A 144,179-nucleotide genomic window follows, 5' to 3' on the forward strand; every position below is an offset into this window, starting at 1 on the left:
CTTAATCAAAACCCTTAATTAAACCTTATCTCTAACTTAAACCCTAACCCTAATTTAACTCAAAATATAATCCTAACCCAACACATACAAAACTTTAAAATGAGGGTTGGAGTTAGTGTTAGGATTGGGGATATAACATTATGATTAAGGTCATAACTAATGAATAACAAATTAATAATATAAGGTTAACATTAATCCTTATTTTAATTTAAACTCTATGTATATTCTAATTCTACTTCTAATTCTAATAGGTTAAATATGATCCTAATATTATTAACCCTAACACTAACAAGGTAACCTTAATTAAAATCCAACCTTGATCTTAACTCTAACTTTAATTAACATTAATTTATTTTGTTTTAAAGAAAAAGCATTTTCATTTATAGAAAGTTGTTGAAGATAGCCAAACTTAAAATAAAATATTGAATTGAAATTATATTTTATCAAACCATCTAAAATTAAAGATAATATCTCAATGCATGTCCCAATTTAATTATGAAGTATGATTTTAAACTTCAACAAAAGCAGTTAATAATCTATTTTCAAAACAATTATCATTAATTGAACAGTATAATGAATAACCAACTAATGTGTTCTTTTAAAGAAAAATAAATTCTCTATAGAAAGTTATTAAACCTTCAAACATAAAATTTAAAATTGAATTAAAAATATGTTCATTTACAATATCTAACAAAATTAAATATAATATATTTATGCATGTCCCAATTAAATTAGATAATAATCTATTTTGACAAAAAAAAAAATTAATTGAATAGTATAATAAATAACTAACTTATGTGTATAAAATGATTTTCTATTTTCTTTTATAATAAAATTGATTGAGGTAGTATAATTTTTAAATTCAAAATTATCAATTAATAATCTAATTTTAAGATAGTCTATTTTTAAGGCAACTACTATTAATTGAAAAGTATTATTTATAATTAATTAATGAGTACTCAATGAACATTTATTTTCTTTTAAAGAAAAATTAGTTTCCTCTATAGAAAGTTATTAAAGGTAGCTATCAACAATAAAATATAAAACTTAATTAAAGATATATTTTTAAAAAAAAGATTATATCTATATATATGTGCTAATTAAATTAGATGGTATAATTTTAAAGTTCAACAAAATCAATTAACAATCTATTTTTAAAGAAATTTATATTAATTGATAGTATAATAAATAACTAACTAAATTGTATTCTTCAATTTTTTATTTTCATTTAAAGAAAAAAATGATTTAAAAATGATTTCGAAAGTTATTAAAGGTAGTTATCAAACATAAAATTTAAATTTAAAAAAAACATCGAATATTTAAAATTAAAGATAACATCTCTATGTATGTCCCAATTAAATTAGATAGTATAATTTTGAAGTTGAGCGAAATCAATTTTTCAAAAGCAATTTCTATTAATTAAATAGTATAATGAATAACTATCTAATGTGTAGTCAATGAAAATCTATTTTCTTTAATAAAAAAAAAAACAGTTTTCTTCAAAGATATTTATTATACATAGCAATTGAATTATATATATATATATATATATATATATATATAAAGATGATATCTCTATGCATATTCATATTAACTTGAATAGTGATTTTGTAGTTCAACAAAATCAATTAAAAAAAAATACGACAATTTCTATTAATTGAATAGTATAATAAATAACTAATATGTACTCCCTCAATAATTAATTTGCTTTTAAGAAGAAAAAAATTTCTTTTTTAGAATGCTATAAAGGAAAAAATGATTTCCTTCATGGAAAGTTATAAAAGTTAGTCATCAAAAATAAAATTTAAAATTAACTTAAATATATATTTTTAAAATTAAGGATAATATAAGTAAAATTTATTCCAACTATCAACATTTCACTAAAATTGAACCACCTCTTTCGAAAAGAAAATATTTTCTAGCCTACAAGTATTAATTCGATTTGTCCAACCTCAATAGTCATTGATTACTAAATGTTGAAGACATTGGTTTTTATGAAATTCAATAACAACAAAGGTTGCCTATTGGTGCCAAAACCAAAACTATGCTCTGGTTACCAAGTGTTTTAGCTACAATTTGCACAATGGTATATGGAGGAAGGTATTGTGTGCAACTCAATGAATCAAGATAAATGTATGCAAAACTATTTAAGTTTAATTAATTAACATGTTCGTTAATCATATTATTTATTGATCTATTTCCTATTCAAATATCAAAATGTAATAATTTTAAGTATTCCAAAATCACAATTAAAAAATGGTCTTTTAAATTAAAATAAATAAAAATTACAAAATTTTGCTTAAGAATTATACACCACTTTTATTTCTACCTCTTCACATGCCCATTTTAGATCTAATAATTCATTCATTTTTCACACACTCAAATCTTCAAAGCAATATGATGGATTTACTATTAAAGTATTAAATGAAAGAGAATTTCTCAAAATAAAACTTGACTAATCTTCTTTACTTCGATGTGGCATTTCCATACAACATGTGACCAATTTATGGGCCAAATCGAACATCTTCCTTGAAAAAACATTGGCCATGATATGAATAAAAGAAAGAGAGATATTACCATAATGGATGGAATCCTATGAAATCTTCAAGGTCAAAAAGATGCTAAGGAGAGTTGGAGAAGAAGCCACAAAAACTTGATAATGTGTATCCAATGCTAGAAAGGAATATAATTTCTTTCTTTCATTCTTAACTTTGAATCCCACGTCTAAAAACTATCATATCTTCATATTTGAAACCAAACTCTCCTTCATGATAGCTTTTACCTAGTAAATGTTTAAACAATATATTGATTTACAATATGCTATATATATATATATATATATATATATATATTTGCAATGACCAAATAAGAGAATTGAATTATAAAAATCAAAATCTACAAGCTTTAAAGAAAAACATCCATATCACATTAAAATGGAAAGTTGTCTCATATTACATAGATGATGTGCTATATATAAAGTTTTGAGATGACCAAATAAAAGAATTGAACTGTAAAAATAAAAATCCAAATCTAAATCTGCAAACTTTAAAGGAAAACATCCATATCACATTAAAATAAAAAGTTGTATAATATTACATGGATGGGTGTCAATTTAAATCAAGAGTTTTTATTGACTGATATTTTTCAATCCATTATGTGAGCATATCTTTATACGTGGCCCAATTTTATTAGATAGTATAATATTTTAAGTTCAAAAAATTAATTAAAGAACCTATTTTTAAAGCAAATTCTATTAATTGAATAGCATAATGAATAATTACCTAATATGTACACAATGATTTTTATTTCCTTTAAAGAAAAAGTTATTTTCTTTATAGAAGTTATTAAAGAAATCCATGAAACATAAAATTTAAACATAGACTAAAAAAAAAAATTAAATATCTAAAAATTGAAGATAATCTATCTATGCTTATGTTGCAATTAAATTACAAAGCATAATTTTGAAGTTCAACAAAATTTTATTTTTTTTTTTTTAAATTCTATTAATTTAATATAGATAATTGTACCGCCTGAGTTGGCCTAGTGGTGGAGAACTTGTGCTCTTAAAATAGAGGTCACAAGTTCAAATCCCAAAGGGGGTAGGGTATGTACACCTTATCGGCTTCGGCCCATTCCCTATAAAAAAAAAATACATCAAAATGCACATCAACTTAAATGACTTTCATTTTTATTGATCTGTGAATATAATTGACAAATTTACTGACATCAAAATGCACATCAACTTAAATGACTTTCATTTTTATTGATCTGTGAATATAATACGCCTCTCGATGTAATAACTTGTTTTTATTTACGGAAGTTTTTACATTCATCTATGAGTCTAATAAACTTCTTAAGCTTCTCACATAATAATGTGACATGAATATTTTATCTTTAATTTCTAATAGAATCAATTCTATTAGCTTAGTTTATTATGAAATGTATTTATTTATTTTAATTTAAATGTTCTAAAAAAAAAAGAGAGTTATACACTAAGCATATTAGATAGCCTTTAGGCATTGACAACTTACATTGTGGAGGATCATTGTTATAAGTTCTTAAGAGATTTTTTTTTTTAATGTCACAACAATGACAGTCACAAACCCATCATGCATGAGGGCTCGTGTTATTACCAAACTTGCACAATATTGAAATATCATTAATTAAATGCTAAGAACCTGCATTTTAGACCACTAAATTTATTAGTTGCAAAAGAAAGCTTACGGAAAACTATGACTTTTATGATTCAATGTTCGTTTAATGGTTGATATACCTCAAAAATCTAGAATGCCTTATAGTATATTGTCTGCTAAATAAGATCCGTTGATGTATTGAACAAAAAATCAGGTCCTAAAATGCTTTCAACATCTACATTTTTCCTTTCTAGTTGACTTTTTTATGGGCGCAATGAACCTGTCAAAGGTCAAAATTCTCGACATAAACCTTTTTGGAGCTCTCCACCCACCAAGCTTAGCAATGCTCCTTCTCAGCCTGTCACATCTCAAACATGCCAAGAACTAAGTCCATTTTAATTTTTCTTCTTTATTTCAAACATATTCAAATTGACTCCCAAAAGCATACCTCTTAAGCACCACCGAATGAATGTCATCTAAACAAGCAAATAGCACACTGCATCTTACAAATAATAGAGGCAATCTTAATTCTCAGAAAAGTAAATGCTTGAGATAAGCACCGAGTTCGAATACAGAAACATGTGACTCTGTGCTTCAAATTACACCTACTCGGTTGAGATAAGCATATTACTAGCAACGTAGGGTCAAAAAGCATATGCAAAGATGACCCCAAGTTCTAGTCCAAAAAGAATTTGTAGCTTGACTAAAACAAATTAAAATAAATATCAAGGAAACATGAGGCTGGTTGCTTCAAATTACATCTACCTGATTTTGAAAGCAAATATAGTTAAAAGGCATGCGAAAATAATCCCAAAGTTCTAGTCCAAAATGAATTTATAGGTTGGCTTGAAACAAGTTAAGAATAAAAATCAAGGAGACGGGATTAACTTATTGATTACTGCCAACTATCACAATCCTCTTTACTAAATCTCAAATGTGTTAACAAACGTGTACCTGTGAATATGGTTATATCTCTATAATATTGCATCAAGGACAAAAGCGTGAAAATAGGATTCAAAAAACTAAGATACTGAGCTATTCTTCTGTGTTGGTGTAATTTATGTCTTGTAATTACATTTTACTTAAATTGACTTAGGATAATGCATTCATTGTAGTTTGCATATTAGACACTTAGGGAAATGTGCATCTAGGAAGTTGGTTGCAGGAGAAATTCCACCTTTTGTGGTGATATCTTATTTACACATTCCACCTTCAATGGGTGATCCATCTTTAATGGAATATTCTATTATTTCTCCTACCTACCCTTGTTTCTCCTTGGGCCACGTGTCATAATTGTGTGCTCTCATTTCCATATGGCCTTGCCTTTATAAGCAAACTCATCTTCATTGTATAGTTTATCCAATTGATCGTTTTTTGCATCTTGATGAGAATACAATTTGTTCTTATCGATCTTTGTCTCTCATGTATTGTGTTATTCATTGGGTTCTAAATCTTGGTTATTATTGGCAAATTCTTGCATGGTATCAGAGCCATTGAGGCTCCATTGGGTAGTCGTTTTGGAGAAATCTTGGTGCATTTGAGATTCAAATCAAAGAAGCGGCAACCCCCGTGTGAACATTGTTGGCCACCCTAGTTCTTCTTCGGCCACTCCTTCCTGCTCCACTGCCAACGTCGCCTCCTCAACTCTCTGATCGAGTCCTTGCTGCTCCAATGTCGCCGCGTCCTCCTGCTCACTAGGTCGCCTTCAACCTGCTTGTCGCCCGCCTTGGTGATCGTCGATGACCCTCCCAACAACTCTTATCCATCACCTATGTTCTGCAACGCAGAGACATGTGGCATGTCCTCATTTGCTTAGTACAAACGACTACTCAACCATTGCTGAGAAACATGGCAAACTTTGGTTTGGCAGCCCAGTGACAAGTAACTGACACGTGGCATCACATCATCATCGGAGCTGCACAGTCATTAGCTGAGTTAGCGCCTAGTAAGCACCACATCACCATGTTCGTACAACACGTCAACAAATCTATACCTACCACGTTAGCATCTCTACGATCAGCCTAGTTAGTTGTCATGTCGTCATTCTATACTGTTGACATCATTTCGTACTGCCACATAGGGGTATTTTTGGCGTGAATAGCTGACGTCAACACTTTTTGAAAAAAAAATTGACCCCTCTCCGTTGAGCTTTTTAATTTTGCAGACCAACATTGAAGGCTCATAACTTGATCATTTTAAAGCATTTTTCAATGCAATTTTTTTTTATTTGGGCTAATTTTTCATGCTCTCCACGATGGTGTGGTTAGTTTCTGATTAAGATGGACAAAAATTTTAGTTTTTCACAACTGCACCTATCCAATCCTCGATTCTACAACTTCTCAAGCTCCGTTTAGACTCATACTACCTCATTTTCAAGTGTTGTTTTCTTAAAGTGCATAATTTTTCGTCTACTTTCATGTGGTGCTATCAGTTTTTCACCATTTTGAATAGAATTTGTACTTCCAAAAATTGGTCTTTTTTGGCCTATTTAATACTTGTAATTTGCTTGGATTTTGTGCATTATCGGTTTGAGTCTTCTATAGCCTATTTGAGACAACTTGTAATCTTGAAATCAGAACCCACTTTGCCCTTGTTTGCAAGTGGCCCATTGTACACGCACCAAGTATAAAGTGCTAAATCATCATTTTATTTTTTATTTTTTATTTTTTTTAGGGGGGGGCGAGGGGGGTCTGTGTTCTTTGATTGAGTGAATTTAGGGGGGTGTCTTGTGTGATTGTGCCTCTCTCTCTTGTACTCTTTCATTTTGTTGTTATGGGTTCTCCTTGATTTCAACTTCTAACACCACATAATTATGCATCATGGAAAATTAAAGCATGGAGCATGTTTTTGATTAAAAAAAAACAAGTTTTTAAGGGACCAGAAACCCTTTACAAGACAGGTTTTAGAAGGACCTGCAACCCAAACCGAAAGATAAACTTGAAAGACCACTCAAAGAAACAGAACACAAAAGAGATTTGGCCCAGCCAATCAAAAGAAGGGGAACAGCATTAACCCCCACCAAAAAGCTACAGGCTACAAAAAACCAGCAGCCCTAACCCAACCAGGAAGGATCAAGAATTTGACCTACCCTTATGGGATCGAAGGGTCATATCAAAAGAGGACTGGGACAATTTAGATTTTTTACTTTTAACAGTAATCCATCCCTCCTCAACCCTAGCAGCAGCCTTTTGCCAAGAGGATGGGTCCAGAATAGAGAACCTCCCCTCATCAGGAGGAACAGAGCCAGCATCCAGAGAGGCAAAGACAGAAGCAACAATCTGAGATGCAGGAGAGTCATCCATCGAAGAGGAAGATCCATCATTTTTCAAATAATCACTCGGGATGCCACCGCAGGCCTCCACACATTCCTGAGGCAAGGCAACACCAGAAACAAGAGGCGTACCCTCAGTCTGAAGCATGGAGTATGTTAATGGAAAAAGAACTCATTCATTACATAAATGAAACAATTGCAACACCAATAGATCCTAAAGCTGATCCTAATGCTCAATTGGAATGGCTCATTAAAAGTTCTATGGCTCTTGGAACTTTGAGAAAGTATGTATCAGATGACCTCATTTTTCATATTGAGAAATGTACTACAATTAAAGAGGCTTGGGCTATATATGACAAATTGTATGCTCAAGTTGATGAGATTAGGAGCTACAAGCTTGACAATGAACTCACAATGTTGGACCCCAAGGATTTTGATACAATCCAAGATTATGTCACGAAAGCAACTAAGCTAAGAGAAAAGCTTAAGGATTGTGGCATTGACAAGAAGGATGTTCAATTGGTTTACAATTTGTTGCACAAGCTTCCATCAAAGTATGCAACCTTTGTTTCTAGCTTCCACACCCATCGGTTGACTTCAAGTGCCTCATTCACTCCACCATCATTTGATGCATTCACAGATATGTTGATACTTGAGCAAGCAAAGTTGAACAAGATGGGGATTCTCAAGTCTTCAAAGTCCAAAGCTTTGGTGGCTAATCAAGGGAATCAAATGAATCAAGAAAAAGGCAAGAACCAAAAGCAATCTAAGCCAAAGCCACAACAAGATAGAGCACAATCTATCATCCTCTCCACAACAAGGCAATTTTTCATCCTCTTCCATGAAGGGAAATACACCTAAGGAGAGACCAACTTGTTCATATTGCAAAAAATTTGGTCATGATGAGCATCATTGCCACTCAAAGCAAATTGATGAGTTGACAAACATCATTAAGAAAAACAACATCAATTTGCCATCCGCCTACAAGAAGAAGGATTCACCTCCTACTTCCTCACAATCAAAGGGAAAAGAGCAAGCATTTGTTGCTAAAACAAGTTCTTCGCAACAGTAATTACTTGACTCAGGTGCCTCTCATCACATGGGTTCTACAGGGAGCAGTTTTCCTCATTGGAGCCTTCTAAGCTACCTCGCATTTTCATTGGTGATGATACACGAGTAGAAGTTGAAGGGAAGGGTTTGGTTGCCATGGGTGATGAAACTTTTGAGAATGTTCTATATGCTTGCTCCTAACTTGACCACCAACCTCCTAATCACCCACTATGGAAATGGGAAGAAAGTTGAGTTTACACCTGATTCGGTTGTGGTAAAAGAACTTGAGAATGATGCCTTGGTAGCAGTGGGCCAAGTTAATCACAACTCACGGCTTTATTCATTTTCCCACCTTGTGCCTCAATCTCCTTATATGGCCTTGCTCACTCATTCAAATTCAGAAAGTATGCTATGGCACAAGCGGTTTGGTCACCTCAACTACTATTATCTTCAACAGGTCAGCTCTAAGGACATGGTCATAGGTCTACCTCAAATCAATTTTTCAGAAGGTGTATGTTCAATGTGTTCCATGGGCAAGCATCCTGAAGAGAAGTTTGATAAGAGGAAATCTCAGAGAGCTTTGGAAGTTCTTCAATTGGTTCACAGCAATGTAGCAAGCCCATTTCCAATGCCTTCATTTAGCAAGGCCCGCTATTTACTCACCTTCATTGATGACTACTCCCGCTTCAATTGGGTCTACAATATTGTCAAAAGAATGAGATGTTTAATAGATTTCTAGCCTTTAAGGCTCATGTTGAGAAGCAATTGGGAAAGTGTTGACGTGTGTTTTGTACACCATCATACACAGAATAAAATACCTAAGGGTATCTTATCCTCTCTTGAATAAAGCCTCTAACTGCTGAAGATTCGCATGAAGGATCAGTTAGGATGACTCCAAGGTTCCTTTTAGTGGGGTCTCCACGTGTGGACAAGCTCCAGTGGTATGATGTGATTTGCTGGAATCACAAGGGGACTTACATTGAACTTCCGATCTGCTTTGCTGGACACAGGCTCTTACTAACTTAGATTTGAAAAAAAATGGAAAAAGGATAAGGGCGAAGAGAGGATCTAATCCTAATACTAAGAATGTAGGAGCAATGATTGATCTTTGACAAAACTCTAACTAGATCTTGTTTTGACATCAATGGAACATCTACACAAGACTAGTGCGATCTTCTAAGGGAGCTTTATGATGTTCAAATCATCACCGCAGGCATAGATACCATCCAAGTTGATGCATATCAATGAAGAGGCGACAAATTGAAATTGAGCTTAGGCTGAATGATTCCAGTTGACTACGCAAGGCAAGTCTGCAATCAACAAACTGCTAGTAGTATGGATGTACGAATTCCATCATTAATCAATCGCATTTCCTCCATTCATCTAATCATCTACCATCTAAGATTGAAGACTCAACAAGAAACCATGCAAATTGCAAGAAAAACGACATATTTCACCATTACTTCAATGAAAATGGAGTTTGTTTACAATCAATGGCAACAATTTCTTGCCTTGTCCTCCTATTCTATTCTAATTGCTATTCTATCAACTATATTCTAACTCTTCCAACTATTTACAACTCTCTCTAATTCTATCTAAAATTCTCCTTTACAAAATGAAATGCCTGGGCTTATATAGTGCCCACAATACAATTTGATGGCTTAGATCAATTCAAGATCAATGGCCAAGATTTTACAATGAAAACCCTAATTAGGGTTTGTTACAACCATTACATAACATTTAATGCTTGACCAATGATAAAATTGTATTGCTTGGACACATGTCCCTTTTAGAAAAATCGACCAATGGATAGCCGGGGTAGGTACATCGGAGTTTGTGCCACCTTCCATGAGTTAAGTACATTGAATCTGGACATGCTGAGATGGACTTCACTGATTGGAGAAATGATGACTAGGACACCACCTCATTTGACACTTGGAACTTGGTGGATATTCATCTTGATATTGTTGAGAAACTTGCTTTAATTAATTCCTCTGGATCTATTTTGCTTCTTCAACGAGCCCTTGTTCTAACTCCTTGCGTCCTTGATGTGCAGGAAGATGATGTACCTCGCCTTGGAACGCTGGATTGGAAGAGGTCGCCCATGCCTTGGCTTGATCGTCCTGGCGAAGACCGTCCTGGCGAAGACCGTCCTTGATCTGGCTTGATTTTCCTTGAAGAGATCTCCATTTGATGCCTACACAACATTTCAAAATTAGTAACATGATTTTGCAATACATAACATAAATTAGAGAGCAAATTTTAGGAAACTTAATGATAAGTCCTTTATTAATCATTTCCTAAAAACAACTGAGCTAAGGCAAAACAAAATTTCAAAATTCAAAATTAAGGCAATGACGATCAAAATTTGAAATTAAAACAAGAGATCTTGCCATACCTTACTTGAGAGCTTAACTCTAAAATGCAAAATAAAGGAATTCGCCTAGGCAAAATTTGAAATTCGATAGTCTTGATGTGATCTTCAAAAGAACGTTCCTCTTATCAACTTCGCCACCCTTCAAGCCTTGGACGTGATCTTTTCTTCAAGTTAGCAATTTCGCCATCTTTGATATGTCATTGACGTGATCTCCAATGCCTTGGACAAGTTCGCACTTCCTTGGATAGTACTAACGCCTTCCTTTGGATATAAATTCGCACCTCCTTGAACACAACTTAGCACTTCTCCCTTTGAAATTCGCTCCTCCCCTTGAATGATCTTGGCGCCTTCCTTTGCATACTCCAAATCGCATTTCTCCTTTGTCTTCCTCAAATCGCATGTAAGAGATGAAAATGATGATGTGAAAATGAAGATTTTCACCCTCCCTTTATAGCGCTCACCTCATACTTACCTTAAGGCCGACTTGGTAATAATAAAGCAATTATAAATGATTTTTAATAAATAACAAAGGCCGACCTTCATAAAATAAACTCAAGCGCTCCATTTTTATTGCAAACAATAATTAATTAATTAAATTTCCTTGTTTATTAATTAATAAATTCGATTTTTTTTTTTTTTACAAGGCAAAAATAATTAATTAATGTTTTGCGCAAATTTTAAATGCCATTTTAATTGAATTTTCAAAGATTATCGATTTTTAGCATTTAAAATAAATTCAAAAATATTTGTTTAGCGCCCAAAAATGAAAAAGTGGGAAGATACGTACCTCATCGCCCTGGTCCCTGACTGAGGGACAGGAGCGATTTTGCTCTTGTGGGCCTCATTTCACTTCATCACCTTCGAAAATTATATTCAACGGATTCGCAATGCCTCCTTTCATTCATTCATGCCTTGAGATCGGTTGAAATTTGGCGAGAAAATCATCTATAACAAAAATCGCTCTGGTCCCTCCCTGAGGGACAGGAGCGAACTTAAGCATTTTGGTCCTTTGTTGACGTTTGATAATCTTCAATTTGTCTTCAACGGGTTCGATTGACCTCCTTTCTTGCCTTCGAACATAAAATTTGCTTGATCTTTGCCCAGATCGTACCTTATGAAGAATTTCGCTCTGGTCCTTCAGTGAGGGACAGGAGCGAATTTGACCCTCTAGGCAAAAACTTCATCATTTCATCGTTTTTGATCAAGTCTGGATGCTCTATCATGCTCATTTCGTCCTTGACCATGCCTTTGATGTCTCGATTCGTCCAAACAAGGTCAGGAATGGCTCAACTAATCATTTTCGCTCTGGTCCCTTGGTGAGGGACACGAGCGATTCGCCTTGGTCCCTTGGAGAGGGACACGAGCGCATTTCGCTTTGGACCCTTGGAGAAGGACACGAGCGAAATTTGACTTTTCGCACTCTCAATCAGGACAATTTTAATGGAATATAACATTTAAGTATAAGTGACATTTCCTTCTATGTTTCTTCTTTCTTATACTTTAAGTTATATTCCATATATACTTTCAGGATGTTTGAGAGTGGTTTCAGACCTCCAGGAGTTATATTGCAAAATCTAGTTTTTGGAGGTTTTTTCAGTTTCCAGACTTAGTCAAATTCAGGATCAGGGCATTCCAGACTTAGCCAAATTTCAGGATCAGGACCTCACTCAAGCCGGACTTGCTACCCTGTTGATCTCCCCGACAGCACTTCAAGTTATATTCATTTGATAAAATGTACCTCTTTGGACCTTCTCACATCGTCAAGACGTTAAAATCTTGCAAGGACAAAGCAAAATTGGATTTGTAGCTCCGGTCCTTCACTGAGGGACAGGAGCGATTTAGGCAATTAGCACTGTTAGGGACGTCCCAAAAATCTTCAATTTATATTCAACGCATTTATCTCATGTTTTTCCTTGTTTTTGAACGTAAACTTGCCTTGACCTTTGTCTGGATTTTGCATAATGAAGGAAATCGCTCTGGTCCCTGGGAGAGGGACGAGAGCTACAAGGTACCTCGCCCTGGTCCCTTGGAGAGGGACAGGAGCGATTTAGTCAATATAGGTCATTTTCCTTCATTTTTTGCATCTCAAATTATATTCATTTGGCAAAGTATCTTCCTTCGGACGTCCTCCAATTGCTGAGTCATCAAAATCTTGCATGGACATGGCGAAATTTGAATTGTAGCTCCGGTCCTTCACTGAGGGACAGGAGCGATTTTCTTCCTGGAGGCCTTTCTGTGCTCATGAAAATCTTCAATTTATATTCAATGGAAAGACCTTGTCGTTCTCCATCACTTCAAACGTAAACTTCGTCTGGACTCTGCAAGGACAATGAGATAATTGAAATTGAGCTCCCGTCCTTCACTGAGGGACAGGAGCGATTTTGCTCCTACAGGCCAAAATAACAAGATTTTTCACATTTTAACACTTCACGAGGCGAAAACAAATCAATTCCAATGCCCAGGATCAAACTTCAAAAAAGTCAAAATTTGGTCAAAATATTCAATCAGACAAAAATTCACATTGACGGTCATCATTTAAACAAGTTTAAGCTCTGCATGAACATTCCAATTGAAAATTAGACCATTCTGGCAAATTCATTGCATTCAAAATTTGCATTCTAGAAAAGGAAACTCAAAAGCCCTCAAAAACGACTGGATTTTGGTCCGAAAAGACGGTAATTAGAACCCTAAGGCTTGACCCTAAATCCAGACAACTAACAAACTAACAAAACCCTAGAAAAAGCAAAGCGAAAACGAACAAAACGAGCAAAAAAAAACATGGGTCCCCATTTGCAATGGGGCGATGTGTGAAAACGTCACAACAGAAAGTTAGTCAAGGTTCTTCGCACAAACAATGAAAGGGAATGTGTGAAAAATAGACTTGAGGAATTTTGTACTCTTGAGGGGATTGATCTTCAGCACTCAGTTGCCTACACTCCACAACAAAATGGTGTTGCAAAAAGGAAGAATAGAACCCTTAAGGAGATGGCTAGTTGCATGATCCATGCTCGATCTCTTGGTCCAGCTTTTTGGGCAAAAGCTATCAATTGTGCCACACACATCCAAAATCGGGTTCCCCACAAGGCGCTGAAGGGTATCACTCCTTTTGGGGCTTGGTGTGGTAGAAAACCGATTGTGAGACATTTCAAGGTCTTTAGGTGTCCAGCATGGGCTCGCATTCCTCCAGAGAAACGCAAGGCATTCAAATCTCAAAGTAGGCCTTGCATATTTGTTGGATATCTCGAGGGTGTTAAAACATATCAACTTATGGATCCAGAGACACGCGAGGTATTCATTGAGAAGAGTGTTCACTTTGAGGAAAGCTCTCCTAGCTTGGCCTCCCATACTCCTCCTTCCTTCGTTGTGGATAGTGATGATAGTGACTCAGATGACAATTCTCCCTCAACTCCTACTCGCAAACTCACACCTTCGTAGGGTCCACTTGCAGTTGAGGAAGCTCATCCTTCATCTCCTCCTAGACCTCGATGAGCTTGAGACTCTTAATTCAACATGTTCTCTTATTGGGGATCCTTCAGACACTCGAAGGTCTTAGTCACAACATCACGAGCTTCCAAATGCTTACATTGCTATAGCTTCCGATCCACAGACCTTTCAAGAAGCATCAGGAGCTCCCGAGTGGGATGTAGCCATGAAGGAAGAGTATAGTTCCTCGATGAGGAACAACACTTGGGAGTTAGTCCCTCTCCCTAAAGAGAGAAAGATGATTCGATGTAAGTATATCTATCAAACTAAGTTTGCAGTGGTTGGTAGTGTGGATAAGTACAAGGCTCGGCTTGTTGCGAAAGGTTTCTCACAAGTTCTTGGTGTTGACTATACTGAGACCCTTGCACCCGTAGCTAAGATGAACTCCATTTGTTTGACACTTGCTATTGTCGCAGCTCATGGTTGGGTTGTACATCAAATGGATGTGAAGAGTGCCTTTCTTCGTAGGGATCTCGAAGATGAGATTTACATGAAGCATCCGCAGGCATTCATTCAGGATTCTTCTTTGGTTGCAGATTGAGGAAGTCTATCTATGGCCTCAAACAAGCCCCTAGGGCTTGGTATGTCAAGATGGATTCCTTTCTTCTCTCCACAGGATTCACCAAGTGTCATTCCAATCCGAATGTCTACAATTTGCAACGGGATGACTCTCACTTGATACTCGTGCTCTATGTTGATGATTTGATCATTACAGGGAGCACCTCATCCATCATTGGCAGTGTCAAATCTGCTTTGCATAAGAGATTTTTTATCTCTGACTTGGGCCTTTTGCACTACTTTCTCAAGATAGAGATATCATAATCACCTTCCAGGAGTACTCTTGCGCAACCCAAGTATGCTCTTGATCTTCTGGCATGGTTCCCCATGGCTGATTGTAAGCCTGCACCAACTCCCTTTCTTTCAGGAGTCACGCTTGGCCTAAGTGTTCCATTCCACTTGTTGATGCGACATTGTATTGTCAGCTTATTGGGAGTCTCATCTACTTGACTCACACACACTCTGATATTTCCTTTGTGGTTGGCATGGTTTCAAGCTTTATGCAAAACAACATGAACTTCATTGGAAAGTTGTCAAACGCATCTTGCACTACATATAGGGTACACATCACTATGGGATGCACTATGCAACAAGTGACTTGCCTTGGTTGCTTACACAGACTTAGATTGGACAGGTGATCTTGATGATCATAAGTTCACTTCAAGTTACAACTTTCATCTTGGTTTGGGCCCCATTTGTTGGCAAAGCAAGAAGCAACATGCTATTGCTCTTTCTTCAACTAAGGCTGAGTATTGAGGAGTTGTTAATGCAGCTACTAAGGTTATTTGGCTTTAGAATATTCTCACATAGTGTGGCTACAGTCCTTCATTGCGACAATCAGAGTGTCATTCAGATCTCGAAGAACCCAGTGCACCATCTATAAACCAAACTCATCAAAATCCACATGCACTACATCAGGGAGTTGATTCAAGAGCAGGTCATCAATTTGCAAAATTGTCCTACAATAGAGCAGGTTGCTAACATCTTCACCAAATCCTTTACTAAGAGTAAGTTTCATCAGTTGTGAGCTCTCTTGGGGGTACAAGATATTTCATCAAGGGGGGTCAATTAACTTCTCTTTCCTCTCTTTTTTGGGGGGGGGTGTGGGGACTTTTTCTTCTCTTGAGGTTTTGTCCTTCATTGAGAGTTCTTTTGTATTTTCATCTCTCTTTTGGGGGGGAGTTTTTCCCTACTAGGTTTTCTCCCTTTCTCCATTTGTGAGAGATTGTGTTACATTGCATTTGTTCATGGGTACTTAACATGGCCTAGTAGCCAAGACCCATCTTGCATTGTTAACTCGAGTCTACATTCCCCTAAGTTGCACTTAAAGGCGGGTGTTGGTGTAAATTATGTCTCATAATTACACTTCACTTAAGTTGACTTAAGATAATGCATTCATTATAGTTTGCATATGAGACACTTAGGGAAGTGTGCATCTAAGGAAGTCGGTTGTAGAAGAAACTCCACCATTTGTGGTGATATCTTGTTGTCACATTCCACCTTCAGTGGGTGATCCACCTTTAGTGGAATATTCTATTATTTCTCCTACCTACCCCTACCTACCCCCGTTTCTCATTAGGCCACATGTCATGATTGTGTGCTCTCATTTCCATATGGCTTTGCCTTTATAAAAAAGTTCATCTTCATTGTATGGTTTATTCAGTTGATCATTTTTTGCATCTTGATGAGAATACAGTTTGTTCTTATCAATCTTTGTCTCTCTTGTATTGTGCTATTCATTGGGCTCTAGATCTTGGTTACTATTGGCAAATTCTTACATTCTAACATAACCTTTTCTATCAATGTGTATGAGACCTTATCACAAGCAAAGTCATTAACCCCCTTCTTGCATTAACAAAATTTTAAGTCCAATAATATATGCTAAGTGGTGGTTTCAATTGCTCAAGGCATTTAGGCTAAACCATTATAGAGCTATGGCACATTTAATTTGAATTGATCCCTCTGACAATGCTTTTTTGTACCGTTGCTTAGTGTTACTGTTAATATGCCTCCATTTGTCTTGCTCCGACAAATTGGAACATTTCATCCATTATGTTATTAACTGGCTAATACACATTAATTTTCACAATTTCAAGGATTAAGTAGGAATCATCTCTTTAAAAGTGTAAAGGGCAACTACTCACTGAATTTTTATAAGACCTTGAGAATTTCATTGGAGCATAAATCAAAAACATTATTCGTATCTTCTCTCCAAGGGATGGAAATAACTGAAAGTGAAATCAAGAAATTCAATTTATAAGCAAACTTGTTAGCACAAAATCAGGTTCAGATCCATACGTCAAAAATATATTCCTAGAAGAATTGGCAAAACTTTAAACTATTTTCTTAATCTGTAATGTTAAAGAACAAACCAACCTAAAAAGGATCAAAGTCAAACAAACCTCATACTATATAAACAAAAAATTAAAAGAAACTTCAAAAAAAAATCCAGAGTGGGTAGGCAAAATTACTACCAGTTATATCAGAATGGTAAGGACTCCAAACCTACATCTGTCCGTGCTCGTTTTAAAAAACCTTCTGAATTGATACTTTCAACTTCATCCTCTTGGCCTTCAAACAATGTAGACATATTTTCATCTCTAAATGCAACATTCTCTGGTAACATAAAACTCAAACATAGCATTGCCTGCAAAATTTAGATACAACAGAAGATAAAGTATCTGAAAACCTTTCGAAGGATGATTATATAAAAGTTCAAAAAAACTGTAGCATTATAGATTATCAATTTACAAACTAGGATATCTGTCCAATCCATATAAGGTTGCAAGATTTAAAAAGAAAGTTCTGCTAGCAAAAATGAGAATTAACTAATATGAGCTACAGAGCAAAACAAGTAGATGAACACTACCGAAAATGCCTAGGCAAAAAATAATTTTTAAGCTACGTAATATCAATGCAATAGAAGATGATCATTTTCTTATTACTTGTCCCCTACATAATGATATTAAAGGCATTTAGGCTGATATTTGCAACTACAACTTAGCTTTCAGAACACTGAATAAAAACAACAAAACCAAGGCATAGAGATTTTATTGTGAATCTGCATGTCTGTTGAAACAATTTCCCGAGCAATTATACATGGAATTTTGACAATCTTTCTTTTCTATGGTGTCTAGTTGAAACAACTTCTGCCGTTGTGCCTCACACAGATCATTTAAAAGCATTAGAAAAGGGAGGGTACCCCTTTGTTCAGAACTTACGCACGAACATCCATCCATGCAGCATGATTTCCATGTACATAAAGAAAACTTTATAAAAGTTTGCAAACAGAAGTTTTGTAGGCAGGGATGAAGACTTCAAGGAATTCTATAGATATTTTATTTGCATATGGCTATGGAAAGTCTACTGACTGACAACCCAAAATGTCATAACCTTGTGCCCAACAAATAATTAATCTGAGAAACAACCAAAATGTTGAATTGCATTCAACAGATTTGATATAAAGATTCAAATGAGGATTTCAATTAACAAATTTTAGCATTTTCTACCCCTACCATTTAGCATGAACATGTTTATAGACTAAGGAGTATAGAACTAAACTAACAAAAACATTCCTAGATATTTTGTCAAACTGATCATTTATGTATTTTTTCCCTATTACATTCACTCCCAATCATTCACAATATTGTTTTCTAGTCTCTTTCCAAGCTACTTTACTAACTGAATACCCTACATAAGCACAGGCACAACTTACACCAATACCCTGCTCATTTAACTTCTTTTCACCCATAAACTACTAACTGCACCATTGTGCCTCACATAAACCATCTAAAAGTATAAGACAAGGGAGGGAGTCACTTTGTTCAGAACATCACACAAACAGATCCATGCAGTACCAATTCCACACTCATAGAAAGTGTACCCATAATTTGCAAAACAAAGTTTATAGATGAAGGCAAAAGTTTCAATGCATTCAGTAGAGTTCCGTAGATATTTATGCATATTCTCTTGGCTTGCAGCCCATAATTCAGAATCCCAGATAGAACTTGGGCGGATCTAGTAGTGCCAAAACAGAAACTGCACTTATCTTGACTGAAATTTTCTTTATTTTTCTTTTGCTTTTTTATTATTTCCAGTGTTTTGCAAGAATTTCAACATCCTACAAACCTACCATGGTTTAGTCATTTGCAGGCAGGTACGGGGCAGTCCAAGGAAGCCTTGTTGTGAGGTACGGCCAGAAAATGGTGCATATCTATATACCTGACCGGTATGAGCTTCAACCCATTTCTATATCCTTAACTTACACTTAATTACATAGGGGACGAGGATGAGCTTCAGTTCAGAACCAACCGCCTATCCCAATTCATTCAACCGGGAATATACCAAAACACTTCCATATTCCTTTCCATCTTTGCTCCTAATCTTATCCAAACAATTATATATACAGGGAACTAGGACGAACTTTGGTTAAGAAATAAGAACCAACCACCTATCCTAATTCAGCCAAGCAGGAATATGCTAAAACAATTCCATTCCTTTCCACGTTTGCTCCTACTCTTACACAAACAAAGTGATCTATTACCCTCTACCAATTGATCATATTCTAGTTAAATCATTTTTTCCTTGAAGTTATTTAGAATTAATAATATATTAATATTAACTTCATTTATAATTTTATGAAATATTTAATATAATATTAAAATTTATATTATATATTAATATTTAATGTTTAATATAAACTTTATTTATAATTTTATTATATAATCTATTAACTTATTTTGTTATCAAGGGCAAAAGTGGGTTTTTGAAAGGCCCAAACCCTTTTACAGCAGGCTATAAAACAACAACAGAGAGAGCCCCAACAGGGCTAGAGGAACACCCTTTAGACTACTAACCTTTGTCACACACCACAACTCTAGTGTTGGGTCTAGGAAAGGCCACCTCAGCTTTCCCAAAGAGGGAAAAGACAAAAAATCAACCCTTGATGGAGAGGGAGCTTCATTTTATCAAGCACAATGTCAACAGCAGATTATTCTAATGACAACAGATAAAAATGAAATCTCACAACCCCTTATGCTAAAAATGATTGTGAATAGGAAACGACAGGAGTAAACACACATAAAACACCATCCTGAAGTAATGTACTTGATCAGAGAGGAAATAGCATTGTCCTAGAGGAAAGGTAGGGCCTCACACAAATATCTCACCTAGTATTTAACCAATTTTTATTTTCCTTTAAGGCAGGCATCCATGTTTTTCTTCCTTTTTGATCTTTCAAGCACTACATGGAAAGACCTATAGCAACAACAAAGTCTTCCTTGGTAACATCAAAACTTAAGCCTCTAACATTAACCTCTTTTTCCTTTCCAGGATGTAGCAAATTCCCATGAAAGAACAGGGTCAAAACAATTTACCTTCTCAAAGAACACAATCAGCCCACCTTTACAAATGCCTTCTTCCTTGCCTCCTCATAAGAGTAAGGTTTAATTCTTAATCTTTCACCACCGAAACTAGGAAGATGGAAGGCTCTACAATACACTTGAAAATGAAAAAAACCAGGTTTTATGCCCTATGTGTAATAATTAGCACAACTAATTGGTAGCACATACTACAAATAGTAATTATACAACTGAATGGCAGCATAACAAAATAAATTTCAAATTTCAAATAGAAACCATGAGAAAACTCAAGACAAAGGATCATCCCCAATTTCCTTATAACAACATATGATCTGGTCCACATTAAGGAACTAATGACGAAATACACCCAAAAATGTGACCAATCCATAAACAACGTAAAGTCATAAGGGAGACTCATTCTAATTCCTTAAACAATCTCTAAGGAAAAATCACCCACACACCTCCAATGTTTTAGGCCAGCTAGACCAACACCCACATTAGCTAACTTATCAGCCAAGGAATTGCCCTCACCATAAATATCTTCAATCTTAACCACAACAAAAGACTTTAAGAGTTCCCTTGAATCTTTTGTTATGTTGCTGAAGATGAGAAAATGTGATGGATAAATGCATAAAAGAATGAGAATTAAAGCACAAGATCCATTATACCTTCTCTCCTTGCTTGAGCCAAAGTAGAGGCACCCTTCTCCACTTAATTAGCTCTTTGATGTTGTTAATGGGAAGAGTGTGGTTGCTCAAACCAGTAGCATGATGTTAGGATTATGATGGATTGATATAAGAAAATAGCAGCATAAGGGTAGGATGATAGAAGATTATAAAAAATGAGACCAAAGGCCTCAAGTTATAGATTTTTAAAGAGGAGAATCAATGGCTATGATTCAATGATTAATGGATGGCTAAGATTGATTGAGAGAGATGGCATGGATTGAGGGCTTAGCCTTGTGACAAGTGTCACAAGGAAAAGGGGTGCAATGGGGAAGCTCATGAAAGAGACATGTCTATGACATGTGTAAAGGTTGACTTGGAAAGGACATGTCTATGACATGCGTAAGAGGTAGGGCGGCTATGATGTGACCTTTCATGCTCACACATGTGTGAGCAAAAGGAGGGTAGGGACACTTGTCATATGATGGCAAGTTTAGATCTTGATCCATGTAGATGGATCCAAGGGCTAGGATTGAGTGGACAAAGATTGAGGATGATATAGAATTAAATAATAGGGGAAATGGTAATGTAGGTTAATTAGCCTAAATCAAGTAATTAAGTAGGTATTAATTAATTGATTTAGTAGGAGGGTTTGTAGGATAAGGTTAGGCATAATAAAATAAATGTCAATTTATTTAATTAAGGGTGAGGAGTAAAGATTAATGATTGATTAAATAAATAATAAATATTTTTTAATTGGCTGGAATGGGATAAGGTCAAGTGTGGTCAGGTATGGAGAAATTTATGTGTCTATAGTTGCTAATTTTCCAAGAGGATAACAAAAATAGCCTTTTAAAAGTGCATTATATTAAGAAAATATCCAACAATAAGATGTGAAACCTTGAGCTCCTTAGCAAGCAAAAAACCCCAAGAAGCCACCTTAACTTCAACAACTTGATTGGATTGAATCCCCACCACCCCAACATACACTACCACATAATTCCCTTACTATCTCTAATGATTCCTTGCTCCCACCCGCCAACAAGACACGACTTTCCTTTTGTGGCACCATCAAAGTTCAATTTCACCTAATTAGTTATGGGACATGTCCAATTGATCACTTTTCTCTATAGCAACTTGGCATTGATAGGGGTCTAGCCTGTGATACCGGTTCTTGCCAAAACTGGCTGGGTTCAGGGCCTGGTCCTGGTCCGTGCCCGGTCCTGGTCACAGCCTGGTTTGCCCTGGGTCCCACCCGAGTTCTGCCCAAGCGGCTGGGTTCCCTATGGGTCTTGCGTGACAAGACCCACAGGGAACCCAGCCGAGGTGGGACCCAGGGCGAACCCAGGAGGACCCGGGTGAACCCAAACCCATGGGTTCCCAAAAACGGGGCCCACGGGTTAGAAAGCAATTAAAAATAATTAAAAAACAATTTTTTTAATCTTATTTTTACATCTAAACCCTAATCCGCCCCTCTATGATGCATTTCATGCATCAAAACATGCATTCAACCTATTCTACTTGCATTTTTGAAGATTTTTTCTCTACAATCAGGCTTCTTAGTTTTTGTATTTTTCTTCGAAGGTGACGACTACGAAGGTGTGAGACACGCATCAAAGGCATAGGAATCACTGGAGAAGAAAGATTTAGCCATTAAAGGTAAGTGAATCTGAATTTTTTTCAAGTTTTCAAGAATTTTTCCAAGTTTTTTTCAAATTTTTAAATTTTTTTTTAAAGTTTTTTAAAGTTTTTTTAATTTTTTTTAAAGAAGTCTTGTATATTTTTTTACACTTTGTATGCATAGTATGGGGTTATAATACCGAAATTTTAATAATTTTTTTCAATAATGTTGTGCGTTCTCTTTTCATTTTAGGTGCATTATTCATATAATCATACATAATGGCTGGAACTGGAAGTGCAAGTGCAAGCTCTAGTTCAGTTGCAAATGTCCGAACTGAAAATACCCCCTTTAAAATTGATCAAGATTCACCACTTTGGCATTATACAACAATGATCAAGCCAATGTCTGGTGGTGGGGGTTTTGTTTGGCAATGCAACCATTGTGGCACTGAGTATACCAGCTCATACTTTCGAGTGAAAGGCCACCTTTGTTTCATCCCTGGCCGTGGAATAAAATTTTGTAAGGGATCAAATGGCAAGGGGCTGTCAAAAGCTCTAGTTTTGGGATATATTAGAGAACAAGAGGAAGCTGATAGGAGAAGTAGCAAAGCAAAGACTGATCATCCTCTTGTCCATCCAAGCTCAATGTCTAAGAGGCCTTCTAGTAGCATTGGCTCCACAAGACCAGCTGGTTCACATCCTTTCATGCAAAACCCACCAGTTGATGCAGTAGAGAATCAGAATGTTGTGGCTTCACGGAAAAGAGGCCCATTGGATTTTGCCTTCAAAAATGAACTGAGAGAGATTGCAGATTCCAAAATTGGACGTTGCCTTTATGGCAATGGGCTTCCTTTCAACCTTGTTAGATCACCTTACTTTCGGGACATGGTGCATACTCTTTGCAATACACCTTCTGATTATGTTTGTCCAGGGTATGAAAAGGTGAGAACCACCTTATTGGCAAAGGAGAAAGCATCCGTAGAGTCACAGTTGAAGGTCATCAAAGATACATGGCAGGAAACAGGTGTGACCATTGTTTCTGATGGATGGAAAGATTGTAAAAATAGGCCATTGATCAATGTTATAGCAGTGTGTCCTAAAGGGGCAATGTTTTTGAAAGCAGTGGATTGTGAGGGACAAGTGAAAGATGCAAGTTTCATTGCCAATATCTTGATAGAATGCATTGACATGGTGGGGCCTCAAAATGTTGTCCAAGTTGTAACTGACAATGCTAAAAATTGTAGGGCAGCAGGGACTATAGTGGAGGCTACATATGGTCACATCTTTTGGACACCATGCGCAGTACACTCACTCAATTTAATCATGCAAAAGCTTGGCACACAAATTGATTGGGTGAAAAAACTGTATGCGGAGGGCGAGGAGATTCAAATGTTTGTGACTAATCATCATATGTCACAAGCCATTTTCATGACCTTCTCCAAGTTGGAGTTGTTGAAGGTAATTTATAATTACTAATTTTAAATTTTATTTTTTAATTTTTTAGTTTTAAATTTGTATTTTTTATAGACTTGCATTTGATATATGTTGTGTATTTTGTTATCTCATGTTAGGTTGCTGAAACACGATTTGCATCTCACACGCTCGTCTTAAGACGACTTCTGAAGGTGCGAGACGCCTTGAGTTCTATGGTCATCAACAGCTTGTGGAGTGTATGGAAGCAATCCCACACAGAAAGAGCTCTAAAAGTAAGAGCATTGATCCTTAGTGAGAAATGGTGGGATGATGTGGAATATGTTTTGAATTTCACTGAGCCCATCATGAGCATGATCAGGTATGCTGATACTGATCGCCCATGTTTGGGCGAGATTTATGATGGCATGGATTGCATGGTGGAAAAAATAAAAAAAGTAATAAATAGAAAAGAAAATGACCCAACGGAAACATTTTTCAAAGTTGTGCAGAAAATTGTTGTTGACCGTTGGAACAAGATGACCACCCCCTTACATCTCTTAGCATTTGCTTTGACGCCAAAATTTTATAGTGCAGAGATGCTTGCAACACCAAGGAGGGTGCCACCATATAGAGATGCAGAGGTTGCTTCTGGCTATAGGGCTGCCTTTAAAAAGATATATCAAGATGAGGAGACAAGAAATATTGTCATGAGGGAGTTTGGCCAATTTGTATCTGCAAAAAATCATGATGTTGTAGCTCTTAATGCTAGATATGGGATGGATGCTGATGAGTGGTGGTATGTACATGGTCAAGGCTCCGTTTACTTGCAGCCTCTTGCAATTAAACTTAACTCCCAAGAATGTATCTTTTTATTTTTTATTTTTATAGTTTTCCAATTCCATTTGATGCTATCATATTTTTATTTTATAATTTTAATTTATAAATTTCTAATTATGTTTTAACTTTTAACAGGTTGCAAGTTCTTCTTCAGCTGAGCGGAATTGGAGTACATACTCCTTCATCCACTCAGTCAAACGTAATCGTTTGGGTGCAAAGAAAGCTGAGGATTTGGTCTACGTACACTCCAACCTTCGTTTGTTGTCACATAAGGACCCTGAATATAGCGAGGGTGTAACAAGGAATTGGGATCTAGCCCCTGAGTGTGCTGAATTAGATGCTACAGTTGCACAACTTTGCCAAGTCTCTATAGACGAGGCGGTTATGGAATTTGAGAGAGACATAGCTAGTGGGAGTGGCATTCCATTTGATATTGGTTCAATTGATGCTGAATTTGAACCACTTGATGACCGTGGGCTTGGGTTGGATGCTTCAGATGAAGATGAATATGGAATTTAAATCCCATAGATGGCTTGTAGTTTGAATGTTTAACTTTATACTTTATTGTGTCATGACATTTTCACATTTTGAAACTTGAAACTTGAATATTATCTTTTTTGCAAATTATGAATATGATATTACATTTATGATTTATGATATATCAATATCAGAATATTTATTGGCATTGGCAATTATGGATTTATGATTTATGATTTATCTGTTATCATTTATGTATCATTCTATGGGAAAGTTACATTGTATGTTTCATATTTGTATGTTTGAACTGTGAACATATATAATTTTGATGTTTGAAGTTTGAACATATATATATATATATATATATATATATATATATATATTAAAAAAAGATTTAAAAATATATATATATATATGTACGGACGAACCCGTACCCGTACCAAAAAAAAAAAAATTTTTGCCGAATCCGCGAATCCGTACCCGTACCCAAAAAAAAAAAAATTTTGCCGAATCCGCGAATCCATACCCGAATCTGAACCTGAATCCGAACCGGAACCGGTAACTTAGTGTCTAACTTCTAAGGTTTAAGAATAGTCTCCCCATTAGTAAATATCTTGAAATTGCTACCCAATGTAGGGTGCCAAGGCTCCTTTCTCTTAATTGATATATTATCTAAAACAGCATGAAGAGTTCTCCAACCCACCTCCTCCGAACTACTTTTTTCTATTTTTGAAGATTTTGGTATTTAACCATAAACCCCAACAAAAATGAGTAGAGACTAAATCAACTTGATAAAGGGATAGAAAAAAGGAGAGGACCAGCCCCTAGCAAGATCAACAAAGGAACCAATGGATGTCCAATAGAGTTCAAATCTCCCTCGCAAAATTTTGAAAGCTCACCAAGCAAAGGGCAGTCAAAAGGTGTAACATCAATTCAGCATCATTCTCATAAAGAACACATTTTTTAGGAATCAAGAAACCTCTCTTGATCAAATTGTCAACTGTCAAAATCTTATTTTGACATAGCCCACCAAAAAGGTCCATCTTTGAGCTCAAGAACTATATCCAAACTTTGAGCCACTCAAACCCATTAGGGGGGGAATCTAAGAAAGATAGATAATTAGTTGAGATAGTATATGACCCCAAGGTAGAATGGAGTCCTGCTAATTCATAATGATGGTCAAAATAACATAAATGAAAACCCTTTAGTCTTTCCATAATATTAACTTCAATTTAAAAATATCAAGAATGTGTATTGGCTAACAAAATTGATCATCAAAGCATACTTGAAGATAAGATGTTGTAGCTTAGCTAAGATACTTAGATATGCTCTCGAATGGATTGGAACTATTGAATTGTGATGATAGAATGAATTAGATCTTGTGAATGATAAATGATTGGTTTACTTTGTAGAAAAAGTCAAAATTAGAATTTCAAATAAAAATCTACATTTTCTAATGTTCCATGAGGATGCATCCCCAGCTTTTACACTAACATCCTTATCCACATAGGCATTTTTTAGATGATAGGATGGCAAGGGATGTCCCTTGACTGTCCCCGTTCTTCTCAAAATTATAGAATCCCCCCAAGACATCATAGAAGCACTAGAATGTTTGTAGAATGTTTGGTTGTCCCTCAATTGCATGAGGGACATCCAAGCATCTAGGCAAGAAAAAAACTGCCTATTTAAGAAACAAATTAAATTAAATTACTTGAAATTTCTAAAAGAAATAATTTTAAAAGGGGCATAGTGACAAAAGTTCTCCATGTGTACATTAAAATAGAAACAAAACTAATTAAACAAAGAGGTAAGATCGCGAAAATTAGTGATGAAAACAGTATGAGATTTTGGGAGGACACATCGAACTTTTTGTCCACATTTACCACTCTCCAACTCTAAAATATGAAAAAAAACATGAAAGAGAACAAACATGAATAAATTTCTTACCACATAATTTGCCTATGGAGAGAACAAGTGTCATGCCCCCGCCATAGTACTTCTCACAACCTACCTTAAAGGAAAACAAATAAATAATAAATAAATTCAGATATATATACGTTCAGTAAATTGTCTTATTATTTAAGACTTCAAAATTTTCTGTAGTGCTGAATGCTGAAGTCAGCGTTTAAACCAAGGATTTAATCATTCCATGTGGTTGTTATGCCCAGCCAGGGAAGAATAACACAATCGAATAAAAAACAAGTCTTTTCCATTGCTACATAAGACAACATCATATGCAACGCTTCATATACAATGATTAAGGCATGGGTTATTAAGGTGATAAGCAACAGTTCAATAAATGAAAAGGCGAAGGACCTGTAGGAAGAGACACCACTTCTGGGAAGGTTATGACCAATCAGAAGGCACAACCTTTCACTCCCTCTTAAGGGATATATATAAGTCAGAACAACATATCAACGAAATCATTGAATCATATCAGAGGAACAATACAGGTAATCTACACTCATCAAGAGGAAGATCGAACAATACTGCCTTTGACAACAGATTGGTATGACAAATCTCACTTATTGCTAAGTGACTATTTGCAATTATATGATATGAAACATTAAGAATAAAGAACAAATATCTATAATATGAGACATTATATTTATAAATGCATATTAGGGAATATTGTCAATAATTTGCATTGGTAATATTAAGGAAACTAGATTAACATTTAATTTCTTATACATTCGTAATACTTGAAAGACCAATAAATTAAATGGTCTAGCCCTTGATCTTTCGCTAATGCCTTCACGAAAATAGGTTGGTTTGTGTAGGGAGAGGCAAATAAATTCCTCGCAAGACGGGTTAGTCCCAAGATGGGGTATGGACAGGTGTTCTTGAAACCTTGAGGAAGAAGTCCCAAGATGGGGTAGGGACCTGTGTTCCTGAAACCTTGAGGGAGAAGTCCCAAGATAGGGTATGGACCTGTGTTCCTCAAACCTTGGGGGAGCCTGCTTGTAGATTGGTTTCCAAGCACCCTAGCACAATAATTCCCCATCCTACGTTAGGGTTAGGGAAGTAATAAGGATAAACCCTAAATATAATTGGTTATCGATTGCAATATGGAGAATTAGTTGTTCTCTAATCTCAATCACTTAATTTAAAGTATAATAATATTTAATGATATACATTAATTATTGGTAAACTAGCCACCTCCTAGTAGGGGACATTACAACAAGGTATATGAAGATACTTAAATGATTGCCTAGGTTGGAGTTGGGAATCAACAACAAATATGACAATGAATATCTACATTGGCCAACTAACCTATCTTTTTCTCCCACAAAGCAGATAGACACATTTAGCCTCCTACTACTAGGAATCAATTTTTTTTATCACTTTAAATTTCAAATTGCTGCTTTATTACTATCAACCTATAACTGATTAATTCAACCATCTATATAGCCTAAAAGAAGCAATAAAAAATTTAGATGGCATGTATAGCTATACTTGTAGAAATTAGACATTTTTTACACCTACAATTTGGCATTTAACAAGATCAATATGCTTTGCATTATAGAACTGAACTTACAAATCTTTGTTGAGGTTCCTTTCCTCTTCATTTACTCCCAATCCTTCAACATTGTACTTTGTAATCTTCTTAGGGCATAAAGCTGTTGAAGATATAGCTATGGTCAGATTCTCTAACCTAGCCTAGACAATACAAATGTCTAATTGGCCTATCAGCCTTAGACATTTGTATGATTTCAATTACCTGTTCTTATTATTAAGTTCAGTCTTAACTTTCAGATTACGCATAAATATTATAATTGTAAATTGAAATTGCTATCGACCTACATTTGTCATCAAGTTAATTGTTAATTAACTTGTTATCATCATCGACTTCATTTGTTATCTGACTATTAGTGTCTAATAGTGTTTAGTTAGTGTCAGTTATGGTTAACCGATTATTCTTACATCGATTCATTAATGAATCGGTATCTATCGTTCTTGCCACCTTTCTGTGTAATTAGACACGTCTATTTGGATCACCATGGGTATCGTATTTAGTATGATCCGGTTCTTCTTAAGAGCCGTGATGAGGACAAGACTCTGCAGGTCGATAGAATAATAGCACCGATATAGATGACAAGGAGCAAGTCGATATAAAGTATAGAGACAAGAGTTGGCGAATACAGCAGCAATATTATAATTGTCTGCAGTCCGTAAGGGAGTCGACTAAGGAACAGTCGACACTGATCCCTATTGTCGGTGAGGACATAGTTAGAGTCGAATGTCTGTCTGGGCTGTCAACAAAAGATAGCAGTAAATAAAGGAAGTTGAATATAAAGATGATAGAATAATATATACAGAATACACACACACAAGTTTGGGTACCATACTTGCTTAGGCAGATAAATGATAACACACAGCAATTCGGAAATAAACACATAGCAGATCGATACCTGGAATCCGACTAACATGGTATCAGAGCCAGGTTGTACGCTCCTGTGTTTGTGCACTGATGGAGATTAAATCCGAGCCTGTATGAATTCAAAATGAATGTTACTATCCATGAGTGGTGACACAGCCAGCCGGTTGTGTAATGGTAGTATTATATCAGTTTATATTGGTGACTGACTAATTCATCACATATTGAGACAAGCCTGAAGTTAATTAACAGTGTTCCGGTGACAGTCACATTATTGGGTTCACGTATTGATGCCATAGTTATTCTATGGACTTCATATTGTTTCCACGCTACACACAAGTAGCATCGAAAGGGAAGGGCGTGATTGCAAGGTAGAGATGATTTTGCACATCATGTTGTGATCGTGAGGATTTTCGAAGCAGGTTACGAACATCCTTCAAAGCATGAAAGTTAGAGAATTGTCTCAGAAGCTGTAGTAGCAGATGTCCCGTCATGTGCGGATAAAATGAAAGAGATAACTATGAAAGGGGGATCAATTGACTCGTCTCACAAAAGTACAATGCAAGCGTGAAAGGATGATAGGGTCGCTGTTCAAAGGATTTACCACTTAAGCAATAAATTAAATAAAATTGCAACATGGCATACAGAATGTGAGATTTTGACACTGGCACATTAATTCAATGCTCTGGTAGATATGTGTGTGAAGCATGGGCGGGCAATATCCATCAAACGGCGAAGCCTCTGGCTCATCGCCTCATTGCTAGTCTCCATTCTATATGTTTGCCGAATTGCATCATATTTTTGTGAAAGTTGATTATTGTCGCTGCTGAAGTTTGTGTGGTTAATGCCACCTCTTTCCAAAGCCACGGGACTATTTCGATATTGAGCCTTCAGATTATCGATTCTATGGCGAAGCCTGTCATATGAGAACAGGAACTGATTCTGGTGGTGAATGTTTCTAGCCAGTAGCATTCGTAACCTCATAAGTCATTTCTACTATCGCGTTGGTTAGAGGACTGAACTGCAACCGTCATACGACACACCTGAAATTCCATTTCGTATCGAAGCAGTGGTCAGGAGGTATTAATGGCGATATACCACAGGGAATGCAGGGGTTCTGCGTGTTGTGGGTTGGAGGCTGGGAGTCGACCTCCTCTGCGTCTGAGATGAGCGCCACAAGGCTTGTGCAGAGGTCTTGTGCCATGCTGCTTGTGGGGGTGGCCACGGGGTTGAGCCCCTCTGTAGTTCGCCGCGCCTTGGGTGCTGTGAATGAGCAAGGTGCTGAGACCCAGGACTTCCGTTCTCAGTTATAACTGGTTACCAAACCAAAGAACTGTTAGCAGATTGTATAGCAAAGATATGTGCAGAGAACAACAATACAAGGGAGGCTTCTAAGATTGCAGACTTGACGTCACAGTGAATAAACATCTTGTGCAGATATTCAGTGGCATCTAACATTCAAACTTGTCTAAACTTCAGAGGCCTATATCTCAAGTTTGTTGAAGTTAATTTATTCAGTTGTTCCCTGAGACAACAGGATCTGATATAATGTCCGAGTATGCAGGAAAATCAACCGAACCTGTATCCGTCAGAGTTGTGGTGTAAAGAGATAAGTATTTCATGCTTGAATAATGTTCATGAATTTTATGTAGTTATTAATTCATGTTATAACATTGAGATAGTGAATCTTGTATACTTCTAGCATTAATATTTCCTTGGGATAGTTTGAACTATTTGTAATCTCTCTCTGAAATGCTCTAGGACAGACCAAGAAGCATAAGTGATTGGAACCATGTGAGCAGGGTATGCTTCCGTAACAGAGGGAGCAACTGAGAAGATAAGCTTCAATTGATATTCGAGGATCTATATTGATTCAGAGGGAGTGGACTATGTCAAGATGGTTTATCTAGTGATTAATCAGAGAATTATGCTTCATGAGATGGAGTCCCATGTATATGGATTAGAAGGTCTTTATGATGATTACTAGGTCATGATATTTATGGATAGATGAATACTTGGTGAGCTTGGAATACATCAAGAGTGATGCTGACTCCAACCTTGTATTTCATGAAAGGTCAAGGCATGTGGAAATCAAGTGGAAACGTATGTTATTCAGTTAAGATACATTGGCACTAATGAGCAGATGACGGACATTCTCGCCAAGCCTTTCTTCGGAAAAAAGTTTGTGCACTTTCGAGGTAAGCTTGATATGGTAAAGAATGAAGCCCTAGCTGAGAGTGAGTCTCAGCATCATTAATTTGGTTATATGTTATACTAATGTATTCTTCTATTTGAGAAAATATGTTTAATGTGTAAACTCTTGCTAATGCATTTCTCCTTGAGGGATACTTGAAGTGAAAGCTCTCATCTCCACCCTCTAATATGATTCATGGTGGATGCCATGTGTGTGATGCCATGACAACTTCACGTGAGACAATCCGTGATGAATTTCTTGTACTTGTGTGTTTACCCTCTGGATGAGCCATGGTGAATATCATTGTGAGGTGACGATCTCACAATGATGAACACTTGTACATCTCACCATTATTGTAGGGTGATGACAATCTTACAATATTGGTTGGGTAAACCATAATGGTGGATATCATGAGACGTGATATCTATGGATATGCCATAATGGTTGATATCTTGAGAAGTACTTGCTTAGGCAGATAAATGATAACACACAGCAATTCGGAAATAAACACATAGCAGATCGATACCTGGGATCCGATCAACAAAGGCAAGGTATACCTACTTAGATACCATTAAAATTCATGCTAAATTGACAATCAAATGTGCACATCATTTAATGGGGTTCCAAGTAACCTAGATAATTTTCACGCTCAAATAAATTGATCACCTTGTAATAGTATATTTGGGATATTTGCTTATCCTTTGAATACACCAAAACTTTATAACTCTGGTGGCTTTCGCCAACGTAGGATAATTGCTTATCCTTTTAATACACCAAAACTTTTTAACTCCGGTGGCTTTCACCAACATAACTGACTTAAGGAGATATGCTATATCGACTCAAGCCACCCAAAGTATACCACACTAAAAAAAATAACTCATTGGAATACTTAGGAAGTGGTCTCATGTAGGAAGCTTCAGAATCTATAATTATGGAGTGACAGAGCCCATGAGATAAGGATAAAACTGTTGAAGGATAAACTGGAATCTTGTTTTCAAAAATAGGAGCCCCCCTACTTTTTTGCTCTAAGAATTTATGCAGTTGCCTGTGGGGTAGGACTGGAAATTTCCTCTACAGTTCAGGGGTTTTTTGTTCCATTTGATGTCATTATAAGGCATCTCAAATACTTTGGATTCATCCTTTTTTTTTAGCATTAGCTGGTGTTATAATATGAATGAGAACATCTTCCTAAAAATCCTCAACTGAAATTTTTAACATTAGCTTCTGGTATAAAATCCATGGGACCTGCCTCATTTTAAAATACTACTAGTTTTTCTCAGCAGCACCCCTGAGAAAGTTTAGGTAGCCCCCCGTCCATTGGACCATAGCCTTAGTTAAAGGTTAATCACAGTAATAAATTAACAACTTGAAGTTGGCCACTACTTCAATCCATTTTGAAGGGAGTCAGCCAGAACATAATTGAAAGTAGTTGAAGCCCTACTAAATATCCAGTCTTTTGTGACAGGCTGCCTTTACAACTACAGTTTGCAGTCTTGATGTGTGCATAGAAATCAAAGTGATCCAGAAAAGAATACGTAACATACTAATCACATTCTTTTATATTGTTTGCAATGAGGCTTATGTGCCTCCAGCGATGTGAACCTTAATATGAACACTTAAGGCATACATTTACTGATGCATTTTTTTAACAAACAAAGCATCAATAATCACTTTAATATAGATTTGTGCCACCAAACCTCATTTGGGAAAGCTAATAAAGTTCATTCCAATTACAAATGAAAATGATATATATTTGACCTCTAAAATGCTTAAACATGAAATCAAAGATGGACTAAAATACTTTAATTTCAAAAGTATTCTCAAATAATTTTTCCTTCCTGCTAATATATGTTTTTCATTCTTATGGAGAAAAGAATTATTGCATCTTTTAACTTTACTATTGTTGCTTACCTTATTTGGAGCCACATCCCGAACTTTATGGACAACAGGATCCTCTATTTTGCTCATCAGGGCCACTTCTGCACGCTAAGTGCATATATCAAACAACAAGTCAGAGAAGAGTATTATTAGAGCCATGCAAGCAATATTATCATCTGGTCAAAATTGAGAAGTCAAAAATGAAAAAAAATATGGCCAAAATCTATCATGTCATGAATGCTTATAAGAAATAAGAGGTTGATAAAGGATTTTGCTATTCAAAAATCAAACTTCTTAAAGGTACAAATTTACAACATTGCCGTTAGAGGATGTTTTTAGGGGTGTTGATCAATGGCCTTTTTAAGGGATTGTATTGAGAATTGCATTCAGATAATTGTGGTAGGCTAAAACTAAAACGCTTAAACCTTGAACTTCTTTTGGAAATATGTGGACATTAACATGATTAATTTCTTTGACTTCTTCCACACACCTGTCATGGGAATCAACAAATTTATTCCATCTTTCATTTCCATCATAACCAAGTAAGCACACAATAATATCCATTCCCATTTCACCAATTTATCAGTTGCTAAAACAAACAAATTGATGGAAGATAGCAAATAGAATGGGTCAAGCATATCTACCCAAAATTTCATTTACCTAGAATGTATTTGATCTACCCGAATCTGCATCCCATAAGCATTTCAAGCATTTTAAGAATTGACCAATTCAAATATTAGGTAGATATAGCAAAGTGATACTGACCAAAGATGGGACAATATTCTTAAACCACTTCATCATCCCCTCCCAAATCCTCTTAAGACTTGTGTCCCTTTGTGTGTTGATAGGATTGAAGGTAGGAATGAGATTTAGAGAGAAAAAAATCATTAGAGGATGTGTGCTAGCCATAGAAACAAGACTTGGACTCGGCGCAAACTCAGCAAGGGTAACTCGACTCGGGACTTGGGACTCAGCAAAAAAACCCGGCACAGGTTGGACAATTGAAAAACCCAAGAAATTTAGAGATTTTTCAAGATTTAAAACTTGTTTCATGCACCCTTTATTAAATAAACCATAAAGACACAATAACATCATCAAGTAGAAGCTAATTTGATCACATACACAAGTATACATCAATCACATAATTATAAACGCAAATTATAGTTGAAGGAATTAGCACACTTAGATATTTAAATATTGTCAAAGGTATACAAAACTCATGGAATATGAAATCCATGACATCAAATTTTCCAAACAAATATCTAAACAATAACTAGAAGTCTATGGCTCAAAGGAGCCCACATCCCTCCTACAAAAGCATCTAAGATAGGTCCCACTAACTAGTGGGAGTTTGGGAGTGGAGATGTTGATGGGTTTGAGGGGTAGCAATGATAAGCTACACAAGGTGTTAGATGTGAGAAAAATGATCTTTGTATTGGGCAAAATGATGCTTTTAGGGACATTCTAGGGTTTTTGGATGCAATTTTTTTTGAAAAAATGTCGGTTTTTGTTTATTTTTGAGATTTAAAAAAAAAAAAATTGACTCTAGCCGAGTCCAAGCATCGAGACTTGCTGAATCCAAGCCAAGTACGTGAGTCCCGAGTCTCGGCAAGTCTCGTTCTAGACTCAAACCAGCCCGAGCTTAGGCCCCTGGAACTCGCCCAATGTCACTCGGCTTAGGACTCGCTGATTCTAGGCAAATCCTGGAACTATGGTGCTAGCATAATGAATTGTTTATTATTATAATAGAGAGTTACACGATGGTTAAAAAATGTAGTTTATAATGGGATATTAACCAACATGTTTATATAAACTTGAATTCTTAATAAGAAACAACTCGAATTTTTCTTCAAATTTGACAAAGAAATCAGGACCAAAAGGTTTGGTCATGTTGGGAATTGTCATGTTAGTGTTCACATTAGTAAGTATAATAATGTGTCCGAAGTGAAAATAAAAGTGAGTTGTAGTAACAACTCACGAAACTAATCTAGGTGAGAAAATAATTATTTAAGGAGTGTTTGTTTGTACATTTGTTGAGTTGTTAAAACAACTCATATATTTCGGGAGTTGTTATAGGAATTTTTTATAATAGAGGATATACACATCCTATATATATGTAGTGTCTATTGAATGAAAGATGAGAAGCGTTATTATTTTGTGCATAAAACTATTTGGCTTCTCTGAGTATCTACATATTTTCCTATAGGTCATTAGATTAGCAAATCACTCTTGAGATGTCCAGTAATGAAAAGAAATGTCTTCAAGATCAACCAACTTCTCAATGTAGTGATGATGAATACAAATGTTGTAAGTGTTTTAAATTGTCACTTTCATCACAAGTGAAAATGGAATAGTGTGTGAGGAAATCCTCTCTTTGAATCAGCAAGCAAACCTCTCTAATTGAATCTATTCCTAAAATCTAAAACAAATAAACTAGATTGCAAATTATGCACACTACACAAATAATCTTATAGGGTTTCGCATGTAAACAAAATGAAAGAAAGAAACAATCTAGACTTATCTTTTCATCTCAAAGGTAGGAGGACGAGACTAGAAGTACTTATTTCACCACAAAGTTTTCTATTTATAAAACCAAACTATCACATGAATATGAACACCGATTGTTGATGTGTTTTTATGCACTTCATACACAAAATAAAATACTAAGTATTTTACCCTCTCTTGAACAAAATCTTCTCGGATGCTAAATTATATGATCAACCAAGATGACTCCAAGGTTTCTATTGTTAGGTCTTGACGTGTGGGTAACTCAGTGATTGTGATGTGATCTGCTAGAATCACAAGGGGGTTTACGTTTTGCTTGAACTCTTGCTTGAATGTGGCCGGAACATGGAAATTTACCGATTGACTTAAAAAGGGAAAAAAGGAGATGAAGGGTTTACAGAGGTCTAATCTACTTCTAAGATCAATGACAATAATGGGTCATGCTTGGATGGACACATTCCTTCAACCAAGCTTTCCTTCACCATGCTACCAACAGCTACACAAAACCAATAGTTTTCATATCATGAATCATTCACTCAAATATCCAATACATTGGTGCAGCTTGAATAAACTCATCCACAATTGAACTTACCACGTTTTAATGTTCAAGCTAGCTATGCACTGTAATTGAAAATCATCCATTTGCAAATGGTATGAACTAAGGAATTATCAACATCCACACATTACTCCATCACAATCAAAGAACTTCATCTAAGATGAGTATATAACAAGAAATCATGCAATATCTAGAAGAAACAACACATTCCACCATATCTTCAATGAAAAGGATGTTTATTTACAAGCTTGGCAACAACACATTCCACCACATGGTCAATGAATAGAAGTGCCTTGGCCTAGACTTCCACAATAAACTCAGCTGGGAAACTTATAGAGCAAAAAGGATCCAAGGGGGATGGAAAGCCTTATACTCACTTCAAAATAGATGTAGAGGAGCTGAACTATGGAATTGGAAAACTAAGAAAACTCTTTTTTGGGCTTCTTGTGGTTCCGGTGGTATTATACGGATATGAAGTATGGGGTGTTAATTTTGTAACGTCGGTCGTACTATTTCATGCTTCCGATATGTATATATATTAATTTGATTACATATACTAATATGTTAACGTTAACTAATGATAAATAAAACCAAAGTTAACTTATCCCATTTGACCAATGGTTACACCGTTCATGGTATCGGGTGGTAAAGCGATTCTCAAACAAGTCGCACTCCTTCCGATCGGGTAAGTAAACGGTAACTAGTTTATATACTATGGTGAGAGGTACGTAGGGAAGAGATGTGTCTTCCCATGTGGGAAGACATATCTCTTCACTACGTAACCCCTCATCCACTTATATAGCATGCTTACATTCAGGAGGATGCATACACCGAAATTGATAAGTGTGGTCCATCTTTAAAACACGCTATAGCAGATAAAATGCAACTTTCAGATCATATCTCCATCTCTTCTATTTTGATCACAGTTGTTTGAAAGAACTTAACATGGTATCAGAGCGAAGTTAAGGATGTAACGATCTCATAAACTTTCACCAGAACCTTACTAAGATCACATTCCCATAATCCTAATGGCAACCGGAGTTAGGTTTGAAGATAGATTAGATGGAGCATCAAATTTTGTATCTTGGAAATTCAGGATCATCCTTGCTTTGAAAGAAAATAAGATTGACTCCCATGTCAAAAGTGAAATTCCTGAACCCTCTGATGATACAGAGAAAATTCAATGGAGCAAGGACAGTGAGAAGGCCCTTAAGATAATTGTGAATTCAATAAGAGACCACATTGTACCAATCATTTCTAAATATGAGACGGCCTTTCAAATGTTCAAAGCACTAGCTGACATTTATGAAATCAACAACACTAGCAGGGCTCTCACCCTAAAGAATCAACTACACCATATAAAGATGAATAAAGGAGAAACAGTTACATCCTATTTCTTGAGGATCACTAAGCTTAGGGATCAACTATCCACTATTGGACATCTAGTAGACAACAAAAAACTTGCTATGATGGCCCTAAATGGACTTCCTACCTCATGGCAATCGTTCATTCAAGGAATCAGTGCTCGTTCTAAATTTCCTAAGTTTGATAGATTCAAAACCAATTGCATTCAAGAGGAATCTCGGCTTGTCACAAGAGGAATAAAACAAAACAATGGTAATTAAGACATTCAAGTTCTAAACTCTAATTCCCACAACAAAGGAAAGAACTTTAAGAGAAAGAGGGACAATAGCTCAAATGGGAAGAGGTCTTCAAAGAAGAAGAGAGACATTTTTGAAGTACAATGTTTCAGCTGTGACCAATGTGGGCACTATGCAATGAAGTGTCCAAACAGGATCAAACAATAAGCTTCAATTGCAGAAATTAAGAAAGGGAGTAATTCCTAGAAGCTAGTCTTCTACTCAGCCCTCTCTAGTCAAGTCACCTCCAACTTCAACACATGGCTGATTGATAGCGAAGCATCTCGACACATCACTGGATTTCGTGAGCACCTACATACACTTGTGGAAAGTTCAAATGAAGAAGTGACAATTGGTGATGACTCAAATTATCCAATTATGGGAATAGGAACCTACAATATCAACCTAAAGTCAGGCATATCCCTACAACTAACTGGAGTTCTATTTGTACCTGGTATAAAGAGAAACCTTGTCTCAGTTTCTGCACTTGAAGATAAGGGTTACAAATTAATCTTTATGGAAGGAAAGGTACTTGCTTGGCCAAAGAACTCCACCATCAAGAAAGCCCACACCATTGGAGTAAGACAAGGGAGCCTCTACAGACTTTGCACCACTCCACCTCTAGCCTTGATTCATGAGACTCCAGATTCGAATGAACTTTGGCACAGAAGATTGGGGCACCTTCATTTCCATGCCCTACCTAAGATAGAGAAGATGGTGATCGGCTTACCCAAGCTAAGTCAAAAATCTGAAGGAGCCTGCAAAGGGTGTGCCTTGGGAAAGAATACTAAAGGGTCTTTTAATTCTAGCAACAGTAAATCCAAAAATGTATTAGAATTAGTTCATTCTAATTTATGTGGACCCATGTTTGTACCCTCATTAGGGGGATTTTTATATTATGTAATATTTGTAGGTGATTATTCTAGGAAGACCTGGATATATTTTCTGAGGTACAAAGAGTCTGAAGAAATCCTTTCTAAATTTAAAGAATTCAAAGCTCTTGCAGAAAATATGACAAGTAAGAAAATCATAACCTTAAGAACAGACAATGGGGCGAATACGCTTCTGATATGTTTAAAGATTATTGTATAAATGTTGGGATTAAGAGGGAGTTAACTGTACCTTATAACCCACAACAAAATGGGGTAGCTGAAAGAAAGAATAGGACTATAGTAGAAGCTGCTAGGGCTATGTTGTTTGACCAAAATATAGAAACCTCATTTTGGGCCGAAGCATCTAGGACGGATGTGTACATTCAAAATAGATGTCCTCATTCTCTTCTTGACAATAAAACACCTGAAGAAGCCTTTACTGGCAACAAATCTGACATAAGTCATTTCCGGATCTTTGGTTGTCCAGTCTATATTCATGTCCCCAAAGAAAAGAGGTCAAAGTTAGAACCTTCTGGAAAGAAAGGAGTATTTGTTGGGTACAGTGAAACCTCTAAAGCCTACAAAATATACATACCTGGTCAAAGACAAATTGAACTAAGCAGAGATGTCGTCTTTGAGGAAGACATAGCATTCAGGAGGTCCAAAAGCTCTAATGAATTGGAACACCAAGATCCTCCTACAAGCTTGGATGAGGATTCCACCCCTGAGATTCAGAGGGAGACCCCTGAAGAAGCTGAGCATGAAGTTCAAGGCTTACCTTTAGAAGAAAATTATCCTGAAACTAGGAAGAGACCACTTTGGGCTAAAAAGATGCTTCAAGAAGCTGAAAATTATGCTGCTCCAAAGGGGACCTTTAGAGAAAGTAAGAGACCTAACCTATTTCCCAGTTATACTGCCTTGATGAGTGAGATCATTGATGCAGAACCTTCTTGTGTTGGAGATGTGCTCAAGCATCAAGTTTGGAAAGATGTTATGTTAGAAGAGTATCAGTCAATTCTGAAAAATGATGTCTGGGATATTGTGCCTAGGCCTAAAGGCAAATCTGTGGTATCTTCTAAATGGCTCTTCAAAATCAAACATGCAGCAGATGGCAGCATTGAGAAGCACAAAGCAAGGTTTGTTGCCAAAGGTTTCTCACAGAAAGAAGGTATTGACTATGAAGAAACATTTGCTCCTGTTGCCAGATACACTTCTGTCCGAGCAGTTTTGGCTATTGCAGCATTAAAGGATGGAAAGTCCATCAAATGGATGTCAAGACTGCTTTTCTGAATGGTAAGATTGAAGAAGTTAATTTGGAGCAACCTGAAGGTTTTGTGATTCATAAGGCTGAATCACATGTCTGCATATTAAAGAAAGCTCTTTATGGACTGAAACAGGCCCCCAGAGCATGGTATGAAAGAATTGATCACTATCTCTTGGAATTAGGGTTTTTCAAGAATGAACCAGATCCAAATCTCTACTACAAGATAATCAATGGTGAATTATTAATTCTTATTCTTTATGTTGATAATCTACTATCACAGGAGAGGATAATTGTATTTCTCGATGTAAGAAAGAATTAGCCTCTAAGTTTGATATGAAAGATTTAGGAATTCTTCACTACTTCCTTGGATTGGAAGTTTGCCACCAGGCAGATGGTCTAATCCTTAATCAAGGAAAATACACCATTGATATACTCAAGAGATTTAGAATGTTGGATTGTAGATCCATGACCACACCTATGGAGACAAATCTCAACAAGCTAAAGGAAACAGTTGTTAGGGTTTCAAGCAAATCCGAAGCAAATATGAACTAACAATTATATGCAGATTTAAATACAAAAGATAAAGAAATAAAACAAGACACAGATAACACAGAGATTTAACGTGGTTCACCCAAAATGGGTTACGTCCACCATACACAGTCGTCCAATCTTTCTTATTATCCAGCAAAAACAGTATATCCACCTTACAATGTCTTAAGCATCCCAGCCGCTTATAACATGCGTTTTAAGGGCAACAAAACAAAGTCGGCCTTTTTAGGGTTTTATTACAATGTCGGTTTTCATCAACAAAAAAATGGCAAAAAAATTTTGGTAAACACGTGTTGAGTGTACAGTACTTGCTGATCAGTCGCCACATATCAACAACAGCTGCAAAATCAAAGCTTGCAGATCCTACACTCTACAGACAGATTATTGGATCTCTGATGTATTTGGTAAACACAGGACCTGATATATGTTATGTTGTAAATGCACTACGTCAGTTCATGTGTGAACCTAGGGAAATACATCTTGTTGCTACAAAGCATATTCTGAGATATCTTCGAGGAACTATTGGTTTTGGTTTGAAATATAAACATGTAGAACTTGACTTGCATGGATTCACTAATTCTGATTGGTCTGGAAGCATAGTTGACAGGAAAAGCACATCAGGATGTTGCTTCAGTTTAGGATCAGGAATGATCTCATGGATATGTAGAAAACAGTCTTCAGTTGCTCAGAGTTCTACAGAAGCTGAATACATTGCAGCCTCCATGGGAGCAAGAGAAGTTGTATGGCTCCAGAAATTGCTTGGATTGTTTGGTCAGTCCTTAAATCCTACTGTCATCTACTGTGACAATCAGAGTTGCATCAAGCTTTCAATGAATCCAGTATTTCATGACAGGTCTAAACACATTGAGATTCCTTATCACTATGTTCAAGATATGGTGGAAAGGAATGTGATCCGACTGAATTATATTAGTACAGGTGATCAGATTGCAGACATTCTTACCAAGCCTCTCTCCAGGATCAAGATTGAACACTTTAGAGATAAACTTGGTATGCTTGAAAATGTTATTTGATTTTGACAGAGTCTCATTTATTCTGATATACTAATATATTTAAAGATGTTTGGTGTGTAAACTCTTTTATTTGTCATGTGTGTAACTCCATGACTGCATGGGCCTTCTGTGAACATTATTGAAGGGTGACGACTTTTCAATAATGAACACTTGTTTCAAATTGATATTGTAAGGTGACGATTTTACAATTATCAATTTAACTATCTTGATAGATATCATGTGACTTGATATCTGTGGACATGTCATGATAGTATATATATCTCTGAGACATTATAGTAGATATCTGTTGGTTGATATCATTAAATAAACCATAATTATGATAGAGATCTTCATGGTGAATATTATGAACATAATATTCGTGGACATGCCATGAATTCATTATCAGTATGGTAGGCATCATGTGACTTGCTGCCAGTGCACATACTTTACTTGATAACTATGAGTTATGGTGAGTATCATGAGACTTGATATTCATTGTTGAACCATATCTCTGAATATCACTATGGTGTGATATCTCCTGTTTCACAATCAATGGACGAATTGTGATGTTTTCTTTAACATGAAATGTGTCCTCCCTAGTTAAGAGGGAGTGTTAATTTTGTAACGTCAGTCGTACTATTTCATGCTTCCGATATATATTTGATTACATATACTAATATGTTAACGTTAACTAATGATAAATAAAACCAAAGTTAACTTATCATATTTGACCAACAGTTACACCATTCATGGTATCGGGTGGTAAAGCGATTCTCAAACAAGTCGCACTCCTTCTGATCGAGTAAGTAAATGGTAACTAGTTTATATACTGTGGTGAGAGGTATGTAGGGAAGAGATGTGTCTTCCCACGTGGGAAGACACATCTCTTCACTACGTTGCCCCTCATCCACTTATATAGCATGCTTACATTCAGGAGGATGCATACACCAAAATTGATAAGTGTGGTGCATCTTTAAAACACGTTATAGCAGATAAAATAGAAATTTTAGATCATATCTCCATCTCTTCTATTTTGATCATAGTTGTTTGAAAGAACTTAACATGGGGCAGCAGCAGTTCAACAAGAAAATGGAGACAAATAGAGAGATTACAAAAACATTTAATTACGGCTAGCCTCAAGATTAAATCATCTATCCCATACAAGATTGTCCTAGCAGAGGCGGGGGCTTTCGCTATTGAGGCATTGTAATGTCCCCTATTGGGCTATTCCTATATTTTTGCCCAAACACCTTGTAAATGCACAGGTCGGCTGTTTATATCAATTTGATCTGCTGCCTATACTCAGATATGTACATGTGTGTATGAGAATCCTTTCTATTCCATCAAGTCCGATTCTCTAGTTATTGATTTAATGTTTCCTCTTCTTTTCTTTAATATGCCTGCTTGATTATTGTTTGCAGATTTGTATTTGTGTTCTGATCTTTTGATACATGTTAATATCATTCTTCTAGATTTTCTTATAATTCTAATTTAGGTTAGCTCCTAAATCTGCTTTTAATGCTTCAGATTTTTTGTTCTATTCCATGGCTCCTTCTTTCTCAAATGAAAACTTCTCCCCTTTATATCCTCCAATGTGAGGGAGAGTCACACCTCTTCATAATGGTCACAACCTTTCACAATTACCACCCTTCGAAAGAGTCACAACCCTTAATCATTGCAGCCCCTTTGAAAGACTCACTTCCTTATCTTCTTCCCATAAATGCTTCCTTAATTCCTTAGCTCCCTTCTTTCTTCCTTCATCTCCTTTTTTTTTCCCAAATGAAGTTCTCTTCTCTCCCTTCTATCTCATGTTTGAGTGAGTCACAACTTTTCATTTCATGCCTTTTGACCATTCATTAAACTTAACTAAAATTTAATTATATTAAATTTTATTTTTTATTCTTTTATATTTTAATTTATTATTATTACTTATTTATAAATACTATTTCAACAAGGGGACGTTACAGGCATCAACTATGTTCCAGCTACAAAATTACTTAAGGAGGTTAGAAAACATGGAGATACATGGCTGCCAAATTTGGCAATGGGAGAGAAGCTAGATAGAAGGAAGAGCACATGGATGAAACAAAACATTAAACGGACAAATAAATGGGATATTAACCTAAAATATTGCCCAAATAACAATGGAGCAATAAATAAATACTTGCAAGAAAAATTCAAAGAAAACATGTGAGCAGGTCAAATAGAGAGGAAAAAGGAATACTATATCAAACATTTCAATCCCACACATGGCCATACACAAAAGAACTACATAGGAATGGATATAAAGTGGAAGGCAAAAATGGTAATTGCTCAGATAAGGACTAGCTCACATCAACTTAGATGTGAAACAAGGAGATGGATGATACCCAAAGAGGAATGGGAAGATAGAAGATGTAGATATTGCACTCAAAGGGTGGTGGAGACAAAATGACATTACATCATGGAGTGTCCAGCCTATAATGACATTCGGATCAATTATGTTGAGACACTAAATGTAAACACCTTGTGTAACCTATTTGATGACGAAAAGATAACAAGAGTTGCAGATTTCCTAATCAAGATACACAGTAGAAGATCCAAGATGCAGAAAGAGAAGGAGGTTTAAAAGTCACAATAATTCGTTTGGGTTTGTTTGGGCTTTGCAAGCTTCTTTTGCTAGCTATTTGTGGGTCCCATAGGCTGTTTGGCCTTGTGGATGTTATTAAAACAATTCATTGATTTCATAATGTCCAAGATGTCACAATTCAAGTTTGGGGAAGATCCAAGCAAAATTGAGTTATGTAATTGCAAAACTTTTGCTTGTTCTAGTAGATATTGTGCAGCTTTCCTAGTGTCTAAGATGTCACATTACAAATTTCAGGAAGATCCGAGAAAAATTGAGGAAGTTATGCAATTTTGGAACTTTCGATTGCATTAGGATATATCCACTATACCCTAGAATTTCCGAAATATCGACTATACCTCGAAATTTCCACAAAATCCACTACATCCCATTATTTTCAAAATATCCACTATATCCCAAATTTTTCACAATATACACTATAACCTAGGATTTCTGCAAAATCCATTATATCCTAGAATCCCAATCTACTATGGATTTCCACATAACTTCAAAAACATGTTTGCACCATTTTTGCACCATCAAAGGTTATACAAGTTGCATGAGAAGATGTAGTCACAAATATCTCCAAATTTACTACAGAAACGAACCATGGCATATTGTTGCTAATAGAGACTCCAAGTTCTCATGGGAAGTTGCACTCAAAGAATTGTTCATTAGATCCAAGGCACACTTCTTCTCACAACCCTGCAAGGTTATCTTTTTCTTTTAAAAAGGAAATTTATCATTAGTTTGGGGGTTCCAAAAGTTTTAAAGATTCAAATGAGCACTATAATTTCTTTCAATGAAAATAGCAAAAATATTGTTGTCACAAAATGGATTTTAAAGTAGGATCACATCTTAGCCCACTGCAAGTTGAATTATTACATGGTGATGATTCCTGAATGACCATTAAAGTATACTGATCAATTATGAAATGAAGATGTATGTCTTAGTGATTTTGTGATCCTGAATAGGCACCAAGAGGTTCTTGTTTCTCCCATAACCTCAAAATTGATCTTAAAACGATAAATCTTAAACCAACTTTATACTTGTTATATGTAATTATTTGTATCCTCACGTCTAAATCAAATTTATTACAAGGAGCTTGTGTGTTTTATGATATAATTCACAAATTATCAAAAATTGATCTACTAGGCATTGGTTCATAGATCTACTGCATATTTGCAGTCAATGTCATAAAGGGAACCCCCCTAGGTCCTGAACAACCTAAAGTTCAGAAAAAACAAATTGAAAGTGTTTCTTGTTCGTTGGCCTAACTTCCAACAGCTTTGAGCATAAGATCAGGTTAGTTTTTAGTAGTTACTAGAATACAAGTTGGGAAACCAACACATAGAGCCCTAGCCCACTTGTGGGCTACATGCTAATTTAACAATTTATGCATCATTGTGTACTCCAATCTTGAGAGACAATAAAAATAAGATTATGATTATTTTATATGACATACTCAATATGTATATGTTTATCACTTACATCAGATCATCATTTCATGATAAAAAAAAAATCATAATGACTTGAAAATTTGCAAGCATGTGGCCCTCAAAGTAACCTTTCCAAAAAGAGATAGACAGGAATGTGTACATGAATTTAGTGCAGGAACTTTTTTTAACATAAACTTATGACGAGAATGTTTACAGGAATTTAGTACCAATGTGTTTATATAAACAAACATTATATAAACTTACATTTATATTTAATATTCCCTAACAGTTTTAAACACTAGTTGCTTTTGCTTTCTCCAATTTGAACCTTATAGTTTTAGAAACTTGCTGCTACAAGAAATCATGTCCTTCAAAGCTGAAACTAAATTAAACATAAAAATCAATTTCTGACAAACTTCAAACCTTGGTAATCTGTCCATATTTTATTTCAGACGTACAAAGTAATTGCACTTCAATGTTTTACAACCAAAGCTGACTATAAGACTAACAACAAGAAATTACAGGATGGAAAAATTATTCTTCTTAGAATAAGCAATCAAGGATCACACACAAATAATGAATGAGAGAGAGAGAGAGAGAGAGAGGGAGATACCTGAATGATTGTTGCTTCTGTCTCATTCGAACGCATGAAACAATAACAATGAATCAAGGGCATAGTCCCTTTCCAATACTTCCTTGAAATAAGCCCCTTAAAAACATCTGAGACGAAATTCCAAACAACACTGCAGTCAATTTTTTATTTTCCTTTTTCTTTCTAATTTAAAGATGAACTGAAAAAAATTTAAATTAAAAGGCATGTTGAATCTCCAAGTAATAATAAATAAGCAAATATACCCTTGGCATATGATGCAGCTCACTGCACAGCAGTAATGCCTTTTCTAGTGGAGCTCACATCCATTAAGTCACAAATGAGTACCCAAATCCCAGGTGCATTACACAACAGGCTACCCCGGGGGAACTGAACTCAAATATTTTTGTTTACAAACATAATCAGTTGCCATTAAAACGCAACACCTTAAGAAAAGTGTAATGATCTGATCAGATCATAAGAATCTTGGCTTGTTTGAAAGCAAAAATAATTGGAAGTATATCTTTCTTTCTTTTTTTTCTTTTGCAGGAAGTATATCTTTCTTGCTGTACATAGTTTTTTTCAAATAAAATGAACATTATACCCTTTATGTAATAATAGCAAGTGTCAAAAGTGTTTTAAGTAGTATAGCACTTATTCAATGGATCACTCTGCACTCATCTCGAAGTCGATTTATTTGTATAACAGCATCTAGATCAAATAAGGAAGAAGAGTTGCCACTTTGTGATCCAAATATTTCTACAAAGAAGTGGAATCAAGTGGTAAGAGAGATGGTGAATGAAAATGAAGACAACCATGTCATAGTTGCATTAGAAACCAGCATGAAAAGAGTGATGAAAACTCACAATATCATTACTGCACAACAAGAGCTCACAACTAGGATCAAAGGATCCATGGATATGGCAGTCCATGCTCTATCCAAAGAATTTGAGATATATTTACTCGCTATCCTACTTGCGAGATTACTACTGAGTAAACAGAAATGTAGATATATAAAACATAAGAATACAACTCGCTTGCAACATATTTGGAAGATCTATCTTTATTACTAGTAATAGATGTGCAATCATACATAACATCGGAGAGAGATATCCTGACTATGAACAACTACATATAAACAATGTACTGAGTTGGTTAAGGCTTCCAAGCTTGGTAACTGCCAACGCACATGTAATCGGAAACTAATCATCTCAAATACAAATATAACAATTATTTACTTAGCCAACTAACACGATGTACTTTTGCTGACTACAGCATAGAAGAAGGGAGCAGTTAAGGTATGAAAGAAGGATTTGTGGAGAAAGAGGAGCAGCATCCAATATCTGAGGTAAAATCTGAGCATTTTCTTTCAAGGTTGAAACAAAAGTGGAAGTAAAGATTTTGAAGGACAAATAGAAGCCAGTTGTAACTAGCTAAGATGAATTCAAAAACACTGAAAAAGATCTCCTCTTGGAGGTAGATTTCTTTGAATGAAGGTCTCTTCCTCCCGCCTTTCATTATGCATCCCTCAAAAAGATGCCTTTACATTTGTTGCAAGATATCTCTTTTACAACTATCTCTTCCTTGCTTAAAAGAGTTACGCCTCTTTAGCTTGGACTGATGTACATTGTTGCTTAAAGGATATCTCCCTGGTGGTAAAGGTGTTTATCCTTGTTCTTTTCCTTAAGACATCAACATAGGACTATGGTGACATCTTAAGGGTGGGGCTGAAAGATCCCCTCCAAGGTCTGATCTGATTTTTCTGATTTGTTAAGGCTTGCTGATTGAAGTTTTTGTGTTTGTTTGCAAAGGTTTTAGTTTGAGTTTCAATGCCAATGATGGTATGGGGTATACCATAGAACATATGCAAGAAAATAATGTTTTTTTAAACCCAAATGAAAATATTATGAAAGACTGATATTAAAAGAGTTCTGATTTTTTAGATCAGCAACGCATTTATTCAGAATACGAGAATTGAGACACCATGAACAAGAATTTGCATACTCGGAAGTTCAGCGTTCAACCAGATGAGGAATTTTATTAGGGAACTGAAGGGAACACCTGAATAGGGGTGTCCAACTTGCTAAGGGGCGCCAGTTGGTTTTATTTGCAATAACAATAATTACTGAAAACGAATAATGAAAGTAGCAATGGAAATACTGAACCCTACGCCTGGCCTCCAAGCAAGAGTTTCAACTCAAACTGACAATCCTTAACATGCATAGAAGCTGATTCATAAATTTATTCTAGATGAGTGCAAATCTGCTGCTGATAATTACTGATAAGAAAATATGCACAAACCCCAATGTCAATCCCAGTTGGTACGGCTGCAGGAGAAATGGTACGGCTGGAAATAAAGTGCTCCAACCCTTCAAATCTGCTCATAAATCAACCTGTATCCGCTGCAACCAATTCCTTATTGAAAATCTTGCAGGAAAATTCACCAAACAATGTCCAGTTGACCTCCAAGTGGCATCCTGTTTTATTAAATAAATCTGATTTTAATGCACCAAACCCTAGGTGCTTTATTGCTGTAAGAAAACTGAAAAATCTGCCTGAAGAAATCGTCCAATGTAGCACAAATGGAAATCCTATATAAATTCCCCTCAATAGTGAATTGGGTTTTTGTCCAATTCATAATCCTCCAAGGGTTTTCCTGCTCAGGAAATACCTAGCATGAGCTGCTCTGTGAAAGAATTCTGAAATTGATCCATCCGTTATGAGCAAATATGAGAAATAGAACCCTTTTATAAAAAACCCTTCATCTTGGAACCCAACACCTCATTATGCTTCTTTTAAATTTGCTTTCAATTCCAAAAGTGGTGTCCAATGTGGAGGAGTAAAATAATTGCACTTTATTTAAAACACTTCCCATGTACTTTACTTGTGCAATTAACTTTATAATTTAACATTATAAAGTTACTTTATGATTTTATAATTTAGTCTTATAAGTTACTTTATAATTTAACTTTATAAAGTCACTTTAATGGAATTTTCTATATTCAGCAAAAAGTAACTTTATAATAAAATAACATTATTTGCTCCTAATAATGCCAATCAAATGCCAATCTCTAGAGTAGAAAATCCTATCATGCCAAGAAAATCATCTCCTAACCATTGGATTTGCCTACGAAGATGGATAATAGGCAAATCTCATCATCTAAGTGATCGCCTAGGAAAGAGGGGACATTACAAGGGCATGCATATGACCTCCTTGTTGCTTATTTGCAATTCAATATTGCAGGATTTCCTCATGAACAGCAAGCTTTGTTTGGTTATCCTTATTCCATGTTGCAAGATTTCCTCACGAAAAAATGGGTTTGTTTGGTTATCCTTTTTCAAATTGCAGTTCATTTTTTGTGGATTTCCTTACAAACAATGCTTTGTTTGGTAATCCTTGTTGTAGTGTCCCAGTAACACCTTCTTTGCAATTGTTTGCCTTGTACTAAAAAGGCTTGCTTGCCAAAATCCTTCCTTTTTCAGGATGAGTTGACTAGCATAGCACAACTTGCTAGACCTTTTGACTCTCCTTATTCAATTTGCACCAATCAATTGCCTTTTAGTAAGAAAGCTTTGCTTGGCAGTTTCCCTTTATTAGGATGAGTTGACTAGTATAACACAACTTGCTAGACCTTTCAATTCTCCTCGCACCATATATCAGGATGAGTTGACTAGCATAACACAACTTCCTAGACCTTTCAACTCTCCTTTCCCTTCCACACAAATCACACAACATAACACAACTTGTTGTCCCATAGAATTTGTGCCTTCATGGATCACTTAGCATAGCACAGCTTGCTAGGTCATGGTTTCTTGTCTCATCACTGGATGTATGCTCTTGCCCTTTCCATGAGACCACTTGTGCTCTTGCAATAAAATTTCAAGAATGCTATTAGCGGTTGAAACATTTTGATTGAGGTCTCTTCAACTAGTTGACTTGGAGCCTTTGTTTTTAGTACAAACTCCTTTTGTTTGTCTTTTTGCCTTTTGTTTTTTTTTGTCTTGTTTTGTGTGTTCTTGTATGTGATTGTGTGAAATAAGATCCTAAGCTCAAGGACTTGTTCCCTTGACTTTAGTGATGTCTTATCTCTTTGTAATCTTGCTCCTAGTTGCTCATGTCTCTTTCCCTCTTTCTTCTCCTTTACCATGAGTATGAGCATAAGTTCATTTTTTTTTTCATTTTCCTCCTAGCTCTTATCCAAGCCTGTTTCTGGCCTTTATGCTGCAAAACTGATGTCATATGTTCACATGGTGATCTGAACTTTTGTCCTTGGGCTAAGTGGACATAATTCATGCTTCATTTCGACCCTAGGCAACCAAACTAGAACTTCCAATTCCACCATTCTATATGAACCTAAAATGGAAAACACTATTGAAATAAATGAAAAAAAAAATCGACAATATAGCCACTTATTATACATAAAATGTTCAAATAAATATTCAAAACTTACTTGAATAAAATTTAAAAACTTAGAAAATCTTGAAAAAAATTAAGATTTACTTGCCTTTGGTGGCCAGATCTTCCTTGTCCAACCATTCCTAATATTTTCGTGTGCATTATACTCGTCCATAGCCTTCGCCTTCAGAAAAAATGAAGCAAGACACACCCCAAATTGGAAAATACATTGGTGCTCGAAGGGTAAATGTGGAAGGGGACTCTACATTGGTGGTCAATGCCTTGAGAACGAGACACACCCCAAATTGAAAACTACAAGCACTTTTGGATTGGGCTTTGGAAGTACTTTCCTCTTTCAAATCTATCACAATAAATCATATTTATAGAAAATTGAATTTGGAGGTTGATCACTTAGCTAATCAAGGTGCGAAAGCTATGGATTATTTGAGATGACTGACAGCCCACTTGAGATTAATGTTTAAGTTTAATTTCACCTCATTTCACATGAGGTCACTTCTGACAAGACAACTTGCATCCTACAATAACAAACAAAACAAGCTCAACTAATGTTTGTACGGCTGGAGTCTCTTCAAGATCATTTTCTTGGTAATTAAAAATTCCCTTCTTTGATGACCACCATGGGGTGGTGGCGTGGTAGCATATTTGGGATGAAATGCCATGGGCTTTAATGCGAATTTAAAGTGCTTGGCTGGTTAGTCGATGGTTTGGCGCCGGTTTTCCTATATATAGCCTCGGCTCCTTGAGGACATCATAGCGGATTTGCATTTTCACGCATTTAGTTTCCAGATGGACTCCCCAATCTCTCTAAGGTGTGAGAAAAGACAAATGTCTTTTTGGTGCAGGAGCACCTCGTCCCTTCAAGGGCCCATATGTGGGGCATGATTTAGTTTGTTTTTGTTTTGTTCAAATAAGGTCTATTTAGACCCAACATGATGTAATAAGGCCAATAGTGCCAATAAAATGTAAAGGTTGAGTCAATTGAGTCATATGTCCTAAAAATTGTCAAATTGCTCACATAGGGCCTAGTGGTCAAAACAAGTCAAAATCACAATATCAAGGTTGTCGGGAGTATTTTGTGTCATTTTTAATGTTAGAACATGTTATTTAGCCTATTTGGGGTATTGGATGATCAAGATGTACAATAAACCAAAAAGCAAGAAATATTGTCAATGCAACTTTTCAAAGTTGCTTAACAACATTTGCAAAAAGGTTGGTTTTTGGCGGTTATAGGTGGTTGGTTCGTTGGGAATCCTTATAATGCTATAAATATGGTGAAAAAACTCCTCAAAAGAATGTAATTCTCGGAATTGAAGTTTTTGGCAATAATAGTAAGTGGTTTCCTTGCACATTCTATGTTTTTCCTCAACTTTCCTCACATTCAATCTGCAATTTGTTAGTTTTCACCATTGCTATGCATTGAAGGTTCATTAACATGGTTTGAGGGTTTAAACAAAGTAAGTTACCTTTCATTTCCTTCAGGTTTCATGTCATTTGGTGTTGTTTTGGCAAAGATACAATAAGTTCTCTCAAAATTGTCAAAACCCAGAACTAGGGCAAACGGAGACAAAGAAAATGCTATATCTTTTTGTTCCTGGTTGATCAAGGCACACAAATTGGTGGAAATATGTATTATTATGTAAATTATCATTCCATTATTGTTGCAGGGTTCCATGATAGGTTTTGCACGTGGTTTGAGGCATGAAGGTGACTGAAAACTTGCCTCGGGAAGGTTTGACTGTCACAAGAAAATACAGTCCTGATACGGGGTTAATATCTCAAAACTTAACCGTTGGATCTTTCTTATTTTTTGATATGTTCTTCATACCCAAGTTTTCTAGAGTCCCACCAGAGCGATCTGCAACATATGTCCAATTGAAAAAGTTATTCATCTCGGAGTGAGCGTGTGTCAAAGAGGCCAGTAAGTTCTTGTTTAACAATAACCTTTTGTACATGTTCAGGGTTGGATCAAAGTACATGGTGTTTGATAATTAAGGGTTGGTAGGAGTGTTGAGAGGGTGTGTGGAAGTGTCAAGGATCTGTAGAAAGTGATGGTAACCTTCAAACAAACTTAAACTCCCTTTGGCTTATGACTGTCCTCAATGCCAAGAAACCTATCCTAGTTGGTCTAGAAGGTATGATTGAGTTCATAGGCAAGAGCAATATGTGTGGAGTTTTATTAAATATTATGGAAAACCTTCATAAGGAGAAGTGTTTAATCATTGTGAAACCTCAACAATGTGCAGTAGATTCCTAAAAGGTGTAGAGCTTGTGTGTGTGGGTGTGGAAGCTCTGCATCACTTTTCTAGGGCTAATTACAAATTTGAGACTGCAATCTATTTGCCAACAGCCTAGGCTTTTGGCCATGGAGGCTATCAAGATGGTTCTGGATAGGGAATTCCTCTCTTCTACCAATAGATACTATGTAAATACCGATATCTCTTCACGGTTTTTGGATTCTCTCCTAGACCTGGGAGGCACGAGGGTGGACATTCTCCTGCTGTTGTGTGCAGTCTTCAAGGATGAGATCTTGGTTGACAATATAGAGACAGTGGTCTTCCCAGAGTTGGGTGTTGGAATCCCTGGCCTGAGGACCTTCCCAAGCTTCTGCAACCCGATGCGGACGTGGTGAAGCAGCCCTTTATTTTGAACATGGATGCTACTGGTTTGGCACGACATTGACACTGGGCCATAATTGGTCGAGATTTTCTTCACAGAAGGGTGGCATTAATATTGAGAGGAACTTGGACTAGCTGAACCAATTTGCGGATGTGGTGTGCTCTAATGCCTTCTATGAGGAGTAGAGGCAAGGTGATATGTCTTATTTGCCTTTTGCTTTGATCTTTCATGAATCAAGGAAGCGGTCATTGGTGACAATTATATTGTCGTTTTTTCTATCAATCTTTGTTTCACAGTTAGCATTGGCTATGTTGTGCTCTATGTATGGCTTGGAATGTTTTATCTATCATAATGTAGCCAAATAGCAGATATGACCCTTTTGTCTTCACGGCCATCTTGGCTGGCTGGACCCTATGTAAACATTGTACGTAAATCTTTTTGAAATTAATATAATCTTCGCAGTCTAGTACTGTGTATTACAAATCAAAAAAAAAACAATGGCAACTTGGAGGAAAAAAATGGTGTTCTTGGTGTTTTGTGTTTGTGAAATAAGTTGCAAACACCAAATAGAGGTAGTTTAGGGTGAAATCCTTCATTGGGGGACGTGAAAGAATTATTGAATGTTTTCTTGGTTCAAAAAGGTACTCCTAGGTTCGCCTGGGTCTGGCGCCCAAGTGGTACCTTGGGCGAACTCGGGGCCACACCTGCACCACACTCGGGTCTGCACTAAACCTGCACCCTCACCCAGCTTATATACAGTATGTACGAAGTACCCAGTAACATAGGAATATACCAACACATTAAGATGTAAAATAAAAAACATGACAGAACCTGCTTGCCATTTGGAATTCAGAATTATATCATACATATTCATAACCTATGTACGCATGACTGTGTATAGGAGCATCTTGAGTATCACCTAAGGGTTTCTAAATCAAATATATGATGTAATCGATGGTAGAGTATTTTAATATCTGTGAAAAAAAAAAAAAATTCCCAAGCATAGAAATCAAATAAATGAGATTAAATATGAAAAAACAAAATTAATGAAAAAAAATATGCATGTATAATCTAATTAGATCAAAAGAAAGTACAAAATCTGGTATTAGTTTCATGATGGTAATTAATTCTTACCAAGAAATTCCAGTGCAGAAGCAGGTAAGTTCATGATTACATGATCAAAATGCTCCCAAGGCTTGCCTTCTGAGATATCAACGCCAGTGGCTGCCATCTGCTCCTTCTCCTTTCTTTTGTTTCTTTTTGTAGATTCATTTTTCACAATGTCTGTATTAACTTGAGCATTTGCAACATTCTTTTAGTACGATCAACAAACTGTAATAGTACATTACAGATTACTTCATCCGATGCTTTAACAAACTGTAATAGTACCTAGTCTATAAAATTCCAAACTGTCTGAGTTAGTATCATGAAAATATTACTCTATACAAGTTTGGTGCTCCAAAATTATGATCGCACCTGAACATTTTTTTTGTTCACAGCTCAATGGAATTTTATGACTCAACTCTTCAATTCCCTGACCTGTATAAGAGAACACACAATTTTTCAACATGTGGTTATAAAGATCAGAGTTCAACCAGTCAATTTTAATTTCAAGAAACATACTGATGTTCTGGCTCTTGAATGAAGCAATAAAATTCTCACTAAAGAGGTCTATCTTTTTGCATCCTCCAAGTTATCAATCATATACCTCCAGTAGTTCCTTTTGAAAATCCACTAGGCTCTACACTCATGTCTCCAACTAAAGCTCCAATGTTCTGAGGACCATTCTCAGCATGGAGGCCATCATTCCTACTCTTCAACTCTGCTGCCACAACAATCCAACCCTTTTAGATTGCCTTTTTCGACTCTAAATAGTACTACCATATCAGATACAACAGTGTTCCATGAAAATTAAAGAAATATCACCTGCTGAAATTTCTTGTCTGCTATTGGTATTATCACGTAATTCTACGAAAGCACTGTCTTCCAACCACTGTACATTTACAGTTTTGCAATCTTTAATATGCCCTTCTGCATCAGGCTCACTATCTGTCTTCACTGTCAAATGGCGTATAAAATCCCTCGCATCCTTATTGAATACAGAAATTCTTTCCTTCACCTTGTTTTGTTCTGCATTGATGCGCAAATAGTTTGTGCTGTTTGGATTCAAATCATTTGCATATACAATGCAACCTCTCAGTGCTGCAGGAATAGCAAAGGGCCCGATACCAGCAAACATGTCACAGATGATCTGTCCAGGCTGGAATTGTGTTACCAGCCGTTTGTGTTCATGTTCTAATCTTGAGTTCCAGTATACCAGGCCATAATCCATCTGAAACGTGGCTCCATACTGCTTAACCTCTGTGATCAAATTTCCTTCACCTGCCAAAATTTCAAATGTAGGCACGCGAAACTCATTACAAATGGTCCCAACCTTGTTTACAACAGTTTTGATCCTTGGCTGGTTTTTCTACAGTCAGAGAAAGATTAAGATCATTACTATATCGTAAATCAAATCTGAAGTGATACAATAAGTCATTCAATTCACTAATACATAAGGAAACTATTTAAACAAATTTCCAAAAAGGACATTATCCCCTCACCAAATATTCTTGAAATCAACTGTAGAGAAACTAAAAAAGGAAGCTTTATTGAGAGTATGAAATGATCAAATTTTTTGTATAAGCCTCCGCTGCTGTTCCAGATGTCCAGGATAAGTTTTAGTAAGATCCTCTGGAGATTAGTATACAGTTTTTCAGTATAGATGTATTAGATCTTTGAAAACTAGCATATGATACCACTTTGGATACTTTTTATTAATTAAGCAAAGGGGAATGACACACTTAAGCTCCAGAAATAAAGTTTATCTTTGAACAATGAACATTATGATTTCCAGTAGCATCTCTTAGCAGGTAAAGAATATTAAGAAATATTCCATAGGTCAAACATTATTTGTCAAGACGGGTCACATTCCATAGCAGTAACAGGAATCTTCTTGGTAAGACTAAATGAGGCTAAATCACTAAATACATCAATCATCAAAGATTGAATGAGGAAAAGAGCTGAGCAACTAAAGACTATTTGAAATAGTATTTCATGTATGCATTTACAATGTTCGAAGAAGGACCAAACTCCAAGCATTACTATTTAACCCACCTTAAAGCTCCTTCATACTATCCTTGATAGGATGTGCCATTTTGGCAATCATTTATTTTTATGGCCACAAGCTGCAAGTTGGAAAACATGCCAACCCTGCAAAGTCTCATTGTTGTGTGCTTTGCATTCTAGAAAAAACAAAAGTAGACTAAATATTTAGAGCACATAAGCAACACGTACATCAAAAATTACTTTTGCAATAGCATCTTTATATGGAAGCAGGTTCTCACATATATTCAAATGAGCAATATGTCCTGCACAGAGCATAAAAATGTCTGCTTCAGTATATGGCCTTGTTCTGTCAACTTAAAGAGAAAGCATATTTATTCATGAAAATAAGGATGCTCTGTATATTAGTATTTATCATTGAGAAATGGCATTCAAATATGACTTCAATAGTAAGGTAAGAAATGAAATTAGTGCAAATGCAATATAAAACTGTAAACAGATACACAACTTTTTGGCCATTCTGGATTAAAAAAACCATTACTAAGAGAAAAACTAGATTCGGTACCTATAGTTTCAAATGATGAAGGAATTTCCGTTCCAGGGGGTAAGATTTCCTTAAGAATATGATCTGCATGTAATAAAAGTGTATAGATGTCAATTATTTTAAATATATGTATCTTAAAAGATGTAAATCCTGTAAAGCACCAAAAGAGAAATTCCACACCATGAAAACATTATTATCGTGCATTCCAAAAACAAAGACCTTGTATTAGGGATTACAATGTTGCTCTATTTTACTCTTGATGTTTTGTGGCCATTTTATTATACAGAAACCACCATCCACAAATTCTAAAATTTTATAATTACAAATATTTGTAACCTCCGTTTTACCACTCAATTGTTTTCATTAGTCATTTTGCTCTAGCAAGTTAAAACAGATATCACAGTTGCTGTGTCCCATGATGCCAGGGTTCTGTTAAAGCTGTTCACAGCTGGAACCAAATGAATATTTGTAAGTTAAAAGTTGTCACTGGAAATTAGGCAGAGTATCAGAGATGATTGTCGCTGGACAATCATTTCAGTGAAAAGAAGAGGAAACTATTAGCAAAAGATATGTCATTCAAGTGACGTAACCATTTTAATTAGACAATCCTCATGGCCCATAAACAGTAAACTCATATACTCCACAAGCCAGTAGGGTGCCATTATGACTGTTGGTGTAATTAATTATTCATGTTGGATATAATTATACTTCACTTCTGTTTACTTAGGTACATGCACCACATTGTAGTTTGCATATGAGACACTTAGGGAGATGTGCATACATTGGGAGTGTATATAGGAGAATTTCCACCTTTTATGGTGTGATATTGTTATTACTTTATCATATCCACTTATTGTGGAGTGATAATTCCACCTTCGGTGGGTGATCCACCTCGTGTGGAATATTTTACTAGTTCTCCTACCTACCCTTGCATCTCATTGAGCCACATGTCATCTTTGTGTGCTCTCTTGTCTCTTAGCCTTGCCTTTCTAAGCAAGCTCATCTACATTGTATGTAATTCTTGATGACCCAGTTGATCAGTATTTTCATCTTGATTTGAATACAGTTTATTCTTCTCAAATATTTTTTCTCTCTATTGTGCTATTCAATGTGCTCTTGATCTTGGCTATTTTCAACAAATTCTCACATGGTATCAGAGCCATTGGGGCTTCACTGAATAGTCTATTTGGAGAGTTTTTGGAGCATTCTATTTTCGGATCTAGGGAGCTGCTCTTTTTGAGGGCGTCTTGAGGCTATTTGGACCTCACGGTTGCATTTGGGTGGCTATTTCCGTGAATTTTGAGTATAAATTCAGCTATTTTCGGTGAAAGTTGTTTTCGGGGCAAAACTTCTTTTAGCAGGCAAGGGTACGACCTACCTGCCAAACGGTACGATTTTATTAAAAATAAATAAATTTTTTTTTTCTTTGCAAAAAATTAATTTCATTTTCTATTTTTCGAAAAAACTAGGAGTTTTTTGAGTGTATAAAGTTTTTAAAAATATATATATATTACGAGGGGGGTTTAACCCCCCACCGAACCGTACTTTGTCGCATCTCACTAGTTGCAGGCCAACTATACTCTATCGGCTACCTATACTGACACCGGCCCCCTGCTTTCGACTAACACCGCCATTATATCCCCGACGTTGCCCCACTTCCGATAGCCCCTGGAGACTTCAACTCCTGCACTCTCCGGTAGGCCCACCTCCCAATGGCTATTTTCCTTCCCAGCAACCTCCCGCGTCCTCCCGGCTATCGATGCCACGTCTCCGTCAGCCAGTCACCTTGGCCACCACCTATGGCCCCCGCGCTCCGTGCTCTATCGCCGCTGAATTCTAGCTGCCGGTCTCTGCAACTCTACCGAATCCCTGCTCCGCTGATGCCTCGAGCTCCTTCACTACTTCGGGCTCCGTCACCGGCCACGCCCAATCTGCTCATCCACGTGGCGCTCCAGTACTCACCCACACAGTCACCTACCTGATATGCAGGCCACTGCACAAACTGAGACGTGCCCTAGCAGGATCAGTCCTCTTCATGCTCATTCAGTGCCTAGTTGCCACGTCATCGACACACGCGGCCTACCGTACCTACACTGTCATCAGTGCCCTGTCAACCGACCACAATGACACGTGGCCCACGGTTATTTGTCCACACGTATGCCACATCACTACACAGGTTGCACAATCATCACTGCCCAGTTAGCTTCTATACGACACATGTCAGCATTTCCATATTGTACGGACAGTCTACGCAAGCATGGTGGTGAAGTTTTTATGACGGCCAGACAAGTGTCAAATTTAAGCCTGTCATTTGCTGACGTCAACACTATGTCAACAATATTTTGAAAATTTTTTACCCCTCATTGGGCTTTTCAGTTTTGCAGTTCAACTTTGGAAGGCCATAACTTGCTCATTTCAGCTCCTTTTTGGGTGCATTTTTTTTTAATTTGGGCTAAGTTTTCGTGCTTTTCGCAGTGGTGGAGGAATTTTTTGATTTTGATGAACAGATTTTTCACAATTTACAGTTTTTGATGACTGTAACTGTCCAATCCTCAATTTTGCAACTTCAGAGGCTTCGTTTGCAGCCATCCGACCTCCTTTTCAGGTGTCGTTTTTTTTTAAAGTGCATGATTTTTCATCTACTTTCATAATCTGCCATCAATTTGCAGTGATTTTGAGTAGAAATTGTACTTTCAATGTTTGGTCATTTTTGGCCTAATTGTTACTTGTATTTTGCTTAGATCTCAATTTAGAACACTTGTAGTATTTTTGGAGGTCTCTTATAGCCTATTTGAGGCAATTGTAAAGATGAAATCAGAAGTCCACCATATGACCATTGTACACGCACTAAGTATAAAGTGTCAAATCATCATTTTTGGGGGGAGGTTTCTTCATTGAGTAATTTGGGGGGGTGTCTTGTGTGATTGTGCCTCTCTCTATCTTGTGTTTTTTTTTATTTTGGTGCTATGGGTTCTCCTAAATTTCCACTTTTAACTCCACATAACTATGCTTCATGGAAAATTAAGGCATGGAGTAAACTAAAGGAAAAAGGACTCATTCATTATGTAAATGGAACGATAACAACACCACCTGATCCTAAGGCTGATACTAATGCTCAAGTTGAATGGCAAGAACCAAAAGCAACCTAAGCCTAAGCCGCAACAAGATGGAGCACAATCATCCTCTCCACAACAAGGTGATTCTACATCCTCACCTAAGAGGAAATAATATAAGGACAATCTTTTTGTGCATTTTGCAAGAAGTCGGGACATGATGAACAACGTTGTTACAAGAAGGATATTGATGAATTGAAACGTCTTCGTGAGAAAAACAAAATCAGTTTACCTTCTAGAATGTCTACTTCGGCTTCTTCTTCCAAAGAAAAGGATAAAGGGAAGGATCACACTTTTGAGTCAAAAGGAAAGGGACAAGCTCTTTGTGCTACTACAAATCATGATTCAAGGAGATGGCTTCTAGATTCAAGGGCTTCTCATCATATGGCATCTTCGCAGTCTATGCTCTCTTCATTTGAGCCTTGCACCATGCCGCAGATTTTAATGGGCAATCATACACATATGGATGTGATTGGTAAAGGATCTATTGCCATTGGGGATAACTCCTTCAATGATGTGTTGTGTGTACCCCACTTGACAAACAATCTTCTTTCCATCTATTAGATCACACATAGGGCAACGAGGAAAACTGTGGAGTTCACACCTGATTCAGTTATCATTAGAGACTTGGAGACTAGAGCTATCATTGCGACTGGGGTGGTTGGTCATGCATCTCGGTTTTACTCCTTTTCACATATTGGTCCTATTGATGAGGTTGATTCTTCACATGGCGATCACACTTATGTTGATGATTCAGATTTTGAGAACTTTGGGTACTTGAACTTGGGGATTCTCACATGTGACCCCGTTCTTGAGCCTTGCATTTCATCTCCTCCTATTGATATCACACCACCTATTACACCTGATGATGCAGATAGTGCGACAGTTTTGCCTTCTTGTGATTCAGTGCAGCAGGATATTTATTGTCTTCCAACTTCAATTCTGTCATAACCCCTCTTTGGACATTGGATTAAATAAATACGATAATTAAAACATTTATTAATTAACATTTAATGATATTGGAAAATCGTCTCATTTATGAGACTTCACGATTTTCCTCTAATATATGATTATTAATGTTTATTATTTGTTATGATTATTATTATTATTGTTTTATTTTAATGTAACATTCATATTTCAATTATTAATATTATATTAATTATTAAAGAAGTTTTACCATAAAATACTATTAAAACATAAAATAGATATATTGAATATATTACACTTACCCTTAAACAGAAATCATTTTTATGCTAACCAAGGAGACTCATAATAAGAAGATCCGACGATAACTAATTATTATCGGTTAACAGTAACAACTAGATATCAATGAAGGAAGACAATCAACGATTCCATTCTTCAACGTTAATATCATGGGCAGCGATTTGAATGACTATGAAACAATTATAAGATAAAGGCGGAATCATTACGATAAAAACAGTCAACGATCAGACTATGCAGTGATTATATTAATAACTATAAAGATGAGCCGAGACCATCGTGACTAATAATATTGAAGTCGTCAGCGATTAAGGAAGGCAAATTCGTTTAAAAACTGATCTATTGTGTTGTAAAGAGAAGTTACAATTTGAATAGATAATCATAGACAAGATTAACTAATAACCATTAACTATGGAGAGGTGCGATGTATTAGAGAGAGGTAACTAATGGAGAGATATGTCTTTCAAATCATATGGATGCAACTATTCGTTAGTAAGATATAAAATGAGAGTTGACCTCATTCTAGGAGGGGGGGAAAGACGTCTACCATAATCTGCCTACAGTGAATCATGGATATCCAAGCAATAAACATGGAAGAACTCTTTATCCGATTCTTGACAAGGGTGAAATCACTACAAAGAGATGAATAGAATCTCAGCGTCTACATAAGATATGGTACCAAAGACTTATACAGAACATATGGTACCAAAGACTTATACAGAACCAAGTCTTATCGCTGTCTACATAGCCCAAATCTGATTAATCGCTGGGACAGGTATGGAGCGATAATAAAGGAATAACAATTAACTTCACAGAGGTCAAGAAGCAGCGAAATCCAGTGTTCAATGTAGCAATATCAATTCATAAGAAAAAATGACTTATCAGCATCAATAACGATAACCAATTAATGGGAAATGAAATTGTTATCAATTAAAGTGGCAGCGATGGTGATGGCTAAATTTATCAAGGTCAATTACCTTTATTAAGCAGCGATTAATAAGGTATGATTTGTTAATGTGAAAACAAATAAGAACAAGCAGCAGTGATGACAAAGAAAGGCGACATTTAAGTTAGTATAATGAATAAAAGCAAAAGAACCAAAGCAGATATAAGAGGAATCCGTTAAGGGAGCAATCAGCATTGACCAGACACGGGGAACGAAAGGACATATTACTGTTATAGACCACTTGTTAATACACAGCGACAACCTAAAATACACTTCGGGGCAGCAGTGTTCTTGAGGCATGATATATGTGCTATGTATACATACAGAAAACACTCATTATTGACTCGGGACATTACAAAGGAGCATAGCAGACTGCCATTAAGGTATTTCCAGTTGCATAGAAGACAAAGGTATAAACCAGAGAAGGCAACCAGGCTTAGTGTAATTTTAGTGTCCTATATGGAACAACAGTCTATCATATTGTGTGAGGAATCATATCCAAATCAGGAGCGACACTTTCAGATCTACAGACATCATTGATTCTATCAGACATAGTATATCTCCCATTGTCAAATCAGAGAAAGTCATCGAGATAAGTTCTATCCTCTGAACTATTCTTGGAATTTTAAGTTAAATATTATAATAAAATGCATTCAGTTTTGATAAACTTATATTTATACATATATTACAACTCTCACTTTGAGTTAGAATTGTTGACTCTGGACTAAATTAAGGTAAGTCCCAAACGGGGACATTACAAATTCATTGGGATGACTGCTTGACAAACATTGCAGGGTTGTTTGTGGAGTCCTACATTGCGAATTTGGGAGACATCATTGATGATATTCATCTTCTCTTTGATGAAGATGATCCTTCTTCGATTGTTGTGAGGGAACACTCTGACCCTCTTGTGCATTCTCTACATGATCATTCTTTCGAGGTTGACATGATTGTGGATACTTTTGTACAGCAGTTGGAGGAGGTCTCCTTATCCTTAGCGGAGACATGTGAGTCTTTGGATATTGTTCTACATTCATCTCCACTAGATCTTGAAGCGCCTTTTTCAACAGTGTAGATCAGTACACCACCTTTGGAGGGGGTAACTTTCAGAATCGACATGGGGACACTTGAACAGTTTTCAGAGACTCCATCATGAGTTTTTTTCCTACCTCTTCCCTTCATGATTGGGGAGACTTCATGGATACACCTTTGGTTTTGTTTCTTCCCAAGGGGAGGAACGTTGTTCAACGATCATGGAGTAGTTTCTTCATTCAGCTTCGAGCTTCTACCATTGGTGGAGATTCTACATTGAGGGGGGGGCTACTTGGTCTCTCTTCTTCTCTCATATGGGGGAGACTTTTTCCTCACATGGGGTTTTGTCCTTCTCATACTTCTTTGAGATAGTTCGTTGTATATAGTTTTCATCTCTCTTTTGGGGGGTGGGGGAGTTTCCCATTGGGTTTGTCTCTCTTTCCCTGCTTTATGGGAGATTGCATTTGCATTTGTACATGGGTACCTAACATGGCCTTGTAGTCAGGACCCATCTTGCATTGCTTTGTTGCATTGTAGACTTAAGTGCATTCCCCTAAGTTGCACTTAAGGCGGGTTGCTGGTGCATTCATCTTTGTGTGCTCTCTTGTCTCTTAGCCTTGCCTTTATAAGCAGACTCATCTACATTGTATGTAATTCTTGATGATCCAATTGATCAGTATTTTCATCTTGATTTGAATATAGTTTATTCTTATCAAATATTTTGTCTCTCTATTGTGCTATTCAATGTGCTCTTGATCTTGGCTATTTTCAACAAATTCTCACAATGACCTATTGATTACTTTTTGGTAACGCAAAACTTTTTCTATCCACATGCTGTCCAAACACTGCAACTGCTTCAAGTACACCCAAAAATAGACAATAAGACATGTTGTAGATGTTATTGTCTCCAATCATACTATTCATGTTAGTAAGGAAAGCAATTATAAGAACACCAGATAGTCAACCTCAGGATGAGAAAATTAGAAGTTTGCACATGCAAGCAGAGGGGCTTAAGGGCCTTTATCTTTATGAATTAATCCCTTCTACAACATCCTTTTTACTCCTTGAATATATGAATGTGCAAACTCCAATACATACTACCAAGGTCAGTTTGTTCAGGTATGTGCAAAGTTAAGCTTGAATGTATGTTCAGGTAGCCTATTACAAGATTGACATGGATAGACACCAAACTTTGGTCAATAATAAGTAATAACAATATCAAATTTAAGATACCAAACCTCTTCCTTTATTTTTTACTTAATTTATGTCAAAAGCCACAATCACTTCCCAAAACTGTAATCCAGCAAAAATTGTTTGGAAAATTCAGTAAGTTCATTCATCTATGCAAAAAAAAAGAGAAAACAAGCTAAACATATTCAAAGAGCAGTAGCAAACATCAACACATGAACTGAACTACTATGTATAACCAGGTTCACCATAAAAAACCAAGAAATAAATCAACATTAAAATCGTTGTTAAAAATAAAATGGCGGAGAATAAATTCCAGCCGGCAAATTCCTTATTAGGAATAAAATAAAACCTCCACGATCAAGAGCCTCTGAAAAAAAAAATCTTCACTTCTAAATCCTTGCTACTTCTATTCAATTTCAACTTTCTCCAAATTCGCACGTGAGAAATGAATTATATTTAATTGTTTATATAGAATTCCTTCACCAAGCTGCTAAGTTGATCAAAGACCAAAATTGGCAGTTGTTTTAATGATGTGCCATACTTTTCTTTTCAACCTGCCATGCAAACGGGTCCCACCATTATTCCTTGAGTTTTAAAATGGAATTTTCCATTAATTCCTCGAGTCATGTGCCATAACTTAGAATATTCTTTCTTTTGTGTTGCCAACTCGCCATTCTTTCCATTTTGAATTTTGAAAGGATATTTGAAAGATTTTCTTAGGATTTTGATTATTTATCCACTTGGCGAGAAACCCTTGGAAAGAGAAAATTTATAGAGATAAAATTTAATCCAAGAACAATTTTCTTGAAATTTTGAATTTGCCTTGTTCCAGGGAAGCTTTTTCTATTTTGAGTTCCAAGGCCCAGGAGAGAGAAAATTCTCACTTAGCCAAATTTTTAAAAAAATTGAAATTCGGACGAACTTTTATGCCTGAAATGGGATTTTTCAAAATTTCCTGGGAGGAATTTTCTCTTCCAGTTCATCCTTGATCCCTTGCCTTGGACTTTCTACCTTCAATTCATCCTTGAGCGTGGAATTCATGTCATGGAGGAATTTTCCTATTCTTTGCTTTTCCTTCACCCCCTCCACCTAGCACTCATGACTTGGACTTGGGCCTGAATTTGATACCTTGGAGGAATTACATACCATGGAAAAAATTCCATTACACCTCTATTTGGCACCCTAAGCTGGCCTTGGGCAGAATTTCTTGCTTGAGGAAATTTTTTCTTTGTCAACTTTTCCTTGCCTCCTTGGTTTTGGTGCCCATCACCTAACTTGGGTGGAATTTTCATAGCATGGAGGAAATTGTGCCTAGGAGGAAATTCCATCACCTTCTTTGTTTGACACCCTGAACTGGCTTTGGGCGTTGGAATGGCATGGTGTAGGAAAAAATGGTGTGGAGGAAAATTCCTCCACACCCCAACTTGAGTGCTCTATCTAGCATTTGGGCACTAAAACACCAAGGGCATGGAATTTTCCTCCATGACCCCAATCTACCACCCTACCTAGCTCTTGGGCGGAATTTTGAGGTGGTCAAGGAATTTGTGCTCTGGAGGAAAATTCCTCCACAACATTTTGGCATGGATGAAAATTCCTCCACAACATCATTTTGGTGCCATGGAAAAAATTCCATTACCCCTCTGTTTGGCACCCTAAGCTGGCCTTGGGCAGAATTTCTTGCTTGAGGAATTTTTTTCTTTGTAAACTTTTCCTTGCCTCCTTGGTTTTGGTGCCCATCACCTAACTTGAGCGAAATTTTCATAGCATGGAGGAAATTGTGCCTAGGAGGAAATTCCATCACCTTCTTTGTTTGACGCCTTGAACTCGCTTTAGGCGTTGGAATGGCATGGTGCAAGAAAAATTGGTGTGGAGGAAAATTCCTCCACACCCCAACTTGAGTGCTCTATCTAGCATTTGGGCACTAAAACACCAAGGGCGTGGAATTTTGGTCATGGAGGATTCCATCACCTTCTTTGTTTGACGCCTTGAACTCGCTTTAGGCGTTGGAATGGCATGGTGCAAGAAAAATTGGTGTGGAGGAAAATTCCTCCACACCCCAACTTGAGTGCTCTATCTAGCATTTGGGCACTAAAACACCAAGGGCGTGGAATTTTGGTCATGGAGGAATTTTCCTCCATGACCCCAATCTAGCGCCCTACCTAGCTCTTGGGTGGAATTTTGAGGTGGTCAAGGAATTTGTGTTCTGGAGGAAACTTCCTCCACAACATCATTTTGGCATCCCACCTCTTACATGTTGCCTTGCCAAGACAAAGGATTTTCCTAACTTTCTCTCCTGGCTTATAGTTCATTTCCGGATCAGGAAGTCATTTTGGATTGAAGTGATTTTCTTGCCAGACTAAGAGGATTTTCAATGCTTTCCACTTATGGAATGGGAGCCCACACTAGGCCATTTTTCAATTAGACAGCCTACTTTTTGACTTTTCAGACTTAGAAATGTTCAAGAATGCTCAATCTATAGTGACAGGAGCCCTGCCTATTGATGAACCTACCAGGAATAGACTTACTATAAATAGAAAGTACTTCAAAATCTTAGTAATAGGGCATAACAGGACGAGACGACACACTAAAAATAGAAACTTACTAAAAAATAGAAACTGCTGTAAAGAGTAAGTTTGTTTTTTGGCAAATTAGAACAAATCCGAGAGGAGGTGAAATCCCTAAAACGTAAAACTTTCTAAACATAGAAAGTTGCTACGAATTCGCTCAAATTTCACTGGTAGGTTCCTTGAAGGGTCCTGATTCCAATGCAATGCTCAGTTTTTCCAAAACCCTAAAGGAAAAGCCTCAAATCCAAGTCTGAAGGGCAAAAGCCAAATATGGACGAAACAGATTTGAGACTTAGCTAAATTCACTCAAACGACTTACAGACTTGATCAAATTGACCCCCAAACATCTGCCAACTGAGGAGACCTAAGAGCCTATTGTGAAAAGACCCAACAAACCAAAGCCAAAAGACCAAGAGGACCTAAAAAGTAGGGGGTCCCCATTCAAGATGGGTGATGAGTGATTAGGTCACAACACTACTTTTCTAACTAGTTCAAAGAAAGTAGAGCTTAATGAAAAGCATAGAATGACTAGTAATATTGATGCTAAAATCATGGTGGCAAAGTCTTACATCGTGCAAAATAACAAGGCAAATGATGCCATTGGCAAATTTTTCTTTGCCAATGTGGCTTGCTCTTCTTATCATAAGGAGGTTGTGGTATAGAGCAAGACTGTCATATTTGCCACCAATTGATAACAACAATCTTGGACAAGAACTATTCCAAGAATGATATTCTAATAGACAAAATAAAGCCTACCTGGGTAAGTGGTGGATGAAGCACGGTCACAGATGGGTGGACAAGCATTAAGCATCCTCCACTCATCAACATCAAAGTCACATGTACAAAGATACCTTTCTTAGGGTTGTTGATTGTTAAAAGCACAACAAGGATACTGATTTTTGGCTCCAAATTCTTGAAGATGCAATTCAGGAGGTTGGACCAAAGAACATGTACAAGTAGTTACAAATGCAATCCATGTGTGTAGGGCTACATGGAAGTTGATTGGTGCAACCTAAAAATATATTTGGTGAGCTCCTTGTGTGCATGTCATGAATAATGCACTCATGGACATGGGCAAAATCAATTCAATCAAAGATGTCATTAATAATGCTAGATGTGCAAATGTTTAGCTGCAAACACCACACTTCACATACACTTTTCGGGCCTTCTCTAAGAAAAAACTTTTAAAACCTTTAGAGACTAGATGTGCATCATACTTCATTCTCTTGGAGAGGATGCTTGAGTTGCGAGAGGCATTGCAACAAATGTTCGTGATAATGAAGTAGAATCGAGTAGAGGAAAGGGCTGAACAAGGGGGTGAAGAGTGACACCTTTTGGGCTGATGCAAAATACATTATTTGCATCACTACTCTAATCTTCAGTCATTAAATATAGGGATTCTAATACACCATACGGTCCAAACCTTGGGAGGTGTATGAGTGTATTAAGAGTATGCTTAGCCAAATGAAGGTTGTTGTACAAGAGAAAGACCCAACAATGCAGTTCTAAAATAAACATATTCAGCCAATCATCCATCAAAGATGGATGATGTTCAACACTCCCTTGCACATAGTTGTCTATGTATTGAATCCAAAGTGGTACATGAAAAGCTAAGTTACTAGTTAAAGTATGGGTGCAAGTATAGGTGGGGGTATCAAATCCTAGTACTGCGGATAACAAAAAAAATTCTTTGGGCACAACAGGTATATAAATATACATATAGATAGATAGAAAGATAGATAGATACATGTACATATATGTACATATATGCATGTACGTATATGTATGTACATATATGCATGTATGTATATGTACATATATACATATATAAGAACAAGAATACAAATATATACATTTATATATGTACATGTATACATTTATATACATATATATATCTACACACACACACACACACACGTTCAAGAATTATAAATTATAAGAACAATGATACTCATAAGTGCCATTAAATAAAATACAACATAATTTTGATATGGTGACTTATAATAGATCAACTTAGGATCACTTCCCAAGTACAGTAATAGATTCTGGTTAAAAAATATAATAGAGAAATAAAAACTCAAAGAAGCCTACATACCTTACTTGTTTCTTGGTCAATATTGATCATGACTAAGTGAAAAGTAGAATATTGCACTCAATCCAGCATAATCAGCAATCAAAATAGTCAATGTAAGTGGTACAGAAGTTAATGCTATCTATGTAGCAGAGATTGTTGGCATTGTGTTGTCATTGATGTCAACCGGTATAGCATGACCGGTATGGGAGATTGAAGTGTATTGGTGACATTGATGTCAACTAGTATTGCAGGTCACCGATACACAAGTCAGTGTTGGCATGTGTTGAAGACATGCACTGGAGAGGTAAGTAATGTGTTGGCATTGAGTGGCTGCCAACTGGTAAGCATGAGCCCGGTAAGAGAGCAACATGTTGGGATGTTAATTGTGATGAAGAGGCAGAATGTTACAAGAATCACATCAACACCGGAGGTGAAGCATGTGCAGGCCACCGGTAAGAGTTGGATGTTATACAACAGGACTCCCACCGGATGAAGAGAAGATTGACAGAGAATGTGTTGCTTCGGTAAGCAAGGATGGCATATGGGAAAGCTACCAGGTCATATGTCAAGTTGAAGATGCATCTACTCCTCAGGGATGTCACATTAATACTAGCAGGTGACATAGATCCTTTCCCACCGGTAAGTGGTAATACCTTGCTTATCCCATAGTATACATGGCATACATCATGACTCCCCGGGATAAGACAGCCAGAGTAAGCCAAGGCAGGTGATTGGATGCATAGATCAGATGACCAAAGTGGAAGATGAGGAAGCCTCCAGAGTTTGAGATCAGAGATGAGCACTAGATCTGCAGAGAAGGCATGATATGCTACCGAAACAGAGAAGGAAGAGTTAAGATGATGAGTTTGCCACCTTGACAAACCGGTTGAGAGGAGAACCAATCAGATGAAGAAGGATGGAAGTGTATCTAAAGTTACAAACATGGAGTTACCGAGATGCAGATGGTGAGTGGTGTTGCCATAGGCGCATAACAGTTGGAGATTGATGGCATGGTGTCATCAAGGGTATCACCGGTGTGCAGGCAAGAGTGTTGTCCACCGGTAAACATATTTATCGGTACATTAGACAATCTACACTAGAGACATTTGATATGTTGGGTCAACCAGTGAGAGACCAAATAGACAAAGGTGAAAGGTTCTCATCTGATGAAGAGGAGTGCAGACATGGAGGTTAACCTGCAAGGTTAGTTACACCGACAAGATTAAAGAACCAGTAGGCAAGTTGGAACGGTAGTATGATGCATGCACCAATTGTGTGTTGTTGGTTGGTGACCTTGTCTGGACCGACACAGAGGTCTAAACTGAGATGGATACCGACAAAGCTGCCACGTGGAGTTGAAGTGGCAAACATGCACAGGTCGGTGAAGTGTGTCGGTGAGGTAGTTGGCGGTAGGTCGACATTAATGTCGACTACGTATTTCATGGATCAACTGCAAAGGTGTGCGGCTCTAGGCAAATCGAAGGACGCCCCTTGATGAACTGATCGATGTAGGAGATCTAATCAGTATGTCAACCTGGAGAAGATAACTGCGAGATCATTCAATGTGATTGACAGAAGAAGGTCGACAAACAGGGCCGTGGTTGCTAAAAATAGAAGGCGTGTACTGCAAGGCACGACAATGGCCGTGATATGTAGGTAACCATATCTGAGACATGTTCTGATAAGATTTGATTGGATCTGGTACGCCAAATTGGTCGGTGAGAAAACCCTAAGGCACCAAGTTCAAACTCAAGTTTTGGCGGGAAAGCTCTATTATAAATATGCACGTCGAAGGAAGAGATGGATGATGTTGGAGATAGAGAAGGAGGGCATGAGCATGTAGATCAGTCAGAGTAAAAAATAGTAGAAGACTATAGTGATTGTATGTAGGAGAGACACAACTGGCAACAGGGTTTAGCAAAGGCTTAACCGGTAAGGTTAAAGCAACCGGCAAGCAGCAAAAGAGGATAAGTGCAGAAGTGAATCGGTGGTGTTCAAACCAGCCAGAGGATAGCATAGAGTGAGGCGGTCATGAGTGTGTTGCAGAGAAGATCCTGCGAGCACATAACAGAGTAGGGTGGAACCAGTAAGCTGAGTAACCGGTAGTCAAGTGCAGAGTCTGTCAGATGAACAACCGGCAGAGCTTGAGTCAGCAAGTGAGCAGCAGCAGGAGAAGGTGAGCAGAGAGAGGAGGTGAGAAGAAGGAAGGAGAGGACAGAAAACCAGCAGAGAACAGAATAGAGACAAAGTGACAGAAGGAAGAGGAGTCAACCAGTAAGGCAGAGGAGAAGTGAATTCGGCAGGGTGAAGAGTATGCAGTGGTTACAAGACTCACTTGTAACCGGAATATTACTTTCGTATTTGATAATGTTCATTGTAGATCATTGAGTTGGTGCTCGGTGTTGGTGCTCGGTGCAGAGGTTGTAGCTCCTTTGGGTTGGTGCCCATAAACAGCAGGGGTTGTAGCTCCTTTAGGTTGGTACCCATAAACAGCAGGGGTTGGTGCTCCTTGGGTTGGTGCCCTAAAAGTTGTAATCATTGTTTTTATTGTGAGGTTGGATTGCAGCAGTAGACTCCAGCAGCATTTCTCACCGAGGTTTTTCCCATCTTGGATTTTCCTCGTATACCGGTGTTATGTGATGTGCCTTTGTGTGTGTTTTTATTTGATCACCTCCTTATCTTACCGATAGGTTTACTTGGTCTTCAGGTTGTTAACCAGTAATCACTCTTGGGACTAAAAGGGTTAAGAAATTGGAAACCACTGATTCACCCCCCCTCATCTTGTGTCCAACAAAGATCTTTGGTCAACACAATCAATATAGTAGTGCTCTTTTGTCAACATTGTCACATAACCACATTTAAGAAGACTAAATCAAACAAGGGTCAATGCAGGTGTAGAGGGTCAATGTTGAAAATCTGGTGTGCTGATTCACAAATGATGTCAGATTTCTTGTCTGGCCCAAACGTTGTTTCTTCCCCCTACCACGATAGTGCTAGTCAGATGAGAAAGTAAAAGATGGAATGATGTATTTGTGAGGATTAATTAATGCTATCTACGCATGTTCCATTGAAGACAATAGCCCTAAATTTTCTTAAACAGCAGTTACAAGTTCCCAATCTGCCAAGACAATATCAGTTTTATAATGGAATTCATTAGAAAAAAATATCATTTTAGTAATTGATGATGCCATACTCCTTTCATGGACCAATTTTGTAATTGTTGTTTTCTTCTTAGACTGCAGGGTTCCTATTGGGTACATCTCAGGTATGCCCAGGGTACTACCCAAGCGCCCAAGTAGTACCTTGGGCATACCTAGGGAAACCTGCATCATATCAAGACCAGTATCGAACCCACACACGTATTTGGGTCAAATGTGAAGGACCCCATAACACAGATGAAAAGGCCTAGCAAATTTACCCCTATACTTACCCCTATACAAGATGTCGAAGGGAAGGCTAGGTTCATGAAGATAACGTCATTCCAATTGAGTGGTCAAAATTTGCCACTCTTAGGGAATATGTAGAATAGGTCAAGCTAGATAGAGTGGCTATGACACAAGGGGGCCCAATTTTGTCATGGGCTATGTAAGGGCCTACTTCTTTGGCAATCACATTGGCCATTTGTCTACTATCTTAGGTTTCTAGTTCTTTTCTTGTTGAGAGGAACTAGTCAATTTATGGCTTCATCAACTCTACAAAGAGAAACATGCTTACCTCTGGAGGGCAGTGAAGCTTCTAGCTATCCATAGCACCTTGAGTCTCAATGACCTCAACATGCTTAGGACCACAAATCCCTAAGGTCTAATAATCTCCCAAGTGCAAGGTGTATCAAACATGAGAAGATTAGCACAAACCTATATTCAAGTTGGGCAACTTAGGACCAATTATTGAGGTGCATGAGACCTTCACTTCTAGTTGTGCAATGCCAAGAAGGGTTTCCCTCGAGTGTTGTATCACCATTTAAGCACAACACTTACCCTAATACAAAACATAACCACTGCATAGTACACCCCTATTTTGGCTATCACTTCTAAACTATCTATAGCACCTTGAGTTTCATTGACTGCAACACGCTTACATTTAAGTAGGGCCCAACAACCTTATGGAATGTAAAGCCAAAGGAGCCAACACAAGTTGATAATGACATCACACAAACAAGGTTAGTTGGTATTATTTTGGAGGAGCTTGGCCTCAAGAAGTCCAATAGTTCAATGATGACGAGTTTAGCATAAACTTTGGGGATTATTAGAAGCATTGAGCCACTAGCCAGTTGTATTTGTATTGTAAAAGTAATCATGATTTTGAATATAATATAGATATATTGACATTTGGAATTTTCATTGTTCAATGCAATTTGTTCAATATTTCAACGTTTCATTTGTTATTCCTTGTACTTTTTTGCATTGTCATCCCCCCACCATCCCCAAATCTAGGCCCTTGGTTCCCCTATCCCCTTGTATTATAACTCCATCGAACTATGCTAACAACCGAATTCAAAAGGGGCCATCAATGATGTGCTGAGAAAACCAGAAATAAAAACAAAAGCCAGCGTGAAAATAACAAAGGAATGCAATATGACCCTAGTGAACAACCAATCAACCAATAGTGGGCTCACTTTCCTTCTGACTAATTGACAAGTTAGGAAAATGCATAACTTCTATGTCAATAGTGTGGACCAAGAAACCGTGGTAAAAAGAATTTCCTAAAGCAAGCGTTCATGTCAACAAAATTTAAGCCAAGGATACTATGGCATAGATAGTTCACAAACAAAGAAGACTCAATATATCAAACATTAAAGCATGATCAAGGCTAGAGTAAATGAAAAAAAAAGCAATAAAAAGGGAGGAGGAATCAATTAAGCCTCAAGAGATACCAAAATATCACCTCATACAAACTTCATAAAATCGTTACTTACAATATGAACTTGCAAAATTTGCAAACATTAATTGAATTGAAGTTAAATAATCTTTTCAAAAACACTCTTGAAATGAAGGAGGTTATTAGCACCATGACTACATCTACAGAACCAACACTACAAATGGGTAGACCAAGTGATCAATCCCATGGAGCTCATGCAAAGAAAGACTGACAAACCAGCCCTCATTCAAATGTGCATTGTGAGGAAGACACTGACATAAGTGATTATCTGACATTTTTAAAACAATATCAATTCGAAGGCTCATCCTATGTCTTCAATTTTCATAAAAGTGTAAAGTGTTCTGCTTGCTTTAGCAATATTGGCAAAGCCAAATCTCAAGGGAAATACTGAGCCTATAGGTCATGTTACTGTTTGTACAGAAATCTTAATGATGGTATCTGCAACCAAAAAGGTTTAAACATACATCAAAACATCACAACTAACTGCTAATCAAATTACCAGCTGTCCAGTATGTGTATCCAAGTACTAGTGAATATGGAACCACTCTAATATCACACACTTTCTTCAAAGATTCAAGTTTATCAGCTGCCACTTCAGATAACCCTGTTTCATAAACATAAAAAATATTAGCAGTACTAACAGTAATCTACTAACATTGTGCATTAGAAATAGCACAGTTAGTTTACAAGACAACAACTATTAAACCTTGGCATTCCAAACAAATGCCACACTAACCCCATATGTAATTAGTATATTCTAGCCTGGTAAACTCTATTGAAACTGGTAGTACAATGGAAAGATTACTTTTCCAAACACTGCAAATTCAGAACCACTTACAGCAGAGGATAGGGGTACCAAATAAATCTTGAAAATGAGAAATGTCATCTGAATGAACAATCCCAAGAAACAAGAGACAATAAATGTAACTGGGACAGTAAATAAAATTGTTAAATTTTGACATCCATTTAGGTCCAAAGTGCATACTTATATAAAAAGGGTCACATCATGATCTGAATTAAGCTGGTAATTCAAGGAACAATATACTGGTTGAGGAAACTTAATGTATTATAGGCAGCAATTGAACAAAATTCAAACAAAACAAGATTGACAGTTAATGAATAGCTGTACAAAATTAATCTTTATTTCAACTGAGAGCTTATACAAAATGGGCAAACTCTATAAAAGCGATATGTGCCTTCTACCCTAGCTGAATGCTTTGATTCAGCTATTATGTAGCTTTATAAAACAAGAAATACAAAACTTACTATATATAGTTGTAGATGCAAAATCGAATACGAGATCTTATGGTACAAGATCCAGATGATTCAACATCTTATCAATGGAATACCTGCAATAAACACACATGCATGCAACAGAAATTCACTCCATTGTTCTCCTACCAATCAAGATCTTGTGTTTGAAATATAGGTGCTCTCAAAAGCACATGCACAAGAAGCTATGATGGACGGATATGAAGATTATCAAATACAACAAAATGAAATAGATATGAGAAACCAATAAGATGACGAACACAATAAGCAAAATATGAAAACTTGAATGCAAGAGCGAACTTCAAGTATGCAAATGATAGAGAGATTTGTCAGATTGCTAGATAGCCTCAAATGAGAGAGGGGGCTGGGTTTTTATAGTTGTCCTCAAGGGTGAATCCAATATAAGGATGAATGTGGGATAAAGGGTTGATGTAGAAATGAAGGGTGTTTTATCCCTAATGCATAAGATAAGTGAAATGTATAGAATGAGATAGGATAAATAGGGGATGCATTTGATATATTAAAAGGATTTAGGAATTTGTGAGTTTAATGAATAAGACTAATGGAAAATGAATATATTATGGATGAATATAATAATATGGAGAAATATAATAATTTGGATCCACTTAATGATTGGAAAAAACTGAAGTTAATCGAAGAGGATAATATTAATGGAAATTTTTATGCGTCTACAATAGTAAATTGGGGCTCTTGGTGAGAAGTAAGGAACCAAAGAATTGCCACATTTGGTAGTGATCCATGTCCTTGAAAGTTGAAATGAACCATCAGATAAGGACACACTAATGAAAAAAATAAAAATGTTTGTTATTAAACTTTAATATGCCTACTTGTTGGGATCATCACTCATAGCGGGCCTGAAATTCAAAGTTTGCATATGCATTTGAAAACTTATAACTAATTAATCTCAGTTGGACTGTAACATAAGCATGGCTCAACTGATGCATCACCCAATTCCACTTCAAAAGACCTCCAAAAATGAGAAATAAAAAAAAAAAGGGGTAGAAAATACCGAAAAATGAATTGTTGTGATTTTTTTCAGTTATGTCCAAAACTGCCATTTAGATGACTTCAAATAATCTCTAGATCACATCAGTAAATTCATCATATTATTGATAATGTTACTACATTGTGCTACAAGTTTCAACTACATTTTAAGTGAATTCGATTTAATATCTACAAAGCTCTAAAATTTATGGTTCACGAGGCACAACCCTTGCTGAAGGTTTTACAAATGAGGAAAGAAGCTCAGTAGGCTTGAAACTTAGGGCAAAACTTCATGGTTAAGCTTGCTTGAGTCAGAGTAGTACTTGGATAAGTGACCTCCGAAGAAGTCCCGATACCTCACCCTTGGGAGTATCACCTAGACACAAATCATGTTAATTGGACCGTTCGTGCTCATGGGAGATGAGTTCTTGTGAACCACCCATGAAATATGGGTTTATGAAGATTGACTCAAATGCTATGCAGTTGAATCCTAATAAACATCACTTAAATTCAATGTCTTTCATGTTATTTGTATCCATTTTTTCTTTAATATATTAAACATGGTGAATCTTTAGGGTTAAAGGTGGCTATGGACCAAGTAGGCTATATGAGGGAACAAGCAATTTGACATAGAATGTCAGCAAGGGAAATTGTGTAGAAGAGAGTATGTGTTGGGAATCAAAGTCAAAATACATAGGCCTAAACAAAGATGTATACTTTTCCTATACATTGAAAACTCAATAGTGAAATTTTTTAATTTCAAAACTTTTTTCGCAAAGGCATCTAACTGATATCTTAATAGCATTATCGAAATTGGAGAATAACAATATGAAAAAGTCATGCATACACTGGGACGTATCCCCCAGGGTTTTTCCGCCTTTCCTGTACCCATCACATTTTGGGGACACAACAAAAATGGTTCCAGACTGTCCATGATATCCCTTTTATGTCTAGACACAGCACTCAATCATCCAGAGATCTCCAGGGACAGTTAGCGATACCAATGACCTCCCTCACTCATCCTGGAGATGGCTAGCCGTCTTTGGATGGTTTCATAGTTTCTTTTTTTAAACAAAAAAATTATTATACATTTCATTTTCATGATTGTAATGTGCATACACCTGTTAATAACTATATTTCATGACTATAGCCTGCACCTCGTGATTCAATCTGCTACAAGAAAAAGTATTGCTACAATCATGGAATAAATTTTGTGATACATTAAAAAGGGTGTGGCTAGATACAGGTAAACCACAATACTCTTTTTCACAACTAGATGACACAACTCTATATCTAATCTGCTCACAACATTTAAATGGAAATTAATATGGAATCTCTTGCATACGAAGCTGTGACATTTTTTTATGTCAAATATTCTAAAATGGATTTGTGATCAATTTAGAGATGCTATACAGTGTACCGTAGTTCGGCCACTTTATTAAAGAATAGAACAATGAAATGTTCAATGCCTATGGTAAAGCTATGTTTGTACACCACCAACTGGCTTAAACTGTTATTCCTGCCATTGGAATAACACTACTAATAATGGCTGTGAATATGATGTCATCCTGGCTGAAAGTTGAAACCGAAAAAATTCTTGAGTATGGCAGACAAAGGTCCTTAGATCTTGTTATAATGTTTCCCTCTGTAATGTACCAGATTTTTTAGTTCATTCTTATACAGCTGCAATGTATGTGCAGTTCAACCGGAAAGGACCCCTAATATGCACTTCAAAGAATAATAAACATAGACACATAATTAACTTTCACATTTAAATGTAAATTAAAAAAACAAATAAAACAAAATAAATATATGAATTTTAAGTATTGCTATTAGCAATTTAATAAAATATTTAATTATAAAAAAACATATTAATGATAATAAACTTGAAAAATAATAAATTGTAAATTAATAAAAACAAATCCCTCCTATCATTGAAAGATATACAGCATAAATTATCAACAAGAAAAACACTCACATATAAAAGTGCCTTTATATCATAGTTACACGTGCCTAATTTTCACGGCATTTAGGCTTCAAATATATACAAAATATCAAATTAGATTTATGGGGGTTTTGTGTTTTAGCATACATGATTCCTTCACATGGTGATCTGGAAAAAACAAAAACTTCGTAGAAAAATAAAAAGGTCTCAAGGTCAAAATCATGGGCAAAGTTGGGCACAGTAGAAAAACAAAATAAAGTTCAAAATCGCAGGCAGAGAAGAGCATGACTAACAAAATTAAGTTCCAAAAATCTACAAAAATGTCACGAACAAGAAGCACAAAAAACCTAAAATTAAAAAAACCCGCAAAAGTGCTATGAATAGGTGTAGGAAAAACACAAACTACGAAAAAACAACGAAAACAAATAGCTTTGGTTGCACTTCTACTCATGCTACAACTATTCACTTCACATTCGTTTCGCATGGCAAGGGCTTTTTTAATGTTTTAGGGTTTCTTTCCTAGATTTTTTCTAAATATATCACATTTTTTTAAGATGCCAAATCTAAGTGCATCCAATGCAAGTCTACTCTTGCCCTAACCTTAGGTACAAACAGGTATGATATCCAAGTTGTATCCATGGCATGCCATACCCAAATTCATACCAAGTACATTGATACACATATAAAGGAAGGGGCTAGCGTATCTTGCAACTTCGATTAAAAACCTTTCAAACGAAATGTAAAAGTGATTCAAAGAGAGAAAGGAATGGTTACCAACTTAATAAAATGTCAAAACAAGAAATGTGGCGTAAATTGTGGAATATATTGCTTTCCAAATTTTCTGCATTTTGTCATTTTGTAGTATATGCACTTTTGGCCTTTTGTTGTATATGAACATTGATTATAAAAACAAAGAAAAAAATTAACTTGTATGTCAACTAATGAATTCTCAAATTAGCTCTAGTGTTACGTAATATGGTTAAGGAATGAATATGGTGAATGACTTATAATATGAATAATTGAAATTTACTATATTTTACAAAAAATGTTATCCCACCAAAAAAGGCCTCCCATCTCTTCTCATTCATGAAACATGTTTTCCAAGTAATTGAATAACAATTATGTTTTTGTTTTGTTGGGTCAATCCCAATCTTGACCAATGCAACTATGCTTCCAGTAGCATTGAGGACCTATCTAAGATATAAGCACACAAGAGCCCCATTGAGCTTCGACTAATGATGTTGGATTAATTGAACCAATATTCTTCCTACTATAGTCCATGGCTCCATCTTATGCTTTTTGTTTTTGATAGCATGGCTATTGTAACCCATGAGTTCTATATGCTATAACACTTGTGAATAGCTATATACTTAAAACTCTTGTTTCCTTTAGCCATAATACACTTTTTGTACTAAATTGTTCAATGTATACTTGTGTATATGATCAAAGGAACTTGTATTTGATTTGATTTTTATTTTTAAAGTTGATTTAGACAAGCCTGTTGGGTATGGCTGCTAAGTTCAAGCCCAAGTCCAAAATCAGCCTGCTTAATCTGAGTCTAGTAACTATGGTTGAGAACACCTCTAAATAAGGTGCTTCTCTTTCAAACATCATCAATAATTAATTCTTTTTTTTAGTCATCAATGGAAAATTAATTGAATGGGTGAAAGTTGAAGTGGACCAATCTGCGATCCTTTCATAGTGATTTCCCTTTAAAGACTTCGCATTAAACAACAAATATAAATAACCCAAGAAATTTACAGTTCATGAGAAAACTAAAACAATCAGCTAGTTTAGGTTTTTGCCACTCAGCATTCACAGTTCATGAGAAAACTAAAACAATCAACTAGATTAGGTTTTTGCCACTCGGTGATGAATGTACATTGTAAACCCTGAAAATATGACCTAAACGCAACACATGGTGCCAAGACATCTACAATTTCCTTCCCATTATCTTGTTGGTATATTGTTTTTATCATTTTGTCGGGTTATTATGTATTTTCCGACACCTAGGTTTAACTTGCTTAGGCTTGTCTTGGAACGCATCATGGGGCTTAATTTGTCAACATATTCAATAGGAGGTTCTCTTTCATCTTTTGGAGATTCTAGACCTATTGGATGTATTTGCCACCTCCTACTCCTCACATTTCCTTTAAAAGTACTACATCACTTGCATTTGTTGCATAGTGGGAAGTGTAAGTATTCCATGAGTTTATACATCTTGTGTTACATTTATTACTTGCATAAAGTTTGTTTCTTGAATTAATGGAAATAGCTATATTCTCCTATTTTCGTTTTGAATCATTGGATAGAATAGTTGTTTTGTGACTAAAGCTAGTAGCCTAGTACATTAGTCTTGGTTTATTTGTTTTTCCACAAATCTAACATTTCTACCTCATCCAGTGTATTCATAAAATCCTTTCAGTATTTTGATATAAGAAAATAACCTTTACATCATGTGGATCAATTAGATAAATAGAATGCTAGAGAAGGATGGTCAACACGATGAAACTAAGACATTGTAATAACCACGCTAATTTTATTAAAAAAATTAATTGAAATAAATTGCAATGCAAGTTCGTTATCACTTTTTGATCACCCAATTCCCCAGATGGGTAAGGTGAGAGCATATGGTGCATAGGACCACAACATCTATCTACAATGCAGCAACTTGAAAGAAACACACTAGACGGCAATGTCAGCCAAAACTTCACTTCTTTAGTGGAGTGTGCTATGCAAGAAATAATAGTACAACACTTCTACACTTATCTTAGGGGAAAAAAACTTACAGGCTGAAGAGGGTTTCACAAGGAAAATAGCCTAAAATCCAAAAAAACAATTGTTCACAAGTGAAATGTTTGGGGCCCCAGTATGGGATCTATTGACTAGGATCAATTAAAAGGATAAACATTATCAAGCTTCAACATATGCTCCATCAAAAATAGATTGTTTCTCAATAAGTTGTCTAGATTCAATTAGTTGCCTGCCTTTTCACCTAGACACTAAGTTGTTGGGTTCTTCACTAGGACCCCAATTCTTCACAAGTGAAATGTTTGGGGCCCCAGTATGGGATCTATTGACTAGGATCAATTAAAAGGATAAACATTATCAAGCTTCAACATATGCTCCATAAAAAATAGATTGTTTCTCAATAAGTTGTCCAGATTCAATTAGTTGCCTGCCTTTTCACCTAGATACTAAGTTGTTGGGTTCTTCACTAGGACCCCAATTCTTCACAAGTGAAATGTTTGGGGCCCCAGTATGGGATCTATTGGCTAGGATCAATTAAAAGGATAAACATTATCAAGCTTCAACATATGCTCCATAAAAAATAGATTGTTTCTCAATAAGTTGTCCAGATTCAATTAGTTGCCTGCCTTTTCACCTAGATACTAAGTTGTTGGGTTCTTCACTAGGACCCCCCTGTAATGTCCCCAGTTTGAAATAGAATTTAATAATAAATAATAATAATAAAATTAAAATATAATATAAAGAATATAATTAAATATAATTCATTAAAATTTAATTAAGTTAATGAATGGTTAAAAGACATGGAAGGAAAAGTTTCGACTCCCTCAACAATAAGATATAAAAGGGAGAAGAGAACCTCATTTGGGAGGGGGATAACTTGGAAATCAGAAGTGCAGATCTGATTTAAATAAGAAGTGCAGGTCTGATTGTGAAAGGTTGTGTCCCTTTCAAAGGGCAGAAATAATGAAGAGTTGCACACTTTCAAAGGGTGTTAATGGTGAAAGGGTGTGTCTCTTGCCAAAGGGCATACATGATGAAGAGGTATGACCTCTCCCTCACATTGAGAGATATAAAGAAAAAGGAATCAAAGCATCCAGTAACATCACCATGGATCAGATCAGATCAGAACTGTTATTAAGTTACAGGCAGTAACATCCTTGTTCTTGGTGGTATGCATGGGATGTGTTTAATAAGTATGCTTGATATATGAAGCCCAATAATGTTCTTATGCGGAATTGATAGTAATATTAATATGGAGTGCAATATGTATGACAGTCATACGTAATTTCACATATATATTCATAATACATAAGAAATATTTATACTTATAGTCTAAATCATGTTATTACTGTCCGTATTTAAAAAGATGGGAATGAGATGTTCCAAAGAGGGGCAGTCCAAATCCAAGCAATAGGTTAAGTCCCAAGATAGGGTGGGGATCAGCGACCCATATGCCTTGAGGGTATAGACCCAAGATAGGTAAGGGTTTGGATCTGTAAACTTTGAGGGAACCTATGTAGTTGGTCTCTAAGCGCTTTGGTAACATACGTAAACCCTTCTCCATTAAAACTGAAGTAGTAGCAAGGTCTGATATCTATATTAAGAACTATGAATAATGAAATTAATCATCTAATGAGGAAAATAGATAAGCACTTGATAATAACTAATTGAAGAATATCAATCAATTATAATATATTGAAATAGATCAGGTAGGGGACATTACACCCCCGGGTCCCGGTCTAATTCCCCTCGGGTCCGGGTCCATTTCTCCCTCGGTCCGGACGGGGTCCAACACAAACCTTGTAGGTTCGTCCTTGCCAAACCCAAAAGAACTTGGGAGGAATTTCAACAAATTTTGCAAAACCCATCAGGAATTTGGTGGAAAAGACATTTTTGTTGACTTTTTTTTATTGTTTTTTAATGCCAAAATGGCAAATTTGACCCCCAAACCCTAATTTGATGTCTTAAAAACACTAAAAAAGGTAAAGCCTACTTCATTTTTGCACAATAGAATGAAAAACATAACTTCTTTTCTCCATTGCTAAACTTCATTTTTTCCTTGCCATTGCTCAAGGAGAGTTGAAGATTGATTGTTGCTTGTTCCTAGCTAGTTCTTGTGCTACTCCTATGTGGTTGCAAGTGTAGATTTGTTCTCGAAGACATTGAAGAGGAAGATTTCAACAAAAGAGGTAGGTTTTGTTGTTCTTTTAAAAAAAAAATCCTTGCATTTTTTTTACAAATTGAAATGAGCTCTCTAGTTTTGTTTTGTTTTTTCATTTTGGTTTGTAGAATGGCAAGTGCTTCTAGTGCTAGGAATGAACCCTGTTTTAAAATGGACCCAAACTCTCCCCTTTGGAAATATGTGGAAATGGTAGAACCACTTCCAAGTGGAGTTTTTCTTTGGATTTGTTCTCATTGCAAAGAACTATACAAGAGCTCATACAGTCAAGTAAGAGCACATTTGTGCTTTACTCTCAAAAGGCATCAAATTTTGTGCAAGAAAGCCAAAAGGTAAAGGGCTTCTTGCATAGGCACAAGTATTGGCATACAAAGAAGAGCAAAGAAAAGCAGACGAAGAAATTGGGAAAGAACATTCTCATCCTCTGGTAAATAGTAAGAGTAAGAGTAAGAGTAAGAAAGGATCAATGGCCTCTCCATCACATCTCCATCTTGACAATACAAAAGGCCATCCATTCTTGTCTATAACTCAACAACAACCTATTATGTCGAAGTACCACCAACTATGAGCAGGAACCTTATTTTTGTCCTAAGGTTCCTGCTCATAGTTGGTGGTACTTCCATGGAGAAGCATACAAGCACCTACAACCTCTTGCCATCAAAGTTTTATAGCAAGTTCTTAGTTATTAAAAAAAATCTTCTATCTTGCATATATTTTAAATTTTAATTTATAACTCTTAACTCTCTAATTTCAAAATCTTGATAGGTTGCTAGTTCATCTTCATCCGAGAGGAATTGGAGCAAATACTCCTTCATCCACTCAATAAAGGGCAATAGACTACACTTCAAAAAGGCAAAGTACTTGGTCTTTGTACATTCAAACTTGCGGCTCATTACACACAAAGAAAATGCGTACAAAAAAGGGGAGACAAAGCAGTGGGATATTGATCCAGAGAATGCTGAATTAGACGATTCAATTGCCCACCTTGATGCACTTGCAATTGATGACATTGATGACCATGAGCTACCTAGTGATCATGAGATTGACTATGCTAGTACCGTTGTCAACGCTAGTGCTAGTGCCAATGTTGGTGCCACTCCCAATGGCACTGTTTGTCGTTCTTCTTGTTGAAATTATAGCTAGCTTGGATTATGTTTCAAATTTAAATGTTGCATAAATGCAATTCAAATTTGGTGTATAACTTGTGCAATTAAATTACTATTGGGCTAGGCCCAAAATCACACCATGTAACTTGTAATTTAGTTAAATGTAAGGGAGACTCATAATGTAACTTGTAATTAAGTCCAGCCCCAAATGAAACGTGTGATATGCAATTATTTATATAACTTGTAATAAAATTATTGGGTTGGGCCCAATTGGAAAATGTAACTTGATTTGGGCGCCAAACTTGTCAAAAGGAAAATAATATGAAGAAGTCGGCCTAATGAGGCTAGGCCGACCTATGTAAGAGGATTGAGTCTTGTGAATATCAAGACTCAATCATGGCAATCAGATATACACATTCAATCAATCATTCCTAGCAATCAAAAATTCTGCCCTAGCGAATATCCTCTCTGCTCTTCTTCAGCAAATTGGTCTTCACAAAATCAACGAATTGCTTCATAACAGCTGAGCGAATTTGTATGCCAGACCAAGCTGTAGATCTCCTTCACATATGTGCTAAATATTGTACATGTCAAGCTCCATTCCAATTCGGATCTATGCATATTCAAGTAGCAGACTTATTGGCAGATTTGTTGTGGGTGATATCAAGTTGTGACAATCATCTACCTTACAGCCGAAACCATGCCTGTGCATCTTCAGATTAGGGTCTGCACATAAAGGAATTCATATTGACAAAGCACTGCCCTAGATTGGGAGTCTTATCAGATAAGTGATCTGATCCTTATTGTAATTGTAATTTGCTCATACTAAAGGGCTTTGATCTGGATCTTTGATGCTGGGTTTTTCCTCCAAGAGGGAGGTTTTCCCAAGGTATAATGTGTTTTGTGTCTCTTGTGTGCTTACATTTAAGTTAATTTCTGAGTTTACTTAAATCTGATCACTAAAACTAACACTTCTAATCTACCATGGCATATGGAGGATGATGATATTTTTAATGATCCATATGATATTTGATCAGTGATGGCTGATTGTTGTAGCTTAACATTATTATTTTTGAGCTAAAACATTAATATGGTGGTGTATTTACTGTTTTGCTATGTTATTTGAGCTAAAGCTTTAATCTGTGATGGTGTATTTTGCTATTTTATTTTATTTGATTATTAGCTGTAATGTCCCCACCTTGAGCTTACCTGGGTTTGGCCTCAAATTAGTAATTCTACAATATAGTTTATCATTTTTTTTCTAATTATGAGAGTGACTTAATCTAGTCATTAAATAAACCTACAAATTCACAAATAAATACATGGATTAATAGCACATATATTACAAAGAATGATAAACATGTATTTCTACCTGTAACCAATCATAGTTTAGTTTGGTAGGAAAGCCTCGAGAGGGCCCCGTAAACTGCTCAACCCAATTAAGCTCAAGACCACGCAGCATCCCACTATGACAACTCACCTCTTGGCCCGCAAGAGGCAAGAAAGTCCCACTATGACAATTCCATCCCTTGGGGTGGCCTACTTAGCTTGGGAGAACCGGTAAACTGCAATTCCCTAACGTACTTCCTCCATTCATTCCTTTGATTGATTACAAGATAAGATATACATACATATATAAATAATCTAAAAAAATATAATCAAGTAACTTATTCATTATATCCATAATAATATATATTTATGATTTGTCTTTTTATATATAAATATATTCTTATTGATATCATTTCAAATATATATGTATGTATATCTTGCTAACATCATTATTATATATAAATCTATTACTTTTATTCTGATTAATATATATATATATATATATGAATGAATTAGATTATATTATCAATTATTAACCTATTTGTTAATTATCTATTGTATAAATCAATAATACCACTGCTGCCAAACAATATTAATTGTTATTATAATTGTGGTGAAAAGGGAGACAGATCTGACGCTGGTCTGCCCCAGTAATGAAATTAAGTATGACTGTCATACGTACAGCAGATATTAATATTATTATTAAATTCTGCATAATAGCATTATCAGGCTTCATATATTAACATATGTATTAAGCACATCCCAATGTATACCATCAAGAACAAAGATGTTACGGCTTGTAATTTAATAACAGTTCTGATTTGATCTGATCGATGGTGACCAATGAATCTTCCTTACCAATAATCTCAGCTTTTTTGACCGAACTGCCTTCTCCTTTTTCCATTCGATGCATTTCCTTTGTCATTGTTTTCCCGTTAAATAGAACCCAATGGCTGTCTTAAAAGCCACGTCCCATGCTTATGGTGGAGTCTCTTCCCAAAGTTCGTGCCTCAGCCAGCGATTCATATTTTAATTTAGTTAGTAGTTATTATTTATTACAATTGGCAGTTTTTATTATTAGTAATAATTCTGATTTGATTTATTGTTAATTATAAAATGTTTATCTATTATTTATTAATACATATAAGTAATATATATGTAATATAATTAAAAATAAATAGATAATGATAGGCTCTGAAATATGTTTATATATTGATTAGTTGTTTTAAAGATTCATATTTGTTTTTAATTTGAATAAATCAATACATCAATATATTCAAATACAATTTATTGTTTCCAATATAGGGGATATGACATTAGCATGGTGGTGTATTTTGAACTTAACTACAGCTGCGTATATGTATATATTTTTGTTTTTATATGTTTTTGTACAAACAAACTCAAAACCCCAAAAAAAATTTGGCCAAACCCATGAACCCGAACCTGAGCCCAAACTGGAACCAGCAACTTAGCGTAGATAGTATATTCAGACCTACTTTCTATATTCTAAAACTCAGATAAATGAACAATTCAGCATTGGATGGTGAGAGATACCTATTAAATTAATATTAATATCTATTCTATAATGGTCATCTTAGTTTAATATCTATTCTATAATGGTAATCTTAGTTGTCGACTTATTTACCTATTTAGCTTTTTAGTTGACTTATTTAGCTTTTTTAGTGTTAAGTGAAACTACTGCTTCTTTATTAAAGACGCATAGTTAGCTTTTTATTATTCAGTTTTCTAAAGCTTTATTTAGCTTTTAAAGTTTTTTAGCTTATTAGTTTTCACTTAAACGACTTGTTCTTAATTTAGAACGTCAGCTTGTAATCTCTATATATATACGATTGTATACCGTTGAATAGTGAATCCAATTATTTTGAGCAATCAATTTTTCATGGTATTAGAGCATGGATAAACTTTTGAAAAATTTATAATTCTTAAATTATTTCTTATTGAAATTTTTTAGTGCAATTTTTCTGAAGTTTTTTCTTTTTTTCTGGCCGAATTGGATCCAATTGTTTTCATGGCCAAGGGTTACTGGTCATGTTTTTGCACGTTCTAGGGTTTGTTCGCAATTCTGAGTGCACTTCTCACGAAATCCAACTAGGGTTTCGTGTTTCAGTTCAAGTGTTTTCTGGGTCGTGCGTCAAGGTCTGTGTATTTCGCGACTTCTACCCGTGGCGTTTGTAGTGTCTTTTCATTTTTTTTGTGACAGTGGATGTGTTCTTCCATGACGTCCAGGGTTTCTTATCGACGGCATTTTTTTTCTCTAAAATTGCGAAAGAGAAAATGCGATTCTTTCATGCCCATGGTTTATTTTTTCGACGACAGGCTCTGGTTTTCTGCCCTAAGCATGCAATGTTTCCTTGCCAGCAACGAGGGTTTTCCATGCGATTTTTTTTTAGTACTGTGATTTCTGAAAATCGCATTATTTCTCCATCGCGATTTGGCCCGACATTGGTGTTTTAGCAGCAAGGGTTTTCGTTTTCGTGGATTTCTTCTGGGTTTTTGCATTTCCGTGATCTTCCTCAGTTTTGGTGTCTTTTTCTGAGAATGATTTTCAGACACAACGGCAGTAAGGGTTTCGGTATTTTTGAGGTTTTTAGCCCTACCGCGACCTAGGGTTTCAGCTTCTTTTTTTACGGTTTTTTCTTTTCAAAAATCGTCTGAATTTTTCTGCAGATTTTTTTTTTTCAGAAAAATTCACAAGATATTATCTGCAGTTCTTAATCTTGAGATCCGTGTCAGCTTTTCGCCTTGGGTTCCATGCCTAGATTTTTGCCTTGGTTGTGCCAATTTTTTTCTGTGACCTAGGGTTTGCAGGAAAATTTTTGGGTTTTTTAGCCATTTGTGCATTGGGATTCGTTCCTCAAATTCTATTCCAGGGTTTTCAAATTCTTTGTTCGGCTGCTTCTATTCTGATTTTTAATTAGATTCTTTTGTCTTTTGCTTTCACTTGGTTGACCACTTTCAACCTCGGTTTCCGTGACGACATCTTTGACCAACATCATGTTCGAACACAGTCAGAAGTTCAACGGCCTCAACTACAACACCTGGAAACAGCACATGTTAACGATATTTGAATATCGTTGCCTTGATCAAATTGTTCTTGGCAAGGTTCCTTGTCCTACAGTAGCAAATCCAAAACAGGATAAATTTGATGAACGCACTCAAGAGGTTGTCATGCTTATCAAGTTGTCCATCACAAACAACCAACTCCCTCAGGTGCCTTCAAGTAAAACAGCTTAAGAGATCTCGGATCTCTTGAAGGGTCTTCATGAGACATTCGACAAGAGCTGAGCTTTCTTTCTAAAGAATATGTTGTTTTCTATCATGATGGATGAAAAGTCATCCATCCAGGCACATCTTATGAAGATCAAGGACATCCATGACCAGTTGAAAGCTATAGGCCGGAAAATTGAGGAAGATTATTTGGTAGTGATCACGCTGAAAAGCCTTCCCAGATCCTACAAGCATTTCATTGATACACTCAATATTACTTCTACTAGTGTTGATTTGAAGTTTCCTGATCTCTGCACCAAACTTCTCTAGCAAGATCGATGGAAGCAGTAGTTTGGAAGTAGTGCTAGTTTGTCCCCCTGAACAGGCCTTCACAGTTGAAGTTTTAGATAAGAACAAGGGTAAAGCTCAATCCTTCCAGTAGAAGGGACAAGGTCCACACCAGCAATCTTCAAAGAAGAAAAGTGTATAATGTAATTATTGTCATCAATTTGGCCATCTACGTTGGGAGGGTCTCGGGAACAAGAGCAGACTCATGTTACAGAGAGTTTTGAAGAGGAGTCAGCCTTCTATGCTTTGTGATAAGCAAATTTCCTGTTTGGTGGGTTTTCACGATTTTTAAACCTGAAAAACTGTTTGTTGGTTTTCCCACTTTTTTCCTCAAAAATTGTTCGCAGGGTTTATAATTATTTCCTTAAAAATGATCATCTGTAATCCAAAAAGTTTGTGTGAGATTTCTAGGTTTTCACGATTTTTTCCTCAAAAATTATTTGCTGGTTTTTTCGATTTTTCCCTCCAAAATCATCTGTAATACGGGAAGTTCGCATGAGATTTTGTGATTCCAGAAGTTCTCAGGGTTTGACGATTTTTCTCCTCAAAAATCGTGCTTTGTTGCAGCCAGTTTTGGGTCACACTGCTAAGGCGAACATCTGCAACCGTGGTATCTTCCAGTCTGTTTTGGAGTTGTTGGAGTAAATGGTGCTCAGTACTCTTTGGCAAAAGGGTTTGCTGATTTATCCTCAAAATCATGGTTTCAGGCTTCAATAATTAGCATGTGCCAGATCTCTAATTCAGGTGTGAGGGCTACATTAGCTTGGATGGCTTTTGGTACTATGATAACCCCTACGGTATCACAAGATGTAAAATCACTTGCGTGGATAAGGATATTGTAAATGAATAAATTAAAATAATAATCTAAAATAAAGGAAATATATTTAATTTGTCTTAGTAAAGGAAATGTTATTTAAATAATTAATATATATTTAAATGGAAAGATATTTAAAAATATTTTGATATGTAATATTGAATATATTTAAAAGAAATGTTATGTAATATTTATTATATTTAAAAGGAAATAATATATAGTATTTTATATATTTAAATGAAAGGTAATTAATATTTAATATATTAAAAAGAAATAATATATTGTATTTTATTTAAAATGAAATGTAATTAATGTTTAATATTTAATATCTTAAAAAAAAGGGAAACAAGATATAATTACAAAACATAAAGGTAATCCAAAAGAGGGCTGGGTTACCTCCGCACGAAGTGGTGCGTAGGTAACCGCAGCCTAGGCTGCGATTACCTCTGCACCCCTTCATGCGGAAGGGGCCCGTGGGGGGGCACAACCCCTCACGGGTTATAAAGGAGGCAGCGGTCAAGGCTAAAGGAAGGGGAGGAGGAGCGGACTGCAGGGAGAGGGTAAAGGTGAGCAGACTGCGAGGTAAAGAACAGAATTCCTCCCTATATTAAATATGTATATGGAAGATCATTATTATTAATATTAATAGGTGGTGTTAATAATAAAGGTTCATTAATATTAATTAATATTAGTTAATGAGTAATGGGTAATGGGTAAGGTTCATTGATAGGTGATGTTAATGGTAGTCTAGTGAATATTTATACACATCTTAATGTATAATATTCACTAGTCGTTAAAAATAGGAAAAAGATATAATCTTGTTAAATGTTGTCTACATAAGTTTGCATATTAAGAAGGATTATGAATACAAGGTACCTTAAGAAATGTAATGCATATGTAAAAGATGGAAAATCATATTGATATATATGTTAATTAAAGAATACATTGAGAATTCATGTTAACACAAGGGATAGTTTATAAACTGAAAATGTAATGCAAATGTATGGCTTGGTTGACTAAAACTCAACCAAGAAGAGAAGGATCTGGTCAATTCCCTTGAGGACTTGGATGATGGAGGCATCACTCAAGACAAGGAAAGGCAAGGGTCTTCCTTGGCTGGCTTGGTTGTAAGAGGTTATACCCAAGACAGGACTCAAAGGTCGGACCGATCCCCTCTGAGGACTTGGGTGATGAAGGCATCACCCAAGGCAAGGAATAGACAAGGGTCTTCCTTGGATGGCTTGGATGTAAGAGGTTACACCCAAGACAGGATTCGAATTCATCTTCGATTTCCTGGAGGGCTTGGAACCAAGGGGTTCCAAGAAGGTGAGCCTCACGGCCACCTAAGGACATACTTACATATGGCATTGTATCCTTTTTTAGATGAAAATTATAATTATGTTAATTGAGCATTGAAGTTAGATTGCAATTTAAATTACTTATGTTATGTTCTAACAATCTGTTCTGCAGGTTAATGATCTCTAAATAGTAGGGACATTACAGTGGTATCAGAGCATAATCATGCCATCCTGTGGGAAAGGCTCTTAGTTTATGATCACATATCAGAGGAAGAAAGGAGCAAAAGCAATGGCTGATCGATTAGCCAAACAGTTCCAAACTTTCATGGAGCAAACCAATGAGAAATTCGAAAGAATGAGCCAGTTAATCCTCCAAAGTACCAACAGCAACAATAGAGATATGTCAAACCCTAGAAGAGAGACACACTCTAATCACGCTGACAACGAACGATCGCCTCAAAGTTCTAGGCAAACAATTCCCGAATTTCTTCCTAGGGAAGAACATGTGAGGGAGGAGGAGGAACCGGCCATACTTGGGGTGGAAGAAATCGCCCAAATTTATGCTAGATTGGAACCAGAAGTTCAGAGTGTGGTGTCCTTCAGGGACTTCTGTGAGTCCAAGACTAATGAGAGTAGGAGGAGGAAACCTATGGGTAACGACCTCAAAGCTAAAGTCAACAAAATGTCCATACCATGTTTTGATGGGGCAAGGAAGGATGTTGCCCAAGCTTGGGTACAAAAATTAGACACCTACCTTTCATACAGTCCAATGACCAAAGGAGATGCTATAAAATTTGCCATACTACATTTAACCGGCAATGCCCATAATTGGTGGCATAACGGTCGCATTACCCTAGGACACAAAAACGTCTCCACCTACAATGAGTTTACCCAAAGGCTCATCAGCCGATTCGACCAGAAAGACTCAGAATGGTACTTCCAAGAGCTAACACACCTTAAGAAAGTAGGAACCATTGAAGATTATATAGATCAATTCCAAAACTTGTCAGAAATGGTCCCCGACCTATCCCAGAAAAGGCTTACCTACATGTTCTTAAAAGGTCTGAAGGACCCCATTAAGAATTTTGTTAAACCCCTAGAACCACAAAACTTAGGAGAAGCCATCAAGAAAACTAGGATGGTCGAATTTAATGCTCCCAAGAACCCCACAACCAAAACGCCGCATAGGAATGAAGGACCCCAGAGGGACCACCAAGAGAAGCCCTGCCGCTTTTGCAAGAAACCTTGGAGTTTGAATCACCAATGTAAGGAGAGAGGGGAACTCATGGAGAAAGGGTTATGTTTCAAATGCAAGGCCCCATGGGGGAAAGGCTATGAATGTAAAAGAGGACAGTTAAATAACACAGAAGAAATCCGGGATGAGGAAAGACCCTACAAAAGGGCCAGATTTGAAGGCTAACATTAAAAGGAATTCCTGATGGCTCTCCAAAGACAGTATCGTGTAATAAAATGGAAGAAATTCTTAGGCATAATCAAGGAGAGTGGATCGCCCAATGAATGGTCTTGCATAAATCTCCGACCGAAGGTCAAATCATTCATAGTGATATACAACCCACCCTTAGGAGACACAAAAAAATAAAAAAATAAAAATAAAAATAATAATAATAATAATAATAATCTTCAAAAACATTCCCCTGGGTTTACCCACAAATAGGGGATTTGAACATTCCATTGAATTAGAAGAAGGAGCAAAATCTATCATCACCACTCCTTACCGCCACCCCCACAAATTAAAAAAAGGGAAGATCTAAAGATGCTTGAGGACAAGCAAAATTGAGACGGAGGGACTATGGTAACCCCTACAGTATCACAAGATGTAAAATCACTTGCATGGATAAGGATATTGTAAATGAATAAATTAAAATAATAATCTAAAATAAAGGAAATATATTTAATTTGTCTTAGTAAAGGAAATGTTATTTAAATAATTAATATATATTTAAATAGAAAGATATTTAAATATATTTTGATATGTAATATTGAATATATTTAAAAGAAATGTTATGTAATATTTATTATATTTAAAAGGAAATAATATATAGTATTTTATATATAAATGAAAGGTAATTAATATTTAATATATTAAAAAGAAATAATATATTGTATTTTATTTAAAATGAAATGTAATTAATGTTTAATATTTAATATCTTAAAAAAAAGGGAAACAAGATATAAATACAAAACATAAAGGTAATCCCAAAGAGGGCTGGATTACCTCCGCACCCCTTCATGCGGAAGGGGCCCGTGGGGGGGCACAACCCCTCACGGGTTATAAAGGAGGCAGCGGTCAAGGCTAAAGGAAGGGGAGGAGGAGCGGACTGCAGGGAGAGGGTAAAGGTGAGCAGACTGCGAGGTAAGGAACAGAATTCCTCCCTATATTAAATAAGAGGTATAGTATATGGAAGATCATTATTATTAATATTAATAGGTGGTGTTAATAATAAAGGTTCATTAATATTAATTAATATTAGTTAATGGGTAATGGGTAATGGGTAAGGTTCATTGATAGGTGATGTTAATGGTACTCTAGTGAATATTTATACACATCTTAATGTATAATATTCACTAGTCGTTAAAAATAGGAAAAAGATATAATCTTGTTAAATGTTGTATACATAAGTTTGCATATTAAGAAAGATTATGAATACAAGGTATCTTAAGAAATGTAATGCATATGTAAAAGATGGAAAATCATATTGATATATATGTTAATTAAAAGATACATTGAGAATTCATGTTAACACAAGGGATAGTTTATAAACTGAAAATGTTATGCAAATGTATGGCTTGGTTGACTAAAACTCAACCAAGAAGAGAAGGATCTGGTCAATTCCCTTGAGGACTTAGATGATGGAGGCATCACTCAAGACAAGGAAAGGCAAGGGTCTTCCTTGGCTGGCTTGGGTGTAAGAGGTTATACCCAAGACAGGACTCAAAGGTCGGGCCAATCCCCTCTGAGGACTTGGGTGATGAAGGCATCACCCAAGGCAAGGAATAGACAAGGGTCTTCCTTGGATGGCTTGGATGTAAGAGGTTACACCCAAGACAGGATTCGAATTCATCTTCGATTTCCTAGAGGGCTTGGAACCAAGGGGTTCCAAGAAGGTGAGCCTCACGGCCACCTAAGGACATACTTACGTATGGCATTGTATCCTTTTTTAGATGAAAATTATGATTATGTTAATTGAGCATTGAAGTTAGATTGCAATTTAAATTACTTATATATATATTTATATGTTTGTTATGTTCTAACAATCTGTTCTGCAGGTTAATGATCTCTAAATAGTAGGGACATTACAGGTACTCTTGGTCATTTACATTTTGTAGATCCTGGGAGGGTCTTCGTAGCAGCAAAGTGTTCTTTGCATTTGTGATCAAACACCTGCAGTGTCTTTTGTGGGGTATTGAGTGCGATGACCATTAGGGAGGGTATTAAATTAATATTAATATCTATTCTATAATGGTCATCTTAGTCATCGACTTATTTAGCTTTTTTAGTGTCTTAAGTTAAAGTATTGCTTCTTTATTAAAGACGTATAGTTAGCTTTTTATTATTTAGTTTTTTAAAGCTTTATTTAGTTTTTTAAGCTTTTTAGCTTATTAGCTTTCACTCAAATGACTTGTTCTTAATTTAGAACGTTGTCTTGTAACCTCTATATATATGGTTGTATATCGTTGAATAGTGAATCCAATTATTTTGAGCAGTCAATTTTTCAAAACCTACATTTAGTCTTTTGTTCTTCATAAACAGCTGCATCTTGTGACGGAGCTCAATTGAAAGGATAAACATTATCAAGCTTTAACATATACTCCATCAAAAATAGATTGTTTCTCAATAAGTTGTCCAGATTCAGTTAGTTGCCTGCCTTTTCACCTAGATAGGATATTCAGAGCTACTTTCTATATTCTAAAACTCAGATAAATGGACAATTCAGCATTGGATGCTGAGAGATACCTACATTTAGTCTTTTGTTCTTCATAAACAGCTGCATCTTTAGTTCTGACGAGACTGTTATGTCCCTCTATTAAAATACACCTTAGATGTTCATCCTTGATTTATTCCCTCAGAAAACATGATCAATAGAACCATCAAAACAGATATAAAACAAAAATCTATTCAAATCACTAAGATTTTCCCCCAGCAGTTTATCAACTTGTAATGTCCCTTTTTTGAAATGGAATTTAATAATAATAAATTAAAATATAAAAAATATATATGATATAATTAAAATTTAATTAAGTTTAATGAAAGGTCAAAGGGCATGAAATAAAGAGTTATGACTATCGAAGGATTAAGATATAAAGGAGAGATCATTCTATGAGAAGAGGACAGGGAAGGAGACAATCAATCAATTGAAAATAAATTATTATTCTCAAAAGACAACAAATTGTGACTCTTTCAAAGGGCAGAAATCATGAAAGGTTATGACTCCCTCAAGGATAATATATAAAAGGGAGATCATTTTCTTGGGAGGAGATCATCAAGCAAGGAATAAATAAATTATAAATTGGGAATGAAGGAAATCAATTTGAAAATAAATTATTATTTTCAAAGACAGCAACGAAGGGTGTTGACTCATTTCTTGTTAAGCGCAGTGACTCATTACTTGTGAAAGGTGATGACTGCTTCAAGAAATGGATATAAAGGGCAAATCATTTCACTGAGAAAATGGAATAAATCAACAATTTATAAAGTAAACAAGCATTCAATCAATCAATTTATAAAGGAAACAAGCATTCAATCAATCGATTAGGAATAGAACATCATGTGACATTGCAAGTAAATTAAATAATGTTTTCAAGAGTAGTGATGGTGTAAGAAAGGGTGTGGCTCTTCCATAAGTGTGTGTGTATATATATATATCAAGCAAACATCAATACATCATCACTCATCAATCCATCCATCAAGAAAATGAATCAATTCAACAATTCATTCAAGCAAAACAAACCAGCAAGCAGCAAAAAATCAATCCATTCATCAATCAATTCAATCATTCAAACATCAATCATTCAAACATCAATCATTCAAATATCAATTATTCAAACATCCATCATCAAATATCACTCATCTACAATCAATTAAAACAATTCAGATTATCAATTCAGAGCAGAAATACAGAAATATATCCAGCAACACATATAACTTCAGAAATTCATTCAAAGATCATTCATAATAACATTCAAATATTATTCAAGGGAATGAATGTCAATCCATCAAGAAATATCAATCAGCATTAATCAAGAAAATTCATCAAACAATCAATTTGAATTTGAGGAAGAGCCTTGTAGGAGTTCTCTAGGGCTAGGAGTTGGAAGGAGGGAAACCCTTTCATGCTTTGGGGCTAGGAATTGGAAGGTACAGGGACACTTTCATGCTCCAGGCAAGTTAAATCCCAAAAAATTAACAATTTGATTGATTTTGAGGATTGTGCTATGATTGGTAGATCTGATTATTATCTTGAATTTCTGATGTGATGTGATACTATAGAAATAACATCATTCAGAACATTCAATTTGTATTTGCATGTCAGTTATTTTTATTGGATAATTGAAAAAACAAATGCTACTTTAGGTGTGTATACTCTTTTACCTGGATCTTTGACGCTTTCCGATAAAATTAGAAGTCGAATCTTCTCGTTTGAAGGATCTTGTGCAACAGGTTTAACACGCGGTCTGTCTAACAAATACCTGTGTAAATGCCAAGCATTAGAATATCATAGATGTTATGAACCTAATCATACTGGATGTTAATTATTTGTATAGAATCGTGCTTGAAACATAACCCTTTGGTATTTGCATATCTAACACCCTATCATATAATACTCATCTCATCTGTACATATATGTTTATTTTTATAAATATATGTTTACTTTTATAGAGCCACATAATCAAAAAAATGTCAAGCAAACCAACAAATTGTATAATGTGAGCATAGGATAATAAATGTATTATAAGATGTTACTTTCTTCTTTCAAACAGTATTATATGTTATGCATAATCAGGAATAATATGCTCACGGCTTGATGTTTGCCTCAATCTTAGTATAAGTTTGGTTATTTTTATATAAGTTTTCAGAAGTCCGATTCCAGTGTCAAGCTTTTCATCTAGCAGGCAAATTGCTAACTAAATGAACCCATTTTCTAGAGACTACCAAAATTTTAGGTACCCTTTCGAACATGCATAGTCACCATGTTTAAGAATACTACAGAAGCTTCTGAACACTTTAATGCATATACATTACTAATGCCACATTAATAATCCTCCCAAGGAACCAATGATTTGGTTCAACCTCTAGTTACAATCATCAATTTCCAATCATCTACAGACAATCATTAAACACAGCAACAATGGGCACTCACAATGTCACATCATATGATTCATATCACACTAACAAACATGACAATCTATACGCAGATCAAGGATGGTTTGGCATTGCATAGTAGGGATGCTGCTTTCTTGTTTCTTTTTAGCAGAAAAAATAATGCCACCAAATATTACCTCCCAGTTTCCTGTTTGTCCAGGTCCATCTCCAAAAAATATTTGTAGGCAGCAAAGTGGCAATTCATCTTTTTTCCATGCTATGTGATAAAAATTATGATACATTTTAAAGCCAAAGTGTCATATGATGAGTTTAAAGACTTAGTTGATAAACTTGAAATGTAAAAATCAAAATTGGAATGGTCTCTCAGGGATTTCAAAACAGAGTTGTTCCTAATGAGAGCTTTAAAACTTAATCTTTATCAATATATCTAAACCTCAATGGAATCATTGTTTTTACATATAACAAGACTGTGGGATGATTAGGTGCAATGTCCTATGTTGCCAATTTTACCTATATGCCTAGATCCAATTAACAGATTGATTCATCTATGAGGCGCCATCCAAGGTCTTGTCAATGGGATAGTATTTGGCCTAGACATAGTTGCAAGACTCGCTCAAAGTTGCCCAAACTTCATGAGTCTCAATGCAAGCAAGACTAGACGAGTCCCATAGACCCAAACTAGACAAAGACTAAACTCCCTTTGCAACTAGTCACCCCAGCCATAGAAAACCCTAAAAACTCATCACTCAATTGGAAACGTCCTATATTGCTGATTTGCCATATAGGCCTAGATCCAAGTAACAAAATGATCCATCTGTGTGGCCATCCAAGATCTTGTCAAATGGGAAAGTATTTGACCTAGACATAGTTGCAAGACTCACTCAAAGCTTCCCAATCTTCATGAGTCCCAAGTCTACCAAGACTAGGCAAGTCCCATAGACCCACACTAGACAAAGACTTGACTCCATTTGCAACTAGTCACCCAAACCATAAAAACTGATCACTCCTCATAATTGGAAAGGTGACCAAATGTGCAAACCAAAATGCCAAAAAGAGTGCAAAAAACATGACCATAGAAAACAAGTGCCAAGTCTAAATAATGAATGAGTCTACCTTTACCTACTCCTAAACATGAGCATTGTCACAAATTTTATGAGGGAATGATGACAAGTTTAATGTCACAACCCCAGCTATAACACACTATCCTAATTAAATAAATCAGAAATTGTTTTACTCCGAAAGATTTCACAATTTTCATTGCAATCGATTTATATCCTTTGGTCGAGTAAAGAGCAAACCCAATATCATAACAATTGGTTAAGGAATCAATCCTCTTCCTTCATTATGTGTGATCTCCTCTTAAGACATGTAAGAATTGTTTAGAAATTAGAATAATTAATAAACTGAAGAAGTGATTAGTCATGCGATGGATTAAGGGACACATCTCGCAAAGACCACCACCATGAGAAGAGTCATAATCTTTCACAACCAATGGAGGAATATAAAGCAACAACACCTTGCGATCTAGGAAGGGCACCGAAGGATTAGAAATCAGAATCCCTGCAAGTTCAAATCTCTTAATTGGCAGATCGAATTTCTTAGCTGGCAGAATATCATAACCATTATTAAAAATATCAGTTTGGTATGATGATCTTGATTATAAATTAAATGCTTATTTACAATTATGATTATGTCTGAATCTTACTAGAGTTAAGGCGGATATAGGGCCTATAGTATAGACATTATAATTATTCTTCTCTTATAAATTATAGCAGAAATAACAAGATTTACAGTGGTAATTCAAGTTTATATAGGAATTGGCTAATCTAATTAATTACATAATTATTCATAATCCATTTGAAGTTAGTACACTCCTAGCCCATTCCTTAATCACTCGCTATTGCCCCTTAAGAGGATAGGTTAGTTTTGTTAGGGAGAGGCGGAGTAATTCCTCACAAGGCAGGTGAATCCCAAGATGGGATATGGACAGGGTCCTGAAGTCTTGAGGGAGCCTACTTGTAGATTAGTTTCCAAGCACCCTATGACAAGTAATTCCCCATCCTCCTTACAGATGATGATTAGAAGAGAAGTAAGGAATTGGAGCTTAAGTATGTTAACTGTCAAATGTATTATGAATCATTAATTGATTCTTAATTTAATCTGATTTAAATGCATAGTGATATATATTAATCATTGGGAATTGGCAGCCTTCTAGTTGGAGACATTACATTTAACCTTGCATATGTAGCATTTTATGCTCATGACCGAATCAAGTCAGCCTTATTTGAACCCCTAACAGCAGGTTGACTCAGATTTAGGCAAAAAAAAAAATTCTTGAAATTCCTAATGAGTGTAACACATACCAAACTTCTGCTATAGCCATTATATAGAATATGTTACTTCACACAAATGTCAGTTGATAGAACCAGCCATTTATAAACAAACTATCCTCAATCAGGTACTTTTACTTGAGAGTAGAAAACCCCCACATTCAGACTTGAAAAGCATGCATCAAAAACCAGCATCCAAATGAACAACAAGATGTCAAATTTATCTTGAAAACTGTGGTATGTCATTTGACATTCTTGAATGCCAGTGCAATGATAATCTTAAATCCAGATAAAAGATGAGATTGGGAGATTTGAAGATATTTTACATTTCTAAGGGTTAATCTAAAGTGATAAAGATTCTCTCTCTCTCTCTCTCTCTCTCTACATGTGCTCTCTATGTGAGTGTGTGTGTGCATGTGCATGTGTGTGCATGTGCATGTGTGTGCATGTGCGTGAGTGTATGCAGGCGTGTCTGTGTACATGTAGGAATATAAATTTGTATATTCATATACACATGTAATTCAATAATGTCAAATTTGTCTATAAAACTATAATAAGCTGTGTTACACCGAGTTTCCGGGACAGGGACGACAGGGGATGGCGGGGCAAGTTTCTGAGACGGCAAAATTTTTTGCCAATTTTGGGGACGTTGGGGGAACAGCAAAGGGGACAGCTATATAAAATATAGAGAATTTTTAAAATATATAGAGAAATTTAAAATATAGGGAAAATTTAAAATATATAGAGAAATTTAAAATATAGGGAAAATTTAAAATTTAAAATGTTCATATGAAAAATGGATAAAGCATGTATATATACATTATATTCATATGAAAACATGGATAAAGCATGTATCTATGTTACCCCGAGTTTCCGGTACGGGGATGACAGGGGACAGGGGTGCGCATTTCTGAGACGGTGATTTTTTTTTGTCAAATTTGGGGACAGCTAAGCGATGGCAAAGGGGGTGGCTATATAAAAATAGGGAAAATTAAAATATATAGGGAAATTTAAAATATTCATATGAAAACATGGATAAAACATACACATATACATTATAGAACCTTAACATATAAGAACCAGCAGAGTTCTTATGGCAAATTTGTGTTAAATTGAGAGTCAAAGTCAAATTGCTTATAGAATTCATGGTCAAAATTCACTGTCTATATGCAGAATTAATGGGGACGTCCCCTAGGAGTCCCCTGTCCCCGGGATGTCCCCAGGACGGGGATGCCTGAAAAAAATACCAGGGACACGTCCCCAGGTAACGTAGGCATGTATATGTACACTATAGAACCTTAACATGCCACATTTGTGTTCAGAATTCATTGTCAATACTTGATATGCATTCGTAATTCAGAACTCATTGTCAATACTCAATATGCATTCAGAATTCAGAATTCATTGTCAATACTCAAAATGCATTCATAATTGAAAATTCAATGTCAATATGCCAGCACTTGTTTGCATATAGTTCATTGTTTCTTTCTGGTTGGAGGATATTTCTTTAGTCTTCCATTACTATAATGACCTACAACTGCTTCTTTATGCACTACAAAGTTTTGGATTTTTGTGAAATTCATTACCAATCTGTTATTCATATTTCTGAGTACTTTTGGCTATGATTCAGACCTGTTTACCTTTCATATCAGTGAGAAGTCTAAGTTCTTTTGGAAATGATTAAGACATGTTTACCCGTTATATGAGTAAAAATTCAGTTTTACAGACATAGAGTAAAATTAAAAAAAAAAAATTTGAGCATTTGAGTCTCTTTTTATTTTTTTAAATGTGCTGGGAAAAGGGGGACGGCTGGCCGTCCCCGGGACGGTTAGGGGACATCCCAGACGTCCCCAACCATATTGGGGACGGGGGGACGTCCCCTTTGAGAATCACTACCATCTCCAAGTTTCCGAGACGTTTCCCACAAATTTTGCAATTTTGGGGACGGCAGAGGTATGTCCCCTAGCCGTCCCCTAAGTCCCTGAAACGTCCCCAATAGGAGGATGGGGGATTTTAGCCCGGGGACAAATCCCCAAGCAATGTAGACAAAAATCATTTGGCAATCCTGAATGCCAGCGGAGAGATAATTCTAAATACACATAACAGATTACCAGCAGACATTCAAAGATATTTAACATTCCTCAGTGTTAATCTAGAGTCTAAAGTGATATAGAAATTGGCTTATATATTTATATGTACATGTATATATGGCAATAAAACACTGAATGCATTCATATATTAAAAACTTATTAGTCCATCCATAGTATTAAAACTTGCCAAACACTCTCAAACCAAAAAGAAAACAAGAAAATGACCATTAATTTATCTACCAAAAATTTGCAAAGTTTTTGCTGAGTTTTAGCAATTTTTACCAAGTTATTAGCATTTCTTGAAGAGTTCTGTCAGCTTAACAAATTTAAGTATATTTTTAGCTTGCCAATTTGCCAAGTCCAAGTCAAAATTGGGTCTGCCTAGTTTAATATGTTGCAAGTTTTTGAAATATGAGTCAATCTGTTATATTTGCAGTACTGGTTTAGAAAATCAAATTAAAATGTTCCATCCTCGAAACATAAAAAGATGAGCATTTCCTGTTGTTGTCATCACGATGTCATATGTCTTTCCATGATCACAGAATTACTTGTTAAATTGATATTGACTTTACTGGCTATCCTTGAACATTTGCCAATGTATCATACGGTAAACTAGGACCAATCAATCTCTAATACAAATTAAGCAACCTTAACTCTTTATAATCAATCTATTTATATGAATCTTATATACTAAATTAATTATGTCTACAATATGCACTAGAAAAATTGTTTTGATCATGACTTAAGCCTATGCAATTTCTCATTAATAAGCCTATGGAATTATTGATTACAGAATTCACCAATTACAAATTTTAACATCTCATAAGTAAACTGACAAAGTAGAAAGAGCATAGTAATGAGGCAACCACAAGCTTGGAAAGAGATTAAAATTCATACCCATGCAAAATTCGAGATGCAATACTACATAGTTCTTGAGGAATCTGTAGAGCCAAAAGTTGTAACTGCAGATCAAATTTGGACTTGTCTAACAAAAGACTTTTACCATAGCTGAGATCCTCCTTGTCTCGTTTTCCATCTACCACTGTAGTCATCTCAACAAAACCGAACAGTCAATAGAGATGAATGCAAGCAGGAAATAACAGAAAATCCTTCTAAACAATCCATTTCTGTTGTATTATTAGAATAAATATATAAGACATGGTTCCTACTAGAAACGGTAATATTTGAGGAAAATCCAATTCATTGAGAGCCTTTGACCATGTCTACAAATAAAGATGCACCTTCTAAAATGAAGAGCTCATACTTTGTCCTAGACCCAGAAAAATTCTGTGAGAGAAATCATGTCTTCAAGTCTTATGCCCCAAAAGTGAAGGAAAATTGTAAACAGAAGAAAAATCCATAAGTGCATATCCATATACAGATCATATGGCATCTAGACTAATTCCAGATATCAAATCCCTCTTCTGGAAGGATTCATGGAATGGATTCCCTATACTGGGCAATACACAGAGAAGCCATAACTTATCTATCTACAGTATGGAATAAAAAAGTCAAGGATTACACTTCTATCACTCAAAAGAATGAGCTCAAAATAGTTAATTGGAGGAAGGTTGTATTGAATTTGTCTCAATCTAAACAAATTGCACATTCTTGCTCAACTAAGCAAAATTGGTGTTCATACTCCTATATTTATACCAGGAGTTGAGCTGCTTGTTTTTCCTAAAAGATGCATCTATTCAAGAGACTGCTACCATCCCAATTAAGGATCTCACAGGAAGCTGTTAAAACATGTCATGAATCCCAAAGGGGCATGCTGGACACATACCAACAATCTCCCCCTCAGTGTTACTCAAGGAGATTCAAACCTATGACCCTACTTTGATACTAGTTATAGAAAGTCGAGCTGGCCATTTTTCCCAAAAGATGCATTTGTTCAAGAAACCCCTACCATCCCTATTAAGGATCTCACAAAAGGCTGTAAAACCATGTCACAAGTCCCAAGGGAATATGCTGGACACATACCAACAATTCATTCAACTAAGCACAATCAATAGGCTCCAAAAAAGGAAAAGTAGTTGATCTATGTACATTCCAACTTGTGCAGCCTCCCACATAAACAAGTCAAGTACAAGGAGGGGCCAATGAGTAATTGGGATGCAGTCCCTAAGTGTGCCAAGTACAAGTACCACTGAAGCACCCACTCCAACCAAGTGAGGCACCAACCTCAAAACTTATTCACGTGCTTGATGTGCTTGACGTGCTTGAGCTGCTTGAGGTGCTTGACTTGCTTCAGCTGCTTCCTTGGCTCTCAAAACTTATTCACGTGCTTGATGTGCTTGACGTGCTTGAGCTGCTTGAGGTACTTGACTTGCTTCAGCTGCTTCCTTGGCTGTTAGCTTGAGTTATGTGTGTGTCCGCTTCAGCAGTGTGAGTGCCTACATGTCATTGTGTCAACTGCTTACTTCAGATTCTTGCCATGTCATGAGTTGGATATTCTTTGGGGCCCACTTTATATTTTAGACAGCCCACGTATATTGGTTTGGGAGGTTTGTCAAATTAAATATTTTTCTTTCTTCTCCAACAGTTTGTGGACTGCGTGGTATCTTTTTTTGGCATGGCTGGAAGAAAACGTGTTTTAGTGGTTCATATTTATTGTTGTCGTTTTCAGGCTGCGACAATTGCCGAAACATTTTTCTTTTGAGGATATGGCTCGATTCTTTTGAAATTTATTATTGTCTGCATGTTTTTGTGGAGAGAGTGGTGGAATTTCATTTTTTTTGGAAGGTCATTCATTTTGGAGCTAGCATTGCATATAAGGAAATGATACAACTTAAAAGCTTTTTTTTGGCAGATAAAAATCGGATTAATGTTTTTTTTTGGAATTAATTTGCCTGTTGTATATCATGGTTTCTTTTGGCATTTATAAGTTGTTGTTAATACCGAAGGTGGCATTTTTTTGTGTCACAGGCTGCGCTGAGGTGGGAGAATTTTTTTTTGAGTCGAATTTTCTAATATTCGAATAGGTTCTGAAGAGGCCATGGTGTGTATCTCGTGTTAGATATACAAAATACACAATGCGTTTTGGGATGTTAAAAAAAGACGAACTATGTAAAAAGGAGCTGGGCGTTTTTTTTTTAAGAGGATTAATGACTGGGTGTTTTGTAAAAACCTTTGCTACGAGGGATAGATGGTGAACAGAAATTTGTTGGTGGCCTCTGTGTATTGACCGTTGTTGAAGATGTTGTGTCTTATGGAAGGATGAAACGATGTTATTCAAGGGAAAAGTTTTGTTGTGTTATTGCTCGAATATAATAGCTATTGTTGTTGTAAGTTGAGTGTGATCTGCTAGAGTAAATATTGCAATCTGGGTTATGAATACAGAGTTAGCTGAGCAGGTTTGCAGATGATGTTTAAGAATTCTGTGTACAACTAAATATAAATATCAGCAATCTGACTACCATGAAATGCAAAGAGGTTGAACATCTTTCTGTGAGCAGAACGGTGGTATTATTTCTTTTTGAAGCTGCATGTGTGGTGAATGATCACAGTATATTTTTTAATAAGTTTTGAGGTTGGTGCCTCACTTGGCTAGAGTGGGTGCTTCAGTTGTTGGGAGTTTGTGATGAACCCTTGCTGGTTCAATTCTTCAACCTGCTGTAATTTATTATATTTTTTTTGTGTTTTGATTATTAGAGATGGTCTTTCAGAAATAGACAGAAGTTGCAGAAGGGTTTCTTTAATTCTCAACACATATTGAAAGAATACATGAAATTAATCAGCTGAAACAATAAACTGGAGAATTTAGAAGCATACCCATAGGTCCTTAGCCAATTTATTGAATTAAAAAGATTCAATCAGCAACTTACAAAGTTCTGATTTTTTATTCTGGAAACAATTCAGATCTGCTCTTATTTAATACTAAGACGCCCAAACAGTGGGAAGATGGCGCCAATAAATGAGCAAGCTGTGTGTTTGGGAAAAGAAGCCTCCAAACCACAGAAAAATTAATAGCAAAACAGCAAATACGAAACCTACAACAAATCTGCCCTGTCAGAAGCCAAATCTGCTCCAATTTGAATCAATTTGACTTCTAAATGAAGCCAACCACAGCTGCAACAATTCAACTGATCTTTCACAGTCTCACCATTACCATGCACTGAAGAATAAACGTTCTCCAATGAAGAATCCAGTCTGAAACCCTCAAGCTCCAAAACCCAGAGAGGAATGAGATATCAATTAATCAACAATTAATGAATTTGATCTCTCAAGGGGGCGGCTTTATGCAAAAACCCACGATTTTTATTTAGGGTTGCTTTTAGGGTTATATAAAATCTCATAAGTGTTAAAACACTTTTAATTTGGGCGCCCAACTATAGAGAAACATAAAATATCACTTAAATAAATTTAAGTGAAATATTTTATTAAAAAGTCTATGTGACTTTATAATAAACGTCATTAATTAAATATAGCATGTAATTCACTGAAAAATTAACATCTCTCTCAATATGACTCCAAAAAGATGAATCGGCAGAAGCTGGAGATAAAGGTCCCAAAACCCATGTGATCAGGGCCTATCTAAAAATAGCCAACTTCCCATCTATAAACAGTCAAAATGCTATAAATAGCAAATCCCTCAAATGGAGTCAAAAACTGCTCAAACAAAGCCTGAACTGAACCCAACACTGAACTGAAGAACACCATCCTCCATCCACTCTCTCCATGACCCTTTGTCCATACCCTGTTAGCCTACGAGGGTCCAAGAAATAAGCTAACTCATCAACTCTCAAGCCCTGACTAGGATGGGGACATCACAGAGTTGGTGCTCTCATTTGTATCTGGGTTAGTGCCCATTTCTTATTAATTAAAGCTACTTGATGTCATGGTTTTTTTACCCAAAAGGGTTTTCCACAAGATATTTGGTGTATGAATTTTCATGATTGTTCTTTTCATGTTTTATGTAGTTTCAAGTTTTAAAAAGTAGAACAAATTTGCAATACTAATTCAACCCCCGCCCCCCCACCTCTCAGTATTGCCTATGTGCTCTTCAAAGACTGCAAACAAGCACATTGTTAACTCCTCAACTTGGACAAAGACACTTGCCAATCATGGTACCATAAAATTCCAAGGACTGCTTCATATACCCTTTCTAAGAAAACCCTCTAATGATATAACTATTGGTATACAAATCAGAGCTACATCCATGCATGTTATGTCCCTTTCCTAGCTAACCCTAACGCTCACCATTAGCATATAAAAGTGCTTTTAAACACTATATAAATATGCATATATATTTTTTGCCAATAGGCCATTTTAAGTTAAACTTTGACGAAGCCTCCAGAGGAAACTGTTATCACAAAAGCTTGCACCCTTGCTGAGCTATCAACTCAGCAACCTCGTGAAACATGGAAACAACCCCGAAGTGTGCGACCTTGTGCAAGGGGGTTGAATCTCCGGAGAAGGTCGGCTTCCTTCTCAATCCAAGTGCAAGTGTTGAACCAACTCAACACTTCAAATCTTACTTCTAAACCTATCCTAACAGCTTGCAGAGGAAAAGGGAAGAGAGAAATGCTAAAGATGAAAGGAGGTGATGCACCAAGATAAGAGATGTTTCTCTCCCCACCTGAAATGGCACATAGAACCAACTGAAATCCCCAAGAGATGCACAAACTTCAGTTGCATGAATGACCTTAACGCACGTATGGAGGTTAGGACTTGCTAAATGTCAAGAGGGGAGAAGGTTTCCCACAAGTCACACACAGAAACATGTTAACACAACATATATGTGAAAGAAGGCCACTAACATACACTTACAGTGAAGGTAAGAACACATACACAACATGCATAAGTTGAAGTAAGACAAGAATGATGATTTCAATTCATTATAAGGCCAATGGCCAAACTTACAGTTGCAGAAATGCAAGATAAATACAAGTCTTTAAGAGAAGTGAAAGAGCATAGAATAGCTCAAGCCAGCAGGGAGAGAACCCTTTACAACGAGTCATAACAGCCTTATATAGAAAACCGGTCACATAGGAGAGACCATTGGTCAAGGGAGAAGCCTTGACCCTTGCGTGTGCAGGGAAATGTCAGTCAGGGAATGCAAGGAAGTGCATGCACCTGACATTGTGTACATGCAAGCAACCTGGCAATACCCTGAAAATGCAATCCCAAGAAGAAGGGTACTTCTAGAAGGTGGATTGACTGACATTCCAAAGTCAGAGCATGCAGGCATGACATAAGTAACCACAAATAAGCATGGCCATGTACCTCTCTTGATGGAAATCCTACAAAAATCATTAAATGCGCCCCTGTAGCTCCACAAAAGGTGTACAAGTTGCAAGAGTTGTTGGAGCATTAAGAGCTTTGAGTGTTGATCACGCCATCTGGAAGTGTTGCAAGTTGGAAGGAAGATGGAAGACTTCGCAAACACGGGCTCCAGAAGTTGGGAAGACGTAGGCTTGGGATTTCGGGATTTCGAGATTCCGGAGTTTCGAGGGCAAGGACTTAGGAACTTGGGAACCTAGGGGTTTCGGAGTTCCGGGGATGAGGACTTAGGAACTTGGGAACCTGGGGGTTCCGAAGTTCTGGGGTTGAGGACTTAGCAACTTGGGAACTTCGGAGTTCTAGGGTTGCAGGGTTGAGGAAGAGAAGACTTACGAACTTGGGAACCTGGGGGTTCCGGGGTTGAGGACTTAGCAACTTGGAAACTTTGGGGTTCCGGAGTTCCCGGGTTGAGGAAGAGAAGACTTAGGAACTTGGGAACCTAGGGGTTCTGGGGTTGAGGACTTAGGAACTTGGGAACCTGGGAGTTCCGAAGTTGAGGACTTAGCAGCTTGGGTACTTTGGGGTTCCGAAGTTTCGGGGTTGAGGAAGAGAAGACTTAGGAACTTGGGAACCTGAGGGTTCCGGGGTAGAGGAAGAGAAGACTTAGTAACTTGGGAATTTCCGAAGTTCCGGGGTTGAAGACTTAGCAACTTGGGAACTTCGGGGTTGAGGAAGAGAAGACTTAGGAACTTGGGAACCAGGGGTTCCAGGGGTTCCGGGGTTGAGGAAAAGAAGACTTAGGAACTTGGAAACCTGGGGGTTCCGGAGTTATGGCAAGAAAACACTTCATACTTCATGATTCCATTGTTTTCTCTTTGATCAACTGAGACAGCATTGGTCCATAAAACATATCTCTGATCGGTTCTCACTGATGGACCAAGGGTGTCATAAAATGACAATAGAAACCCAGGTCCATCCGATGCAAGATTCATTATTAGAAATGATAAAGGAGAATTAGTATGGGCAGGCTCAGTAAAACTTTCGAATGGCACTAACCATGATGCCGAATTTGCAGCTTTGCTTGGCAGACTTAAACTATGTTCAAACAAGAATCTCAAAGCAGTAGATATTGAAGGCGACTCCCTAAATGTCATCCAGGCAGTCATCTCAAACTCGGCACCCAGTTGTAAATCACAAATGTGGTTAAAAGGGAGCTCCTAAATAATATGGACTTTTTTGTTAATCCTATGGGGATCCAATTAATACTAAGAGGGTGAATCAAATATTAATACCAACTTCAAACTTTAAACCCAAATCAAACTTACAACAAATCTAACTTCATTTACCACATATGCCAATTCATTAAATAGTACCGATAATCACTGATAAATCTCTGATAAACTGCTACAACCAGTGTATTCAGAAATAATGGATAAACTAAGATAATCAATAACATCACATGAAAATCATTCACACATGAACACTATATTTTTTACGTGGAAACCCAACTAGGGAAAAACCACGCTGGGAGTTAGTACCCACAAAGATTTGTACTCTTTTGAAGTACGCCCTGTTAGGAGTGTTGGATTTTGCCAAGATCAAGGGGTCAATGAAATGTACAAAATAGAGACACAATATAGGACAAGAATAAACTGTATTCTCATCAATAGAAAATGATTCAATAGTTGTTCAATAGTTGTTACATACAATGTAGAAGAGCCTGCTTATATAGGCAAGGCTAGGGATATGTATGAGCACACAAACATGACATGTGGCTCAATAAGAAACAAGGGTAGGTAGGAAATAGGTGTGGGTAGGTAGGAGAAATAATATAATATTCCACATGAGGTGGATCACCCACCGAAGGTGGAATTATCACTCCACTATAAGTGGATATGATAGTGTAATAACAAGATCAACACCATAAAAGGTGGAATTTCTCCTACACACACTATCCCAATGTGGCACAAACACCCAAGTGTCTCATATCCAAACTACTATGAAATGCATTATCCTAAGTAAACTTAAGTAAGTGTAATAATATCCATGATGAATAATTATTTACACCAACACCCCCCCTTAAGTGCAACTTAGGGGAATGCACTTAAGTCTACAATGCAACTAAGCAATGCAAGATGGGTCCCGGCTATGAGGCCATGTTAGGTACCCATGTACAAATGCAAATGCATGCAAACCAATGCAATGAAATCTCTCACAAAGTGGGGAAAGAGAGAAAAACCCAATGGGAAAAAACCCTCCCCCATAGAAAGAACTCTCATAGAAGAATGTGAGGAACAAAACCCCATGTGAGGAAAAAGTCCCCCCCATATGAGAGAAGAAGAGAAGTCAAACTGTGATCCTCCCTCAATGAAGAATCTGCACCAATGATAGAAGCTCGATGTATGAAGAAACTGCTCCACGAACGTCGAACAACATTCCTCCCCTTAGGAAGAAACAAAACCAAAGGTGTATCCATGAAGTCTCCCCAATCATGAAGGGAAGATGTATGAAGAAAACTCATGATGAAAGGAATCTCTGAAAACTGCTCAAGTGTCCCCATGTCGATGCTGAAAGATACCCCCTCCAAAGGTGGTAAACTGTGCCACACTGCTGAAAAAGGCACTCCAAGATCTAGTGGAGATGGATGTAGAACATGTTCCAAAGATTCATATGTCTCCTCAAAACATAAAGAGACCTCCTCCAACTGCTGTACATAAGTATCCACAATCATGTCAACCTCGAAAGAATGATCATGTAGAGAATGAACAAGAGGGTCAGAGTGTACCCTCGCAACAATCGAAGACGGATCATCTTCATCAAAGAGAAGATGTATGTCATCGATGATGTCTCCCAAATCTGCAATGTAGGATTCCACAAATAAACCTGCAATGTCTATCAAGTAATCATCCCATTAATCTGAAGCTGGAAGACAATGAATATCCTGCTGCACTGAATCACATGAAGGCAAAACTGTCGCACTATCTGCATCATCAGGTACAATAGGTGATGTGATATCAATATGCAGAGATGAAATACAAGACTCAAGAATGGGGTCACATGTGAGAATCCCCATGTTCAAGTGTCCAAAGTTCTCCTCAAAATCTGAACCATCACAAGAAGTGTGATCATCAAATGTAGAATCATCAAATGTGAAATCATCATCATCAACAAAATCTGAAAAGGAGTATAACCGAGATGCATGATCAACCACCCCAGTCGCAATGATAGCTCTAGTCTCCATGTCTCTAATAAAAACTGAGTTAGGTGTGAACTCCACAACTCTCTTAGTTGCGCCATGTGTGATTTGATAGATAGAAAGGAGATTGTTTGTCAAGTGGGGTACACACAACACATCATTGAAGGAGTTATCCCCAATGTCAATAGATCCTTTCCCAATCACATCCATGTATGTATGATTGCCCATCAAAATCTGAGGCATGGTGCAAGGCTCAAATGTAGAGAACATAGACTGCGAAGATGCCATATGATGAGAAGCCCCTGAATCTAGAAGCCATCTCTCTAAATCATGACTGATAGTAGCACATAGAGCTTTTCCTTTTCTTGTTCCAAAAGAGTGAGTCTTTCCACTTGTAGAAGCCATGAATGCTTGCCCTTTTCCTTTTGAATGTGAGGAAGTTGAAGTTGATGAATCATCCTTCTTGTAGACTTTAGGCAAGTCAATGTTATGCTTTTTGATGATATGTGTGAGCTCATCAATCTTCTTAGAATAGCAACGATGCTCCTCATGACCAATCTTTTTACAATAAGCACAAGTAGGTCTCTCTCTCTTTGGTGAATTATCTCTCTTGGAAGAGGATGAATCTCCTTGTTGTGGAGAAGATGGTGCTTTGTCCTTAGGCTTTGATTGCCATTTCTTCTTGTTTGAGTTGTCTTTGCCTTGATTTCCTTTGTTCCCTTGATTTGCCACTAATGCTTGAGACTTAGAAGCCCTAAGAATGCCCATGCTTATCAACTTAGTTTGTTCCATCATCAACATTTCATTGAAAGCATCAAATGTAGGCATTGTGTAGCTTGAACCCATTGTCATCCTATGGGTTTGGAAACTAGAAACAAATGCTACATATTCTTGTGGAAGCTTGCCTATCAAGTTGAATATCAATTGAGTATCCTTCTTATCAATGCCACAATCTTTGAGTTGTGCCCTCAACTCATTTGCCTTAGTGACATAATCTTGTATAGTATCAAAGTTCTTGGGATCTAACATGGTGAGATCACTATCAATTTGATATCCCCTAATCTCATCAACTTGACCATACAAGTCTTGAAACTTTTGCCAAGCATCCTTGATTAGAGTACATTTCTCAATATGAAAAATGAGATCCTTTGATACATACTTTCTTAAGGTACCAATTGCCATGATATTTTTAGTGAGCCAATCTAAGTGACCAACTGGATCAGCCTTAGGATCAGCTGGAGCAACAATAGTTCCATCAATGTAATGAGTGAGTCCTTTTTCCATAAGTTTACTCCATGCATCAGTTTTCCAAGTAGCATAGTTATGTGGAGTTAAGAGAGGAAACTTAGAAGAACCCATAGCAGCAAAAAGAAAGGAACACAAGAGCACAAAAGCACAAGAGACACCCCCCCAAATTCACTCAATCAAAGTACCCCCCCTAAAGTGATGATTTTGGCACTTTATACTTAGTGCGATTACAATGATCCACTTGCAAAACAAGGCAAAGTGGACTTATGATGCAAATTTTACAACTTCTCAAAGGAGATACAAGAGACTTCTATCAATAGTGCAATGAATCTAACTGAGATTCAAACAAATATACAAGTACCAAGAGAGCCAAAAATGGCCAAGATCTGAAAGTACAATTTCTACTTACAATGGCATCAATCTGATAGCATCATGTGAAAGTAGAGGAAAAAATACACACTTTCAAAAAAAACGGCACCTAAAAAGGAGGTCGTATGACCCCAAACGAAGCCTCTGAAGTTGCAAAAACTGGGATTACTCAGGTATAGTCACCAAAAACTGCATTTTCTGAAAAATCCGTGCATCAAAATCAAAAAATTTCTTCACCACTGTGGAGAGCACGAAATTCTAGCCCATTTCAAAAAAAATTGCACCCAAAAAGGAGCAAAAATGAGCATGTTATGGGCATTTGAAGTTGAACTGCAAAATCAAAAATGCAAATGGGAGGGGGTCCAAAAAATTTTAAACCCTGCTGATGTGGCGCTGACGTCAGCAATTTACGGGGTTAAATTTGACGGTCGTCTGACCGTCGCAAAAACTTCGCCCCTGCTGACTGGGCATCCGTACTGTACGGACGGGATGACTGTGCAGGATGACTGTGCGTACGGAAAGCTGACTAGGCGAGCTGATTTGGCAGATGATGTGGCGATCCGTACGAATGATGCGTGGCAGGTTTGTACCTGCGGGCCAGTGGCCGCCTACCACGTGGCGGGCGCAGGTCCTCCGGTATGGTGACTGGTGTCCGCATGGAAGGATCGCCGGAACCGAGGGCCGGCGGCGGAGGAGAGTCGTCCTGCGCCGGGAGGACAGGAGCTGGGAGGTGGCGTAGTCTGGGGAAGAGGCGCTCGAGCTGCGGCAACGGTAGCAGGCGGGCGGAGCCGAGAGCGGAAGGCACGAAGAAGTCTGCAGACGGCGGGTACAACGCGCAGGCGACGGCGGTCCGACAGGTACGGGCTACGACAGACCTGTGACCTGCCAAAAAAGTACGGCTGCGGGGTACAGGGGTCTGCGGACCCCCAAAACAAATTGATTTTTTTTGTTTTTTTTTTTGCTTTCGGAATTTTTAAAATTTTTTTAATTTTTGACAAAAATATTTCAGAAAAATAATTTTTTTTTTCTGAAAAAATAATAATAAATTTCGAAAATCCGTACGATATAGCAAAATTGGGGAAAAAAATTTTCTCACCAAAATAGACCGACTTTATAACCAAAATTCATGGAAACGGCCTTTTGGACGCAATGGCGAGGTCGGATCTGGTCTAGGATGCCTCCAAAAGATGCTGCTCCTCAGATCTGCCTCTTGATGTCGCAATAATGCCTCTTCAAGACGAATCAATGAAGCCCCAATGGCTCTAATACCATGTTGGATTTTGCCAAGATCAAGGGGTCAATGAAATGTACAAAATAGAGACACAATATAGGACAAGAATAAACTGTATTCTTATCAATAGAAAATGATTCAATAGTTGTTCAATAGTTGTTACATACAATGTAGAAGAGCCTGCTTATATAGGCAAGGCTAGGGATATGTATGAGCACACAAACATGACATGTGGCTCAATAAGAAACAAGGGTAGGTAGGAAATAGGTGTGGGTAGGTAGGAGAAATAATATAATATTCCACATGAGATGGATCACCCACCGAAGGTGGAATTATCACTCCACTATAAGTGGATATGATAGTGTAATAACAAGATCAACACCATAAAAGGTGGAATTTCTCCTACACACACTATCCCAATGTGGCACAAACACCCAAGTGTCTCATATCCAAACCACTATGAAATGCATTATCCTAAGTAAACTTAAGTAAGTGTAATAATATCCATGATGAATAATTATTTACACCAACAAGGAGCTTACAATACGTCCTGTTAGGAGCAGACCCTGTTAGGAGTCACCCGGTTAAGGGATTTGGATGTGCAGCCCGGTTAGGAGCTTAATGACCTGTTAGGATCAACCTCGTGAGAGGATTTATAACTCTTTTTGAGAGCTACCCTGTTTGGAGAATTTACAAGATTAAGGCATGTTAGGACCTACCCGGTTAAGGGATTTAATCTGTTGTAATTGTTAGAGAACAACAGTGAAAAAGTGATCTGTTACTTGCACTTCTCAGCTTGCTAAATCAGATCCAATTATACTTCACTATCTGCAACTCTCAAGCACATCTCACTCTTCTCCGGTACGGCTTCACACTCTTCTCTAAGATCACTGACACAATAAACATCAACTAAGCCAACATAAATAATGCTTTCCACTAGGTCGGACACTAAACCCTAAATTACATCATAGATCATCACAGATCTTTACAACTCATTACAGATCATCATATGGATCATTACAATCAATATCGAATCAATATCAGTCGTTGATTGATCATAAGTCATCACGACAAATCGATCTAGTACAAAGTCAAACCCTTAGCTCACTCCACTAAGCACTTTGCACATTCCCAAAAAATTTGTTCTCCAAACATGCCAAAACATCTTTCAAACATTTCATGTGGTTTGTGCCACGTTATCATCAACACGTGAACTTGATGTCTATCACCACCATACCAAAAACCATTACCGGTTTGGTGATTTCATCACCAGTTCTAAAACCCTACTAAAACCCTAGCAAAACTTCATTAGGAATTAGAAACATGCCTTCTGATAGTCATCACAAGATGCAGTTCCGGTCAGATACTCATTACCATGATAAAAGCTTACATTCCAAACCGCAAATCACCAATCATCCGCTTCAAGTAAAACATCTCTACATATACCGGTTAAAGTCCTATTTCACAGTCTTCTCTATATTGCCGGTAAACCCTATCTCCGGTAGACTAAATCACTTAGATGACAAACCAAACATCAAATAACATCAGTTAACATCATTTAACATCAGTTGCCATCAATGATAACACAAATAACTGATCAAGTCATCTAATCACAAAATCTCAATCTCTTCATCACAAATAATCTTCTATCCTCTATCGATGCAGTCATCAGTCTTTAACTACATCACCTCATCTACATCAGTTATGCCAGACATGCCAACATTTTCAATCCAACACATTTACCGAGAAGCAAATGAGGAGGCAATCTTTATCTCAAATCATGCGATAGATCAAACAGTCCCAAAGATAATCTCCAATTCCAAGGCAAGTTGGACGGGAGTGTCCATTCCAAAAATATCTTCACATGTTGCCGTCGAAACACAAAGCTGTCAAGGAAATGACTCTACATGCTAATACAGCCGGATAAGGATCTAGGTATATGTGGCTTGTAGAAGGGTCGGAACTCTTAGACAATCAAATTGGCAATATTCTCTTAGATTATTTTTGACCACGTGACCCCCAAAGCATAAAGATATAAGGATGATAAACTCACTTCTCAAAATATGCAAAGCAATGGGTTCCCATTATATTTTGGTTCACAATTGCGACTACAAATGCAACTATGGCTCTGTGAAAGAATAGCTGAAAGAGATCTTTGTCTTGGAGGGCAATATCGAAGAAGATGTTATAAAGAAGATCAACTTCTATTGGGCGAACACTCTCATAACGCTGCCCTGTTGGAACGTTGTATATATAACATTGCACGGACAACGGGCAACCATGGTGATCCAAAGCAGGTGATTAGGAGATTGGTGGTGTCAGGACTCAGGGACAGAGCACTTGCAGCATTGGAGAATCTGAATCCGACAGCCCAGACTGGTTTGGCTGCGGATGCATTCACTGTGGAGGAAGTGCTAGAGAATGGATGCAAATATGACACTATCAAGGTGATGCGTGATGGTATTGGTAAAAACAATATGGAAACTTATGATAGTGTAATGTCTGTAAATGAGAGCCTGCTAGGAGATTGGTGGTGTCGGGGCTCGGGGACAGAGCACTTGCAGCATTGAAGAATCTGAATCCGACAGCCCAGACTGGCTTGGCTGCAGATGCATTCACTGTGGAGGAAGTGCTAGAGAATGGATGCAAATATGACACTATCAAGGTGATGCGTGATGGTATTGGTAAAAACAATATGGAAACTTATGATAGTGTAATGTCTGTAAACGAGAGCCTGATCTCGTCTGCACAAATCGAGAGATCTCAGGAGGTCATAGAGGCTATAAGGACCTTATTGTTCTCTCTTTGTGTTTGATATGTAATCATTTCTTCTCTGCAATATAATGGTAGCTACCCCTTGGTAGCAGTTTGTTGTAAAAAAAAAAAAATATGCATCATATTAATAATAATTAAAATATAAATTATATGTTATAAAATCAAATTTTCAAATTCAAATCCAGGTGCTAAGGATTGGACCCATGCACCCTACAAGGGAAATCATATTTATGAGCATTTGGGGTAGGAATTTAAACATCTTGACATGAATTTCTGACAAGTGCAATTCAATTTTAAGGACTGGTACCTGCAAGGGCAAAACCCTAGCGGTAAACCAAGGTTAGGGCAAAAACCCTAGCCTACAAATCATCAATTCCACCGGTTATGTTAATTCCCTGATCAAATCTATTTTCCTCTACACGTATTCGAGGAGTTTACCACTAGTTTTCAACACATTCTGGGTACGTGAACAGATAAATCCATTCCTCAAACTGCAGGCCATCCAATCACCAACCTGGAAGTAATCAGCAGCAGCAAATCACAGAAGTACAGGTGTATTTCAAGATTTTCAGGCCACCATTAAGGCAGGAGCTAGTCAATTAGGGCATCCAGCAGATCAAGGAGCAGGTCTTCCACTCAACATTCAGCAATTTGTCCTTCTCCAGGCAGCCACACTCTTAGATCTGCTTTCATCACACCTTCCAGAAAGCAACCTTTTCTACCCAGCGCAGCAACATTCCACATCATTCAGATGTGGACTAAGGAAGAGGAAAGACCTGACACTCAGACCTTACATTGAAAGGACGCAGATCACACTCAAGTTACCACATTATCAAGATAAACACTCAGATTGTACACAGGGCTATCCAATCTATAAGCGATTGTTGCCATTCTACCAGACTTGAGTCATATTTACAATCCATAGATGAGCATACAGACATTTACACCAGTTAAATGAAATCAATGCTGCCAAATCATTCAAATCTCAGACGTCATTATGTATCAGAGATTTCTATTACAAAATTAAGGTTACAGTTGTGTTGATATTGCAATTTCTATCCCTTACTGTTTGGATCAGAGTTGTAGTTCATTAACGATAATTTTCTGTTTAATCTTTATTCAAGTGTCCTCCTATTCTGTGGAGAAATTTGGGTTAAAAAAATTGCTGCAATCAGGGAACTGTACTCTCATCACAGCCTGGGGCCATTATAATACAGCCACATTTCATGATAGATTCACACAGCCTTGTAAATTTCCATGGCCACAGAGTGGGCTTTGATGAGCAAATTCAAAATTTAAGATCAAGATCAGCCTCCGCAGCACTCGTCTGCTGAGACAGAGACTTCACAGTCCTCAAATGCACACAAAAGATGGTAACGTTTTCAAAACCTTTCACAATGGCATGGAACAGAATGTCTCTTAGGTTCTCAGAGGGTTTGGAGCATGGCACCTATTACATCTTTATGTAAACGGCAATGGCAGGCCCCAACATCCTGTACTGACAATAAGTATTGATCATGGTATTTAAGTGCACTTGGCTACCGATGGAGGCCTCTCCCATGAGCTGCTCCACCTTCTTGCGCTGTTGTTCGGAAGACTTTGTCTCAATCATGATTTGGTATGTTTGGTAGTATGTGTCTGCCGGCTCTCTGCTGGATAGTCCAGTGAGATATGTTACAGGCAAGCTCAGAGTCTTCCAATTGTTTGAGGACATAAGTTCCTTCCTGGGGTCTGATATTGGTTAGTTAGGTGGTTGTGTGTAGGTTCTCTCCTGGCAGTACAGCAAAATATGTCATGGGAAGGGTCAGGGTATTTCTATGTTAAAGGAGACAGGCTCCTTCCTAGGATTTGAATTTTAGTATGTTTGGCGGTGGTGGTTGTAGGTTCTCTAATTTGCAGTCCAGTGAATTATGTAATAGGCAAGGGCAGAGTCTTTCTTTGTTTTAGGAATATGGACCCCTTCCTAGCGTTTAAAACTGGGCTGTAGGGATTTGATCCAGCTCTTAAATTGTGTTCCAATGGGTGTGAACTGCCTAGGGGTTATGGGTACTGGGTCATTCTGATTGTTATTGGATCACTCACCCAGTTGGCATTTGCGGTTGCAGAAGATGTTAATGATGCTATTGTACTATTGGTGGTTTGAGTTCCACTGAATTTTCTCCATTTGAATGATATGAACAGCTTTGAAGGGAGTATAATAATGGCCTTTTTAATTCAAGCTTAGTAGATCTCTCTAAAAAGAATGGTTGAGTAATAAAGATTCAGAATCTTACTGGAATTTGAAGAGCTTATGCTGTCGTTGCTGCTTGTAACCTGATTTATATAACCTTTTACCTCCATCTTGATTGTGTTTACTTTCTTTTCCTGCTGCTTCCCTCTGATTCTGGTAAATAATCGCAACCTGTGTTTGATAATTTTAACTGTCTTCGTGCTTAAAAGCCATTTCCCACTAGGCGAGAGCAAATTACACATAGGCTAACATTCTAGTCCTGTAGCAGCTATAGTTTGAAATAGATTGGTGGATTTACGAAAACAGCATCTGGTTTGAAGGCTTTGATTCCATGATGACAAATTTCATGGCTTAGAGCTCGACTGAGTACATCCTCATTCTCCCGCTCACATGCTCATTTCAGCTCTATTGAACATTTATTTATGAATCCTCGCCCGCGTCTTCTTTTGCCCAAAGCACCGTCACAAATTCTGCTTGTCCCATTGAGTCGAGGGCGAGAAGTTGCTCTGCCTCCTGCTTTTGGGGTTTTTTTTTTTTTAAGTCCCGCGGTTCGAATGTATGAATTATTTTTGTTCGACTGTTTTGGTTTTACGGGTAACGGAATTTTTTGGCGGCACCAGACAAATAATCCGGCAGATTGTAATTTAAACTTTAACGGCTAACCCAATATCGGTGTGCATATATTAGCATTTACGTCGTTAGAAGGTGTGTTGACACGGAGACAACATATTCTTTTTGGGAAACAAAATTGCATTTAATTTTATTGACTAGGATAACAATTTTTAAGTGAGTATTTATTCAATGAAGTATAATTTGGATATAAGATTCAAGAGACACAAAGCATCAAGTTTCTACCAACAAGTGTAAAGACCATGAGATATTTAAATTTAGTTCATCGGTAGTGAGGTTAGATTTGTTTTTTAAATTGTTTTTAAGATTGAGGAAACAATGTGCACGTGAACAATATAAGTAAGTTAAATATATATTTGTTAATATGCTTCATTAAAAGTAAATTTTGATAAAATAAATTATAGTAAACATGTAAACCAGAACATATTTGGTTAAATATATGTTGAACAAAAAATGGATATAGAGGAAACATATAAAGTAGAACAATTTTGCGATTATAGTATTGTAGGTTCATTATAAGTTTGCTTCAAAATTGTCATTGTTCAAAATATAATCATCTAAGTGCTTTTATCATTGTCAATTGTGAATAGAAAATAGTCAAACGCCAAACAAATAGCAAATGAGTATCACAGTACCCATGGCCAATATTATAAAATGGGAAGTCTTTTTCACAAGGACGAGAAGTGCGATAAGTATAATCATTTGAAGTATGACTATCGGCAATCCCATTTGGATCATTTGCTCATACTCACTGGGCATGTCAACACTTTTTTTGCAATGTAATTTGGTCATCTTGATGTGTTGATCTGGTCCAAAACATATGTTGCAAAATGTCATCAATTTAAGAATGCAATTGAAAATACTTCACTTAATAGGAACTTAGTAATTGTCAGGCATTGTATTGTCTGACTTATTGGCCACTAAAATCCATTGCATTGATAATGTTTATGAGTTTATAGAATAGGAGAAAAAGAAGTTGTACAAGCTCCAGATTGAATCATTGAAAACTATAAATGAAAAAATGAGTCAAACTAGAGGTATCGAAAAGATTCATGAAACACAAGTAAATATTCAGAAATATTTTGGTTTTGTCAATGTAACTCCGTAAGCATCATGCAAATAATAGAGCTGTTAGAGAGCATCTTATACATGTTCACAAATTTTTATAGATTACCAGTGCTCTTCACATATCTCTTTAGCTTAACGACCTAATGGATCAACAGAGTGGTGTAAGCTTGGACTTCATTGCAAGTTCTATACTTTGCTCTATTTTCTGAAGTCTAGCCTTCAATTTTTGCACTTCAGCTACAATCTAGGAACAAATTTGACAATGTGGTTGTTCTGTGATAGACCCACTAGCTGCTTTCCCAATGGAAAAATTAGAGACAGTAGTGAGTAGAGGCATTTTTTGTGGAATCTTAAGTGTCCACATGCGCACTGTAAGCCATGTGCTTCATCTTTGAATCAAAATCGACTGTCTTGAACATGTTAAAGAACATGTTATCTTTAGAGCACACAAGAGGATGTTGAACAGCCATGTCAATAGGTTTTCCATTGTCTACAATACATTACCAAAGAAACTTATTAGTAGATTGATCATTTTTCTAACAATGCCAATGAAATCCAAATTTTCCATGATATAAGCTATTGATTTGTAGTCCTATTATAGTTAGTTGGTATAGATAAGATATGAAAACATGAGATAATTTTTAAGTTCGTACCAGTGATTTTGTTCATTGAAAGGCAATCAGATTGTGTATCTACCAACTTTTCTATAATTGCACTTGGAAGTTTAGATACACCAAGTAAATGCATTTAACATGCACTGAGAGCTAATATGAGTTGAATTGTTCTTTTTACTTTCTTCATTAGGATAACTGAAATCTAAAAGTGGGAAGTATTCTTTGTCACAACCCTCCTTTATCACTTTTTATACAAACTCTATTATATTTTTGGATAAACTATTTAAATGATTGAATGAATATCATAAAAGGATAAAATAATAAAACTCACACACACACATGGAAAATATACTTTTTTCTTAATTATTTATTTAATTTTCCTCACCCAATTATGGCACATGTTGTAGGAAGAATAAGAAGCTTCTAGAGGATTCTCCACCACCTTGCATGTAACTCCTCCCACTAAGTCTAATCGATTTGCATGAAGTCCAAAATTGGGAAAGAATCTCATTTTTTAATTAAAATTATAGATAGTGGAATAGAGGGATGGTTTCTTATAAAATGTTATGCAAGTTTTCAAAAATGGGGGATTGGTTATTCCATAAAGAAATTCTTCTCTCAAGTAAATTTTTTTTGTAGTCATATTTCATTCTTTTGAAAATAGCTAAGATTTCTTTGGAGGATTTCTTTTCAAGTTTGAAGATCAAGGGAGGTTGATTGAAGGATTCATAGGGGATTCTTCGTCAATTGCAACTATCTAGGTTTTTCTTCTTATTTAGTTTTATTTTGAATCATGCATTTTTACATTTGCTGTGAATTAAATTAGATCAATCTTGGTTTAATGCATTGCTGAAATTAGTTTTGAAATCTTGTTTTTCAATTCCTTACTGATATTTGGATTTTTGTTGTGGATTAGTTTGAAAAATTAAAATCTTGTTTTTCAATTCCTTGCTGTAATTTGGATTTTTGTTGTGAATTAGTTTTGAAGAATTAAAATCTTGTTTCTTATCTACTTGTTGTATATTGGATTAATCTTATTTTATATACACACTGTGAATTAAATTCAAGGAATAAAATCTTGCTCTTTTTTTTTCTTGCTATGAATGAATCAAATCTTCCTCTAGGAATAAGTTAACTTCTTTGCAAATCTCAGTATACTTGTTATTCTGTGAGGAAGCGAAATATAAGTTTGTCTCTGTAAATTTTAGATTGAAAAATGGATTATAAATACACCTTATGAGCTTGCATTTTCCAGTATATTCATCTATCTTTCAATCATCTGTACATGGCTAGAAACGATTTACTTTCCCTGGATTGTTTATCTCTGTGAATAACTCTCTATGAGGAAGCGAAATATAAGTTTGTCTCTGTAAATTTTAGATTGAAAAAAAAAATAGATTATAAATACACCTGTATGAGCTTGCTTTCCCCAGTGTAAATCATCTATCTTTCAATCATCTGTACAATGCTGGAAACGATTTATTTTCCCTGGATTGTTTTATCTCTGTGAATAACTCTCTGGGTTATTCACTCCTGTGAATGAACCCTTATTGTTTACTTTAATATTTTATCCTTATTGTTTAAAAATCTACTCTCTGTGTCTAATTAAATTAAACTGGAAACCAATCTAAAATAGTTATTTGATTACCTATATTATTCATGTTTTATTTTCATAAGTCAATACTCCCTTGTTATATAAATTATATAAATACACACACACACACACACACACACACACACACACACACACACACACACACACACACACACACACACACACACACACACACACACACACACACACACACACACACACACACACACACACACACATATATATATATAATTCGTTTCGAATAAAAGAAAAAAAAAAAAAGAGAAATTCATATTAATGCCGATGATTAAATGGCGGTCAAAGTTAATAATTCCGCATGGCGTACGGGACGGTTATTGTAACCGCCAGGGAGGGACAGTGGTACCCTCCACTGCCCTACGGTCACTGTTGCGGCAGTGATCCGCAGGGGAGTGGGGGGGCCCGCAGAGTCCCCTCAACCCCTACGGGCCTGCACATGCAAGACCGCAGGGGGTGATGGGACCCGCGGTCCCCACCCCCTATTTAGCCCATTTACTATTAACAACAATGCATTTTTTTTTATATTATTACAATTGGAAATTGCGATGGAATTTTTTAATAATTGTTTTAATTAAAATTTAAGTTAATTTTATTTTTATATAATTTTTTTTTAAGTTAGTTTTTTTTTTTCTATATATAATCATTTTTAATTAAATTTAAGTTAATCTCTATAATTGTTTAGTTAAATTTTAAAGTTAATAAGTTAGCAAGAGATTGAAATCAAAAAATTATTGTCTCAATCCCCTTAGGGATTTATTGGATTATTTGATCAATGATTTTGATTCACTTAAAAACAAAGAAGTCTTATTATTTCAATTTGATCCAAAATTTCCAAAAAAGTATAAGCTAATCACTCATGTGGAATTAGTAACTCTATTAGTTTCACGATAGGAGTAAACACTTCTTCATGTTGTATGCAAATGACGCTACTTTTGCATTGCATTTATATTAATTCGCATTCATTATCTTCATGCAATTGCACGTAAGTTCACAATTATCATTATCATGCCAATACATGTATTAATTTGTTTAGTTGTAGAATAATGATATTTCTCTTTTTCAAATAGTATTTAAGTGTCACCAAAGTTCGCAAAGTTTAAGTTATGTACATCCATTTCATAATTATATTTCAAGCATGATGTTTTCATAAGCTCTTAGTTTAGAAACTAAACAAAGGAAGTTGGGAAACCAAAACTAGCAGCGTTCGGTATATACGGTGCCTCTAGGTCACGCTTACGGGTAATGCCGTCGTGTTGAACTACTGCACTTAACACCTAATAAAGCTGCATCAACGACGTCTGTGGCATCGTCCCTATAAATCGTCGGGGAGTAATAAGGGACACTTGGAAGTTAAAATCCGAGGGGCGAGAAATCCTCCTTGGATCGATAATTTAATAAGATAATCCTTAAATGATTTTACATCCGTTAAGTTAAACCATAGTAAACCCCCTTTAGAGTTGGTTAAGTAAAAATGCTTTATGGAATTAATTTTTGAAGAGATAATGTTGTTGATTGGCAATTGGTCAAGGGTGACGCTTATGATAAGAATTAGGATCTAGTTATTTTAGGCCACAAGCAATAGGCCATCTTGAGCCCTTGCGTAAGTGCTACCATCGTGGGTAGCAACCGCAAAGAAACTGTCTGGGACATTGACCCTAGAAAGGGTTGCGTACCCACAAATCAGTTTACATCAAACCATAGAATAGAAAATAGAACCACATACTTTACGCCTTGATCCCGTGCCGAAGCGGGTATGTAGGCAGTCTTGGGACGGAGTTGTCCCTCGTACTCAGGCGTTCATGGGTGGGGTCTAGGCTTGGTTGAGTAAGAATCCTATTTGAAAGATAAGATAATTAAATTGGAAAAAGAAATTCAATGCATACTCGGAAGGAATCCCGTATGGATTCGCTTGACTTCCCGAGGCTTTAAGCCAAATTCCGAGGCGGAATTCAAGCTTGTATTATTTAATTACTCCGAAGGACGGCAACCTCGGTGCACTTCTGTTAGAAGAGTGTAGTACTTAGTGAGTGGCTCAGGACCCGAATGGTCCCGATGAGTCTAAGTCTCTAGCCAGAGCATCTCCTATCCCGTTTGGATAGATGCCTACCCCGTATGGGTAGATGCCTATCCCGTATTGGATAGATGGGATCTTATGTCCCGTATGGACAATTGCCTAACCCGTATGGTTAGATGCTCATCCCAGATGGATGAATGCCTAATCCTAATGGATGGATGCCCAGAGTATGCAATTGAATAAAACATAATGATTAAATTAAACACACAAAAAAAAAGAATACTCAATTTTGTTGAATCAATTATGGTGGGTTACTACATTCTTGGACTTTTTGATCCAATAAACCTGTACCTGGATAAGTATCCTCTATAAAAACTTATTTCACTTTGGGTATAAATGCCTTCGATGCAAGTGGATCAGAAATAGCAGTTGACACCATGTAAACAAGGTCGTATTACAATTGAGCAAGCCAATCACTCACATTGTGATTAGGCAAAGTGCTTTTTTAAGGATCCAAAATATGAATAATGTCATCAACTTTGGTGGACATAGAAAAACTAGAACGATTAATATTAGATGAGGGATGGCAACTTGAAATGGAACTTGTATTAATGGAATTGTTCAAACTAGTATTCTCATAAGAGTCTTGAGAATAAAGATACTTGGAAGCAAATGAAGATGTTAAATTACTCTCCATATTTGAATTTTCCAAATACTGTTTTTGATAGGTACTTGTACTTTGATATCCACTTTTGTTTTTGCTTTTGCTTTTGCCTGCTGCCTCCAAAATAACTCCCTGTAAATATGTGCCAGTACCTTTGTCGACATGGTCACTGTCCTCTAATACATTTCCTGAATTTTTCCTATCATAATTAGAGAATGGATCTTGCATTATGTTCGTAGCTTGAATCAGCAATGTGTCTAGTTTGGAACTCAATTCTTGTTTTGAAGATGACAAAATATTTTGTTTAAATAGATTGCATGACAATGAATATCTATAATCAAAATTTGTTCTTTTTTTCATTGATGTAGCAGCTATGTCATAAGCATTAGCTGCTTCTTCAACAATATCAAATGTGCCAAGCCACCGACGTCGCTTAGATTTAGGGTCTCTAATTTCTACAGCATATCGACCCCATGGATGTCTCCTGGCACCTATGTATCTATTTTTCTTTCCACAATAGTTGAATTTCTTCAATTTCAATTTTAGAAGCTAATTTTGTTGTTTTTCTTCTCCAAACTCTTGAGAACCTGACTGCACTAGCAATTTGTCCATTTTCTTTTGGATTCCCTAGTTTAAGTACAATTTTAGTTCGTATGCTAGGTTAACTTCTGAAATAGAAGTGTAGCTAGAATTTGATTTTATCGTGTACATTCTGAAATGTAGCTAAAAAAATGTATTCTAATGTTATGTATTTCAAAAAGTTAATATTAACCATGTCTAGGAAAATGAGTGCAAAAAATTAAATATGCTACATACTTGAATTATACGGCTTAGTGTAGTTGTTGTCAGATACAAGTCAACTCACAACACCTGTTTGAGTAAAATCAATGCAAGTTGAGTATTTTAGACATGTATACCATTAAATAACATGTTAAACAATCATATGTATGCACAAAGCCACTTATTTGTACTCATGTAACAAAGAAATTGTCATGCACAAAATTTAAACATCAAGCATTTTGTAAACTACACTAACAATGTGTGAAGATTGTTTGGTAATGTGAATAATTATATTGATATGTCTATGGAACTACATTATCTCTACAATGCTAAGTTCATTTTACACTACATTTTCGCTATTCAATATATGTTTATAATAATCATGTCTTTTTCTTTTTTCCGTTTCCACAAATGTTTGTCATATTGAACATGGTTGTAATTGACTGACACCGCTTAACTTATGTTACAAGTGTTGAGACATGGACCAGCTAGGACTCGAACCTAGGACCTTCCATATGCCGCTGGAGTGCTCTACCACTAAGCTACTGGCCCCTCTTGGACCAGTCCATCGTCGGTCCGGGTGTGGCTTATTTCCAACACCAACAACAAGATATGAGAAACAAAGAACAAAACTTGCAATCTCTAGAGTAGAATATGGAAAACTTGTGGATCAATCTCAAACTTTGTGGATTAAATTTTGATTAACATGAACATATTATGTGTGTGGAATTGATTTGCACCACAATAATGATTTGATAAAAAAAATGCCTAAAATTATCAGTCTTGTTACAATGATTATCTCAAAATTTAAAAAGACATAACACTTGTAAATAAATCTTAATTCTTGAAAGTTCAATTTTAAATTTTCTGACCATTATATATTGTGCAAGATAAAATATGTCCATGAATATTCTCACAGCTTCTTGATATCTAAATTTGCTAATGTAGTGTATAAGGACACCATTGATGAGATTGTCAATTTAATAAGTGGACACTTTCCCCTATTTCAAATGATATTATCAATTTAATAAGCAGACATTTTTTTGCAATTTCAATCCCCTTGGTGAACCATATTAGCAATGATCTGAAATATCAAATACATGTAGATGGATTCTATGCAAATGCAATTTGTTTGTCCGTGTAGAAATCAAAATTAATTTTTTTTAAGAATTGGTGGAGTGCTTAGTTAGTCATGGGAAAGGTGCTGGCTTGACTCTTTGTGACAAGCGTGTTAATTAGCGGAAAACCCATGTGTGCCCTCTATTCATTCACATTTTGTATACATGCATCGGAACAGTTTCAGAGGGAACAACTGGCAAAAGCTTCCTCTGAATGAGATTTTACCCTTGGAGAAAGACTTCTAGAAAAATATCCAGTAGGTTATTTGAGAAGCGTCGAAATTGGGTTGAAGCCTCTCTATCAACTGGAATTGCTTTAGAAATTGCTGAAATTGTTTATCAGCATTAAAAACCTTTTTCAAGTTTGCATAGTTGTCACTTGATTGCAATAAGGGTGTTATTATGTTTGTTGTTGTATGGACTTTCTCAAATTTTTGGTCACAAACATCTCTGGTATTTTTTGGCACTTCCATGCTTTTTAGGTATTGCACCGGCCAGAGACATGATGGTTTTCCCAGGAATTATGAGCGCAGCCGATCAAAGAACATGAAGGCAACAAGTATGAGAAAATTTAAACGCTTAGATTCTACCCTTAAGCTGTTTCATTTTTTTGCTTAAATTTTGTTTTAATTTGAGCAAATTTTGTTTTAATTTGAAAGAAATCTAGTTGAAGACAAAATTTAGGAACTGACTTTGGTTATTTATTAGGTGCATTATCAGTTTTCAAGGGGTGAGCAGCATAAATTCTACAAACCTACCGCCATACATACTATTTAGCTTTTGAAAGATAACTTTTTCTTGTTTTAGACTGGGTAGAGCAGCGGACCTCGTCTTCTCTAATTTGTTTCCTTTTTAACAGTATTCAAATCTGGTGAATTTATTTGGATACAATTTTGTTAATCTGAGTTCTAGTAAAAATCTTGCCATTTGATACATAGTTAATTGGCCTTTGAACAAATTTTTTAATTTTCTAACATATCCTTAATTTTTGGAATTACCCAAATTTCAAAGAAACGGACAGAAACCAAAAAAACTTTATCAGATAAGGAACTCTCTGCCAAAACTGTAAACCACCAAAGGGAATCATTCAAACTCCTCTGCTTGTGTTCAAGGGTGATACATTGGCTGCGTTAGAATCACTCTACAAGCTTATCAGTTGAGACATGGCCAACGTCATAAAGTGTTGACAAATTGTATTCAATCCACTGTGTTCAAGCTAGGGTTTTCTAGCATAACGTAAGCTTCATCCATGATCCCTTGAAAGCTGCTAAAGAGACAAGAGGGCAATGAAGAATGGCAGTGCATAGGTGATACCTAAAGACCAAACTACTGTTTTAATTGCTCAGGTTCACAATCTGAAGACGTTGCTACTACAGAGTTAAGGCGAAGCTATCGAGCCAGGCAACAGTACTCAAATGTTGAGCCAAGGGAACATAGCAGTTGATATGGACAGAGCGATTGAGAGAAGACACTCCCTATGGGGAAGATGCTAGCTCTAAAATGAGAGTTTCCTGCTACAGAGTAGAGGGGATACGGAAAACAACAAGCACATCCCCCGCTCCCCCATCATGCGATTTGAGGGTACCCTCAACAGCTAACAAAGGCCAACCAAAAGAGGAAGGAAAAAAATTCCAAGAAACAGATTCAAGACCAATGTGATAGCACAAATTCAGTCAAAAACAATTGCCAACTCTGCAATAGTGTGCCAATAGCCAAATAAAAAAATCGTTTTACCTGTATGCATACAAATAAAAAATTGGCAAAGCTGGAAACCAGCTAGCAAACAATGAACACTGCTATATTTCAAGTAGAACTGATCACATACGGGAAAGCATAATAAATGTTTGGAACCTATCCTATTTGATACTACTTTGAAAGCATACTTCTTTTCTGTGCAAAATCCACTTAAAACAGTATGTAGGCTCTTCAACAACTCTACAAAAGATAACAACATTGTTCGGTAAAGCCAAGAAAAATGACTGGAACACAAAAACTAAGGCCAATAGGTCAATAAGTACCATTTACAAAAAGCCTGCAATAGAAATGATATGTCTCTATCACAAAACCTGCAATCAGAAAGCCTGCGAATAGATGGAAACACTCCTGTAGAAACACGATAACTGAGAACCGGTTATCAGAGCAATGCCAACGACTTCTTTAAAAATCTTGCCCATTCAATAATGGAAACGCATCAGCGATTGTAAAAAGTGAAATGTACGAATGCTACAAGACTGTGTCGGAAGATAATGTATCGTATGTAGCACATTCTGGATATTGCATAAGGCAACAAATGTGTATTGTGCTCATTCAATAGTAGAATGCAATTAATATATAGAAATTTGTCAAAAAAATCAATTAAATATACATTGAATGTGGATATGGCAGAAGGTAAAATATGTGTATTGTACTTCTGCGAACAGTGGAATGCATTCAATATATACACAATTGTCAAAAAAACATTAAATATGCATTGAATGTAATTCTATTTGTCAACGAAATACATCCCATCATATAATATTTAATTAGTTTTTAGTGGATTTCATTCAATGAAATAAGATTTGAAAAGATTTTTATAGAATTCAACAACCTTTTTACATTATGGAGGAGACAAAAAAAATTATTGTCAATACAATATTGCCTAATAACTAAATAAAATAAGAGCTGTGATACAGCTAGAGTCCCTGTCTTTTGCCAAAAAAAATGAGATTTGTTCTATGTTTGTGTTGAAAAATGTCAAGTTGAGCATTGAACATCTAAGATATTGTATGTATAAACTATTAAGGTTATTTGGAATAAAGAATCAAATATAGAAAAAGGAATTTGAATCTCACATGTGCATTAACATTAAAATGTTATATTAGCACAACATCCAAGTGAACTAAAACTTAAAAAAAAAGATTATATATATTTTCTACATAGATACTATATTGACTAAACTAATAATAAAATTAGAATGCAAAAATTACACACAAGTAAAAATTAAAATTCAAACTTGTATAATATTGGCTGTTGGTTTAATTTTATGTATTATTATATTCAATAGTATTAAAGGGTAGAATGTAATGATAGGAAGAGGTGACATACGAAATAATACAAATACAAAACAAATAAAATAGATATTTTTTATTAATTATCAAATTAAAAATATAATATTAATATAATCAAAATTATACATCATTAAAAGTTGAATTCAAACTATAATTTGTTTTGCTCAAATTTACTAAACGAATATTACAAATAGAATGCATCATTTACACATAAATAACAAATCAAAATTAAACTATACAAATTTACTAAACAAATAATAAAAATAAAATGAATATCATAAAACTAATAATAAAACTTATGACTGCTTTTTACTTTCAAAATGTCTTCTATGATAGTATAGACTGATTTAGTAGTTAATGTGCTCTCTTTTTTTTTGATAAACTAAATATAAATAATAAATATAATCAAGCAAATATTTATGCGTCTCTTAATGTATGAAAGACAGAGACATAGAAATGTTTGCAGATTTTTAATTTACGCTTTTCTTCATTTAATGTGCTCATTTATTAGCAAGAATTGCTAGCATTAATGGGCTCGACAACCGTGCAAGAAGAAAAAATAATGAGTGTAGGACAATATTTAGAAAAGTTTAGAGCTAATTGTTCATTGGTTGGAAGATTTTTTTTTTCAAAATTTTAATTGAAAAGAACCCTAGCAAAATTAAGAGTGACCAATCAGAAAAAAGGAAATTTTAGAAAACAAAAACAAAAGTGTTTCTAGGAACATATAGCTATCACAAGTTGTTGTGCTGATTCATCTGGCTAGCTATATTTCAATAATCTGATAAATCAATACCACATGATTTCATTTCAAAAGCAATAGATATATCACAATAACTAGACTATATACAGACATGAACATCAATAATGCTTACTGCTTAGATTCCATTTGTTCCGCTAAATGTTAAGGATTTTTTTACTATAACTTCCAAAACACAGTTGCTAAGATTAAAAACATGAGCAATAGGTTATACACATGAACATTGCATTTATCTTTAAAATCAAAATCAATAATGTAGTTTTTAAACAGTACCATAATATTTGAATAATCTCATAAATCAATATCACACACATGGTTTCATTTCAAAAACAATAGAAAAATCACAACAACTTTTTTTCTATTAAAAATTTAGTTAGATTTAATCACCGCTGAGAAATTACTATTGCAATCAATCAAAATACAATTTGAAACTGGTTAATCTAGCAGAGAATTACCATTAATTCTCTGCATGTTTTTTATATCGGTGAGCAATCGATATTAATAGGAATGAAAATATTTGACATAAAGACTTATTAATGATTTGTTTGGTCTACAAGTTGTTTGCTTTAGTGATCTACTAGATGATGATAACGATGCACTTAGATAAACAGCTTCTTAGACTGTATCATGCATTGGAATATTCATCATAAAACAAAAGATTAATTCAGCTCAATAGAGATCTTTGTAATTAGCATTGTGCTAGTTGAAATGAAGTCAATGCAAATAAATAGGTATTAGGAAATGAGAATTGTAAATTCAATTAAATGCCAATTCCTTGAAGTTGTCAAAAGCATTCAGCTGGACAAAGATGCCAGTGCTCATGCTGTGAAATTACCAACTAGAGTAATATCAATGCATGTTTAACTCTAATATTCTACATCCTATCATTGTAACTTTTGAAATTCAAGAAAGCAATGAAACAACTTGAAATAGCAACTTTTGTTTTTGAAAACTGGGTATTTTGTTTGTCTTTGTGCTAATCGCATAGTGGAAAGCGTTTGAAACTAAATTCATATGAGGAAATGGAAAAGCTCTACAAACACTTTACTATGAAATCCAATATATTAATACAGGCATAAATTAAAACAAGTAGATCAGTCACCATACCTATAGCCAAAGATATCGAATCAAAACTCTTGCTCAAGCCACAGTCTTGTATATTGTTGTGCACTTGCCATGTACCTAAACACATTTTAGCAGAGACAAGGGATAGAATGGTAAATTTGAGCTAAAAGATCAAACGCAGGGCTAAACTTGAGAACAAAGATCTAAGCGATTATGATTTGCGTATCTTCGTAATTAGGAATGATCTTGAGATGAATGCTGAATGCGGTAACACTTTACATAGAATCGTTAATATCTATGGTGATATTGATATTATTAAAATTCGAGAAATTTAATGAACTATGAAAATGCCGAATGCAATTAATTATATTCCAGTGAAACTTATGGAGATAATAATGTTACAACGGATTTGCTCAGAAGGATTGACACTCTAAGAATTTATAAAGAGATGTCAAAATGCAGGGGAAATATATCCAAATTGTAATATGATTCAAATACCTCCAAACTGTATAATTACAGTCAAATGGAGCAAAAAATATGATTCAAACGTTGAATGTTGTTAACCTTTTCCTTGAAATCGGCACAATGCAGGGGTAAAATTAAGCAAAAAGCTCAGTGCAAGCAAATCTTGTACAATGCAGCATTAGCCATGTACGAAATCCACCGCATTCCAGATCTAGCAAAAAAAAACTATTTTACAAGGTGGCCGAAAAAATTGCAACTGCCATGAAATGCAATGGTTGTAACATACACACAATTTTGGTTTGAGTTTTTTTGTTGCGGGTGCACAAACAGCATCGAAGGTGAAACCCCTACTAGAGACGGGGAAATAAGAATGGAATATTGATGTTATGGAGATTCCTATCTACATTTGCAAAAATGAGTCCCGAGCTTTAACCCATTAAATGCACACCAATGGAAGGGCCAACTTGGATAAGAGTATACAATTTCCCCTACAATTATTGGATAAGTGAATGACTGACTTGGTGGGAGGATGGTTTGCCCCTCGAAATTGTTTGTTGGGATCAAAGAGTACCTCGGGGGTAAACAAGATGCAGCCTGTAGTGGTGTGCTGACTTAAATAGGTCCTCTAAATTGTGGCTTTCAAAATTCGTGAAGAACCCTAATGCAAGCGGACAGCGAAATTGTTTGATCAAATGTTGATTTGCTGGATAAATAATTTCCTATGCATTACAGAAACCCCCAAATTCCTTCCATGGTTGCAGCAAATTTTGTGAGCAATGGAATATTATGCATTCACAAAAAGGTATTGGAAAGAGATTTGTAACCATTTCCTTTGTACATTATAAATTATTCATATAACTCTTTTATACACACGCCATATCCAGAGTTTTAGAAATGCTACTACTTCTAGAAAAATAACAAATTAAAAAAATTATCAATAATCTATACTACACTTTTCTTAACCCACTACAATTCCTGAAAAATGATATCGATTCTCCGATAAGATATGGTACGAAAACATAGTATTCCCAGCTACATTTGGTGAAACAATGTTTCCAAAATATGGGTATTGCTTACCTTCAAACCAAAGTACAAAGACAATTACAGTCTAGACAAAACGCTGGAGGCTATTAGTGGAGTCTGAAAATTTGGTGGTTTTTATATATCAACAAATAATATAGTTGGAGGATAAATAAAGCTTGCTTGACATTGCAATTTTATTCTACTACTTTGTGTGTGACAGAGGGTAACTACCCAAATTTTCCCGTCAAGTTGACAATAGGAAGAGGTTGTTGTGTATCCTACAATGGCAGATGTAAGAGAAGGGCAGCCCTAAAATGTGGAATGATAAATTTCCTTGCCTTAACCTAGACATATATGTTCAGTGTAATAACTCTGCAAAGGAAGTTGCAGTTGATAATGCAGATGGATGGGGTTTAATGATTTTTAGATTCTGAACTCAGTTGTTACCCCATGCTTAAGGGCAGGGCACCCCGACACAAGACAGAAATGAAATGGCTTGACCTGGCACACAACATTTTGGTAACCTTCCTGGCCTGGTCCTCGCTTAAACTTCTGGCATAAAGACTAGGGCAACTCGTGTGATAGACAACATAGTATACTCCTGCTCTGGGTTAACTGGAGAGAGTTGCAAACTACCTTTCGGAAGTGCATTGTGGCCAGTTGCGAAGAACAAGGAAAACGAAAATAACAAAATCGAGATTATGCACTCAATGTTAAAAAGAAATTCGTTTAAAAACTTGACACTATTTTGTCCAATGCCAAAAAAAAAAATACTCACCTTGGAAAAATAGGAGAGTTGTAGCAAAGCAATGTTAGATTGCTTGAAGGCAACACGCACTTCACTGTAAACAGAACACAAACCACTTCACTGTATTGAGAACACAAAAAAACAAATTCTCTTGCACACGACAACTGCAACAAAATGCAAAAACTCAGAATTAAAAGACACGTACATCAGTAAATAATAATAATAATAATAACAATTGCAGCAAATTAATTAAGACATGTACTTGTATTGCCCTCAACATAATATTTTCTCTACAAAAAATTTGGTAAAACCCCTGGAAAAAGTCATTGACCAATCAGAAGTTTTCAAAAAATAATCTAAAATGCATTTTAAAAATCTTTTCAATAAAATATGAGTTCATATGCTAAGTTGTTGTTTAATATTTTGATAATAAATTAATTAATTGCAATTGTTAGTAGCAACCTTATAAGGCATGGACTAATAAATGCAAAAATACATTTTTTGCAATGACTGTTTGCAAAAAAGACCAATAGGAAAAGAGGAAAAAAGTATTTAAAGAATTAAAAAAAATGTGTCTTAAATTTGACTATATAAGTGCTTGAAAAATATAAAAAATACAGCCACATGATTGGCTTTCTTTGAAAAAGAAATGCATTGAATGAATGCATTAGTTATCCTGCCTATCGGCCGGAACTAATAATGTATATAATCTATTGTTTTATGATCTGTTTATTTTTTTATAATTGTTTAGATAAGAATCAGTTCACGTTAACTTAGATGTGAAATCGAAAGACGGATGATATCTAAAGAAGAGTGGGCAGATAGAAGATGTAAATATTGTACTCAAGGAATGGTGGAGACAAAATAGCATTACAAGGATATTCAAATCAACTATATTGAGATGTTAAATGTAAACACCTTGAGTAATCTATTTGAAGAAGAAAAAATAACAAGAGATTCATATTTCTTGATAAAGTTGCATGGTAAAAGATCGAGGGTGCAAAAGGAAATGGAGGTTTAGTAGACACAGTGTTTTGGGCTTTGCATGCTTTTTCTTTGTTGGCTACCCATGGGTCCCATAGATTGTTTGGCTCCATGGATAGTATTAAAAGCATTCATTCATTCGTTCAAAGTAAAAGATGAAACAAAATTGAAGAGAAGCAAAAGCAATGAAAATTAAATTTCTGAGTTTTGTTGTCCTAGGTGAATTGTTGATTCACTGCATCAAGTGGTCTATTCACGAGGCCATCATTGAATTTAATATGCACCCTCTTAATTTGGCAATGGTACTTAAAAGCGTATCTCAAACAACAGAGTTGCAATGTAAATCATAAATTGCATTCTCGACCTATAATTGTAGAGAATGAATGAATAAAAGTTTAAATGAGATGGAATGAAAGATAGAAATGGTTGAGATTGCGTTTCAAAAAGTGGAGATTCTAAATATATATATTTTTTAAATATCCTTTGATAACTATTTTTAATAGTAAACATCATTTTTAAAGAGTGATGTGTACTATAAACGACATAACTTTTTTCTATGAAGAATAAAATTCTAATATTTAGAATTTAGATTTGTAACTACAATATCTAATGTATGCATATGGTCTCATAATGTTTTATTGAATTTATTTTAAATTAAGTTTTGAAGTCAAACCAATTACAATTTAGACATAGGTGTACCATTAGGGGCATAAGATTTTTTTGTATATATCGGAATTCAGTTTTATTTTTTTATTTTTTTTGTTGGATCAAGAACATCAATATAAATTGCATAGATATTTTTTGGAATTTTCTTTTGGTATTCTACTATTTTTTCACGTGTAGAACAGAGTGCTTGATTTTCAGTGAAAAACCTATGTTTAATTAAACTATAAAAAAATGTATAATAAAACTAAAATATATTAAAATTGTAGTTGATGGAAAGCTCGTTTCAAGGACTATAATCTTGGAGTTAGGTTTGTTAAGTTCATGTTACCTATTTTTGCTTCAAGCTCAATATGCCTCTGAAGGAGAAACAAGTGCTAAGTATGAAAAGAATACATGTTTTTCTCTAACTTGTTTGTTTCATGTGCAGATATAGGAAAGGTAAAATATAGCATGTGGGTTAAATGTGGCTCCCACGAGGGTTGAGCCCAACATGCTGATGGAGATGAATGTTACAAAGATAGATAGATCACATAAATAATTTATGATCCATTGCAAAATTCATTTTTGAATTTGGAGAAGCTCTGAAACCTTCACGTAAAAGCAAACTGCAGGGGTCGTGTGACAGAGGAAATGACTCAGAGGGTTTTGAAGCAGTCAGCTATCGGGTACCGGCAAAAGATTTTTCATGTTACTCTGATGATCCGATATGCCATTGGGTATTGGGAGGAGATTGTTCTTGCAATGTCGATGACCCGATAAGAATGTGCAAGTAGAGGTGAGAGTTATCGGGTATCGGCCGAAGGTTATTTTTGCTATCCTGATGACTCGATGCGAGTCATCGGCCATCGAAAGGAAAGCTTTTATGTTATCCCGCGAACCCAATGGAACATTAACAAGAAGACATATATGGCAATGGTCATCAGGTTAACTTGTTTGGAGCTAACCCGATGACCCGATGGAAAGGCCCAAGAAGGACCATTTATCCCACATTGGTCGCGCAAAGGAAATTTATCACATTTATATGCAAGGCCGCATATATCCTTAGTGTCAAAGCTTAAGGGCTTTTGACAAGGAGCAGTTCAGTGTCGGTGGGTCCCCCGCATGCGTGTGCATCTCAAAGTGGCCAAATTTTGCAGTAAAAGGGCAAATTAACAGGTGAGCAGGTTGCAAAGGATATGATGGCCATCGCTATACCGCTATGCGAAAGTGCTCGATTGTTAATCTCTGCGACTTACCGACTGGTGAGGTGGCGTCCAGGTGGAAGTTGAAGTGGCGCCCAGGTGGATCATGTAGCAAAATAGATGCTGACACGTGGTGACACCGTGGCAGAAGAGAGAGTTGCTAAGAGAGGCTAAGGGTCATGCAGGTTCGAGATAGATCAACGGTGGTCAAGATGATCTGACGGTTGTCGCTATGTCGCAATGCAAAGATGATCGTCGAGTTATCTTCGCGACTTGGCGACAAAGCATGTACGAAAAAAGGGCAAGGTAAAGATTGAGCAGAATGCTGAGATCCAAAGGCAAATCAAGAAAAGATCGGACGGTGGAGTGTCATTTCGGGGCTATCCATGACTGTCGTTGTACCATGGTTGTGAAGTGCCCAGAATGAATACCCTCGCGAAAGGTGGCAGGTCAGGTGGTGCTGAGGTGACACGTGGTGACACACAACAGAACAGGTGGCACGTCATCAAATTGAATTTCGAACAAACATTGGCTGCGATGGATCTCTAAACAGTTTCACTGAAAGCTCGGTTCCATCAACATAAGGTATCAATGAAACTAGGGTTTCAATGAGACATATAAGCAATTCGCCGAGGGAGGAAGTTTTTATTAAAGAAATAATATTGAACGAATCAAGGCGGGCCCAAGTCCAATGGCAGGTCCAAGTGGCGTGACAGGTGGATCTAATGAGCGAACTAGTGGTTGACACGTGGTGACACCATGGCATAAGAGAGAGTTGCTCGGGGCATGTTAACGGGCATGCAGGTTTGGGAAGATCAACGGTGATTAGGAAGATCTAATGGCGGTCGCTATGCCGCAGTGTAGAGGTGCTCAACCTGTATTCCCCACGACTTGGCGACTGAGGATGTGGAACACGCCATCGGCCATCAGAATAAGAGTTTCAATGCAATGTCGATGACCCGATGGAAACCATTGAGGGAGCACACCAATTTGGAAAAAGACATCAGCCATCGGAATAGGTGTTTCAGTGCCATTCTAGTGACCCGATAGAAAAGAAGGCGAAATGCAAAATTATCATCAGGCATCGGAGTAAGTATTTTGATGTTACTCTAATGACCTGATAGGAAATCATGTTGTTTTGGAGCGCACCATCGGTTGTTAGTGCAACATGTTTAGAAGCTACGTCTGATAAACCGATAAGAAGGTGCTCCAGTTGTAAACTCTTTGTCGACAAATGACTTAAAAGCGGGCCAAGTCTGGTAGCGTCCAAGTGGAATTGGCGACGAAGAAAGGAGAAGTCATCAGGTAGTAGGTTGTAGTTTTGGAAGAGTTTTCTCTCTCAGTTAAGCCCCTAGTTTTGAGGAGAAGCCTATAATTAATGACAGTTGTGTACAGTGAAAATGGATAACAATAATAACAATATTGAAAGGCTAAATGAATTCAACCACAAAACCCTAGCCTAACAATCAACAAAAATCCACCATAACATATGAAGATTACCTAAGACAATGCAAATCACATGAAATCACAAAGATTATACCATCACATGTCCAATAGGGTTTTGATCTCCATTCTTCCTATCTCCATTGATCTTGCTTGATATATTTGCTCTCAGATTTTATATGCACAAGAGCTCAACAAAGAATGGAATGTGGTTGCAAGTAGGATCGTAGTGTAGTCAAGTCCTCCAAATTGTCGATTAGGGTTTGATAATGAAGAAGGCATCTCCTTAAATAGAAGACACAATATGAAATGGAGGGATAAGATTGAGAGGTGTAAAAGGAGTTCGGCTATGATTAGAGGGTAGGTAGAAGAAATAATAAAATAATGAGAGGGGTAGGTAGTGTATGAATTAAGAGATGAATGACATGTGTCATGGGTAGAAAAGGTTAATGAATTAATTAAATAAATAAAGATTTATTTAATTCATAGTAGAAGTGGGATAATTAAATAAATAAGATATTTATTTAATTTAGGAAAAGGATAATTTAAATAAATAAATGTATTTATTTAAATGAGAAATAAGGCTAGAAGAGGATAAATGAATTAATTAAATAAATAAAGATTTATTTAATTAATAGAAGAATTAAGCTTAGATAATTAAATAAATAAAATATTTATTTAATTAGACTGGACAATTTTAGGTGTCTACAACAGTCAATCCATTTTGGAGCCAAAAAATTCAAAATTTGAATTTTTGAAGCTTTTGTATAAGTTTTTGTTTTTCACTTTGGAAGGGGGGTTCAGGAATTTTGGAGAGTTCGAGAGGTCGGGAGCTTTTGTACTTGTGTAGCATCATATATTGAGGCTCCTATAACTCATTTCTTTTGAGTTTTTCCAGAATTGTAATGCAGAAAATTCCTTGTTTTCAATAAAGAAGTTGAGTTCCTCCTTAAATTCTTGGGTCTAAGTGTTATGATTATAGATATTTTGATTAAAATTATGTGATTCTTTTGTAGAATCCTTCATTTAATCTGAGTTTCTTCATATGCTTAGGGATAAGGTACATGTTATAGTGCAGGTCTCCGATTGTGTATGTGATTTTGTTGCATCAAAATTTGTGAGAACATTATTGTTCTCCTTTTTTTTTAACATCAGTAAACTAGCCTTTCAAGAGAATAGTTTATGCAAACATGTATGTTTGAGTTGTGAGTTTGAGCAATTTCATTTGTTGGCTATCTTGTGGATTTGTAAGCAGTTTGCAGGTCTTTTATCATTGGTGGATCACCTAGCAGTAGTTAATTTTTAGTTTTATGCATATCCTTCTTCCCTTTTCTCAGAATTCCAATTTAGTTATTTAGGTGATCAAATAGGAACCCGACCTATAATCTGGAGGTCTACTCTTATAATAGGATACCCACAGCTTGAGAGTAGTCCAATGTGTCACTGGATTGCAGGAATTTCAAGCTTGCATCGGGTGCAAATCCACGTGACAACAATTCATTCCATTTTGATCCCCAACTCAAGCCTTGAAACCAAAAAGTCTACTGGAAATTTGAAGATGGAGGGGAGCAAGGGCAAAATAAGGGGGTTTAAATGAACACCCCTTCATTCAAACCCCCTTTAGCCCCTTCAAACGAAGGGGGATTCGAGTGATAGGATGTTTATTTGAACCTCTTAAGAACAATATTAAAATAATGGTTCGGACGACTTCGAACGAAGACCGACAATTGAAATAATTTTTAATGACCGACCTTCGTTCAAAGGCCTGACTGACCAAGTGATTTTTTATTTTTTTATTTAATATGCATATAAATAAGATCTTATTTTTTCCATTTTTAATATCATTGTTGTGAGATTAATTTGCATTTTTATCTCAAGGCAGATTTTGGAGAAGAAAAATTTTAGTAGAGGATTTGTCAAGCCATCCTTTACTTGAAGAAAAAAATAGGAAACAAAAGAATAGGACTGAGTAAGACTTCACAAAATTTTTCAACAAAATTGGAGCAACAATTGTGCAAAGCAAATTTGGCAAGATGTCAAAGAAAGAAACAAGGTATGCATTTTTTTTTCCTATTTTTAATATTATATCCAAAAATGATAATAATAATAATAATAAAATAAGTTTTTAGCATGTAGTAGAATGTCATTTATAGTTTTGAATATTAGTTTAAGTATATATTTCTCTCTCTCTAGATAGGCCATCTCTCTATCCTTCTCTCTAAGGTCATCTCTCCCTCTCTCTTTCTCTTTCTCTCCCTTGACTCAAGTCTTTTTTAAGCTCGAGTTCTTTCTCTTTCTACCATTATCTAGATCTTGAGTTGAATCTTCTTAAATCTTTTTCTCTCTCTGACTTAAGTCTTTTTAAAGCTCTCTCTTTAGATGTCTCTTTAACCTTCTCTAGATAGGTCCTCTCAAGCTCTATCCAAGTCTATAGCATGTCCTCTCTCTCCCCCCCTTAAGTATTTTAAAGCTTAAGTTTTTCTCTCCCCACCATTCTCTGAATAGGTCCTCTCCTTCTCTATATATTGAGTTAAATATCTTTCTATCTCTAATGACTTAAGTCTTTTTAAAGCTCTCTCTCTCTCTCTCTCTCTCTCTCTCTCTCTCTCTCTCTCTCTCTCTCTCTCTCTCTCTCTCTCTCTCTCTCTCTCTCTCTCTCTTCCTTTCTATCTCCTTACTTAAGTCTTCTCTCTCTCTATCAAGTTCTCTCTCCCTAGACAGGTCATTCGTAGATATAGGTCCTCTCTCTATCTTTCTCTCTAGATCTTGAATTAAGTCTTTTTAAAGCACGTTCTTTCTATCTGTTGACTTAAGTCCTCTCTTTACCCTTCTCTAGATAGGTCCTTTCTCTCTAGATCCAAGTCTATAGGTCCTCTCTCTCTAGATCTAAGCCTATAGGTCCTCTCTTTCTAGATCTAAGTATAAAGGTCCTCTCTCTCTCTATGTAGTCTTTTTAAATCTCTTCCTTTCTATCTCCTTACTTAAGTCTTCTCTCTCTCTCTCTCACTCTCTCTCTCAAGTCTTTTTAAAGCTCTTCCTTTCTATCTCCTTACTTGAATCTTGTCTCTGTCTATCAAGTTCTCTCTCCCTAGATAGGTCCTCTCTCTATCTTTCTCTCTAGATCTTGAACTAAGCCTTTTTAAAGCATTCTTTCTATCTACTGACTTAAGTCATCTCTCTCTATCCTTCTCTAGATAGGTCCTTTCTCTCTAGATCCAAGTCTATAGGTCCTCTCTCTCTCTCTCTCTCTCTCTCTCCCTTGACTTAATTATTTTTAAAGCTCCTTCTTTCTATCTCTATCATTCTCTCTAATGTCCTCTCTCTCTCCCTTGACTTAATTTTTTTTAAAGCTCCTTATTTATCTCTCCACACTTCTCTAGATAGGTCCTCCCTCTCTATCTCTCTCTCTCTCTCTCTCTCTCTCTCTCTCTCTCTCTCTCTCTCTCTCTCTCTCTCTCTCTCTCTCTCTCTCTCTCTCTCTCTCTCTCGTTTAGTCTTTATAAATCTCTGTCTCTTGACTTAAGTCTTTTCTCTCTATCATGTTCTCTCTATCTCTAGATAGGCCCTCTTTAGATATAGGTCCTCTATCTATATCTCTCTTGACTTAAGTATTTTTAAAGCTATTTATTTCTCTCTCTATCAAGACCTTAGATCTCTTATAAGGTCCTCTCTCTCTCTCTCTCTCTCTCTCTCTCTCTCTCTCTCTCTCTCTCTCTCTCTCTCTCTCTCTCTCTCTCTCTCTCTCTCTCTCTCTCTCTCTCTCTCTCTCTCTCTCTCTCTCTCTCTCTCTCTCTCTCTCTCTCTCTCTCTCTCTCTCTCTCTCTCTCTCTCTCCATGGGCCATCCTAATTCTAGATTCCATTAAGTCATTCGAATTCTAAATCCCCTTAAGCCATTATAATGAGATGTCCCCTTAGGCCATCCTAATTAGATTCCCTTAAACCATTCCAATTTAATGTCCCCTTAAGCCATCTTGATTAGATGTCCCCTTAAGACATCCTAATTCTAGATCCCCCTTAAGACATCCTAATTCTAGATCCCCCTTAATCCATTGGATATAGAATTAGGATGGCTTGAGAGGATCTAGAATTATGATGGCTTAAGTAGATCTAGAATTAGGATGGCTTAAGAGGACATCTCATTTGAATGGCTTAAAGGGACATTTCATTAGGATGGATTAAGGAGATTTAGAATTGGGATGGCTCAAGGGGATCTTTAATTGGGATGGCTCAAGGGGATCTTATTAGGATGGCTTAAATGGATCTAATTAGGATGGCTCGAGGGGACATCTCACTAGGATGGCTCAAGGTGATCTAAAATTATGATGGCTTGAGGGATGTAGAATTAGGATGGCTTAAGGAGACCTAAAATTAGGATGGCTTAAGGGGATCTCCAATTGGGATGGCTCAAGGGGATCTAATTAGGATGGCTTAAGGGGATCTAATTGGCATGGCTTAAGGAGACATCTCATTAGGATGGCTAAAGGGGATCTATAATCATGATGGCTTAAAGGGATCTATAATTAAGATGGATTAAGG

The 144,179-nt window shown here is 36.3% G+C and overlaps 1 protein-coding gene across 9 annotated transcripts; it reads right to left on the minus strand.

Annotated features, from left to right (window-relative positions):
• Window positions 1–4,168: 4,168 nt before the first annotated feature.
• Window positions 4,169–120,286, minus strand: LOC131054862 (tRNA (guanine(37)-N1)-methyltransferase 1). Of its 9 annotated transcripts, none has more exons than XM_057989487.2 (15): window positions 119,783–120,285; window positions 103,363–103,507; window positions 97,314–97,411; window positions 74,927–75,031; window positions 57,427–57,489; window positions 57,093–57,166; window positions 55,683–56,226; window positions 55,465–55,581; window positions 55,233–55,295; window positions 54,891–55,049; window positions 46,748–46,854; window positions 33,728–33,802; window positions 17,382–17,519; window positions 17,017–17,100; window positions 4,169–4,491 (listed from the first exon to the last, which is right to left on the minus strand). In XM_057989487.2, exons 1-15 carry the CDS (start codon window positions 119,979–119,981, stop codon window positions 4,471–4,473), a joined length of 1,992 nt encoding a protein of 663 aa, XP_057845470.1. In that variant the 5' UTR covers window positions 119,982–120,285; the 3' UTR covers window positions 4,169–4,470. The 9 variants fall into 9 exon arrangements, with proteins under 9 accessions (XP_057845470.1, XP_057845471.1, XP_057845472.1 ...); XM_057989488.2 differs by having other exon boundaries at window positions 55,465–55,578; window positions 119,783–120,284; XM_057989489.2 differs by having other exon boundaries at window positions 54,891–55,040; window positions 119,783–120,284.
• Between the last annotated feature and the right edge of the window lie 23,893 nt (window positions 120,287–144,179).

This window comes from Cryptomeria japonica, chromosome 9, assembly GCF_030272615.1.
Source record: "Cryptomeria japonica chromosome 9, Sugi_1.0, whole genome shotgun sequence".
Lineage (NCBI taxonomy): Eukaryota > Viridiplantae > Streptophyta > Pinopsida > Cupressales > Cupressaceae > Cryptomeria > Cryptomeria japonica.

Excerpts from the sequence above, each read along its gene's own strand:
- LOC131054862 (XM_057989487.2), bottom strand. The coding sequence starts at position 119,981 with ATGTGTAATTTGCTCTCGCCTAGTGGGAAATGGCTTTTAAGCACGAAG. Across the intron at positions 33,803-46,747 it reads CAGAAGCAACAATCATTCAG|CGTGCAGAAGTGGCCCTGAT; the intron begins GTATCTCCCTCT and ends ATATGCACTTAG. Across the intron at positions 4,492-17,016 it reads CAAGGTCTTATAAAAATTCA|GCTGAGAAGGAGCATTGCTA; the intron begins GTGAGTAGTTGC and ends GAGATGTGACAG.